At 45.2% G+C, this 122,188-nt stretch overlaps 1 protein-coding gene across 3 annotated transcripts; it reads left to right on the plus strand.

Annotated features, from left to right (window-relative positions):
- Positions 1-27,233: 27,233 nt before the first annotated feature.
- Positions 27,234-88,781, plus strand: USP36 (ubiquitin specific peptidase 36). Of its 3 annotated transcripts, none has more exons than XM_069752414.1 (19): positions 27,234-27,586; positions 31,714-31,964; positions 33,091-33,309; positions 34,182-34,292; positions 37,577-37,679; positions 48,028-48,095; positions 48,178-48,248; positions 53,109-53,191; positions 60,538-60,649; positions 60,753-60,893; positions 63,329-63,429; positions 64,010-64,148; positions 68,386-68,994; positions 71,919-72,049; positions 73,490-74,059; positions 78,771-78,925; positions 79,404-79,568; positions 79,690-79,805; positions 85,170-88,781. In XM_069752414.1, the coding sequence occupies exons 2-19, from the start codon at positions 31,721-31,723 to the stop codon at positions 85,296-85,298; spliced, it is 3,267 nt and encodes a 1,088-aa protein (XP_069608515.1). In that variant the 5' UTR covers positions 27,234-27,586; positions 31,714-31,720; the 3' UTR covers positions 85,299-88,781. The 3 variants fall into 3 exon arrangements, with proteins under 3 accessions (XP_069608515.1, XP_069608517.1, XP_069608516.1); XM_069752416.1 differs by having other exon boundaries at positions 78,819-78,925; XM_069752415.1 differs by having other exon boundaries at positions 27,345-27,467.
- The last annotated feature ends 33,407 nt before the right edge of the window (positions 88,782-122,188 follow it).

Raw genomic sequence — 122,188 nt, forward strand, 5'->3', positions numbered from 1 at the left:
ATTCCTGCCGTTCTATTCTAGTCAAAATCCTATCACATTGCATAGGTTCAGGACTTTGCTCAGAGGATACTGCCATATGGTGCACAGCTTTGCGCTTGCGCAGACGCCGATCAATCTGAATGGCTAGAGACATAGATTCGCTCAAACTGGCAGGCGTAGGAAAGCCCACCATAACATCTTTAAGGGTTTCAGACAGACCTTTTCTGAAAATAGCAGCCAGAGCCTCTTCATTCCATTTAGTGAGCACAGACCATTTTCTAAATTTCTGGCAGTATAACTCTGCCGCTTCCTGACCTTGACACAAGGCCAACAGGGTTTTTTCTGCATGATCCACAGAATTAGGTTTGTCATACAGTAATCCGAGCGCCTGAGAAAAATGCATCTACATTCAATAATGCCGGATCCCCTGTTTCAAGAGAAAAAGCCCAGTCTTGAGGGTCACCACGCAGCAAGGATATGATGATTTTTACTTGCTGAATGGGATCACCAGAAGAACGGGGTTTCAAAGCAAAAAAACAATTTGCAGTTATTTTTAAAGTTCAAAAACTTGGATCTGTCCCCAAAAAACAAATCAGGAGTAGGAATTCTGGGCTCTAAAGCCGGAGTCTGGACAACATAGTCCTGGATACTCTGTACTCTTGCAGCAAGTTGATCCACACGAGAAAACAAACCCTGAACATCCATGCCAAAACATATATCCTGAACCACCCAGATATCAAGAGGAAAAAAAAAAAGACAAACCAAAGCACAGAAAAAAAAATGGTTCAGAACTTTCTTTTCCTTCTTTTGAGATGCATTTAATTCATTTTTGGCCACTTGTACTGTTATGATCTGGTGGTTTAGGAACAACATGAGACAAGCTCTTAAGGAGGTGGTATCTGTACTGACCGCAAACCCTGAACCTAGCAGCGCAACTAAAAATAGCCGTGGGGGGTACCTGACGCTCCCTAGACCCCTCGGCACAGCCTAAGATCTAACTTCCCCTAAAGATGGAAACAGGAAACCTATCTTGCCTCAGAGAAAATCCTCAAAGGAAAGATAGCCCCCCACAAATATTGACGGTGAGAGGAGGGGAAAATAACATACGCAGAAATTAAATCAGATTTTAGCATAGGAGGCCAGTCTAGCTTGATAGATAGGACAGGAAAGGATACTGTGCGGTCAGTATAAAAACTACAAAACAATCCACACAGAGTTTACAAAAATCTCCACACCTGACTAAAGGTGTGGAGGGTAAATCTGCTTCCCAGAGCTTCCAGCTAACAGAAATAATCCATACTGACAAGCTGGGCAAATATAGAATGCACAGAACAATAAGTCCACAACATGTGGACTGAAATGAGCAAAGCCAGAACTTATCTTTGCAGAACTGGTCAGGAAACCAGGAGAATCCAAGCAGAGATGTGAATCCAGCCAGGAAACATTGACAAGTGGAACAGGCTGAAGAAAGAGCCAGACTTAAATAGCCGAGCAGAAGAGACGATAAGTGGAGGAAGCTGATGACAGCTAACTCCAAGGAGCAGCCATACCACTAGAAACCACAAGAGGGAGCTGTTGTGAATTCTGTAGTCGAGCTCCCTCCTGTGGTCACAAGTGGTACTTCGGCTGATTCTGTCTATGGGCTTCCGTTGGTGGATGTGAGTGGTACTGCGGCTTCTGAGTTTCCTTCCTCAGGTGATGAGGTTAAGTCGTTAGGTGCTGCTCTATTTAACTCCACCTGGTGCTTTGATCCTGGCCTCCAGTCAATGTTCTAGTATTGGTCTTGCTTCCTCCTGGATCGTTCCTGTGGCCTTTCTATCCTGCATAAGCTAAGTTTTGCTTGTGTTGTTTTTGTTTGCTGTTTTTTTCTGTCCAGCTTGCTATATTGGTTTTTCTTGCTTGCTGGAAGCTCTGGGACGCAGAGGGAGCACCTCCGTACCGTAGGGTTTTGTGTTGACCGCAAAGCAATCTTTCCTATCCTCGGTCTGTTCAGTAAGTTGGGCCTCACTTTGCTAAATCTATTTCATCTCTGCGTTTGTAATTTCATCTTAACTCACAGTCATTATATGTGGGGGGGGGGCTGCCTTTTCCTTTGGGGTATTTCTCTGAGGCAAGGTAGGCTTATTTTTCTATCTTCAGGGCTAGTTAGTTTCTCAGGCTGTGCCGAGTTGCATAGGGAGCGTTAGGCGCAATCCACGGCTGCCTCTAGTGTGGTTGGATAGGATTAGGGATTGCGGTCAGCAGAGTTTCCACGTCTCAGAGCTCGTCCTATGTTTTTTGGTTATTGTCAGGTCACTTTGTGTGCTCTGAACTTCAAGGTCCATTGTGGTTCTGAATTACCTATTCATAACAGGGAGCCCAAGAGCAGAACTCACAAAAGTGCCACTTACAACCACCGGAGGGAGCCCAAGAGCGGAATTCACAACAGACGTCCAACACCATGAACATGGGGTTCACTTCACAGTTTGGAGGTGACAGTCTAGTGTTTCTAGATGTGAAGTTACAAGTGAAGGAGGGTGAGATCTATATACAGAAGTGTATCGTAAACCTTCGGCATCGAATTCTTTGTTGCACTTTGATAGTGCCCACCCCCTTTATACAAAACAATCCCTACCCTACAATTCCTTAGGGTAAAAAGAATTAATAGCGATCCTGCGGGGTTTAAAAAGCAATCAGCAGAATTGTTTGATAGATTTAAAAAACGAGGGTATCCACAAACGATTTTGAATCATGCTCATGATAGGGCAGTCGCAGCAGGAGAAGACAATGAAAAAGCAGGAGAAAAAATTCACGTTTTGCTTTAAGTTCGGACCGCTGCATGGTCAAATTAGAGCTGCTATCCGCAGAAATTGGCAGATTCTGGGACAAGACAGTGACTTGAGGGAAATGGTTGACAGGGGTCCTTTATTTGCTAGCCGACGCAGCAAAAATGTCAGAGACTGTTTGGTCCATAATCGGTTTGTTTCTGGTCGAGAAAATTGGCTGGCTGATAATGTCCCAAAAGGAAATTTTAAATGTGGTCGGTGCAATTTCTGTGTGCACCATCTCACGGGCAATAAAATTAAAATTGGTCAAATACAGCACACAGTACGGGATTTTATATAGTGCAGAACTTCTTATATTGTGTATGCTATTTTTTGCCCGTGTGGATTCTTCTACAACGGCAAAACAATCCGGCCTTTATTTGTAAGAATCAGGGAGCATTTTAACTCCGTCAGGACAGGTAAGGGAGTGCCCAGGTTAATCAATCATGTAAAAACTCATCATGCAGGTAATGTCCAGACGCTGCGCTTTGCGGGATTAGAAAAAATTTCCTTACCACAGGAAGGAGATCTGCACCGTCTCCTTCTGCAAAGGGAAGCGAGGTGGATACTTCGCGCAGGCGCATTGGGGCCTCTCGGATTAAACGAGAGGATTGACATGTCGGTCTTTTTGTATGTAGTCAATGGTTTTTATGTAATTCATGTTTAATCTCTGGAATAGATGGTGTTCATTAGTAATGTTTTTAATTGTATATGTGGTTTTATTTTCTCACCTGTTTTCACGTTCTGATGCATGGTGGTTACGTTCACCGTGATGCTTAGTGAGGGGAGGGGCCATCTGGCTTGTATTGGTTTAAAAAGCCCTCCCTGTCTCCACTTGGCTTCAGGACCCGTTGAAGTGCCGTGGGCACGAAACGGCCGTCGTCCGTATTTGTTCACATCCCTCCCTGCCATCTTTGTATTATGTCCTAATAAAGCGGTGACTCATTTACCTGGGTAAGTGCGCTCCATTTTTTCTTTGTTTTTTCCATGACCTGTCATTATGATTCTCCAGGTCATTACGAGTTCATAGACACCAAACATGTCTAGGTTCTATTTCATCTAAGTAGTGAAAAAAAATCCGCCATTTTCCGGTACACGTAGCGTCTCCATTTTTCGTGATGTCAGGTTGGGTGAGGACTTATTTTTTGCGCACTGAGCTGACGCTTTTAATGATACTATCTTGGTGCAGATTTGATCTTTTGATCGCCCCTTATTGCATTTTAATGCATGTTGTGGCGACCAAAAAAAGTAATTCTGGCGTTTTTACTTTTTTTTCCTCGATACGCCATTTAGCGATCAGGTTAAACCACAGAAAAACAATAGTAAATAACATTTCCCTCATGCCTATTTTGCATCAGCACCATTTTCAAAATGTTTAATTTTATTAACATTTTAAAAGGTTTAAAAATGTAGCAATAATTTTTCATTTTTTTAAAGGAAATTTACAAAACTTATTTTTTTGTAACCAATTTAGTTTTGAAATGACTCTGGGGGTCCAATATACTGGAATCCACCAAAAGTGATACCATTTTAAAAAAAGCATCCCTCAATGTATTCAAAATGGCTTTTCAGGTAGTTTATTAATCCTTCAGGTGCTTTTCAGGAAATAATGCAGTCACATGACAGGAACGAAAAAATGAATTTTTACCACTTAAATGTTTCTGAAATGTCTGAAAAGGTCGCTATAGTTAGAAGACTTTAATTATTTGGCCAAGAATTGCCACGCAAACATCACGACCACATGATCAAGATCTCAGGGTGCCAATGGGGTTAAAAAGGGAGCCCCTACACTTTGTTAACCATCTAGATGCTGTAGTCACTATTTATAGCAGTATTTAAAGAGTTAAACAGCCATGGTCGGTGCCAACACTGATCATGGCTGATGCAGCAAGATGTCAGCTATAGTGTACATCCGACAGCTACTGGATTGTCACCAGTCGGAGAATGCTATTCTCTTTTATCTCAGCTAAGTTTTAAGTGGTATTGGTGGTCATTAACGGGTTAAGGACTGGTATGAAAAATTTCAATGCAAAGTATAAAACCCATTTTATGTTTATATTTGTGCAATGTTGCCATCTTGTGGTGAAATTTGGATGCTTATAAATATTTTAAGACCCTTTTACAAGAGCATCCATTCTATTCCCTGTCTAGTGGAAACAAGTCTGAAGATCAAATAATTAAACAATTGTTAATTGCATCTTAACCCCTTAGCGACCACAGATACATTTTAAAACGGTGGCCACTAAGGGAACTTATTCCCTCATCGCAATCGGGAATAAGGTTGTAGCGCCCCCCCAGAGTTGGAAAATCTCCAGTCTGGTCTACCAGGGACATGATCAGGGCTGGATTTTCCGGTGTCCGATCACATGATCGCCATTATTCAGTGAATAACGGCGATCGCAAAAAAAAAAGAAACAGCCATGGTCGGTGCCAACACTGATCATGGCTGATGCAGTAAGATGTCAGCTATAGTGTACAGCCGACAGCTACTGGATTGTCACCAGTCGGAGGATGCTATTCTCTTTTATCTCAGCTAAGTTTTAAGTGGTATTGGTGGTCATTAACGGGTTAAGGACTGGTATGAAACATTTCAATGCAAAGTATAAAACCCATTTTATGTTTATATTTGTGCAAGGATGCCATACAAGAGCATCCATTCTATTCCCTGTCTAGTGGAAACAAGTCTGAAGATCAAATAATTAAACAATTGTTAATTGCATCTTAATCCCTTAGCGACCACAGATACATTTTAAAACGGTGGCCACTAAGGGAACTTATTCCCTCATCACAATCGGAAATAAGGTTGTAGCGCCCCCCCAGAGTTGGAAAATCTCCAGTCTCGTCTACCAGAGACATGATAAGGGCTGGATTTTCCGGTGTCCGATCACATGATCGCCATTATTCGGTGAATAACGGCGATCACAAAAAAAAAAAGAAGTGTGCCGACTGTTTCAATAATTTCTCTCTTCTGATATACATGTCAGGGGAGAGTAAAATGATGTCCCACGACACCCCCCAATACCTCCATCATCCCCCAGTCCTTCCATATCAGTCCCCAGCCAGCGTCATATTGCTGGAAAAACAAATGGCAGGCGCATGCGCAGTGCACCCGCCGATATCTGCCGGCCAGTACCCAACGACAATAGGTCATTTTTCCTATTAGTTCCTCTTGATCAATGTGATAGACCCCATCACAGTGATCAAAATATAAAAAATAGTACATCAAACCGCCCCCCCCCCCTTTGTCACCCTCTTCGTTAGATAAAAATTATAAAATATTTTTTTTTATTATTTTTTCCATTCTTTGCAGTTGGGCTTAGGGTTATGGCTATGTTAGGGTTAGGGGTGTGTTAGGGTTGAGGTTAGAATTGTTTTGTTTTTTTCAAAAGTAAAAAAAAATGATGATCTGATGGCTAGTTTTGAGCACAAGCGCTTGCTACTCGTGTTTACATCGGGTGCTTGAGTATGCACAGAGTAACGTGGATCCCCGCATGTTTTTCTTTGGGTGTCTAACAGCCGCGAAACATGCGGGGCAGGCACCAGCAATATTCGGTGCATATTCAAGCCCCCGATACAAACTGGAGTAGCTAGCACTTGAGCTGAACACTAATGATGACATATTCAACATGACAACCTAATGTTATCAAATTATGTGTCTTACCTGTGGGTTCAAAACGCTCACTATACCCCTGAATTAAATCCTTGAGGGGCGTGGGAGGTTCCACTGTTTAGGTACAACAGGGACTCTCCAAATGCAACATCGCGTCCGCTAATTATACCAGCAAATTTTACATTGAAAAACTCAAATGGCGCTCCTTCCCTTCCAAGCCCTGCTGTACGCCCAAACAGTAGATTCCCCCACAAATAAGGTACTGGCATATTCAGGAGAAATCGCACACCAATTTTTTGGGTACATTTTCTCCTGTTACCCTTGCAAAAATAAAAAAGTTTTAGTTTAAAGTAATTTTTTTTTTTAAAAATTAAATGTTGATTTTTCCTTCCACATTGCTTCAATTCCTGTGAAGCACCTTAAGGGTTAATAAACTTCTTGAATGTGGTTTTGAGCACCTTGAGTGGTGCAGTTTTTATAATGGTGTCACTTTTGGATATTTTCTGTCATATAGATCCCTCAAAGTCACTTAAAATGTGATGTGGTCCCTAAAAAATATGATTTTGTAAATGTTGTTGGAAAAATTAGAAGTCGCTGGTGAACTTTTATCCCTTATAACTTACTAACCCCAAAAACTTATGTTTCAAAAATTGTGCTTATGTAGACATGTGGGAAAATGTTATTTATTAATTATTTTATTTTACATGACTCTCTGATTTAAGGCATAAGAATTAAAAGTTTGAAAATTGTGAAATTTTCTGAATTTTGCCAAATTTTCATTTTTTTTCACAAATAAAAGCTAGTTATATTGAAGAAATGTTTCCACGATCATGAAGTACAATAAATCACGAAAAAAAAGTCTCAAAATCAGTGAGATACGTTGAAGTGTTTGAGAGTTATAACCTTATAAAGCGGTTAGAATTGTAAAATTTGACTAAGTCATTAAAGTGAACCTGTCAGCAGGACTGGGCCCTGAATAGAGAAGGGGGTGGACGTGCACTGGTCAGTCCTCACTGTACACTAAACAGAAGGGAGACAAACAAGGGGGAAGCAACTAATCTTGAGCAGACTCAAGAGAGGTAACACCAAACGTCCTCCCACGGCACCAGAGAGGAAGTTAGCTGACTGATATAGCTCCAAGCCTTCACAAGGGAAAATGTGAATATCACCGGGACTCCCTGAAGCAGACTGGGAGTCTATAAACACCCAGGTCCAGGTGTATCAATTAGAACTAGAGGGAGGTTGCCACTAGGTCCAAGTCAGAAGGATTAAGAAGGGTATGTTCCCATGGTCAATAAACGCTGTGGGTTAGACGATGCGTACATTCACAGGGTCCAACCCGCAGCATCCAGATGTTACAGAATAGCGGATGGGATTTCAAGAAATCCCATCTCCACTATGCGTGCACCAGCGTCCGCGGCTTACCTGCAGAGATTCACATGTGGCACGTCTTTCCAGACCGCAGTATGTCTATCTATCTTGTGGAGACACGAGTCTCCACAAGATAAATTTCACCCATCCAATGTATTTGGATGCAGTGATTCTGCACAGTTCAATGAACACATGCAGAAGCACTTGCGTTCAAAATCCGGCTGTGCTTTGGACACAGAGGACATGTGCTGCGTCCAAAGCGCTGCCTAATACTGAACGTGTGAACATACCCGAATCCATCTGCAATGCCAAAAGCAGAGACCATCTGCAGCCAGATGCAGAGCGACTGTCTGTAGCATCTGACACACCCGTGACATGTGTTAAAAAAAAGCTGATGTCACGATCCAATTTTGCATTCGTGGCAGATCTGGCTTCCCTCAGTTTAAGACCTTTTGCCTTTCTGGTCATCAGGGGTTAATGCAGTTTTCCCCACCCAGGGTCCGCTGGCGTTATTGCATTGCATTACTGCTGGGTCAGCTGATGTTGGTGGTGACCACTCCCTCCATCCTTTAAGAGGTCACTTGGTTCATCAGCAGACTGTCGATGTTAGTTCATTCTTCAGAGACCAAGCTGGGAGTAGGAGCTTGCTGGGAACAGTTGCTCTACTGCTGTGTCCGGTGAATCTGGTTTTTCTTTCTGCTGTGCCTTGCAGCAATAAGCCAAGTGTTGTTCACCTTTACCTTGTCTGTATTTCCTTACCCTGTGTTGTATTAGTGCAGCAGTGGGACCAGTGCTCTCAACTGCCAGTTCCCTACTTAGGGATAGGTGCAGGGCAAGTGAGAGACTAGGTATCCTGGTTGGCGACAGGTTGAAATAACCCGTATAGGGACGGCAGCAAGATCAGGGCACATCTGCAGGCCAGTGCAGGAGGTGCCCATTCCCCCAGTCCCTACTGACAGGGCCCACCATTGTAATTGTGTCCCTGGTGTTCCCTTGTGTGTTGTGCTGTTCGTGACAGACCTACGGTTGGGTCGTTTTATAACAGGTCAGTCACTTTGTGACATTAACACCAACCATCATATTTTTTCTGGTGAGCCATGGCTCAAATGCAGGCCTTTGCCCAACTGCTCCAGACTCTCACCACTGAGCTTAAGGATCTGCGTGTTGAGGTGGTGCAGCAGCTGCAGCAGTTGTTGGGGTTCTGGGCCTCGGCACAGGTACAGGCTCTTGTTATGACCTGGTGGTCACGACAATAATGGACCTGGTGGTTAAGAGCATACGGAATGACTTGATAGTTACTGATAATATAGGACGAGCTCTGGGACGTGGGAACTCTGCTGACCGCAATCCCTAATCCTATCAGACACACTAGAAATAGTCGTGGATTGCTCCTAACGCTCCCTATGCAACTTGGCACAGCCTAAGGAACTAGCTAGCCCTGAAGATAGAAAAATAAAGCCTACCTTGCCTCAGAGAAATTCCCCAAAGGAAAAGGCAGCCCCCCACATATAATGACTGTGAGTAAAGATGAAAATACAAACACAGAGATGAAATAGATTTAGCAAAGTGAGGCCCGACTTACTGAACAGACTGAACATAGGAAAGGTAGCTTTGCGGTCAGCACAAAAACCTACAAAAATACCACGCAGAGGGCGCAAAAAGACCCTCTGCACCGACTCACGGTGCGGAGGCGCTCCCTCTGCGTCCCAGAGCTTCCAGCAAGCAAGACAACAATCAAAATAGCAAGCTGGACAGAAAAATAGCAAACCAGAGAAATACAAGCAGGCACTTAGCTTCTGCTGGGAAGACAGGTCACAAGAACGATCCAGGAGTGAACTAGACCAATACTGGAACATTGACAGGTGGCATGGAGCAAAGATCTAAGTGGAGTTAAATAGAGCAGCCAGCTAACGAATTAACCTCGTCACCTGTGGAAGGAAACTCAGAAACACCCACAGCCACCCGAGGAAGTCCATAGACAGAACCAGCCGAAGTACCATTCATGACCACAGGAGGGAGCCTGACAACAGAATTCACAACAGTACCCCCCCCCCTTGAGGAGGGGTCACCGAACCCTCACCAGAGCCCCCAGGCCGACCAGGATGAGCCACATGAAAGGCACGAACCAGATCGGCAGCATGAACATCAGAGGCAAAAACCCAGGAATTATCTTCCTGACCATAACCCTTCCACTTGACCAGGTACTGGAGTTTCCGTCTCGAAATACGAGAATCCAAAATATTCTCCACCACATACTCCAACTCCCCCTCAACCAACACCGGGGCAGGAGGATCAACGGATGGAAGCACAGGCGCCACGTATCTCCGCAATAACGACCTATGGAACACATTATGGATGGCAAAAGAAGCAGGAAGGGCCAAACGAAATGACACAGGATTGATAACCTCAGAAATCTTATACGGACCAATGAAATGAGGCTTAAACTTAGGAGAGGAAACCTTCATAGGAACATAACGAGACGACAACCAAACCAAATCCCCAACACGAAGTCGGGGACCCACACAGCACCGGCGGTTAGCGAAACGTTGAGCCTTCTCCTGGGACAATGTCAAATTGTCCACCACATGAGTCCAAATCTGCTGCAACCTATCCACCACAATATCTACACCAGGACAGTCCGAAGACTCAACCTGCCCTGAAGAGAAACACGGATGGAAACCAGAATTGCAGAAAAACGGTGAAACCAAAGTAGCCGAGCTGGCCCGATTATTAAGGGCGAACTCAGCCAACGGCAAAAAGGACACCCAATCATCCTGATCAGCAGAAACAAAGCATCTCAGATATGTTTCCAAAGTCTGATTAGTTCGTTCGGTTTGGCCATTTGTCTGAGGATGGAAAGCCGAGGAAAAAGACAAATCAATGCCCATCCTAGCACAAAAAGATCGCCAAAACCTCGAAACAAACTGGGAACCTCTGTCAGAAACGATGTTCTCCGGGATACCATGTAAACGAATCCACATGCTGGAAAAATAATGGCACCAAATCAGAGGAGGAAGGCAATTTAGACAAAGGTACCAAATGGACCATCTTAGAAAAGCGATCACAAACCACCCAAATGACCGACATCTTTTGAGAGACGGGGAGATCCGAAATAAAATCCATAGAAATATGCATCCAGGGCCTCTTCGGGACCGGCAAGGGCAAAAGCAACCCACTGGCACGAGAACAGCAGGGCTTAGCCCGAGCACAAGTCCCACAGGACTGCACAAAAGAACGCACATCCCGTGACAAAGACGGCCACCAAAAGGATCTAGCCACCAAATCTCTGGTACCAAAGATTCCAGGATGCCCAGCCAACACAGAACAATGAATCTCAGAGATAACTCTACTAGTCCATCTATCAGGGACAAACAGTTTCTCCACTGGGCAACGGTCAGGTCTATCAGCCTGAAATTTTTGCAGCACCCGCCGCAAATCAGGGGAGATGGCAGACAAAATTACCCCCTCTTTGAGAATACCCGCCGGCTCAGGAACACCCGGAGAGTCAGGCACAAAACTCCTTGACAGGGCATCAGCCTTCACATTCTTAGAGCCCGGAAAATACGAAACCACAAAATCAAAACGGGAGAAAAATAACGATCATCGAGCCTGTCTTGGATTCAACCGTTTGGCAGACTCAAGATAAGTCAAATTCTTGTGATCTGTCAAGACCACCACGCGATGCTTGGCTCCTTCAAGCCAATGACGCCACTCCTCGAATGCCCACTTCATGGCCAACAACTCTCGATTACCAACATCATAATTGCGCTCAGCAGGCGAAAACTTTCTAGAAAAGAAAGCACATGGCTTCATCACCGAGCCATCAGAACTTCTTTGCGACAAAACAGCCCCTGCTCCAATTTCAGAAGCATCAACCTCAACCTGAAACGGGAGCGAAACATCTGGCTGGCACAACACAGGGGCAGAAGAAAAACGACGCTTCAACTCCTGAAAAGCCTCTACAGCTGCAGAAGACCAATTGACCACATCAGCACCCTTCTTGGTCAAATCAGTCAACGGTTCAGCAACACTAGAAAAATTAGCGATGAAGCGCCGATGAAAATTAGCAAAGCCCAGGAACTTTTGCAGGCTCTTCACAGATGTCGGCTGAGTCCAATCGTAAATGGCCTGGACCTCAACAGGGTCCATCTAGATAGTAGAAGGGGAAAAAATGAACCCCAAAAATGAAACCTTCTGAACTCCAAAGAGACACTTTGACCCCTTCACAAACAAGGAATTAGCACGAAGGACTTGGAACACCATTCTGACCTGCTTCACATGAGACTCCCAATCATCCGAAAAGACCAAAATATCATCCAAACACACAATCAGGAATTTATTCAGGTACTCTCGGAAGATGTCATGCATAAAGGACTGAAATACTGATGGAGCATTGGAAAGCCCGAATGGCATAACCAGGTACTCAAAATGGCCCTCGGGCGTATTAAATGCTGTTTTCCATTCATCGCCTTGTTTAATACGCACAAGATTATACGCCCCTCGAAGATCTATCTTGGTGAACCAACTAGCCCCTTTAATACGAGCAAACAAATCAGACAGCAACGGCAAAGGATACTGAAATTTGACTGTAATTTTATTGAGAAGGCGGTAATCAATACAAGGTCTCAAAGAACCATCCTTCTTGGCCACAAAAAAGAACCCTGCTCCTAACGGTGATGACGACGGGCGAATATGGCCTTTCTCCAAGGATTCCTTTATATAACTCTGCATAGCGGCGTGTTCTGGCACAGATAAATTGAACAATCGGCCCTTAGGAAACTTACTACCAGGAATCAAATTAATTGCACAATCGCAATCCCTATGAGGAGGTAGGGCACTGGCTTTGGGCTCATCAAATACATCCCGATAATCCGACAAAAACTCTGGGACTTCAGAAGGAGTGGAAGATGAAATAGACAAAAATGGAACATCACCATGTACCCACTGGCAACCCCAGCTGGACACAGACATAGATTTCCCAGTCCAATACTGGATTATGAACCTGTAGCCATGGCAACCCCAAAACTACCACATCATGCAGATTATGCAACACCAGAAAGCGGATATCCTCCTGATGTGCAGGAGCCATGCACATGGTCAATTGGTAAAGTACTGAGGCTTATTCTTGGCCAAAGGCGTAGCATCAATTCCTCTCAATGGAATAGGATACTGCAAGGGCTCCAAGAAAAAACCACAGCGCCTAGCATACTCCAAGTCCATCATATTCAGGGCAGCGCCTGAATCCACAAATGCCATAACAGAATAGGATGACAAAGAGCAAATCAGAGTAACGGACAATAGAAATTTAGACTGTACCGTACCAATGGTGGCAGACCTAGCGAACCGCTTAGTGCGCTTAGCACAATCGGAGATAGCATGAGTGGAATCACCACAGTAAAAACATAGCCCATTCCGACGTCTGTGCTCTTGCCGTTCAGCTCTGGTCAAAGTCCTATCACATTGCATAGGCTCAGGCCCATGCTCAGATAGTACCGCCAAATGGTGCACAGCTTTATGCTCACGCCAGCGTCGATCGATCTGAATGGCCAAAGACATAGACTCATTCAGACCAGCAGGCATGGGAAATCCCACCATGACATCCTTAAGGGCTTCAGAGAGACCCTTTCTGAAGATTGCTGCCAGGCCACATTCATTCCACTGAGTGAGCACAGACCACTTTCTAAACTTCTGACAATATATCTCCGCTTCATCCTGACCCTGACACAGAGCCAGCAAGATTTTCTCTGCCTGATCCACTGAATTAGGTTCGTCATAAAGCAATCCAAGCGCCAGGAAAAATGCATCAACATCACGCAATGCCGGATCTCCTGGCGCAAGGGAAAATGCCCAGTCTTGAGGGTCACCACGTAACAAAGAAATAATGATCTTTACTTGTTTAACAGGGTCACCTGAGGAGCGAGGTTTCAAGGCAAGAAACAATTTACAATTATTTTTGAAATTCAAGAACTTAGATCTATCACCAAAAAACAAATCAGGAATTGGAATCCTAGGCTCTGACACCGGATTCTGAACCACAAAATCTTGAATGTTTTGTACACTTATAGTGAGATTATCCATCAAAGAGGACAGACCTTGAATGTCCATGTCTACACCTGTGTTCTGAACCACCCAGAGGTAAAGGGGAAAAGAGAGACAAAACACACTGCAAAGAAAAAAAAAAGGGTCTCAGAACTTCTCTTATCCCTCTATTGAGATGCATTAGTACTTTGGGCCACCTGTACTGTTATGACCTGGTGGTCAGGACAATAATGGACCTGGTGGTTAAGAGCACACGGAATGACCTGATAGTTACTGATAATATAGGACGAGCTCTGGGACGTGGGAACTCTGCTGACCGCAATCCCTAATCCTATCAGACACACTAGAAATAGCCGTGGATTGCTCCTAACGCTCCCTATGCAACTTGGCACAGCCTAAGGAACTAGCTAGCCCTGAAGATAGAAAAATAAAGCCTACCTTGCCTCAGAGAAATTCCCCAAATGAAAAGGCAGCCCCCCACATATAATGACTGTGAGTAAAGATGAAAATACAAACACAGAGATGAAATAGATTTAGCAAAGTGAGGCCCGACTTACTGAACAGACTGAGGATAGGAAAGGTAGCTTTGCGGTCAGCACAAAAACCTACAAAAAGACCATGCAGAGGGCGCAAAAAGACCCTCCGCACCGACTCACGGTGCGGAGGCGCTCCCTCTGCGTCCCAGAGCTTCCAGCAAGCAAGACAACAATCAAAATAGCAAGCTGGACAGAAAAATAGCAAACCAGAGAAATACAAGCAGGCACTTAGCTTCTGCTGGGAAGACAGGTCACAAGAACGATCCAGGAGTGAACTAGACCAATACTGGAACATTGACAGGTGGCATGGAGCAAAGATCTAAGTGGAGTTAAATAGAGCAGCCAGCTAACGAATTAACCTCGTCACCTGTGGAAGGAAACTCAGAAACACCCACAGCCACCCGAGGAAGTCCATGGACAGAACCAGCCGAAGTACCATTCATGACCACAGGAGGGAACCCGACAACAGAATTCACAACAGGCTCTACCAGAACCCAAGATATCTCTCTCTGACAGGTTTTCTGGAGGGAGAGGCATTCACCAAATATGCCCTCTGTAGTCCTTGCTAGGGAGAACACACCTGACCAGACAGAGGAACCCATGCAGGTGGGAGGAGTTAGTTCCCAAACGGGGTTGTCTGGGGTTTGCCGTGGTGTGGGGGCATGTTTTTATTGTGGGCAGACTGGTCATTTTATCAATGTCTGCCCAGCTCGCGCGAAAATACCTGTTCCATCTAAAAAGCCGCGTCCCCCTGGTTGTGTGGAAGGATGTGACCAGGAAGTGTATATTTCCTCCATTTTCTCGTCTCAGTGTACCTTACCTGCTGAGGTGGTTGTTGGTGATGTAACTGAGAATATTCCGGTGCTTGTGGACAGTGGAGAAGGAGTCAATTTGGTGGATGCTCATTTTGCCCAGACCCATGGCCTGATGAGTAGGTCGCTAGCTAGACCCCTAAGCATCCAGGCCATTGACTGCCCCGCTCAGCCAGGGGAGCATTACCCAAGTCATAGACAATATACATTAGCGTATAGGGGCTTGTCATGAAGAGTCCCTGTCATGCTACGTCTTGGAGGGCATACCAACTCCCATGGTCTTAGGACTCCCTTGGTTGAAAAAACACAACCCGGTCATAGACTGGCAGTCCAGGGAAGTAGTCAGCTGGGGTCAGTCATGTGAGGAGCCAGGAGCTACGATCTCTGCCGTCCTTCTACAACCTACCCCTTCTCCAGTGGGGGCAGTAGAGGTGCTTGAAGGGAGTGGGGGCAAGACTCTACCCTCACTACATGCTAACCCGGTATGTCAGAGACCTCTTAGGAGGAGGGGTCAGAGGAGGGTGGTGGTTCCCTCAGTGCATAGGGGGGTGTGAGTTTGGTGAAACAGGGGGATGCCTCTGTTGTCGGTTCTGTAAAGAGATCACCATCTTGTGGCAGACGAATGCATGAAAATAAACGTTCAGGTCCGGACCTGTGTGTAAATGATTACGTATGGGTGTACACCAAAAAATCTGGTGGAAGTGTGGTACTGGAATCTGGAGTTCGAGGGTAATCGGGCCATATCGGGTGTCAGCCATTGTCAGCCCAAAGACTTACCAGTTGGAGTTACCCTCAGTAATGCCCATACACAACTCATTCCACAGGTCAGCGGTCTGGAGATTTGTGCCGCCTACATTGTCATCTCCATCGTGCTGTGTCCACCGTAATCCTGAGGGTCAGGTGACTGATGAGGTGAACTCTGGGGAATCGAGACATCCTCACTTTAGGTTGTTTACTGGTGAGGTCCAGTGTTGAGGGTCCAGAGGCCCCTCATTGAAAGAGGGGTACTGTCACGATCCAATTTTGGATTTGTGGCAGATCTGGTTTCCCTCAGTTTAAGACCTTTTTTCCTTTCTGGTCATCAGGGGTTAATGCAGTTTTCCCCACCCGATGGTCGCTGGTGTTATTGCATTGCTGCTTGGTCAGCAGATGTTGGTGGTGACCACTCCCTCCATCCTTTAAGAGGTCACCTGGTTTATAAGCTGACTGTCGGTGTTAGTTCATTCTTCAGCGACCAAGCTGGGAGTAGGAGCTTGCTTGGAACAGTTGTTCTACTGCTGTGTCCGGTAAATCTGGTGTTTCTTTCCGCTGTGCTGTACCTTGCAGCATTAAGCTAAGTGTTGTTTACCTTTACCTTGTCTGTATTTCCTTACCCTGTGTTATATTAGTGCAGCGGTGCGACCAGTGCTCTCACCTGACAGTTCCCTACTTAGGGATAGGTGCAGGGCAAGTGAGGGACTAGGTATCCTGGTCGGCGGCGGGTTGAAAGAACCCATATAGGGACGGTAGCAAGATCAAGGCACATCTGCAGGCCAGTGCAGGAGGTGCCCATTCCCCCATCCCTACCGATAGGGCCCACCGTTGTAATTGTGTCCCCGGTGTTCCCTTGTATGTTGTGCTGTTCATGACAGACCTACGGCTGGGTTGTTTTATACCAGGTCAGTCACTTTGTGACAGCTGAACGTATAAACAAGGTTTTTGATGCTTATAAAGCAATTAAATGTACCCAAGAAGATGTATCCTATGAGTGAGCAATATAATGCCAATACAATTTTGAACATTTCTTTGAGGCTTATATTTCAACTAAATATACCCAAGAAGAAGCAATACCCCATGGGTTTGAAATATAATACTGATAAATTTTCAATACGCTTTTTGATACTTTTATCAGGGCTGTGGAGTCGGAGTCGGAGTTAGTTTTGGTTGGAGTCGGAAGAAATGTTAAGGTACCTTCACACATAACGATATTGTTAACGATATCGTTGCTATTTGTGACGTAGCAACGATATCGTTAATGAAATCGTTATGTGTGACAGCGACCAACGATCAGGCCCCTGCTGGGAGATCGTTGGTCGCTGAATAAAGTCCAGAACTTTATTTCGTCGCTGGACTCCCTGGAGACATCGCTGGATCGGCGTGTGTGACACCGATCCAGCGATGTCTTCACTGGTAACCAGGGTAAACATCGGGTAACTAAGCGCAGGGCCGCGCTTAGTAACCCGATGTTTACCCTGGTTACCATGCTAAAAGTAAAAAAAAACAAACAGTACATACTTACCTACAGCCGTCTGTCCTCCAGCGCTGCGCTCTGCACTCCTCCTGTACTGGCTGTGAGCCGGAAAGCAGAGCGGTGACGTCACCGCTCTGCTTTCCGGCTCCCAGACAGTACAGGAGGAGAGCAGAGAAGCAGAGCGCAGCGCTGGAGGACAGACAGCGGTAGGTAAGTATGTACTGTTTGTTTTTTTTTACTTTTAGCATGGTAACCAGGGTAAACATCGGGTTACTAAGCGCGGCCCTGCGCTTAGTTACCCTGGTTACCGGCATCGTTGGTCGCTGGAGAGCGGTCTGTGTGACAGCTCTCCAGCGACCAAACAGCGACGCTGCAGCGATCCGGATCGTTGTCGGTATCGCTGCAGCGTCGCTAAATGTGAAGGGGCCTTTACTCAAATATAAATGTTCTATCAAACTATGAACAACAGTGATAAGCAGTTCTGCTGGAGATAGAGACATTTCTTACTTCTTGTGTGTCACTGTTCTCCACTGCCCTTATCTAATCTTATACTTGGTTAACCTCATGCTGCCCCAACCCCCCTACTTGCAACGTATGAAACTGAAAGTGAAAATGTGTTGCAAATTCTTAGTAGTAAAGCTCCTCCTCTAGACACTAGATGTTTGGTGTACGTCTTCCAAGCATCTCACAGCTGCTACTCAGAAGAGGAAGACTGTAAGAAGTATTATCCTTTCAACAAACTTTGAATCAGTTAACTGTGAGTACTGACCACTATATCAGTTGTACGGCCTGGCAATAATTTTGTACAATTGTTTTTAGGAAAAACAATTGTCATTTGGATTGTGAATGCAGAATTAAAAACCTGAGAATGTCAAAGAAGCGTCACATTAAATCAGCTGTATTTGAACATTTCACCATCACTCAAGTTAGAAAACATTATGTCTGTCAGTGTATGACAAATGATCCAGAAGAAAACAAATGCTGTGAAGCCAAGATCAGTGCATATTCAGGCAAAGATAAAAATGCTCCTACCTTCTAATTTAAAGAGACATTTACAGCGCTTTCATCCAGAAGTACTGAAAGCAGTGGATGAGAACGACTGCATCCAAACCAATGAACCAGTGCCCAGCTCTTCCAGCCAAACAAAGGAGCAGAGAACTTTGCAGCCATCAGTTGCAAGATATTTTGTCAGTGACAAAGTTACTGTGACAATCACAGTAGATACATTTAAAAAATAGATCATAGAGCTTGTTGTAAAGGATAGTGTGCCTATTTCATTATTTTCACGACCAGCTTTTATGTGTCTGAATGGGGAAATGGCCCGCAAGCTCGGTGTTTCTCTGGAGAGAGTATTAGAAAATTAGTAATCGAAGAAGCTTTTAAACAAAAGGAAGAACTTAAAAAAACTCTCAAGGGACGCTTTCTGTTTCTTAAAATGGATGCCTGCACACGTCACAGAGTGAACTATTTTGCCATCAATGTCCGATTTGTTTGTGACAAAAATGAAATAGTTACCAAGACATTGGCTGTAAAAGACACCAAAGCTCATCACACCAGTGAGTTTCTCCAGGTCTTGGTGGAAAAGGTTCTGCAAGACTATGAACTTAAAAAAGAGCAAGTTCTTTCTGTCATAACTGACAATGCTTCAAATATGATAAGTACTATTAAGCTAATGAATGAGAGTAATGATGGTGACCAGCAGTTAGAAGAACATTCTGGGTCCACAGACACAAATGTTTGAAATAGAGGAACACAGTATTGTAACTGAGGAGCAAACTGAAGTTGCTTCAGATGAATAGCAACATGATAGTTTAGATGATCTTGTTGAAACTGTGTCAATACGTTCTTTCATTCATCACATGCGCTGTGTTGTGCATACGCTACAGCTGGCTATAAGAGACAGTCTGCAAGAAGGACATGCTGCTGCACTGATTGGCAAGGTGAGAAAATTGGCTACTGTTGCCAGAACCCCTAAAGTTGACTCAATTTTGAAGAGACGTGCTGGAAAAGGGGCAATTATTGATCAAGCCACACGATGGGGCAGTACTTAATGATTCAGCGCTTGGTTGAACTGAAAACCTTTCTTGTAGACATGGCTAACCCTCAACTGACGCTAAATGAAAGTCAGTGGAATCAGGTGACTGAGCTGGAAAAATTGCTAGAGCACCCATTTACAGTGACTAAAAAATTACAAGCAGAGGACTTAACTCCAGGTATTTTCTTAAAGGAGTGGAAGAACCTGATGTTTCGCCTGTCCCAAAGAGGAGGGTTAATTGCAAGTGGCATTGCTACATCAATGAAACCGAGAGAGGAGCTACTATTACAAAATAACATTCTTTTGGCAGCTGTTTATGTAGACCCAATGCATCAGATTCTTCTAGATGATCAACAGCTAACTAAAGGAAAAGAAGCTGTTTGAAATAGCAGTAAGGATGAAAGGGTTGCAGAACAGTCAGGAGGAACCAGAAGAATTTGGTCGTCCTGCCACACTTTCACCCTCATCAACTGATGAAGAATTTAATTTTGAAAAATATTTGGATCACAAGGACTGTGCAAAGCGTTCCCGCATAGAAGAGTCATCCCCATCAAAGAACACAGCCAGTACATTTCAGCAGAATTTTTCATGTGCACTAAAAGAAATTGAGAAATTTGACCGTTCATCAAAAATAACAGTGCAACAAGGGATTCCTCTGTATCCTGACATTGTCAGAGATGTTGCCCGAGTGGTTACTGCTTTGCCACCAACCCAAGTTAGTGTAGAGAGGTTGTTCTCTGCTCTCAAAATAATTAGATCAGATTTGAGGGCATCCATGAAAGAGGATCTGACAAAGGCAATACTGTTCCTCGCATCATGTTCTCATACACTTTATGTAGTTAATAGCCCTCTGTGTCTGTACTGTTACATACTTAGGCAGTTAACTGGTTCATGCAGCTTTACATGAACACCTTAGCCTTACACTATGGTTGGTCTGAATAACTAAAGCAATTGTTACCATCCACCTCTCGTGTCTCCCCTTTTCCTCATAGTTTGTAAGCTTGCGAGCAGGGCCCTCATTCCTCCTGGTATCTGTTTTGAACTGTGATCTCTGTTATGCTGTAATGTCTATTGTCTGTACAAGTCCCCTCAACAAGTTGTAAAGCGCTGCGGAATATGTTGGCGCTATATAAATAAAAAAATTATTTTTCTGAGGACAAATTTATAGATTTCTTCTTATTAACTGCATAACAGTGTTTATTGCATATTTACTTACAAGAGTTTATAAAAGTTATTTGCTATATTCTAATTGTATTCTAATAAATATAGTTTTTGCTCTAAGTGGTCTGATTACTTATATGATGGTGAGAAACTGAATAAGCACGATGTTAATATTTGACAACAGTAAATTTATTGTTACGAATTGGCCATTTATGAAGGAGTCGGAGTCGGAGCCGGAGTCGGAACCTGATAAAATCCAGGAGTCGGAGTTGCAACTGTGGCTTACCGACTCCACAGCCCTGGCTTTTATAGCAACAAAATGTACCCATGAAGATGCAACACCCTATGGGTAAACAATATGAAAACCAACACAATTTTGAACATTTTTTGAGGCTTATATAGCAACTAAATGTACTCAAGAAGATGTAATACACTATGGGCGACCAATATAATACAGATACATTTTGAACAAGTTTTTTAGGGTTATATACCAACAAAATGTAATACAGACCACAGAATACCCTATGGGTGAGCAATATACCGCTCTGGCAAAAATTAAGAGGCCACCACATCAAAACCCTGTATGGGCAGCCCAATCTCCAGACCTGAACCCCATTGAAAACCTCTGGAATGTAATCAAGAGGATGATGGATAATCACAAGCCATCAAAGAAGAACTGCTTAATTTTTTTGTGCCAGGAGCAGTCTGAAAGACTGGTGCAAAGCATGCCAAGACACATGAAAGCTGTGATTAAAAATCATGGTTATTCCGCAAAATATTGATTTCTGAACTCTTCCTGAGTTAAAACATTAGTTTTGTTGTTTCTAAATGATTATGAACTTATTTTCTTTGCATTATTTGAGGTCTGAAAGCACTGGGTTTTGCTTTTTTTTTAAATTTTGACCATTTTTCTTTGTCAGAAAAATACAAAATGTATTGCTTGGAAATTCGGAGACATGTCAGAAGTTTATTGAATAAAAGAACAATTTACATTTTACTTAAATATACCAATAAAAAGAAAAATCAGACAAACTGAACATTTGGCAGTGGTCTCTTAATTTTTGCCAGAGCTGTAATAACAACATTTTTAACATTTTGTTTGAGGTTTATAGAGCAACGAAATGTACTCAAGAACACATAACACTGTATGGGTATGAAATTTGAAGAAACAAGCAAAATTTTCACATGCTTTTTTTGAGTCATATACTGTACATCACAAAAATGTACTCCAGAACAAGCAACAGTGTATGGGTAAGAAATGTGAAGGAACAAGCAATATTTTCACACACTTTTTCTACTGTAATGCACCACAAAAATGTGATATAAAGCATGTAATACTGTACGAATGAGTAATCTAATCCTGAACTATTTTTCTACGCTTTTTGTACATTTTACATACCATTGTAATGCAACAACCATGCTAAACTGTATGGCTGAGTCATTGAATCCATAACATTTTGAACAAAAATATTTTGAAAGTGTAGTTGATGTACTCTTCCAGTCATAAAGGCTTTGCAGATAGTGCAAAGCCAGACGGAGAATATTACTAGGGTCACCATAGACCCCTGAAAGGCAACATCTGGTGGGCCTCATTAAAATATTGAATATTACAAACACTTCATGTTTTGCTGTCATCTGGTGGTGTGGAAAAGGGTCGGCCAATCCAGGCTATTTTCATTTTAATGAGAGTGAGCCTGTCTGTATTCGCTGACAGACAAAAGCTCCTGTCTGTGATGACCCCCCTTGGTGGCACTAAAAACCTGCTCAGGAAAGATGCTAGTGGCAGGGCAAAACACCTCCAAGGCATAGAGGGACAGCTCATGCCTGATGTCCAGATTTGCGACCCAATAGTTGAAAGTCACAGCATAATTAGGGAGTACACTGGTTTGGTCGGCCAGGTATTGCTTGACTATCTTTAAAAACATTTCCCTCCTTGTCAAAAATACCTGGTCATCATGCCATGGGCTCGTGTTATGGAATTGGCCCACACCTTCGACAGTATACCCTGCCTCTGCTGTGTCTCTCTGACCTCTCCTCCCTGGTTGGTCAAGGAAGCTTGCCCCCTGCCGATAGCGTTGTCTGATGGGAATTTTTTCAACATATTTTCCACAATGGCCTTCTGGTATAGCACCATTTTAGGAGACCTCTCAACATTAGAAACAGGAGATACAAAGCTCTTCTTTTAGCATGGGTCTTGCAGGGTGAACAACCAGTACTTTTTTGGCCAAGATGAATGTAACACCAGGGTCATGGAAAAGGCAGCGGTAAACAAAGTTGGCCATATGTGCCAAACTCCATTCAGTCAACAATTCCCTGTCTTCACCATGATGACTATCCATCTCGTCCCTCTCTTCCCATCCTAAGCCCATCCACGCAGGAAAGATGGGACGAAGGTTGATGTGAGTGCTAGCCACTAGCTCCTGTTCATCCTTATTGTTACCAAATCTACGCTGAACAGATGAGATTAGGCTATGCTGGCTACAATCCCTCTGTGTTATGTCTTCCTCCATCCGTACCTCGTCCCCAAGCAAATCTTTATGTTTGTTTGCAGCTGTTTAAGTAGGCACAGAAGCAGGATTTTTCCGTTGACTATGGCATCATCACTGCTCGCCATCTTTGTGGAGTCCTCAGTCTTGGACAACTAAACAAATGTCAGACATCCATGCACACTCTTCAGTTGTTATGTGCGGAGCTTGACCAGAATATCGACGGGCGTGTTGGAGATGGTACTCAACCAATGGTCTCTACTGCTCACAAAGCCTTGCCAGCATGTGCAGTGTGGAACTCCAGCATGTGGTGAGCTGGCCCTTGTTTGCACTGCTGAAGCACTGCCAGAGCCTCCTCTCTGTCCTCCGTAGTACACGCCTGCACAAGGCAATCTTGCCTTGCACAGGCGTGTACTATGGAGGACAGAGAATGAACTTCAATCCAATATTGCAGCCAGCATGCAGCCAGCGGGTAAGGAAAGGGTGAATCAAACACCCAAAAACCCCGCCTCCCTGGCTGAAGATTGTTCCCTCCAAATTCAGGTGACAGTGTCCCTTTAAATGATCCAGGCTTTAGGCTGGTGAGTATGGACTGTGTGGTGCTGCCAAGCCTGCTGAAAGCATTATCTGCTATCCAACAGACCACCTGTTCGCACCGCTTTGGTTTCAGGAATGCAAAGTGGGGCAGGATCATATGTGTCGTGGATGGGTGAATTTCTTGTGCTCCAGTAACAGGCATGGTCACACCTGCCCCACGTCTTCGGCATCTGTGTGCACCATCATCAGCACTGCCACTTCACCATCCCTTAACGCAGGGGTCAGGAACCTTTTTGGCTAAGAGAGCCGTAAACGCCACATATTTTGAAATATAATTCCGCGAGAGCCGTACAATATGTTTAAAGGGCCATTGACAGATCAATCGCTCCAATGTTCACTTAGTACAGCAAGGAATGCTCCTCCCTGCTGTATAAAGCCACAACTGGACTGAAACAATGGTAATTAGCAGTAAAAAATTAAATAAATAACTTACTTTGTGAGCTTGCGATGCATGACATCAGTCCAGCAGTCTGGCTTCTTCTTTTTCCTGCGCATGACTGGAAGCTGGCATTCTTCCCACCTGATGTTGAGAGAATGCCAGCTTTGAGGCATTCGCAGAAGAAAGAAGCTGGAATGTTGGACATGTCACACAACGCATTGTCAGTTATGTCAATTGTCTATTTTATTATTGTATCCATCCTGCCCCATGTCTCCAATCATGCCCCGTGTCTACATTCTGCCCATGCCTCCAGTCCTGCCCCCAGTGTGTCCAGCATATTACCCCCAGTGTGTCCAGCAATCTGCCCCAGTATGTCCAGCATATTGCCCCCAGACAGTGTGTCCAGCAATCTGCCCCAGTGTGTCCAGCATATTACCACCAGTGTGTCCAGCAATCTGGCCCAGTGTCTCCAGCATTGCCCCAGTGTATCCAGCATTGCCCCAGTGTGTCCAGCAATCATCTGCCCCAGTGTCTCCAGCAATCTGCCCCAGTGTCTCCAGCAATCTGCCCCAGTGTCTCCAGCAATCGGCCCCCAGTGTCTCCAGCAATCTGCCCCCAGTGTCTCCAGCAATCTGCCCCCAGTGTGTCCTCCAGCAATCTGCCCCCAGTGTGTCCTCCAATCTGCCCCACTGTCTCCAGCATTGCCCCCAGTGTGTCCTCCAATCTGCCTCACTGTCTCCAGCATTGCCCCCAGTGTGTCCTCCAATCTGCCCTACTGTCTCCAGCTTTGCCCGCTTAGTGTGTCCTCCAATCTGCCCCAGTGTCTCCAGCATTGCCCCCAGTGTGTCCTCCAATCTGCCCCAGTGTCTCCAGCATTGCCCCCCAGTGTGTCCTCCAGCATTGCCCCCCACTCCCCCAGTGTGTCCACCGATAACTGATCCAAAAAAAAAAAAAAAAAAACAAGCAGTCTCCTCACCTGTCCGCGCTCCAGGCGGCGAGCTCCCTGCAGCAGCGCACACTCGCCGGCGACTGACAATGACGTCAGACGCCGGCGACGTGTGCGCTGCGGCCGACATCAGCCGCCAGCCTCCAATTGGCTGGCGGCTGTTGTTGTTAACTATTGATGTGCGGGCGCGCGCCCGCACATCAATAGGAAACCGCCGCAGCGCTGCAAGGGGCCCGGTGAGCAGATGAGAAGGGGCCCGATGCGGCCCCCTCTCTCCGCCCACCGGGTCCGGGGGGCACATAAACGCCGGCGGCGGCGGCCGGCACGGGCCGGCATTCACAAATGATTATCAGAGGGTTAATCTGCGGTAGCCCAGGGCCCCCCCAGACCACTGGGCCCTGGGCTACCGCCCATATTGACCCTCTGATAATCCGCCCCTGGAAGTGACGGAAGTGTGCGGGAGCAGGAGGCGGACATAGTGCGGTGACCAGGGGCGTCTGACTTGCCGGCCCCGGGCCCCCTGTCTGCGAGCCAGATACGGCCATCAAAAGAGCCATATCTGGCTCGCGAGCCATAGGTTCCCGACCCCTGCCTTAACGCATGCCTTATGCATTTTGTAATTTCTAGGTCACTTGAAACCAAGTTTATTTTTTATAAAAGAAAAAAGTTGGTCTCCTGCAGCAATCAAAGCATATTTTGGGAGTTTACTCCACTATATTTTAACAGAAAGAATGCAAAAATGTATGGATGACAACCAAATTCAGTCCAGAAAAATGTTTCAATTCTTTTGTTCACAAACCATGTAACACCGCATGTCTGAGAAATGAAAGCCTACAAAATTTTTAAAAGCTTTGTAGCAGTTTTAGAGATCACAGAAATATACTTCACGCTACAGAATAGTGTAATGCTGAAAATTTAGCCCAGGAAAATGTTTCAATGATTTTTGGGTGTGTTATATAACACATAAGGACCTCAAAGCATGTAATACTCGATGGATCAAAATATATTCATTTTTTTCAGCCCCACAAAAAACTGCAGCTACAGTATTTGACTGCACAGCCCTAATCCGTCTCTACAAACTGGATTCTGTCACTCTCCCTGATCCTGGGACTCTGTCTAGGCTAAATGCAGATTGTATGTGATACAAATAATTAGCTCTTAGGGCTGTTAGTATGGTGGCTCATCTTCAACACCAGTATCAACACTTCAGGCCTCTGATTCATTCTGTGCACACACAGGCCTAGAAAAGCACTCTCTGTCTCCAATATGAAGCGTCGCAAAGCTGTGCAATGGCATCAAGGTGCCTAGCCGAGCTGTGCCTGTCCTTCTATAACTTATGATGATGCCACGCCATGACAATAATGCCACAACCAAGATGGCTACATTACAGCGGCTTATAGGCAATGCCCGCATGCTCATTTAGCGGCTGCCATAACAGGCTTGTAAGATGCAGGACGGGGGTTCAAATTTTGCATCGAGCACAGCCCATTGCTCGCCGAGTAAGGCTACTTTCACACCAGCGTCGGATTCGGCCCGTCGCATTGCGTCGGGCCGAGATTCCGACGCTAGCGTTTGTTGTGCCGCACAACTGAGGCAGCGGATGCATTTCTCCGGCGCATCCGCTGCCCCATTGTGAGGTGTGGGGAGGTGGGGGCGGAGTTCCGGCCGCGCATGCGCGGTTGGAAAAAGCAGTCCGTCGACTGCAAAAAACGTTACATTTAACGGTTTTTGCTCCCGGCGGTCCGCCACAACACGGCGCAACCGTCGCAAGACGGTTGCGACGTGTGTCAATACGTCGCAATGCGTCGGTAATGTAACTCTATGGGGCAAAAACGCATCCTGCAAACAACTTTGCAGGATGCGTTTTTTCCCCTAAACGACGCATTAAAAAAAACGCCAGTGTGAAAGTAGCCTTAGAAGCACATCCGAGCACCGTGATACTCGTGTGATAACCACTCGGCCCTAGTTCAAATGAAAAAAAGGTACAAGAAGTGCAAGAAATGAAATTGCCAAAACAAAAATGGAGTCAGTCACGAAGAGGTACATATACTTCTTTGTCTTGTGCCCGTTGCTTTTATGGGACTAAAGTAAATGTTTACCCAGAAGTTACAGGACAACTACCTCAGAGGCAGCGCCACTTGCTGTGTGGTCCCGCCATGCCCCCACTAGACTGCAGCACAGCAGCTCCCCAGCAATAACTGACATCACCGACTCAGCACAGGCGCTTTCCAGTAACTGCGCTCCTATTGGTCCCACAGACTAGTTCCCACAAAATGGCGGACTCCACAGGCTGCTGTACGAGGCCCCAGCACGCAGCAGACGACAGAGGTTGCGGCTCACGTTCACATTCCAGTCTGCAGTAGCGCCGCCTGCACCGTCTCCCATAGCCAGTGTCTGACGCCGGACTACGCCATGATGGCGGCCGCGACAGCAGTGTATCACTGAGCGCAGTCCGGAGCATTGCCGTTCCCGAGACGTTATGGTTAGTGACACTGTATTTCCAGCATAACGCCACAGTGCCATGAGGTAGCCATCGTCCCGGGAGCCGACATTACCGGGGCGGAACAGGAAGTACAAGTCTGGAGAGGAGACCCGGGCCGGGTGAGTGTTGTCGCCTGTCCCAGCAGGTGGTGGTGCCCGCACATGCACTATGGCGCTGCCTGTGCTCCCTCAGGGGCCTGTACCTTCCGTGTGCGGCCATGAATGCATTATATGCGGTGTGTGCAGGTGGCAATGTGCCCCCCGTGTATGTAGCCCACTGGGGGTCTCCTAGTTACTGGTAGAAAGGCTGCGAGCCCTATTATCACTCCCTTCCAAAGATTGCTGTGTGTCCCTGCGTAATGCGTATAGATGGGGGTTTCGTGACCCCAAAAGCCTGACTTTCTGCTGGGGGTAACATAGCGACCCCCGTACTGCAATCGTCACGTGTAGTCTGAGCCGCACATGCCTGCTGTATACCCCTGTGTTGTTTTTTCACTTTTAAACAGTGTGATGGGCAGAGGTCTATTAATGTTAGGGTGGGTTACCCGTTCAGTAACATATGGGCACACAGGGAAAGAAAACCAATATGATTCAGCCACAAAAACGTAATTTTTCTGCCACTTTGTAAAACATTGAGTGTTATGTGAACACATGCAGATGTGTGTGTGTGTGTGTGTTTCACCAACCTATACTTAAATATGGAACTTTCAGGGCTTGTGAGCCCCATTGGGGACAGCGATGATAATGTATGTAAAGCGCTGTGGAATACAAAGGCGCTATATAAGCCTAGAATAATACATCAAAAGGGGTTCTTCGACCTGAAGCTGCAATTCTGCTCCAACGCCGGGACCTGGCAACTACTGATATGCATACTTGCAGGAACGTTCTGGTTAGACACATCGGGCTTTGCTCTATACTCCTGTACTGAGCGAGGCCGCGCACGTCTAGTCTACACGTGACTGCATGTATGCAAATCACCTACTTTAGGTCATGTATTGGAGATTCCTAATACGCGCTGTGATGATTCACAAGTACACGGTGACTGCAGACTTGTAGCCTAAGGCCATGTGCACACGTACAGTATTTTTCGCGTTTTTTCGCTATAAAAACGCGAAAAAAACGCTTACATATGCCTCCTATTATTTAAAGTGTATTCCGCATTTCTTGTGCAAATGTTGCTTTTTTTTCCGCGAAAAAAAAGCATCATGTTCTTTAAATTTGCGGAATTGCGGTGACTCTGCACACCTAGGAATGCATTGATCTGCTGACTTTCCGCATGGGGCTGTGCACACCATGCGGGAAGTAAGCAGATTATGTGCGGTTGGTACCCAGGGTGGAGGAGAGGAGACACTCCACCACGGACTGGGCACCATATAATTGGTAAAAAAAAAAAGAATTAAAATAAAAAAGTCATATACTCACCCTCTGATGGCCCCGGAGTCTTCCCGCCTCTCAGCGGTGCACGCTGTCGCTTCCTTTCCTATAGATGCTCTGTGTGAAGGACCTGCAATGACGTCACCGTCTTGTGATTGGTCGCGTGACCGCGACGTCATGGAAGGTCCTGCACACACACACCACCTATAGGAACGGACGCCGCTGAGATCGGCTGTCTGCAGGTAAGTATAACCATTTTTTTTATTTTTTTTTATTATTTTTAAACATTCTATCTTTTACTATTGATGCTTAAACAGGAGAAAATACGAGCTGTACTAGGTATATATATGAAGTATATCAAAGTTTATTGGAAATACAGATAGTGTATACACATATATATGAAAGACATGCATAAAAACGACACGTGTGCAAAGAACAACACACCAGGGTCAACAGGAACCACTGCTACCCCAATCTATAAGTGCCTGATAATAATAACCTCATAAAGTGCATGTGCAAAAGGATGTTATGGCACTGGTACGCATGTCTGCCAGATGGAATGAAAGAGAATGCCCCATAGATGAATCCCCACAACAGGGCAGTAAAACTAAAGAGGGTCGGCAGATGCTTAACGCTAGCTGGGTCCTGGGCTGGGTGTGCAGAAAAAGCCCCCCGACGCGCGTTTCGCGTCCCTAATCGACCGCTTTCTCAAGGGATGTGCCCTGCTGACGGGAATATGTCAGTGAGGTTTTTGTGGCTACTTTTACTATTGATGCTGCATAGGCAGCATCTATAGTAAAAAGTTGGTCACACTTGTCAAACACTATGTTTGACAAATGTGACCAACCTGTCAGTCAGTTTTCCAAGCGATGCTGCAGATCGCTTGGAAAACTTTAGCATTCTGCAAGCTAATTTCGCTTGCAAAATGCTAAAAAAAAACACGAAAAAAACGGGGGAAAAAATGCGGATTTCTTGCAGAAAATTTCCGGTTTTCTTCAGGAAATTTCTGCAAGAAATCCTGACGTGTGCACATACCCTTAGGGCGGATAACCCCTTTGAAGGGAACCTGTCACCCCGAAAATCGAAGGTGAGCTAAGCCAACCGGCATCAGGGGCTTATCTACAGCATTCTGGAATGCTGTATATAAGCCCCCGATGTATCCTGAAAGATGAGAAAGAGAGGTTAGATTACACTCACCCAGGGGCGGTCCCGCTGCGGTCCGGGTCCTCCTATCTTCATAGGATGACGTCCTCTTCTTGTTTTCATGCTCCGGCGCAGGCGTACTTTGTCTCCCTGTTGAGGGCAGAGGAAAGTACTGCAGTGCGCAGGCGCTGGGCCTCTCTGACCTTTCCCGGTGCCTGCGCACTGTAGTACTTTGCTCTGACCTCAACAGGGCAGACAAAGTACACCTGTGCCGGAGCCGCAGCATGAAGACAAGAAGAGGACGTCATCGTAAGAAGATGGAAGGCCCCGGACCGCAGCAGGACCGCCCCTGGATGAGTATAATCTAACCTCTTTTTCTCATCTTTCAAGATACATCGGGGGCTTATCTACAGCATTACAGAATGCTGTAGATAAACCCCTGATGCTGGTGGGCTTACCTCACCTTCGATTTTTGGGGGGTGACAGTTTCCCTTTAGGGTATGTGCACACGTCATGATTTCTTGCAGAAATTTTCCTGACAAAAACCGGACATTTCTGCCAGAAATCCGCATGCGTTTTTTTTTTGCGTGTTTGACGCGTTTTTAGTGCGTTTTTTCCCAAATGCATAGAATAGCGGGGAAAACGCAGAAAATCCACAAAATTAATGAACATGCTGCTTTTTTTACCGCGATGCGTTTTTTTCGCGGAAAAAAACGCATCATGTGCACAAAACATTCTAAATGATAGGATGCATAATGTATGCGTTTTTAATGAGCTTTTATAGCATTTTTACTGCGAAAAAAACTGAACGTGTGCACATAGCCTAAAAGATCATTTGTTCCCAGTGGCAGCCAGATGTGATCAGTTGCAGAACAGCGCAGTCAGCTGTATTGTGGCCATAGCTGGGTACTGCAGATTCACCCCATTCGTTTCAATGAGGGCAGATGTGCAGTACCCCACTCTGGATGCTATACAGGTGACGGAGCTGAGCTGCTCTCAGTGGGAACAGCTGAATGGTGAGGGTAATATTGATGACCTGTTCTAAGGATAGACCATCAATATAGAAGTCTTGGCTGCTCTTTTAAAAGACAAAAATATATATTTTTTATGAATCTTCTTATACCTACCCATGCCCTATATTAATGGCCATCACAGATCCCTAAATTTGAAGTCTGCTGATTATTCACCGATATGTCCCCAGATCCCTCTCTACTGTTATCAGTCTCATACTTCCATTTTTTTTTATAATGTTTGTTACTTTAACAGTAGGATATAACCCATGTTGTACTATTATATCCTGTGAAGAGCCATAACAAGATGAGTAGATTTGCTATAAATCAAAGCAAAGTGATGAAAATGTTGCTACACGTGGTGACGCAGTGTGCATTTACTGAGGACGGCAGCACATGGAGTGTGTATAGATCAGAAATCACAACATTTCGTGCCATCAGCAAAGCTTAGATGAAGACCACTGCTGTAATATGTCATGTCCAGCTGCTCACCATTTGTTTTTGGGAAAATCCTGTGTCAGGCCATGATGATTTTGAGTGACAACTGCAGTTCACAGGAGTGCATGATGTTGCATCCAACCTGGTGCAGTTGTGTAGCCCCGGCCTAGGTACAGTGCTGTTTATAGGTGCCATTGTATCCGTGTGATACCGATCATGAATACACCCATTAGTGTTGTCAAATGTGTAATTTTTGTTTATTTTTCCATCTCCCATTTATAGAGCAAAGATGCCGATTGTGGAGAAGCTAAAAGATGCCCTGAAGCCAGGTCGGAAGTATTCTGATGACGTAGACCTGGGGAAGTTGCTCACCTCCTCTGCTAAAAAGATACTTTTACAAAAAATTGAATTCGAGCCTGCTAGTAAAAGTTTCTACTACCAACTGGAGACACTAAAGAGCAAATATATCCTACTGAGTCCCAGTCTGCAGCCTACCACATCCCAGAGAGGCTTGGAGGGAGGCCTGAAGCAAAGTATGTAATAGTAAACGGTCTTTTATTTCCTTCATCATATAATCTGTGCATACTGGGTCTCAGCATAATTGTAATAACACTTAAAATGAGTCTATAGTATTCCCCCTCAATGATGATTGACAGCTGCTGTGTGTAAAGGCATATTCTGCAACAGTCAAAGGGAGAGGAGAGATGCATGGTTTAGCTGTGACTATATACATGAAGGAGCAATCATTCAAATAAAAACTTATTTTTTTAATTAACATGGTCACTGCTCGATAATACTGAAATGCAAACATCCATAAAATGGTTGGTTTAAAGGGGTTTTCCTTTTTAAGAAAACTCCTGTCCCAAAGCACTTTTGTTTAAAAAATAAAGAAAGAAAGAAAAAAAATCAGAGTCCAGCATTGAGCCTCCTGCTGCTTCCAGTGTCTGTTATTGTGTGCTGAGCTCACATCATGACGACAGCGCTGCAGCCCATTAGTGAGCTCAGGGACACCAGCCACTAAGTTCACTGATGGGCTGCAGCACTGTTGTCAGCTCTGCAGACAAAAAGGCTATGTGCACACATTGCGGATTTAGCTGCGGATCCGCAGCGGATTGGCCGCTGCAGATTCACAGCAGTTTTCCCTGAGTTTACAGTACCATGTAAACCTATGGAAAACAAAATCCGCAGTGCACATGCTGCGAAAAAAACGTGCGGAAACGTTGCGTTGTTTATTCCGCAGCAAGTCAATTCTTTGTGCGGATTCTGCAGCGGTTTACACCTGCTCCATAATAGGAATCTGCAGGTGGAATCCGCAAAAAAATTGCGATAATTCCATAAGAAGTGCGGTTTACCTGCAGATTTACCAAAATCGGTCCAGAAAAATCCGTAGAGTAATCCGCAGCGTGTGCACATACCCTAACAGACACTGGGGGCAGTGGCAGAGACTCAACATTAGAACTGAGGAGGAGTATGAGCAGTTTTTATACAACAAACTGCAGCTAAGCGAAAAGTGTTTTCCAAAACTGAAAAAACCCTTTAAGTCCTATATACTACTGCTACATGTAAATAGGTGAAGAATGATGGTGCAGCTATTGATACTTGTTTTGTGTAGCCCAAACGGTTTTAAGGGTCTTTTTTTTTTTTCCCCCTTTGTTTCAGGTGGTGATCACGCATCAAGTAGCACAGATGGAGTTCCACATCCTCAAAAGGTTCTCTTTCCAGTCGAGAAGCTAACTATGAAATGGGAGCGAGTCTCCAGAGTGGGAGCAGGTCTTCAAAATCTGGGAAACACTTGCTTTTTAAATTCTACTGTCCAGTGTCTGACATACACCCCTCCTCTAGCGAACTACCTACTGTCTAAGGAGCATAGTCGCAACTGTAAGTATATTTTCACATATGCAGATTCTATTTGCATGACATTTATTTTTGATCACCATTTAAAGAGGTTTTCCCATTTCATGAAGTGGTGACCCCTGGATGTTCAGGTTCAGCCAAACAGTTAAAAAAAAAAAAAATTTGGTTCGGGTACCAAAACAGTACCCCGACCCCATTTAGATGAATTGGGGCCCGAACATCATTACCGGAAGTGCAATGGAAATTCTGCCCATCAGTGACCCTGTCGCTTGTCACCGATGAGTTGGCATGACAACCAGAGGTCTCCAGCAGACCACTATGGTTGTCATAGCCAGATTGCTATCAGCGCCGCCTGATGGTCGGCTATTTATTTATTTATTTATTTTACCAAAGTTTGGATATTTTTTTCACTTACATAAAAAAAGAACCTATACATGTTTGGTGTCTATGAACTCCTAATCACCTGGATAATCATAATGGCCGGTCAGTTTTAGCAGTTACTGAACATGGTAAAAAAAAAACAACTTTGAAATTGCACTTTTTTTTTTTTTTTTTGCAATTTCACCGCACATTTATTTCTTTCCTGTTTTCCAGTACACGATATGTTAAAACCAACAGCGTCGTTCAAAAGTGCAACTTGTCCCACAAAGAAACAAGCCCTCACATGGCCATTTTTTTTTTTTTTGTAAAGTTAAGGCTCTGGGAACAAGGGGAGCAAAAAATGAAAACGCAAAAACGAAAATACCTCCGGTCATTAAGGGGTTAATACTAATGTACATGTTCAAGTGAACTGTTCTTCAGTATAAGTGGTTGTGCTTTAAATGATTTCCATCATATAATGAAGGCTGTTCTTTATAGAGCGCATTGATTACAAGACCTTTCTTCCTTGTTTTCAGGTCAGCAGGGTGGATTCTGTATGCTGTGCATTATGCAGAACCATCTGATTCAAGCCTTTGCCAACAGTGGAAACTCTATCAAGCCCGTTTCTTTTATTCGCGAACTGAAAAGTACGAATGTGTGAGATTTTACATTGTTTGCACCAACTAATAGCTGGGTTCATTGCTTTAGATTAGCTGCTACACTATGAAAATAGGACGCTCTCGCAACATGTTTTATCTTTAGATAGTAAATCTATAACTAATTCTTTTTACCTACTTAAGGCTGTACCTGTAAGGGTATGTTCACACGTTCCTGATTTCCATCCTTTTTTTTTCAGGACTGTTTTTTAAAAAACTGCAGCTCTTGGCAGAAAACGCAGGTCCTTTTTTTGGTCCTTTTTTGTCCTTTTTTGATGCGTTTTTTGATCCTTTTTTTGATCCTTTTTTTGATCCTTTTTTTTATGCAGTTTTCTATGCAGTTAAAATGGCTGAAAATACCCTAACCCTACCCCTAACCGTACCCCTAACCCTAACCCTACCCCTAACCCTATTTTAACCTTAGTGGGAAAAAAAAAAAATTCTTAATTTTTTTTTATTGTCCCTACCTATGGGGGTGACAGGGGGGGGGGGTGTCATTTACTATTTTTTTTTATTTTGATCACTGAGATAGGTTATATCTCAGTGATCAAAATGCACTTTGGAACGAATCTGCCGGCCGGCAGATTCGGTGGGCGCACTGCGCATGCGCCCGCCATTTTGCAAGATGGCGGCGCCCAGGGAGAAGACGGCCGGACGGACACCGGGACGCCGGGTAAGTATAAGGGGGGGAGATTAGGGCACGGGGGGGGCATCGGAGCACTGGGGGGGGGGCATCGGAGCACGGGGCGGTGGGATTGGAGCACGGGGGGGCGGGATCGGAGCACGGGGGGGCAGCCACACTCCGCCCACGCACTTCCGCCCGGTTCCCCGCACTTCCTGCTGCAGCGGTTCGGCACCACAAACCGCAGTAAAACCCGCAGATATTTTTTTCATCTGCGGGTTTTACTGCGGGTTTGACCTCACAATGGAGGTCAATGGGTGCAGAACCGCTGCGGCTCCGAAAAAAGAAGTGACATGGTACTTCTTTTTTCCCGCAGCTATTCAGCGCGGTTTTTTTTTTTTGATTTTCCGCATTGTGGGCACAGCAGTTCCTGTTTTCCATAGGGTACAATGTAATGTACCCTGCATGGAAAACAGCTGCGGACCCGCAGCAGGAAAATCGCGGCAATTCCGCATGAAAAAAAGGATCGTGTGAACATGGCCTAATGATGTTTTTTACCTGCGGTTTCTCATGTACTGGCCTTACATTTGTTTAAAGGGAACCTGACAGCTGGCACATGCTGCTCGATCCACAGGCAGCATGTGTCAGGCATTGGCTGTATTATTTCTGGAATGTGTTTTTCTCTAAAATGTCGCACCTTTTCAGAGTCGAACACAGTTTAAAAGCCACCCAAGACCAAGCCGCAATAGAGATTAGTTGGAAAGATAGGTCACCGGCGGCTTCTCCCCTCCCATGAGTTACTGACGGTTTCTCACTATACAAGAGCACAGAGAGACCCCAATACTCAAGGGTAATGGGTAAGGTGAAGCCATGATCTGCTTGTCCAGCTAGTCTGTGCAGCTCGGAACCCTGAGGCTTTTAAACCGTTCTTTGCTGAAAGGCCACAGTGTTTCACAGTCATGCATGCATGGTTGAAATCATACAGCCAGTGCCTGATGCGTGGATCAGGCAGCATGCATCAGCTGTCTAGTGTCCCTTCAAATTTGTATATATTATCCGGTTTTAAAAATGTGAGAAGCCATTTTGAACTCAACAGGATTTGTTTAGCCAATATTGCTCTCAACGTTGCCATGAATTTACTAGACTGGCGGGTGTTTCTCTGGAGTGATGGAGGCTTTTTTTTTTTTTTTTTTATGCTGCCCATGGTTTGGGCAGGAGTTCACTGCCAATGTTGTAGTCTTGTAAATTTGATTCCTCTTTGTAACAGGGCCCCATGTTCCCTGAAAATAAGCTGTTCATAGATTGTCTAGCTGCTGTACATTTAGAGATTAGCAATATTCTTTGGGGAACGGGGTAAGGGGTCAACTCCTCTGCACCACTAGGAATGACACTAGATTCAGACATCCCTGTGTTCCTACCTTAGAAAAACCAATCAGTATTTTTTTTTTTGTCATCCTAGTTTGTTTTTGGTTTTTTTCTCACTAAAGAGATGTGCTTGCTTCCAAGCCAATGAAGAAATCCTTGAAAAGTTACGTTCTTGTTCAAGTTTATCACTAAGGCCACATCCACATGCTCAGCATCTGTAAGCCAAAACCAGGAGTGGGTGATAGATACAGAAGAGGTGATGTGTTTCTATTATGCTTCCCTCTGATTGTTCCGCTCCTGGTTTTGGCTTACAGATACTGATGTAAAACACTCAAATACTCAATGTGTAATTGTGGCCTAAGCAACAGATAAGGGAGACAGAAGCCCTCTGGTTTCCATCTAGGTCTTGGATTCCAATAGACTTGAAGGCGGAGTCTGCAGCCTAAAAACATTAATGGGAATCTTAGTAAGATCAACACCACCCCCTTTTCCACAAACCACAAATAATGGCATGGAGGTTTTTTATATGTAAATCCGTCAACACCTTTATATCTGCTATATGTTTCTGCATTCCTGAGTAATTTGTGTTTAAATTCATGTGTAAATGATGCGTTGAGTGCTTTCAGCATGACAAAGCACCTAGCAAGTTTCTGCCTACTGAGGTTGTTTTCCTGCCCATCACCAGCCAGCATCTTTAGCTTGATCCTTGGGTGATGTCAAGGAAATCTGACTGTGGGCTATCAATCAAGCTAAAGAGGCTGGTGCTGGTCAGGGAAACAACCATGGTAGGTAGAGGCTACTTGGTGCTCCCTCACCTGCATAGAACTCAATGTGTAATTTACATATACATTAAAATGCTAATTACTTGGGAATACAATAATGGATAGAACATGTAAAGGTGTCTATGGTTTTACATTTCAAAGACACGAATGCTCATATATGCAGTTTGGGAGGGATATCTTACAGGCAGATTTCTTTTAAAACTGTCTCAATTGAAATTATAATGTATGTCATACACTACTGTGCTAGGTCCTCCAGAAAGAGTGAAGTCTTATTTAGTTTATATGTACTCTTTAAAAAAAAAAATATTTGCCTCTGCAGGTTCTATAGAACTGAGCACTGCATTTCAGCAGTCATTAGCTTGTGTATGGTCTGTCCTATTAACCCCTTCCCTACCTATGGTGCACCAAAAAGGTGTAACCACCGGATCATTATTTTAAAACTGTATTTCAAAAGTCTGCCACATAGTCCTAATCCACCCTTTTTACTTTTATCATTCTCACCTTAGAAATTGCCCGTCATTTCCGATTTGGAAGTCAAGAAGATGCACATGAGTTCCTGCGGTATACAATTGATGCCATGCAAAAGGCTTGTTTAAATGGCTATGCCAAGTAAGGAGCTAAAAAACTTGTAGTGATTGTTATACTTCCATATCAATGTATCACATCAGAGGCTCATAATTTGTAAATCTAGTTCTATATTATATATTATGCTGTTATAATATTTATTGTGCTTACGTGGTTGAAACAAAGAGCTCGTTCTGAACATCTTCTGAATATTAAGATGGATGCTGTGCCTGGAATCCATCTGAAAGGGACTTTTGGGTGCTGCATAGTGAGCAGCTGTCTAACAACTAGCTTCAAGCAGTACCTCTCCAAATGTTTTTTTTTATTTAGGTTGGAATCGCACTAGCAGTTTTATAAGCCAAAGGCAGTAATGGATCTGAAGGGAAAGACTGATACTTCTCCACTTCTTGTAACACGCCATTCCAGTTTTCGGAAATTTTGAAATTTTAACCTGTTCTATATTTCCCGTTCTTTCTAAATCTGTGTTTGGCTGTGAATCAAAAACGTCATGTGTCTGAAATCGCCCTTGAAGTGGATCTGGCACCAAATTTCATAATTCAAATTACACACGTTGTTTTCCTTCGATATAAAATAAGCAGCTCATCTTAATATCTGGCTTATACAGTCCTTCTGACATGGACTTTTAGAGTAAGTTCCTCAGCAATGTATGCAGCTTGTATTGTGAAATCTGATGACAACTCTGCTTTACTTGCATGCCAGGCACCATATACTTACAGATGCATCTCACAAAATTAGACTATCCTCAAAAAGTTAATTTATTTCAGTTCTTCAATACAAAAAAGGGAAACTCCTATTTCTCCTTTGCCTCATTGGGGGACACAGGACCATGGTTCATGCTGTGTCCCCTAGTGAGTGCCTCGGAGAAAAGGATTTTACAGTGAGTACACAAAAATCCATGTATTAGTCATTACAAACAGAGTGAAGTATTTCAAGTGTTTATTTCTGTTAATATTGATGACTATGGCTTACAGCCTATGAAAATGCAAAAGTCATTATCTCAGTAAATTAGAATACTTTATAACACCAGCTTGAAAAAATGATTTTAAAATCCGAAATGTTGGCCTACTGAAATGTATGTTCAGTAAATGCAGTCAATATTTGGTCGGGGCTCCTTTTGTATCAGTTACTGTATCAATGCCACGTGGCATTGCTGAGGTGTTATGGAAGCCCAGGTTTCTTTGATAGCTTTTAGCTCGTCTTCATTGTTTGGTCTGATGTCTCTCATCTACCTCTTCGCAATACAGGTCAGGCGAGTTTGCTGGTCAATCAAGCACCGTAATACTTCTGTTTTTAAACCATGTATTCATACTTTTGGCAGTGTGGACAGGTGCCAAGTCCTGCTGGAGAATGAAATTTCGATCTCGAAAAGCTTGACGGCAGAGGGAAGCATGAAGTGCTCTAAAATTTCTTGGTAGACGTCTGTGCTGACTTAAGTCTTGATAAAATCCAGTGGACCTACACCAGCAGATAAGGCTCTCAAAACCATAATTGATTGTGGATACTTCACACTAGACCTTGGAAATCAAGGTTCCAGTCTCTGGAGGAAGAGTGGAGAGACAGATAATCCAAGCTGCTTGAGGTTTAGTGTGAAGTTTCCACAATCAGTGATGGTTTGGGGAGCCATGTCATCTGCTGGTGTAGGTCCACTGTGTTTTATCAAGACCGAAGAGGGATTTTTGGTTCTTACCGTAAAATCTTTCTTGGAGCCTTCATTGGGGGACACAGGTAACCATGGGTGTATGCTGCTGTCACTAGGAGGCTGACACTATGCAAATAAAGAAGTAACTCCTCCCCGGCAGTATACGACCCTCCGACAGGCACCAGGCAACTCAGTTGGTGCAAAAGCAGTAGTAGGAACAGGTAATATAAAACTCAACCTATGTACCAACCCACAACAACGGCACGTTGGCCAACACGGTACAACTTCAAGGGAGGGTGCTGTGTCCCCCAATGAAGGCTCCAAGAAAGAGATTTTACGGTAAGAACCAAAAATCCCTCTTTCTTTCTCGCCTCATTGGGGGACACAGGTAACCATGGGACGTCCAAAAGCAGTCCCTAGGGCGGGATATTCTGCAGAAAAAGAGTTAGGTCGGCCGGTCAGAAACAGCCGCCTGCAGTATCCTCCTACTCAGGCTCGCATCCGCAGAAGCCTGAGTATGCACCTTGTAGAATTTCACAAAGGTGTGAATGGATGACCACGTTGCGGCCTTGCAAACCTGCGAGGCTGAAGCTTGGTGACGAACTGCCTAGGAAGCTCCCACAGCCCGGGTAGAGTGAGCCCTCACTCCCGACGGAGGCCGTTAGTCTTGAACACGGTATGCCTCCAGAACCGCCAAACGGATCCAACGAGCAATTGTGGACTTGGAGGCGGGGAGCCCCTTTCGCCGCCCTTCCGAGACGATGAACAGAGAATTGGCCTGACGAAAAGAGGCAGTTCTGGCGAGATAAATTCGGATAGCCCTGACCACATCCAACTTGTGAAGAGATTTCTCCAAGGGATGAACCGGGAGAGGGCACAAGGAAGGGAGTACAATGTCCTCATTGATGTGAAAAGCCGAAACCACCTTTGGTAGAAAGGAAGGAACCGGATGAAGAACCACTTTGTCCTGATGCAGGACTAGAAAAGGAGAACGACAGGATAAGGCCACCAGCTCCGACACTCTTCTAATGGAGGTGATGGCGACCAAAAAGGCCACCTTCCAGGATAGAAACGAGAAGGAAATGTCCTGAATCGGTTTAAAGAGCGCACGCTGGAGGGCGTCCAAAACGAGGTTAAGGTCCCAAGGCTCGACAGGAGGACGATAAGGGGGAGCTATATGAGCGACCTGAGGCAGGGAGGCCAGGTCTCTTTGAAAAAGAACGGACAGAGCAGAAATCTGACCCTTCAAGGTGCCAAGGGAAAGACCCGAATCTAGACCCGCTTGAAGGAAACTGAGAGGAGATGGAAGGGAAAAGGTCATAGGAAACAGATTGTTGTCCTGACACCACCGGATAAAGGCCTTCCAACACCTGTCATAAATAAGCGAGGAAGCCGGTTTTCTCGCCCTTAACATAGTCTGGATGACACTATGAGAAAAACCCGCGTCCTTCAGGACCGCGGCCTCAACGGCCATACCGTTAAATTCAGAGACCAAGAATTCGGGTGGAAGAGGGGCCCCTGCGAAAGAAGGTCCGGACGATCCGGAAGTCTCCACGAAACGTCCGATAGCATCTTCACCAGTTCTGCATACCAGGCCCTGCGAGGCCAATCTGGAGCTACTAAGAGTACGGGGACCCCTTCTGTCTTGATCTTTTTTACGACCCTTGGGATCAAGGGGAGGGGTGGGAACAGATAGGGCATCTAGAATTGAGTCCACAGAATCACGAGTGTGTCGCATCTGACGGCCATCGGATCCCGAGATCTGGAGACGTACTGGGGAACCTTGTGGTTTGCCCGGGAGGCCATCAAGTCGACGTCTGGGACGCCCCACCGCTGGCAAATCTGGCTAAAGATTGAGGGGAGAAGAGACCACTCTCCCGCCATGATGCCCTGGCGACTGAGAAAGTCGGCTTCCCAATTGTCCACCCCTGGGATGTAGACGGCTGACAGAGAAGGAACGTGATCCTCGCCCAACGCAGAATTTTTGCCACTTCCGCCATGACTTGTGCGCTGCGAGTCCCTCCCTGATGGTTTATGTAAGCCACGGCCGTGGCGTTGTCCGACTGAATGCGGACCGGTTTCCCTGAAAGGAGAGACTCCCAGTGGATGAGGGCTAGGAAGATGGCTCTGATTTCCAAGAGGTTGATAGGGAGGCGCGCCTCCTGAGCAGTCCAGCGGCCCTGGGCCGTGAGGTGGAGAAAAACTGCTCCCCAACCTTGGAGACTGGCGTCGGTGGAGATCACCTGCCAGCGGGGAGGGAGAAATGACCTCCCGCGCAGAATGGAGGTGGACAGCGTCCACCAAGAGAGAGACTGTTTCACTCTGGGGGAGAGGCGAAACGGGTGATCCAGGGAAAGTGGATTCCTGTCCCAGGCCGACAGAAGGGCCAGCTGGAGGGGGACGAAAGTGGAACTGGGCATAGGGGACCGCTTCCATGGAGGCGACCATCTTTCCCAAAACCCTCATGGCAAGGCGGAGAGACGGAGGATTCGGGCTCTTTAGTTCCCTGACCCCCGACGAAGAGAAAGGAACTTCTCTTTGGGAAGAAAGACCTGAGCCTGAGAGGTGTCGAATTCCATGCCCAGGAACTCCAGCCACTGAGATGGAATCAGGGAAGACTTCTGGTAATTGATTATCCAGCCGAGGCGAAGAAGCGTGTCCAGAGTAAGCTGGAGGCTCTGGCTGCAATCCCAACGGGACGGACCCTTGATCAAGAGGTCGTCGAGGTATGGGATTACCAGAATCCCCTTTGAACATAGGATGGCCATGACAGCTGCCATGACCTTCGTAAAGACCCTGGGCGCAGACGCCAGACCGAAAGGGAGGGCCGTGAACTGATAGTGATGACCCTGAATCGCGAACTGGAGGAATCTCTGATGTCGTACGCAAATAGGGACGTGAAGGTACGCATCTCAGATATCCACGGAACACAGAAACTCTCCCGGTTCCATGGACGCGATCAACGAGCGTAAAGATTCCATCCTGAAACGCCGAATCAGGAGATGGCGGTTCAGCCGCTTGAGATCCAAAATTGGACGGAGAGAACCGTCCTTTTTTGGAACCACAAACAGGTTTGAGTAAAAACCCAAAAACCGCTCGCGATGAGGCACCGGAACTATGACTCCTGAGGTGAGGAGCGACTCGACGGCCTGGAGAAGTCCTGAGAGGTGGGAGGACGAGAGAGCAGGAAACGTCTTCCTGGGGGCGAAGAAAATTCTATCTTGTAGCCCGAAGTGACGATCTCCCTGACCCAGGCGTCGTCGACTACCGATAGCCACACCTCTGAGAACAGAAGTCGGCCTCCCACCCTAGAGGGATTTCCAGGTGGGGGCGACCCGTCATTTATTAGAGGACCTGTGGCCCCGAGATCCAGATGGTCTTGCGGGGTGGCTCTTAGCTCTCCAGCGCGGTGGAGGCCTGAAAGAAGGTTTTCTTCGGTCTCCTTGCGAGGAAGAACGGTCCTGGTTGGGGTTTCCTGAGGAGGCGAAGGACCGAAAGGACTGAGGGCCCCTCCGATTGAAGGGCTGTTTCGGCTTGGATTGGGGTAAGGAGGTACTCTTACCACCCGTAGCGTCCGAGATCATTTGATCCAGCTACATGCAGAAGAGTCTAGAACCCTGGAAGGGCAGACCAGTGAGAGATTTTTTAGAAGCGGGGTCAGCGCTCCACGCCTTTAGCCAGAGAATTCGGCGAATGGCCACAATGTTGCTGTTAACCCTGGTGGAGCAGGCCGCTGCATCAAGGGAGGCATTCATGAGGTATTTTCACGCAAGAGAAATCTGATCCGCTAATTCAGACAGTTTCTCAGCAGGAGCAGAGGCCAAAATGCCCCTGCGCAGGGTTTTGGCCCAGGCTGACACAGCCTTGGCTACCCAGGGCGAGGCGAAACTAGGGCAGAGGGAGGCTCCGGACGCCTTAAATGCCGATTTTGCTAAGGCCTCGATTTGCCTGTCCGTGGGGTCCTTAAGGGAAGCCGCGTCCGGGATAGACAGAACCGTCTGCGAGGATAGCCTAGAGACAGGCGGGTCGACCTTAGGAGACTCGGACCATTTGGAGACAAGGTCGGAGTGAAAAGGGTATAACACATCTAGCCGTTTCCTGCCAGGGAAACGCTTACCAGAGTTTTTCCAGTGTTTAGAGGTAGTGTTATCAAACTCCCTGTGATTAGGAAAACACCTAGAAGGACGTTTAATCCGTTTAAACGCAACGGAGACGTCCTGAGAGCTCACTTCATCCTCCTTAAGATCAAGCGTCTGAATGATAGCTGAAATAAGGCTATCGACCATCTCCTGTGTTCCGGAAGTATGATCTGCATCAGAGTCAGATTCCGACTGAGAGGATAGATCAGACCCGACGTCCGCCTGCGAGGAGGGGGAATGGGCAGATAGGGGAATTCCGTCCAGGGAACTGGACGAGGATCTAGATAAGGTCCGTTTTCTGTCTCTTTTGTCCGGTCTGCCTCTGTGAGGGTCTAGGACAGGTGCGAGCGAATCGCCGTGTGAGGCGTTCGTGGCACTGGTGGCATTAGAGAGAAGCGGGATACGTTCAAGTGCCTGGACCAGGGACTGAGAAACCTTAGTCAGGTCGGACACTGATTGAGACATAGCAACAGCCCACTCCGGGGGAGGGGGGGTGCACTCATCCCGGGACCTAGGAGCTTCCTGAGGGACGGACATGGTGGGAGGAACGCAGGACAGGCAGAAGGGTGAAGGCTGACCTGAAGCCCACTTTTTCTTAGTGAGTGCAGGCGTAATGGATAGGCGTAATGGATGGCCGTAGTGGCAAAGGCCGGGGTGGGATCGGACATAGGTGGATATTACCTTGTCCTGGAGCGGAAAAGTACTGCCGGGAGGAGTTGAGCCCGAGAGAGCAGTAGCGCTGAGCCCGCCGAAAAAACAGTGGCAGGTGCCTGTGTTCCCCCGAAAATCTTCTGTCCCACGCGGTGAGCAGACTCTGACAGGGAGCAGGAAGCGGTAAAAAGAGCGCTGAGAAAGCGCGACGCTGTGGGCGGGCACAAGCGCTGAAGGGGGAAGCAGAAGAAACGCCCCCAACAGCGCTGAAAGATTCCTGGCTGCAATAATGCCGGCCGCCACCAGAGGGCGCTCAAGCGCCAAAAGGTGGTGAAGAAAAGCCAGGAGGAAAAAACTCCTGGCCGCAATAATGCCGGCCGCCACCAGAGGGCGCTCATGCGCCAAAAAAGGAGAAAAGCCGGGAAGACAGAGAAAAAAAATGGTGTGAGCGCCTGCAATCTTAAATAAAAAGGAGGGAAAGAATGCCGGCGTTATGTGAAGCCGTTCCCCGCGGTTTAGTGTGTCCCAGCGCCTGAAAATGCGACCCTCTCTCCTATCACAGGGGAAGCCTGGTAAGCTATATGTAGATCGCTGCCGGGCAGGGTGAGGGAAGGAAGGGGGATGGGGGGGGGCTTTGTTGATTGAAGATCCCTTACCTGGAGATGAGGAACCATCAGGATCCCTTGGAGACTAGAGGGTCCTGGAAGAAGTCCTCCTTCCCGCGCCACGAACTCTCTGGCGCAGAAGACGGCGTCAACCCCTAACCAGGGGGAGAGGGTCACTGGAAGTGACCGCCGTCGTCCTCTCAGCCCAATCCGAGGAGAGGGATGAGGAGGGGAAACGGGCAGGACCGGCCACCGAGGAAGAAGGTCACCCTGAACACCCGAAGGGTGACAGGGGACAAGTCCTGCCCAGTGGGTCCGAGAGGGTGCGATGTGGGTGATACTACACTGCTCTCTCGGTCGCTCAAAGTGGGGGAAAACAGGGTGAGAAAACTGCACCCTGTTACCCTGAAGAAAAAAAGTCTGAAAAAGAAAGGGAAAAGGTTAATAAAACACAACAAATCCCTGTAAAAGAAATGCGGATCTGGTGTTGGATCCAGGTCCGCCTCCTACAGACACTAAGCAAAAACTGAGTTGCCTGGTGCCTGTTGGAGGGTGTATACTGCCGGGGAGGAGTTACTTCTTCTTTATTTGCATAGTGTCAGCCTCCTAGTGACAGCAGCATACACCCATGGTTACCTGTGTCCGCCAATGAGGCGAGAAAGAAAGTCAGCGCAGCCACCTACCAGGAAATTTTACAGCACTTCATGCTTCCCTTTGCCGAAAAGCTTTTTGGAGATGGAAATTTAATTCTCTGACAGGACTTGGCACTTGTCCACACTGCCAAAAGTACCAATTCCTGGTTTAAAAACAACAGTATCACTGTGCTTGATTGGCCAGCAAACTCGCCTGACCTTAACCCCATAGAGAATCTATGGGGTATTGTGAAGAGGAAGATGAGACACCAGACCCAACAATGCAAACAAGCTGAAGGCTGCTATCAAAACAACCTGGGCTTCCATAACACCTCAGCAGTGCCACAGGCTGATCGCCTCCATGCCACGCCGCATTGATGCAAAAGGAGCCCCGACAAGTATTGAGTGCATATACTGAACATACATTTCAGTGGGCCAACATTTCGGATTTTAAATCTTTTTTCAAGCAGGTGTTATAAAGTAACATAGTAACATAGTTAGTAAGGCCGAAAAAAGACATTTGTCCATCCAGTTCAGCCTAATCACAGAGTAAGGCTGCCGTCACACTTGCAGTATTTGGTCAGGATTTTACCTCAGTATCTGTAAGCCAAAACCAGGAGTGGAACAAATAGAGGAAAAGTATAATAGAAACATATAGTAACATAGTAACATAGTTAGTAAGGCCGAAAAAAGACATTTGTCCATCCAGTTCAGCCTATATTCCATCATAATAAATCCCCAGATCTACGTCCTTCTACAGAACCTAATTGTATGATACAATATTGTTCTGCTCCAGGAAGACATCCAGGCCTCTCTTGAACCCCTCGACTGAGTTCGCCATCACCACCTCCTCAGGCAAGCAATTCCAGATTCTCACTGCCCTAACAGTAAAGAATCCTCTTCTATGTTGGTGGAAAAACCTTCTCTCCTCCAGACGCAAAGAATGCCCCCTTGTGCCCGTCACCTTCCTTGGTATAAACAGATCCTCAGCGAGATATTTGTATTGTCCCCTTATATACTTATACATGGTTATTAGATCGCCCCTCAGTCTTTTTTCTATACTAAATAATCCTAATTTCGCTAATCTATCTGGGTATATAGTAAGTTCAGTAAGTTAGAATAACGACTTTTGGGTTTTCATTGGCTGTAAGCCATTATCCTCAACATTAACCGCTTACCGACATCGGGCGTAATAGTACACCGATGTCGGCTCCGGCAGTGAGCCCACATCTTTCCGGGGACTTGTCAGCTGTTTTGAACAGCTGACATGTGCCCGCAATAGCTGCAGGTGGAATCGTGATCCACCCGCGGCTATTAACCAGTTAACTGCCGCTGTCAAACTCTGAATGGCGCTTCCGGCCATCAGCCGGATCACGTGATCGCGGGTCACCAGTGTATTGGCATGACAACCTGATGTCTCCTGGAGACCTCTATGGTTGTCAGTGCCATATTGCTGTGAGCGCCACCCAGTGGTCGGCGCTCGTAGCAAGTCAGTATATCTGCTATATAGGGGCCATCTGAACATCGCTTCTATGTAGAAGAGCCGATCGGGCTATGGCAGCTTCTAGTCTGCTATAAAGACTATTAAAGCATGCCAAAAGTAAAAAAAAAAAAAAAAAAAAAAAAATTTAAATTAAAAATATTAAAGTTCAAATCACCCCTCTTTCGCCCCATTCAAAATAAAACAATAAAAATAAAATCAAACACATATTTGGTATCGCCGAGTTCAGAATCGCCCGATCAATTTAAAAAAAAAAAAAAAAAAATTAACCTGATCGCTAAACAGCGTAGCGAGAAAAAGTCAACGCCAAAATGACAATTTTTTTTTGTCGCCGCGACATTGTATTAAAATGCAATAACAGGCGATCAAAAGAATGTATCTGCACAAAAATTGGATCATTAAAAACGTCAGCTCGGCGCACAAAAAATAAGCCCTCACCCAGCCTGAGATCACGAAAAATAAAGACTCTACGGGTATTGGAAAATGGCACAATTTTTTTTTTTTTCTTTTTTAATTGTTTGCAGTTTTTTTCACCACTTAGATAAAAAAGGACCTAGACTGTTTGGTGTCTATGAACTGGTTATGACCTGGAAAATCATAATAGCAGGTCAGTTTTAGTATTTAGTGAACCTAGTAAAAAAGCCAAACAAAAGAAAAGTGTCGGAGTTCACTTTTTGTGCAATTTCACCGCACTTGGAATTTTTTTTTCCTGTTTTCTAGTACACGACATGGTAAAACAAATGGTGTCGTTCAAAAGTACATCTCGTCCCACAAAAAACAAACCCTCACATGGCCATATTGACGGGAAAGTAAAAAAAAGTTATGGTTCTGGGAAGAAGGGGAGCGAAAAACCAAAACGCAAAACCGAAAGAAGCTCTGGGGGCTAACAGAAATAAACACTGGAAATAGATCACTCTGTGTGTAATGCCTCTATATAATGAGTTTCACTTTTTGTATTGAAAAACAAATTAACTTTTTGATGATATTCTAATTTTGTGAGATGCACCTGTATATAGTTCTCCTCCCAAAATTGTGGTTTTGGAAGCTAGCTCAAAGCACTCGCTACTTTAATCCTTAATTTGACATCCATTAGATGCTCTTTAAACTTTGATAATTGTGTCAATAGCTTATTTTATTGAATTTACTTTGTCGTAAAATTATTTTGAAAAAACAATTAGTCGCATAAATCGTTGTGTCCTTCCTAGGTTGGACCGCCAAAGTCAAGCAACTACGTTAGTTCATCAGATATTTGGAGGCTACCTGCGCTCCAGAGGTGAGTGTGGAAATGGGTGTCTTACAAAATAGTTTGAAAAAGATGTAATATACTTACACTTATTTTTTTTTGTATCTTTTAGTAAAATGTTCAGTTTGTAAGAGCGTCTCTGACACATTTGACCCATATTTGGATATTGCACTGGAGATACGGGTAATTTTTAACTTCTTTATCGGTTTTATTTTTATGGCCACCAAAGCTGCTTTTTTTTTCTTTGTGTACTTTGTCTAAACTGGCAGCTCCCTAATCTTAAAAGCTCCTTAGATAAAACTGGAATGTAAAGGTACCGTCACACATAACGATATCGTTAACGATATCGTTGCTTTTTGTGACGTAGCAACGATATCGTTAACTAAATCATTATGCGTGACAGCGACCAACTATCAGTCTCCTGCTGGGAGATCGTTGGTCGCTGGGGAAAGTCCAGGACTTTATTTTGTCGCTGGATCACCTGCTGACATCGCTGAATCGGCGTGTGTGACGCCGATTCAGCGATGTCTTCACTGGTAACCAGGGTAAACATCGGGTTACTAAGCGCAGGGCCGCGCTTAGTTACCCGATGTTTACCCCGGTTACCATTGTAAAAGTTAAAAGAAAAACAGTACATACTTACATTCCTGTCACGTTCCTCAGCGTCAGCTTCCCTGCGTCCCCCAGTGTCAGCGCCGGCCGGCCGTAAAGCAAAGCACAGCGGTGACGTCACCGCTCTGCTTTCCGGACAGCGCTTACACAGTGCAGGGAAGCTGACACTGGGGGACGCGACAGGAATGTAAGTATGTACTGTTTTTTTTTTTTTTTTTACTTTTACAATGGTAACCAGGGTAAACATCGGGTTACTAAGCGCGGCCCTGCGCTTAGTAACCCGATGTTTACCCTGGTTACCCGGGGACCTTGGGATCGTTGGTCGCTGGAGAGCTGTCTGTGTGACAGCTCTCCAGCGACCAAACAGCGACGCTGCAGCGATCGGCATCGTTGTCTAGATCGCTGCAGCGTCGCTTAATGTGACGGTACTTTAAGAGAAGAATATTGCCAGATGAGAGAGATTCTCCACTTATGCAAATTTGCCTGGTCACTGCCACTAATGACACTCTCAAGCACATTGGCTTTAGATTCATTATTGCAGAATAAGAACAGTGTGTAAGGGTACCGTCACATTTAGCGACGCTGCAGCGATATAGACAACGATGCCGATCGCTGCAGCGTCGCTGTTTGGTCGCTGGAGAGCTGTCACACAGACAGCTCTCCAGTGACCAACGATGCCGAGGTCCCCGGGTAAACATCGGGTTACTAAGCGTAGGGCCGCGCTTAGTAACCCGATGTTTACCCTGGTTATCATTGTAAAAGTAAAAAAAAAAAACACTACATACTTACATTCCTGTCACGTCCCTCGCCTTCAGCTTCCCTGCACTGTGTAAGCGCCGGCCGGAAAGCAGAGCGGTGACATCACCGCTGTGCTCTGCTTTACGGTCGGCCAGCACTGACACTGGAGGATGCAGGGAAGCTGACGCTGGGGAACGTGACAGGAATGTAAGTATGTAGTGTTTTTTTTTTTTTTACTTTTACAATGGTAACCAGGGTAAACATCGGGTTACTAAGCGCGGGCCTGCGCTTAGTAACCCGATGTTTACCCTGGTTACCAGTGAAGACATCGCTGGATCGGCGTCACACACGCCGATTCAGCGATGTCAGCGGGCGATCCAGCGACGTAATAAAGTTCTGGACGTTCAGCAACGACCAGCGATGTCACAGCAGGATCCTGATCGCTGCTGCGTGTCAAACACAACGATATCGCTATCCAGGACGCTGCAACGTCACGGATCGCTATCGTTATCGTTGTAAAGTCGCTAAATGTGACGGTACCTTAAGTGTCCCATTGCTCTAAACAAAATTTTAATACTGTAAGTGAGATGCTTTTTCAGAAGTAAAAAAATCTGACAGTCTTTGGCGGTCAAAATTTTTAGCTAAAAGCCATTTAGTATCAGCATCTGCCAGGTAAAATGTAACTGTAGGGGAACAGTAAGTTCATGTCATCGCAATACACTTATGGCTCTATTCCATGCATGAGACCATGCATTCAGTGCTCTACGTTGTAGTATATGCCAAACACCGAAACATGAGTGTTTCCCTTCTCCCATAAAAACGACAATGAACATAGCAGGACTTCTTAACCTCATCAACTTCTTGCTTGCCCAGAAATGACCACACAGCACACCATGCATAATTATCCATCCATACTGTGCTACTCACCCCACTGGTTTCTCCTTGACACGGAAAAGACATGTTCCTACAACATGCAGATGGTTCAGGGCCACACAGAAGGGTATTGCTGGCTGCCTGTGGCCCTTTAGCCACAAGTTGTGCACCCCTGCTTTAAACTAAATTTGCCAATATTGATAGGTTTGCCTGACAGTTTAATGTGTATGGAGTCACCAGGCAGATGATTGTCGGGAGTGTTGGGGACTATCAGCACAGAATAACTGTTCAAAGTTGAGTCCTGTTGCTTGGCGCTTCATGGCGGGGCCTAATATTTCAATACACCTTCCCACCTGCTTCTTTTTCCTCGATGTCCACTTCCCCCTGTTTTTCCTTGACTGCTCTGACCTCATAGAGCTAGGGAAGGAAGGAGATAGATAGAAAGCAGGTGTGAAGGTGTATATATAAGTGATTGACCCTTTCCATGAAGCACTGAGAACCTGTACTTAGTTTGAACAGTGATTGTGTGCTGACAGTCCTTTCAACCCCTTAATGACCAGGCCAAATTTTGCAATTCTGACCACTGTCACTTTAAGGTTATAACTTTGGAATGCTAAAACGTATCCCACTGATTCAGAGAATGTTTTTCCATGACATAATGTTCTTCATGATAGTGGTAAAATTTCTTCGATATGACTTGCCTTTATTTGTGAAAAAAGCGGAAATTTGGCGAAAATTTTGAAAATTTCACAATTTTCAAACTTTGAATTCTTATTCCCTTATATCAGAGTTATGTCACACAAAATGGTTAAATAACATTTCCCACATGTCTACTTTTCAGCATTTTTGAAACATATTTTTTTTGTTAGGTAGTTATAAGGGTTAAAAGTTGTCTGATTTGACATTTTTCCATCAAAACTTAAAAAAAACCTTTTTTTTTTTTTTGAGAGACTACCCCACATTTGAAGTGACTTTGCAAGGTCTATATGACAGAAAATACCCCAACATCACACGATTCTTAAAACTGCACCCCTCAAGGTGCTCAAAATTACATTCAAGAAATGTATTAACCCTTCAGGTGCTTCAAAGAAACTGAAGCAACGTGGAAGGAAAAAAATGAACATTTAATTACCGTATTTTTTTTCCACGAAAAATTTACTTTAGACCGAAACTTTTTTTTTATTTTCACAAGAGTAGCAGTATTTAAATTTTTGAATGTTAAGTTTGCTGGAATAATTATCGGACACCATGGTGCGTTTGGAGAGCTCCTGATGTGCCTACACAGTGGAAACACCCCCATAAGTGACCCCATTTTGGAAACCACATCGCTCAAGGATTTTATCTAGGGGTATAGTGAGCATTTTGAACCCACAGGTACGACACAGAATTTGATAACATTAGATAGTCATATTGAATATGTCGTCATTAGTCTTGAGCGCTAGTGCTCGCTACTCCAGTTTGCATCGGGTGTTTGGGTATTCAACAAATATCGCGGCTGCTCGAGTGACATGCTCGAGTCTGCATTTTTCGTGTTTGATAGACAGCCCAAATATGCGGGTATCTGCAGTACTCCATGCATACCTGAGCCCCCGATGCAAACTCCAGTAGCAAGCACTTGCGCTTAAAGGGACACTGTCACCTGAATTTGGAGGGAACAATCTTTAGCCATGGAGGCGGGGTTTTTGGGTGTTTGATTCACCCTTTCCTTTCCCGCTGGCTGCATGCTGGCTGCAATATTGGATTGAAGTTCATTCTCTGTCCTCCATAGTACACGCCTGCACAAGGCAAGATTGCATTGTGCAGGCATATACTACGGAGTACAGAGAATGAACTTCAATCCAATATTGCAGCCAGCGGGTAAGGAAAGGGTGAATCAAACACCCAAAAACCCCGCCTCCATGGCTAAAGATTGTTCCCTCCAAATTCAGGTGACAGAGTCCCTTTAACACTATCCATCATTTCGTCTTTTTTTTTTTTTTTTAAAGTAAAAAAAAAAAAAAAAAAGTCTATTCCCAACTCCATCCACAACCCTAAACCCAACTGCAAAGAATGGGAAAAAAACAAAAATACATTTTTTTTTTATACTTTTTATCTAATTAAAGGGTTGACAATGGGGGATTTGATTTTCAATTTTTTTTTATCACTGTGATGGACCCTATCACTGTGATCCAAAGGAACCAATAGGAAAAATTCCCTATTTTTGCGGGTAGCGGCTGGCAGATCTAGGCGGGTGCATTGTACATGCACCCGCCATATTTTTTTCTTTTTTCCAGGAAGATGACACCGTGCTGGGGGATGGATGGATCAGGAGGTACCAGGGAGTCTTGGGCGGGCGGCATAATTTCACTTTCCTCTGACATGTAGATCATGTCAGAAGAGAGAGAAATCATTGAAACATGTCTGAATCATTAGTAGTTGGATTTAAAGATATTGAGGGAAATGCATGAGAATTTTGTTTCAATCCGCACAAAAAAAAAATGGCATTAATTCCGTGTGTTAGATTTATAGTCTTTTGGGCAATTTTTTCTCATCGCTACAGTTTTCAAAAGTTAAACCAAATATTGTTTTAAAGTAAGCAAACTGCCAGGTGGCTGAAGGAAGAGCAGTGTTTAACAAGTCTGGCAAAATGGCCCAAATGTATGGACCACAGTGACAACTATGGGACATCTTCTGTTTTAAACTTAAGACAGTAATAATCAATCTCCTCCATTCTGTGCGGTTGTGCACAAGATGTTTCATATGTCTATTGAATTTAGTATTTTGCAATTGTTCTTATTGTGAGATGTGTTTTTCTTTATTGTTTTTTTCTTTTCTTTACAGCACTCAGCCAACATAATTCGTGCCCTGGAGCTGTTTGTAAGATCGGATGTTTTAAATGGAGAAAATGCCTACATGTGTGCAAAGTAAGAGATATATAAACGGTTGGCTTCATTAGCAACATCCCTATAAAAGTAAACCTTTTGTGCAGCCTTTTGCAGTCAGGAATAATTTGAGCACGTTGACTAAATGCATTGCACATTATAAATCAACGAGAAGAGAATAGAACGAAAAGAATATGTAAATAGAATTTTTTTTTTTAAATGATAAACTTATATCAGCCGGAAATATCAAAGTTTAACTGTCATATTCTTTTCATTGCCCAGATGATCAGGAATACTGTTTTGCAACTGGGTTACGTGAACGCTCTGTTTTTGGTATTAGTTATCCATGTTTGGATACCACACTGTGCTGCTAAAATCTGAATCAGTAAAGTATGAAACATCTGTATGAGTGGTCAACACCCCCTGAACTTTATGAGAAGGGGAACACACAAGGGTGTTCATTAGATTTGGAGAGGTGGTTGTGTTTCAGAGTAGTAGTGACTAAAAGAAGAGTCATAAGATTTGTTGTTTTTTGTGTTTGTGGTGGGGGGATTTTGATAAAAATAAAGTGTTACAATATGTTGACTTTAATATCGTTTACTCAGTCGCCTCATTGGGGGACACAGGATCATGGGTGTTATGCTGCTGTACACTAGGAGGCGACACTATGCATAATCTGAAAAAGATTAACCGTGGCTCCTCCTCTGCAGTATACACCCCTGGATGGCGTCAGCCTTCTCCAGTTTTTGCTTAGTGTCACACCTAAAAAAAAATTTTTTTTCTTACTCCGTTTTTTTCCGACGGGATTACAGATGAAGAAAAGTGGGTCTCCTGCGAGACTCCCGGCATAGCTCCTTCCTTGGCCCCCTATTACGGGGTGCTCGGTTGAAGTCGAGATGGCTATTCCTCATGTCGCTCCTTCCCCAGTCCCTCAGGTGCTGGTTCAAAGTAGAGACCCCCACTCCTTCCCCAATTCCTTTTGGTTTCTGTGTTGAGGTCGGGGCGAGGATAAAGCCCCCTGAAGGTGACAGCAGCACCCTCCCTAATCCCCCTCTGACACTTCAGGTAGGGCCTGTACAGGCAGCACTCTGCAGCTCCCAGCAGCATGGGCCAGCACACTGCGCCTGCATCCAGGGACCACAGCCCAGCTGCGGGCTCCTGTCGGGCCAGGGGGGGGAGTGCAGGCAGGCATGGCACATCTGAGACGCAGGGCTCTCTGCGCCCTGTCTCTGCGGCAGCACCAGCTATATAGTGCCTCAGGGGGACCCATCACAAGGCCCCCCTTGCGCTTATAGCCCCACCGCTATCCTGCATTTAAATCCGGGGGGTCCGGTTCAGATCTGACCCTGGACTTCCGCGCCGGCCTGGAGCCTTTCTGGGCATCAGGCATCTAATTTAGGCAGCGGCTTCGTCCTAGCTGAAGCTGTCAGCTGACACTCTACAGTGTCATAGAGGGGGCAGATCGAAACAGGGCGCGTTATTTCACAGCTCTGCCGCACTTTTTCAGCTCTCAGCCCCTTTCTCCCCCTTCCTCTTCTTCTTGGTGGCCATTTCTGCTGCAGGACAAGGATTAACCCTGCATCTCCCGGTCAGCAGGACCAGGCCAGCCAGTCTCCGGGGGGCACAGGACTGTGGATCTTCGGCACTGGACCTAGAGGCAAACTGGTGGGGTAAGATCACAGCTGGGTTTTTTTTACTCGGCTGTGAATCCATATTCCCTATAAGGCTCCCTTATAGGTTCCTCTGCATAGCCACCCCTGAGGGTCCTCTGCATAGCCAGCCCTTCTGCACTCTGTGCACTATGCCGGGCTCAAGGTCCAAGAGAACCAGGCAGGACTGCTATTATGCATTCTGCACAGCCTGCAGGACTGCTCACCCCAGTGGCAGCACGTACCCGCACTGCCAGGACTGCATCCAGACTACTGTGTCAGAGTCCCAAGAAGTCCCTACCAATGCTTTGGTGTCTGATGCCACGACGGAATGGGTCACTCAGATGTCGCAATCTATGACGCAATCTATAGATAACCTAACCTGCACATTGCTTCTGGCTCTGCAGAGTCATGCCTCGGCTATGACGGCTACCCAGCAAAGGGAGAGCTTGACTCAGGGACAGGACGACCCTGGCACATCCACTTCTAGGTCAGGATGCAAGCGGACCCATAGGTCAAGTCCATCTGCGTCATCCCATAGCACACGGTCCCCTTCTAGGGAGAGACACCGTAGTTCCAGGTCATCTGCATCATCTGCCCCTGGAAGGGGACGGTCTAGATCTCCGCAATCCCCGACCAGAGAAGGCCTCCGCCCCAGCTCACCCAGCAGGGGACGCCTCAGTGATATGCAGGATTCGGAAGGTATCTGTGACTCCGACTCAGACAAGGAAACGGAGGGGCCCCTATTCCCAATCCCCCCTAGCAATACAGCGCTAGTTGAGGACATAATCTATTCCATCCATCGGGTGCTGGACTTTTCTAATCCGCCACCAGAGGCCCCAGAACACAAGATTTCCTTTGAAGGCACTCTGAAGCCGCCTAAGGTTTTCTCTAACCACCCAGAGTTTAAGGAGATCCTTAAAAAGCAGCTCTCACAGCCTGAGAAAAAAATTTGCCAATCGCAAATATCTGGAGGCAAGGTACCCCTTCCCACAGGACACCAAGGAATGGACAGATGCACCCGAAGTGGACCCCCCAGTCTCTAGGCTAGCAGCACAGACCCTCCTTTCACTGCCAGATAGCTCAACCCTCAGGGACGCAGCAGACCAGCAGGTAGAACGCATGGCTCGTTCAATTTTCAAGGCTGCAGGGGCATCCCTGGCTCCCGCGTTCGCTTCAGTTTGGACTGCCAAGACCATTCTGGCCTGGGCCAAAAATTTACAAGCTGGCCTTCAAGCATCCGCTCCTGAGCTGTCGAACCAAGCGGTTCAAATAGCAGTTGTAGCAGATTACATGCTTCATGCAGCTCTGGATTCAGCAAGGGGTGTAGCGTGGATAGCATCAAACGCCATCACAATTCGGCGTATCCTCTGGCTGCGGGAATGGAAAGTGGAACCAGCCTCAAAGAAGTCCCTCACACACCTCCTACCTCAGTGGGCGACTCTTCGGTGAGCAGTTAGACACGATGATATCCAAAGCCACCGGGGGTAAGAGTACCTCTCTTCCCCAACTGAAACCTAAACGCACTTACAAGAAGCGTAACCAAACTCGATTCCGATGCTTTCGGAACTCCTCGGGCTGGTCCTTGTCACGTCCAGCACAAAATCGTAACCGTTCCCCACGCAGGGACAACTCACGTTCGACGCAAAGGTCGGACAAGACCTGGCAGTCAAAAGCAGGCCAGTCTAAGCCCGGAAGAGGAAAATCTCAGACTTTCTCCTCATCATGACTCACAGACTCCGGAAGACACCACACCTGTAGGCGGCCGCCTTTTGCTCTTTCATCAAGTCTGGCTGCCTATTACAGAAGACAGGTGGGTCAGGGAACTAGTGTCTTTCGGATACAAGATAGAGTTCACCACCTACCCACTGGACCGATTCTTCCTGTCCGTCCCCCCAAAATCACCAGCCAAGGCTCGTGCCTTCCACCAAGGGGTCTCCTCGCTTTTTCAAGCAGGAGTCATAGTACCAGTCCCCACGGCCGAGCGCTTCCGAGGGTTCTACTCCAATCTATTCGTAGTTCCCAAGAAAGGAGGCAGCGTATGGCCCATACTGGACCTAAAAAAGCTCAACAAATATGTACGGGTCCGTCACTTCTGCATGGAGTGCCTTCGGTCCATCATTGCGTCCATGGAGATGGGAGAAAATCTCGCCTCCATAGATATACAAGACGCATACCTGCATATACCTATTGCACCTGCCCATCAGAGATTTATCAGGTTCGCAATCGACCAGGACCATTACCAGTTCGTGGCTCTCCCCACGGCTCACCAAAGTTCACCAAAGTCATGGCAGCCACCATGGACATCCTGCACTCCAGAGGCATAGTAGTCGTTCCATACCTGGACGATCTACTCATCAAGGCTCCCACCTTCAAGGACTGCGAGCTCAGCGTCTCAATCACAATCGACACTCTGAGTCGCATGGGCTGGTTAGTCAACCTACAAAAGTCATCACCAACCCCGAGTCAGTCTCTGACCTTCCTGGGAATGCTATTCAACACCTCCGGGGGTCTAGTGCTCCTTCCCAAGGACAAAGCACTGGCTCTCCACCTAGGAGTTCGCACCCTCCTCCGCAAACCCCCTCGATCTCTCCGGTTTGCCATGAGTCCTCGCCAGGATGGGGGCAGCAATAGAAGCGGTCCCATTTGCCCAGTTTCACCTCAGGCCTCTCCAACTAACCATCCTCAAGTCCTGAGACAAGAACCCTTTCTCTCTCAACAGGGAGTTCCGGCTAATGTCGTCAACCAGGAGGTCCCTGCACTGGTGGCTCAAGCCAACCTTGCTAGCAAAGGGGAAATCCTTTCTCACAGGTCAGTGGAAGGTTCTGACCATCGATGCGACCCTGACGGGTTGGGGTGCAGTGCACCTACACCACAGACCAAGTGGTCCCCTTGAAAAGTAGACATGTGGGAAATGTTATTTAACCATTCCATCACTTACTGACAGCCTCTCACATCAGAATACAGTCGGCTGTGACATGTGAATCACCAAGGGGGGACCTGCAGTACCCAGGCGATGCGAGAAATGTCACACATCCTCCACTGGGCGGAGGACACAGGGTCGGTTCTCTCGGCGGTCCACATTCTGGGTGTGGACAACTGGGAAGCAGACTTCCTCAGCCGACAAGGAATAGACTCGGGAGAGTGGTCTCTCCATCCTGAAATTTTTCGCCAGATCTGCCATCGATGGGGGACCCCAGATGTGGACCTAATGGCATCCCACTTCAATGCCAATCCCATAGAATGTAAGTCCGCAAGGACAGGGTCCTCTCCCCTCTGTACCAGTCTGTCACTGTATACCTGCTTACTGTAATCGATATCTATAACCCTGTATGTAACCCCTTTCTCATGTACAGCACCATGGAATTCATGGTGCTATATAAATAATAATAATAAATGCCAAGGTCTCCAACTTCATGGCCAGAACACACGATCCGCAGTCGCTCGGAGTAGATACTCTGGTTCAGGACTGGAACCAGTTCCAGCTTCTGTACGTTTTTCCACCTCTCCCCCTGATATCCAGAGTGGTGAGGAAGATCAAGCAAGAGGGAGTTCCAACCATTCTAATCGCACCGGACTGGCCCAGACGTACATGGTACGCTGACATCGTACAACTTACAGTAGACGCCCCCTGGCGCCTCCCCAACCGCCCGGATCTTCTATCACAAGGCCTGTTCTACCACCAGAACTCAGGGGCTCTCAAATTGATGGCATGGCTCTTGAGACCTGGGTTCTAACCCAGGCAGGGCTCTCGCCGGACGTCATTGCAACCATGATCAGGGCACGGAAGCCAGACTCTGCCAAGATTTATTACTGTACCTGGAAAGCTTTCCTTACCTGGTGCAAATCTTGTGGCCAGACCCCACTCCCTTATTCCCTCCCCAAAGTACTTGGTTTTCTCCAATTGGGTCTGGAGGCCAGGGTGTCCCTGGGCTCGCTTAAGAGCCAGGTGTCAGCTCTCTCACTGCTTTTTCAGAGACGCATTGCTAACAAGCCGCAAGTAAGGACTTTTCTTCAGGGGGTTTCCCGATTGGTTCCCCCCCTACAGACGTCCACTAGAAACGCGGGACCTCAACCTGGTCCTGACAGCATTGCAGGGTCCACCTTTCGAACCCCATAGGGAGGTCCCACTCCACCTTCTATCCCAGAAGGTGGTCTTTCTGGTGGCAATCACCTCGCTACGCAGGGTGTCTGCACTCTCCTGCAGGCGGCCCTTCCAGGCTTTTCACCAGGACAAGGTAGTTCTCCGTACGGTCCCATCCTTCCGAAGGTTGTGTCCAACTTCCACCTCAATGAGGAAATTTCACTGCTATCCCTTTGTCCGGTTCCGGTTCATAGAGTGGAGAAGGCTCTGCATACGCTTGACCTCGTCAGAGCATTGCGTATATACAGTATGTGTCTAGGACTGCGTCCTTCCGCAAGTCTGATTCTCTTTTCCTTCTTCTGGAAGGCGGCCGCAAGGGTCTGCCAGCTTCCAAAGCTACCCTTGCCAGGTGAATCAAATCCACCATACAAGAGGCCTACCTCCTTAAGAATTCTCCTCTTCCAGCCAGTATTACGGCATACTCTACACGGGCGGTAGGGGCCTCCTGGGCCATTCGGCACCAGGCTTCGGCACCATAAGTGTGTAAGGCGGCCACTTGGACTAGCCTACACAAGTTTACTAAACACTACAGAGTTCATACCCAGTCCTCAGCGGACGCGAGCCTGGGTAGATGTATTCTGCAGGCGGCGGTGCCCCAAGTGTAGGGGCCTATCTGCACAATATTCGTCCATTGCTTCCCACCCAGGGACTGCTTTGGGACGTCCCATGGTCCTGTGTCCCCCAATGAGGCGACAGAGTAAATGAGATTTTTGTTTACTCACCGTAAAATCTTTCTCTTAGCCTCTACTAGGGGGACATAGCTCCCACCCTGTTGCCCTTTCCAGGCCGTTGTTACTGTTGAGTTCTCATATTGTTTTCTTGAGCTCGTACTTAGTTGACGCCTTATAGGCATGGTTATGTTATTCATGTTACGTTCCTCCTAATGCTTTTGTACAAAACTGGAGAAGGCTGATGCCGTCCAGGGGTGTATATTGCAGAGGAGGAGCCACGGTTAATCTTTTTCATATTATGCATAGTGTCGCCTCCTAGTGGACCGCAGCATAACACCCATGGTCCTGTGTCCCCCTATTAGAGGCTAAGAGAAAGATTTTACGGTGAGTACACAAAGATCTCCTTTTCTGCTAATACATTCCCTTTATAGGTAACCTGACAGCAGATACATGCTGGTTGACCCACGGGCAGCATACATTAGATACTATGTGACTTCAGCTGTGCACATTTGACTGCAACGCTTTGTCGTTTCAGAGGAAGACCTAATATAAAAAGACAGTCATGGACCAAATCATGTGGTGACTATTTGGACAAGCAGGTCCTTGGTGTCTTCTCCCCTTGAAACATGGGGCTTTCCCTGTGTGCATATATAGAGACCTGTCAGTTATTGGCAGTGGGCGGCGCTAGGCCTCCAGCGATCCACCTATTTACCTAGTCACTCATGCAGCTCAGTCCCCGTCGCCTTTTAAAGTTAAATCATGAAGCCAACGTCTGATAAATGCTGTCTGTCGATCGGGCAGCATGTATTATCTGCCAGGTACCCTTTTAATAGGGCATTGCTCATTAATTGCATACTTACTTAAAATCAGCCATTTTTGCTCGTTTTGGTTTGGCTTATAACAATCTTTTTTATTCTTTGCAAGATGTAAAAAGAAAGTTCCTGCCACCAAGAGATTCAGCATTCATCGAGCCTCAAATGTCCTCACGCTGTCGCTTAAAAGATTTGCTAACTTCAGTGGTGGCAAAATAACCAAGGTGAGAAACTAAAATGTAATTGTATTTTAGAATAATGCTGGATTCTAATAACAATAAACCTCTTTTGGCTGTTAATTAATTATTGCCTTATGTCATTTTGTAGGATGTTGGATACCCAGAATTTTTGAATATCCGTCCATACATGTCACAGTGTAATGGTGATCCTGTAATGTATGCACTCTATGCTGTTCTTGTTCATTCTGGGTACAGTTGCCATGCTGGACATTATTATTGTTATGTAAAGGTAATTATACCATCAAAATGTGGTTATTTGTTTGATGCAATCAACTACTGTGATTAAAACCTTCAAGGACTGCAGGATGCCATTAGCTGTTCACTTATGCAGCTGTATTTCTGCTTTTTTAATTTACTGCAGCCTACAAGCCTTCACTTACATTTCACCTCTGTAATGCTCAAACCTACTTGGCCCTCCACACTAGCCACAATTCAGCCCACACTGCCCCAGTACAGCTACCCTTTCTCAATTAGCATTCAGACCACACCACTTTTTGCACTTTTTTTTTAGTTAGCCTTTTGCCAGCTTTGCTGTTGTGTGTCCTACAGGAACTGTCTGACTGGTAGAAAAAGCAGAGTTGGAACTTGCTTCAGGACTGCATGTACAGTGGCATGTAAAAGTTTGGGCACCCCAGGTCAAAATTGCTGTTGTGAACAGTTAAACGAGTTGAAGATGAAATGATCTGTAAAATGGCTAAAGTTAAAGACACATTTTCCTTTGTTTTGTTTTTTTTAGGCAAAAAATGTAGTTTTTTACATTTTAAAAATTACAAAAAGGAAAATGGACCAATGCAAAACTTTGCAGAAAACTTTCACCAAAGTTTGATACCTTAATTAGCCTGTTGGGCTTATGGCTTGTTCGAGATCACGGTTAGGAAAGGCCAGCTATAAATCCCAGTCTCCTGTAACCTTGTGCCAAAAAAAAGCAGCCATGGGTTCTTCTAAGCAGCTGCCTAGCACTCTGAAAATGATGGAGGCCCACAAAGCAGGAGAAGGCTATAATAAGATAGCAAAGCGGTTTCAAGTTGCCCTCTCCTCAGTTCGCAATGTAATTAAGGCAGTTAACAGGAACAGTGGAGGTAAAGATAAGGTCTGGAAGACTAGCAAAATTTGTGAGAGCTGCTTGTAGGATTGCTAGAGAGGGAAATCAGGTTCTCCTTCTTGAATACAAAAGACCTTCAGAAAGATTTAGCAGACTCAGGAGTTGTGGTACATTGTTCTACTGTTCAGAGACACCTGCACAAATATGACCTTTATGGAAGAGGCATCAGAAGAAAACCTCTCCTGCAACCTCACCATAAATGTCAGAATCAGAACTATGCAAAAGAACAACTAGACAAGCCTGATACATTTTGGAACAAGTCCTGTGGACCGATGAGTTTATAATAGAACTCTGGCCACAATGATCAAAGGTATGCATGGAGAAAAAAGGGCAGAGAATTTCAGGAAAGGAACATCTTGCCAACCATTAAGCATGGGGGTGGATCAATCATGCTTTGGGGTTGTACTTTAGCTAATGGCATGGGGAACATTTAACGGGTAGGGGGAACAATGAATTCAATGAAATATCAACAAATTCTTGATGCAAACATAGCATCAGCTATAAAAAAGCTGAAGTTTGAAAAGAGGATGGCTTCTACAAATGGATAATGATCCTAAACATACGCCAAAATCCACAATAGATTACCTCAAAAGGTGCAAGCTGAAGGTTTTACAATGTCCCTTACAGTCCTCTGATCTGAATATCATGAAAAATTGTTGGCTAGACCTCAAAACAGCAGTGCATGCAAGACGACCCAGGAATCTCACAGAACTGGAAGGATTTTCCAATTAAGAATGGATAAAAATCCCTCAAACAAGAATTGAGACTCCTGGCTGGCTACAAAAAGCGTTATACTTTCAAAAGGGGGTGCTAGTTGGTGCTAACCATTCAGGATGCCCAAACTTTTCCATCGGCCCACTTTCCTTTTTGTAATTTTTAAAATAGAAAAGATGAAAATACATTTTTTTATCTTTTTCCTAAAATACAAAGGAAATGTGTCCTCTTTAACTTTAGGCCTTTTAGAGATCATTCCATCTTCAACCTTAACTGTTCACAATAACAGTAATTTTTGACCACAGGTGCCCATAACTCTACATGTCACTGTAGCTCTGTGCACCCATCTGCTGTATGAACAAATGCAAGAGGGCTCAGGGGGAGTTTTTGTATTTGTAATTTTGATTTGTGTCCAGCATAACAGTATGCATCTCAAAGAGAACTTTTGAGCACGATTTTGGACTGTAAAGAGATGGCTGTAATGGAGCTGTAATACAGATTAAATTAATATCTTTGAAGAAATCCGCTTTGTTGTTCTTCTTTAATCACTATTTAAAGTTTTCTATTACTTAGATTTTGGAGCACAGGGGCCAGGATGTACATTGGGTCTTCTCCTCCCTGTCTGTGATTCCCCAGCCCCTCCGCCTGCCTCCAGTCTGTAAATGACATGTCAGGGCTGCTATTTCATACAGAGGAGGCAGATCATACAAAGACTGGAGGCAAGCAGAGGGGCTGGGAAATCACAAACAGGGAGAAAAACATGAAATTAGTTATTATAATTCCTTTCCTATCATTTTATATACATCGTGTTTTGAGTATTTTAATATTTGTGACTTTTTATTTTGCAGGCAAGTAATGGACAGTGGTATCAAATGAACGATTCACTCGTTCATGCCAGTAATATCAAGGTTGTGCTAAATCAGCAGGCTTATGTTCTCTTTTATTTGAGGTATGTGTCTGTTTTGATTTTTTTCCTCAAAGATCTTTATCATCTTCTGTCTTCACGGATTACATATTTACTGAAAAACAAAATTGCAGTGAAAAATCATGATAAAAAAATGTCTGATATTGCCTTTATGCACTCTCCAACTTTCTTCTTCTTTTTTTTTTTAAATCCTCTCGCCATATATGTTTGTGTAATTGTTTGACCCAGTGAGCAGATTTGGAGTTTGCCATAGTTAGCATAGTTTGAGTGTGTATCCTGATTCCACCACTTTAATGACCCATTCTGTAATTGAAGGAGTGGTGCAGGCAGCCTTCTATTTTCCCTTCAGTATCCTTGCTTCTGTGCTCAGGATCGTGGAGAAATTTAACAAAAAAATACATAGAAATTGTCCTGCAAAAAATCAAGCTCTTGCATGGTTATACATACAGGAAAAACAAAGCTATGGCTTTCATAAATTGTAGTGTTCATTGTGGCATTGAAAATAAAGAGAGGACATGGCTTATTGGGCTTCCTCAGTCAGGCAATATAGCTCTAAACTGACACATCGCCTTAGTTCATATTTGTATTGTCTCCTGCTTTACAGGGTTCCAGAGTCCAAGAAGAATTTTGATCCCTCTGTCTGTAAAGTGTCACAAAGCCAAATGCCTCGCCCCAGCTCAGTCCCTCCTACTCTGAAGAAGACCCAATCCAATGGCAGCTTGTCATCCCCTCTTATTGGGAAGGTGAGTAATTCAAAGGTCATGCAAATGTTGTTTTATTCCAAGTTTCATTATTTCAATATTAACCAGATTCTTCCTTGTGACAGCGCAGCGCATTTTTCCATGGAATCTGTCACTGTGTATCAACAGTGTGCACTAACTTGTCAATATGGTGTCTGTGACAGATCGTACAGGGGGAGGGGTGTGTCGACTTCACTCACCTCCAGGGAGGAGAGAGAATGACCCAGCAGGGATTGGCTCTATGGTGCCATCATTTACCCCAGGTCAGTCAGGGAACTGCACCGAGGGCAAATAGTCGCTGGAGAGGCTTCCCTTATAGTTATAAGTTGTTGAGGAGCTCCCAGTGAAGGGGCTATATATCACCAGTCCAAGCTGGGGATATATACATACCTCCCAGCCATCACTGTCAGAGTTCCTCACTAACACCGTATGGTAAGCTGCCACCAGTTCCTCATTAGATATTAGCCCTGTCCGACAACCGGCTTATATCGGGTCAGAAACCAACACTGGTTAGCGTATAACAACCAAACGAGCGTGTGGATTCGTGAATCAAGATAAAAGAGCAGCCCAAGAATAATTTTGTATTTAATTGCCGAAAGGCACACTAGAGAGATAAAGGGTGTGTGTATATATATAATATACTAGCTGAAGAGTCCGGCGTTGCCTGGGCATAGTAAATATCTGTGGTTAGTTATAGCACCTCACTTCTCTTATTTTCCCATCACGCCTCTCATTTTCCCCCTCACATCTCTCATTTTCTCCCTCACTCCTCTCATTCCCCCCTAACACTTGTCATTTCAACCTCACATCTGTCATTTTCCGATCACTGCACTATTTTCTCTCACTCCTCTCATTTTGCACTCACACCTTTTCATTTTCACCTCACACCTCTCATTTTCACCTCCGTATACACGTTTGTCATCTCCCTTATATATAGTATACACCTGTATGTCATCTCCTGTATATAGTATATACCTGTATGTCATCTCACCTGTATATAGTATATACCTGCTGTGTCATCTCCCCTGTATATACCTGTATGTCATCATCTCCTATATATAGTATATACCTGTATGTCATCTCCTTCTATATATAGTATATACCTGTATGTCATCTCCTCCTGTATATAGTATATACCTGTGTCATCTCCCCTGTATATAGTATATATCTGTGTGTAATCTCCTCCTGTATATATATACCTGTATGTCATCTTCTATATATAACATATACCTGTATGTCATCTCCTCCTGTATATAGTATATACCGGTGTCATCTCTCCTGTATATAGTATATACCTGTGTGTCATCACCTGTATTAGACCTCGTTCACACGTCGTTTGCTCAGTATTTTTACCTCCGTGTTTGTAAGCTAAATTGGCAGCCTGATAAATCCCCAGCCAACAGGAAGCCCTCCCCCTGGCTGTATATATTAGCTCACACATACACATAATAGACAGGTCATGTGACTGACAGCTGCCGTATTTCCTATATGGTACATTTGTTGCTCTTGTAGTTTGTCTGCTTATTAATCAGATTTTTATTTTTGAAGGATAATACCAGACTTGTGTGTGTTTTAGGGCGAGTTTCGTTTGTCAAGTTGTGTGTGTTGAGTTGCGTGTGGCGACATGCATGTAGCGAGTTTTGTGTGGGGACATGCGTGTAGCAACTTTTTGTGTGTCGAGTTGCATGTGACAGGTTAGTATAGCAAGTTGTGTGCAGCAAGTTTTGCGCATGCCAAGTTTTGCGTGTGGCGAGTTTTATGTGTGGTGCCTTTTGAGTATGTGCAAGTTTTGTGTGAGGCAGCTTTTGCATGTGTTGCAACTTTTGTGCATGTGGCAATTTTTCCGCGTGTGCAAGTTTTGCGTGTGGCGAGTTTTCCATGAGGTGAGTTTTGCACTTGTGGCGAGTTTTGCGTGAGCCTAGTTTTTGCATGTGGCGAGTTTTGCGTGTGGCGAGTTTTGAGCGGCGACTTTTGTGTTTCGACTTTTATGTAGCGAGGTTGGTGTATGTGTGGTGAAATGTGTGCTGAGGGTAATATGTGTTCAAGCACGTGGTAGTGTGTGGCGCATTTTGTGTGTGTGTTCATATCCCCGTGTGTGGTGAGTATCCCATGTCGGGGCCCCACCTTAGCAACTGTACGGTATATACTCTTTGGTGCCATCGCTCTCATTCTTTAAGTCCCCCTTGTTCACATCTGGCAGCTGTCAATTTGCCTCCAACACTTTTCCTTTCACTTTTTTCCCCCATTATGTAGATAGGGGCAAAATTGTTTGGTGAATTGGAAAGCGCCGGGTTAAAATTTCATCTCACAACATAGCCTATGACGCTCTCGGGGTCCAGACGTGTGACTGTGCAAAATTTTGTGGCTGTAGCTGCGACGGTGCAGATGCCAATCCCGGACATACACACATACACACATTCAGCTTTATATATTAGATATTTGTGGATAATATAGCAGTGCGGTTTACCTGCGGACTTGCCAAAATCAGTCTAGAAAAATCCGCACCACTTTCCGCAACGTGTGCACGTGGCCTTAGATTACAATTACCGTGTTACGTAGCATGTGACCACAGGATGGCTGTGATGAATCACAGGTCCAAATCTTTGTTGCATGATTCTCTGGCCGCGTCAGCTAACGGGCCTCCTTCCAGTAGAAAAACAGAGTCCAAAATCAGAAGCTGCCTATTATCCCCTAGGCTGCACCCTTCCACACGCTGCGCCACCCCTGGGCTGTGCAGCCTGAGTCCAACAAAGGAAGCCAGTTGGCTGGTAACTGCACAAGAGTTCACAGCTCTGTGATATTTGGTGAGCTTGGTGCTGGGGGACACAGGGTCTATGCCTTTTGCCCCCATACCCCGGGGAGGGTTTCAAAGCCCTTTTTGCTGGAGCTAATTCAAAAAAAGCCATTGGTCTGCCCTGTCCAAGGAAGTGCCTTCACTGGATAATGAGGTCCCATTGTTTGATATGTATTTGAATTCCCTTTTGGCCTGGGGGGAATGGAAAGGTGGGGGCTGAGTTTAGGAGCAAGTATTTTGGGCCTAACTGTGTCTGATAGGGAATTCCATCAGATATTTCCCATATCTGTGTTGTTTTTATAAAATCATGAGCCAATAGCTGAGTTATGGTGCAGGTTAGTCCTGCCCGCCACCAGCTTCCCACTGCTGACAACTTTGTCACTATTATGCCAATTTCAGACAAGTGTATGACAAATCGGTCGTTTTTCACCCTGAAACCAAACTGAAGGTTTTTCATCCATATGGTGATCCATATGTAACCTGTTTGTTTGTGTTTAACATCTGTTTGATACATCAAAAGTCAAGAAATTCAAGGCCAAGTTCCATTTTTTTCTGTTAGTAATGCAGTGAATTTGTTATAATCAATTGCTATAAGGATTGCATGGTGTCTGTATTGCATTCATAGAGGTGTTACCGCGCAGCCAGTAATGAGGAGCTGGACGAGTGCTGATTTTTCTCCGCAATCATTGAATAGCTTTGGTTAGTGTGCTGTCCTTATGATATCTGTTGTGTGAAATATGCTCCTCTGAGCAAGACCTTATTTTGGAGAGGAATAAATCTTTGTATCGGTGAGGGTATGTGCACACGTCAGGATTTCTGGCAGAAATTTTCCTGACAAAAACCGGACATTTCTGCCAGAATGCGTTTTTTTTGCATTTTTGATGCGTTTTGTTCCCAAATGCATAGAATAGCGGGAAAAACGCGAAAAAAAAGCAACATTAATGAACAAGCTGCTTTTTTTACCGCCATGCGTTTTTTCGCGGAAAAAAAAACGCATCATGTGCACAAAAATTGCAGAATGCATTCTAAATGATAGGATGCATAATGCATGCGTTTTTTATGAGTTTTTATAGCGTTTTTATCGCGAAAAAACCTGAACGTGTACACATACCCTGATGGCTGGAGCTCATGAATATGAAGGTGAACTTTAGATGGCATTGTGAGGAGTCCAGAGCTCAAGCCACAATTAATAAAATGTGATTTTGTAAATTAAACCATATTTGACCGGTATGGGAAACACATTGGTACTCGTCACTAGAGAGGGCTGCATAAACCCAGTGACTGATTCCCCATTAATGTATGAATGCTCTTTCCATTTGTATTTTGAGCTCTGTAATTCAGGCTTGGCTTACTGCCGATACTGATGTAGGAGATCCGGTAAAAATTACTTGGTGGTATTATTGCTTAATCTGAACTGATTTGCCCATGTATTTTTTTTATTTCCAGAAACTTGAGGGTTTGCATGAGAAAAAGCCACAAAAAGTGGAAGACATTGGGGTCCCAGTCAGTCACTCACACATTTTGCCTTGCAACAAGGACCATAATGGAGTTAACCGTACACGACCTCTTAGCGCAGGCCCTTCGCCGAAGCTCAGCTGTAAAACGTCATATGCCCCTTATTTCTTGGACGATCAATTGAGTAGAATGAAAAAGCCTCTTCATGCCAAGTTAAAGGCGTCCAATTCCACAAGCCCCACCAATGAAGCAGTAATGCAGGAAGATTCCAAACCAAACTGGGATAATGAGGATCTAGCTCCATCTTCTGCTGCTAAAACTGGAAATATTGAAAACGAGGAAAGTACTAACAAGACAAAGCAAGAAGAGATGGAAAGTATAAAGCAACAAGAATCTCACATGAATGGACAGTCTTCAACTCAAAGCTCTCCCACTAGTGGGAACACAACTTCCTCATGCTGCTCTCCAACAATGGAAGCTGAGCATCCTGGGACAGGCAGTGCTTTGAAATCGAAGTCACCCACACTGGCCAGTGTCTGTGAGGCGTTGACTACAATGTCACCACCACCTGCCAAAAAACTAGCCCTATCAGCTAAAAAGGTGAGTTTGTAAAGACCGCAATCACAAAGGCATACACTTTGTACAGTCAGACATTGACAGTAGACGGGGTAAACTGATTTGCTTACATGCTAAGAGGACAGTAAACCCAATGAAGCCTTCTATAGATGATAGTTATTAAGGGGTCTGTCAACTCTGATTCCCTTCTTATCACTCAGATCAATGATACAATTGTTACATTGTAATTAAATTAGCATGAATTGAATTTCGTATGAGATTTTCATGTTTTGACAATAAAATACAAACAGTACTTACCTCGACAAAAAAATTGACTTGAGGCTATATTCATGTACTGGAGTTGAAGGGCTACTCCAAGAATTTCTAGAACAATAACTAATGGTAATGTCATTATTAATAAATTCTTAAATACTTTTTATTAAGCTAATCCAGATTCTGTTGCGATGGAGGTAACCACTATAGTATAAAAATAACAGCAATTTTGTTACACTGACAGATATCTGTCCCAGAACGTTAGAATGGGTGCCAGTGACCATGTGGAGTCGAAATCGCGACCTGGAGTGACCTGTAGCTATGAATAGTCTTTCAGAAGGATGGCGAGGGAGGTGAGAGACAGTGTTGTGGGCAACCTCTTCTAATACTAGAGACACCAGGGATATTGAGATGAGGTCAGATGGTGTGAGCAGCCTCTTCTTACCACAACACCCCTGGTATTGCCAGTGTTGGATCAGAAAGCAAGGGTCGACAGCAGTCTGAGCGACCCCTTTTTACATCCGTTACCCCCTGGCATCGTCAGTATTAGATCAGAAAAGTCAGGGGTGGACAGCAGTGTGAGCGACGTCGTCTTACTGTACCTCAACACTCCTGTTATCTCCAGATTAGAATATTCATTTGGAGCACGTTTCTATATATGAAGGAGACCCTAGAGCTTCCTACTGCACATACTCTCAGACACCTGTCTTAATATAGGAGGGCAGGTTTCTGTTAGTGTAACAAGATGGGCGACATTTTAATTCTAAAGTGGTTACTTCCGTAGAGAAAACGATTGTGATTTTCTAATCAAACGTATTGCATAAATATAGGACATATCATTATAAATTCTTAATATTTTTACTGTTCCTGAAGAAAATCTTCAAAGGGAAACTCCTAAGCCATTTATATGATTCTTTGATATCTGATACCTTATTCCTGAAAAATCCATACTTTTCTTATTGTGTAAACGAGCTGCTAAGATCTTTAGACTGGATACTGATCTTCATGATACTTGGCTTCCAAAATTTATTTTAATATTTTAAATGAAACAAGGCGTTACCAGTGTGAGACATGTAATGACTGACAGCTATAATCACATTTTAACAGAATTGATCTTTCTCGCATTACAAACACATCTACAGCTGCAGTTGTCCTATAACAGTGCTGTTAGCTCTGCTGTGTCAGACTTCAAATAACACTTCAACTTTCAGCTCACGATCAGAACAATGTGGGAGGGGAGCAGTACTACAGCAGAACTTTGTCTCATTACCAACACATCTGCATTTGTAGTTCTCCTCTCATAGTGCTGTCAGTTTGGTTAAACTGCCCACCCCTCCCCACACTGCATGTGTGAGACAAACGCTAAAGAAAAGTTAATTGTAGTCAGGCACAGCTCTGCAGCTGTGCTGACAGCAGAAGATGAGAGGTGAAGCTGCAACATGTTTGTAGTAAGCCAAAGTTCAGCTCTGCTGTACTTTGTGAGTTATCATACAAAGCTCTGTAGTAAGATCAGTAGAGCACACTGATAGTTATTACATGTCTTGAACAAGTAACACCCTCTTTCATTTAACTACTTAGTGACCAGTCAAACCTCCACAAACCCAAGATCAGAGCTCTAAGGTCCACCTTTTCAATTAAGCGGTGGATGAGCATTTGCACAACCTCTCCATTTATTATCCACAGGACATTATTCATTCAGTTGCCTCAATCTGCAGCATGTAAATTCTTTAAAAGTTTTTAAACCGTTTTTCACCATTCAAATGTATGGCGGAAAAAAAAGAAAAGGCATAAGAAAGTGCTTATTTTACACCGCGTTTTTCCTGAGACCACTCTGGTATTTGGTGCAGAAGTTATCCACTACTTGGATAACTCCTTGTCATACCCCACGCGTGGCCCTGAGGTAACATAAAAAAAGCTTATACTCGCCTTCCGTGCTGGCATCCTTCCCGCGATGTCAACATTCGCTCTCCTTGGTGTTCCCGTCCTGTTGTGACACATGACCCCGGCGCCCAATCAACCCTGGCGTCACTGCCAAGAAGTGGATGTCCTAGTAGTGGACAACCCCTCTAAACTTGTTGTCACGGGCAGTTTCAGTGACTGGTAAGCTTGCTATACACAGCTGATAACACAGGATTCACCAGTTACAATAGTTGATGTCACAGATGAACCTGCCCTCCCCCCCCCCAATCATAATAATTTTGCACACGATCCTTATATGCTTCAGTACAAAATATAGGTCGGAGCCTGTTCATTGATGCTAACTTACATGTGGATTGCAAAACATACCTTGAACAGAAAATCCTGATTTTACACAGTAGGTCATTTTCTGATGGTGCATAGTCCCTTTCATTAAAGTACATGGTGGAATTGTGTGGGAATAGAATTAGTTAAAAATTAGTAGTCAAATGTTTCTTTTTGCTTACGATCCTTATGCATCTTTTTCTTTATCCTATTAACTGTGTTGTTTTTGCTATGGCTGTGGTCTACGATTTCCACCTGTCGCTGTCCTTTTCTCTCCTTATTATATCCTTTCTATACATCCTTATCTACACCTATATTTCATATTAATTTCTGTGGCTTCTAGAAGTATATATAAAATCTCTATTTTTCCCCTTCTTTTTCATTTGTTTTACTTTGCCTCAAACCTCCCTTTTTTCTTTACACCACCAAGATTTTATTTATGTCAATAACTACAGGGCAGCATGCCGCAGAAGGGAAGCAGAAATGACGCCCGCTCCCTTCTTCCTCACTCAGTCACTGCCGGCTCCACTCATCCCATCTCAGTTTCCCCTGGTCCCGCCACAATCAAGCTGCTCCATACTCATTGGTAAGTGAAGCCGTCTCATCTCTGATAATGGATTTCATAGTAAAGACAGAAATATCATATCATATATATGCTTTTCACCTCTTATTAGTAAAAATATCATGTGGTGTGCAACATGCAAAGTCATACAGTGTCTTTTACATAACTTTTATTTTGTAATGTGCACTTTATTCTTGAGTAAGACAGTTACTATCTGTTTCATTCCTTTTGGGCAAATTGTATAATTTCGCAATATGCCTAACACTGTGATCATTATTGGACAATGGTGGTATAGTGTGGGAATTGGGAGTGCATTAGGGCCTGAAATAATCCTGGCTCTTAGTAAGTTGGTGAGCATGCATCAGTGGTTGTCCAGGACCAACCTATTGTACACTTGTTTGCTTTCTAATGAAGTGTCGGACTTGGGTGCGGCCACGAAACAATGTATGGCGCTGCCTTCAGTACATTGCTTACATCTGGCCACTGCCAGAGCAGGCATCTGCTAATCGGTAGTGGTATCAGACCCCAAAGATCTCATATTGATGACCTATCCAGAGGAAGGTCAGCCATAGGCAAGTCTTAAGGTACCGTCACACTTAGCGACGCTGCAGCGATACCGACAACGATCCGGATCGCTGCAGCGTCGCTGTTTGGTCGCTGGAGAGCTGTCACACAGACAGCTCTCCAGCGACCAACGATCCCGAGGTCCCCGGTAACCAGGGTACACATCGGGTAACTAAGCGCAGGGCCGCGCTTAGTAACCCGATGTTTACCCTGGTTACCAGCGTAAAAAAACAAACAGTACATACTTACATTCAGCTGTCTGTCCCTTGCCGTCTGGTTCCTGCACTGACTGCTGGCCATAAAGTGAAAGTGAAAGCACAGCACAGCAGTGATTCACACAGCGGTGACTCACCGCTGTGGCTGTGCTCTGCTTTCACTTTACGGCCAGCAGTCAGTGCAGGAACCAGACGGCAAGGGACAGACAGCTGAATGTAAGTATGTACTGTTTGTTTTTTTACGCTGGTAACCAGGGTAAACATCGGGTTACTAAGCGCGGCCCTGCGCTTAGTTACCCGATGTTTACCCTGGTTACCAGTGAAGACATCGCTGAATCGGTGTCACACACGCCGATTCAGCGATGTCTACGGGGAGTCCAGCGACCAAATAAAGTTCTGGACTTTCTTCCCCGACCAGCGACAGCACAGCAGGGGCCTGATCGTTGCTGCCTGTCACACTGGACGATATCGCTAGCGAGGACGCTGCAACATCACGGATCGCTAGCGATATCGTCTAGTGTGACGGTACCTTTAATCACCTTCTTTGGCTGTATTGGCTCAGAATATTGGCCAGGCATATGGCCAAACACACAAAAAAAATCAAAAACATCAAATGTGTCACCACAAGTAATAGTAAAGTTTGCCCGGCTGGGTAAAAGCAGTTAATACATTTCTTGTCTTATAGGGAATCACAAGCTGCAGAAAACAATTATGGGACTTGTAGCAATACTCCTAAGCAGAAATCTTTCAAATTCCATGTAAAACATACACAGCATAGTGTGTCACCATCCCAACAACTTCCTTCACTTAGCCACCACCGTGCCAACCTTTCTTCAGAGAAGACCTCTTCGTCAGCCATGGCATTCCAAGCCACTGTGAAGGACAGATCTGTAGAAACACTGGTTACAGGGTCCGCAAATGAAAGTGACAAATGCCAGTTAGAGTCGCATTGTAATGGGGACAATGGAGTCAGTAATATTATGATGAAAAAGAAGAAGAAAAAGAGGAAAGCTTTGGAAATGGAAGGAAGGACAGAAAGTATTACATCTCATTTGGAGACACGGACTATGAATGCCCATGAATTAAAAGAAGGCAAAGTAAAACGTAAGAAATGTAAACCTCCAAAGGCCAACAAAAGGACAGACCTTGTATTAGAAATGCTTACCCCAACTTCACAAGAGACAACAGAAAGAAAGCGGAAGAGATTGCAGTCTGCTCAGCAGGAGATGGAGAAGCCCCTGATACACTCAAATGGGTAAGAACTCTGCCCTTTATCACATTGTGCTCCTGATTCAGCTAGGATTGAGAGGGCGAATCCACAGTGGAAAGCCAAGAATTGGTATAATGTGGATTTCAACAGCATGTTAATACTATTTGCAAAATGTTTCTACTATAAGCGGCTTTTGAAAAACTCTTATCCACCGTTTATTGTACTGTACATGGTTTCCATTCCTTAAAGGAAACCTTTCATGTAAAATAACACTATTAACCTGCCAATATGGGGTTAATCTGTAGGATAATGGCATTCTGACATTGTGCTGTGCCCACACCGAGAGCCCCACTGCCAGGAGGAAATGAACTTTATTCCTCTCAGCAGCCCCTCTCTTTCAGCCACAGGGGTGGCGCTGTCACTGTTTCAGTTACCACTCTGTGCAAAAAGAGCTGTGGCTGTAACTGCGCTCCCAGCACTGACTGATAGCCAGCAATAATGCTGAACCTGCTGTCAGTCAATAACGGAGGCACGGTTCTAGTCACAGCTCTCTGCACTGAGCGGTAACTGAAACTGTGCTACCCGTGTGGCTGAAAAAGCAAAGCTGGCAAGTGGAATAAAGAGTCTCCTCCCGCAGTGGGGCTTTCGGTGTACTAACCTGCAGGTTAATAGCGCTATTTTACATTACTCGTACCCTTTAATGTGGTCTAAAAGAAAAAACCTTTCTCCTAACGTCAAAGGCATCTTGCTGCTATTGATTTTGAGGTGATGTATCATAAGAACTTTTCCAGCTATGTTATGTCTGGCCATGTGTGAAATATGTTTTAAGAGGTAAAGTTTCTCCCTGTAGAGCAGGGGTCCCCAACCTGTAGCTCGGGAGCCACATGTGGCTCGCAGTCCAGTCCCATGAATTGTGGCTCGCGGCTGTCTGTCAGCTTGGAGCATTAGCTCCAGTTCTAGCAAACAGGTATGAAGAGCACATCTGAAAATGGTGAATTTTGTGAGCAGCCCTGCACAGAAGAGCAGATCTGGGTACATATCTACTAGTCTTAGGGGTTTTGAGATGATTTAAGTATGGTACGCTGGAGACAAGATGACACTACCTGTCAGGTGTTTGAAGCTGGATGTGATAGTGTCTTGGGAGTGCTTTATAGGAGAATACTGAATGGGGGGTATTGTAGGAACCCCTAGATCTTTGTATACTGCTTTGGGGTGATTGATTTTTGTGGAAAAGCTTTGGTTACCATTATGTAATGAGGCTTTGGTTGCCACTATTGTGAGGGGGTGGGAGCTGAATGTGCCTCGCGACCCTCTCTCAAGGATGGATGTGGCTCGCGACCTTCTCTAAGAGCTGAATGTGGCTCAAAGGTCAGAAACGTTGGGGACCTCTGCTGTAGAGAATGCAAATTTGGCATAGGAAGATACTTGGGCCCATGCAATGCTTCACTGGGAATTTAAATATCCAAGTAGCCTCTTCTGAGAGGGGCAGGACCCTAGTGCCGAATATTGATTGTAGGTGGCTGTGTGGGGAGATGCTAGTGGACATCCTACTATTGTGCTGACATTGTGCTGTGGGGGGACATCGTAACATTCTGTTTGAATAGACATCATATTGTTTGACTGGCTGTGTGGACGGACATCATATTGTTGTTGGGGGAGGCTGGGTGGAAATCATACTGTGTGGGGGCATCGTACTGTGTTGAGAGCAGTTGCTCAATATACAAGGGCTGAATAGTAGCATTATGATTTACTGGGTTTTTATAATAAACTTTGTTAAAAAAAAAAAAGTAAACCGTAAACTATATGGTTTTGATTCACTGCTACTGGTAAGAATGCAGGTTACAATAAGCCCTGCCGTAACATGTATTAGCAGTAGCAGCTAGTGAACATACTTAAAGGGTAATCGTTATTTTCACATGTACATGTGATTTATGCAATAAAAATGAAAACAAGAAACTTTTTGTAATATAACTTATTAGAAATAAGCTTCTTTCTCCAACTAGACTGATCAGTCATTCTCAAAACTCTCAATTCATGGGTAAAATCTGTATTCGTTGAAGATTTTCAAATTACTGAGGTAGAATCTTATCAGTAGCAAATGTCATCTTCTATGTAGCCGAGAGGGGATGAGGAGCTGGAAGCTGAGTTCCTGCCTCTTGTCCCCTCTCATCTATATGGAATCTTACTGAACTGCCATCTCCTACCTAAGTAATGTAAAAATCTGTTTTCACAGGATACCATCTCAGTGGACAGAGAAGCACAGGTCTCTGATAAAATATATTACTAATGATATGAAATGTAAACGACAGTTTATCTTTAATTCTGATCAGTATTAAGTGATACAAATTAATATAAAACAATAATTATAATAATTGATGAGCAGAATTAAGATTGACATTTTGGTCTGGCCCTCCACAACATCAGGGCTGTGGAGTCGGTACTTTATGTACATGCTCAGTAGTGACCCTTGCTCTAAATCGTAGCCAGGGAAATTGAGGAGTCTTAAGTCGGGCATTTGGCCACAGTCTTGCACAAGAGTCATGTCATGTGTGGCCCCTTGGAAAAATGTAATTGCCCACCTGTGCTCTAACTCATTATTTATGTTCTCACGTCACTCGTTTGTGTCAAGGGTTGTGGCAGTGCCTTTGTACGTTGTAACTAGCATTATCCCAATTTCCTTAAATTTGACCACCTCCATTTTATCCACTAAGATATGTTGATGTGTGCAGTTCTTGAAATACTGGCCCTAACTAGCCTAGCTTAGACCATGCTTAGTTTGACATTGCGCAGAACGTTTGATTCCCATACCAATGTGTATTCACACTGAACGTGATCCATAACAATCTTACTTGATATAATGCTGCGCTCCAGGGTCCAATGTCTAATTTTTGTACGGGGAATCTCCAATGAAGAGCAGATATCTCTAATAAAGTGGTCATTCAGTGTGGGAAGTATGTTCCCACATAGCGTAAATGCTCTATTTTTTCTGGTGTGTTTAACCCCCTTAACGACCGCCGATACGTTTTTTAACGGTGATATAAGTACCCTTTACTTATGCCACAGCGCCGCTGAGGAATAAAGCTATAGTGCACCCCAGAGTCGGAATTTCTCGCTGGTCAACTTTTAACCCTTATGACGCCCTACCCCAAAAAAACTTGTTTCCATAGTTGTGCTGATGTAAAGTGGACATGTGGGAAATGTTATTTATTAACTATTTTGTGTGACACCACTCTCTGATTTAAGAGTGCAAAAATTAAAAGTTTGAAAATTATATTGAAGAAATTTTACCACTAACATGAAGTACAATGTCACGAAAAAACCTCAGAATCAGTGGGATTTGTTGAAGCGTTCCAGAGTTATAACCTCATAAACTGACAGTGGTCAGAATTGTAAAAATTGGCCCAGTCATTAAGCTGCAAATTGGTTCTGTCGCTAAGGGGTTAACAGTAGTGTTGAGCGATACCGTCTGATACTTGAAAGTATCGGTATCGGATAGTATCGGCCGATACCCGAAAAGTATCGGATATCGCCGATACCGATACCCGATACCAATACAAGTCAATGGGACACCAAGTATCGGAAGGTATCCTGATGGTTCCCAGGGTCTGAAGGAGAGGAAACTCTCCTTCAGGCCCTGGGATCTATATTAATGTGTAAAATAAAGAATTAAAATAAAAAATATTGATATAATTACCTCTCCGGAGGCCCCTGGACATCACCGCTGGTAACCGGCAGCCTTCTTTGTTTAAAATGAGCGCGTTTAGGACCTGAGAATGACGTTGCGGCTTCTGATTGGTCGCATGCCGCTCATGTGACCGCCACGCGACCAATCAGAAGCCGCGACGTCATTCCTCAGGTCCTAAATTCCTAGAATGAGGAGTTTAGGGCCTGAGAATGACGTCGCGGCTTCTGATTGGTCGCGTGCCGCTCATGTGACCGCCACGCGACCAATCAGAAGCCGCGACGTCATTCCTCAAGTCCTAAATTCCTAGAATGAGGAGTTTAGGGCCTGAGAATGACGTCGCGGCTTCTGATTGGTCGCGTGGCGGTCACATGAGCGGCACGCAACCAATCAGAAGCCGTGATGTCATGGGAGTCCCTAAACGCGCTCATTTTAAACAAAGAAGGCTGCCGGTTACCAGCGGTGATGTCCAGGGGCCTCCGGAGATGTAAGTATATCAATATTTTTATTTTAATTCTTTATTTTACACATTACTATGGATCCGATACCACAAAAGTATCGGAACTCGGTATCAGAATTCCGATACCGCAAGTATCGGCCGATACCCGATACTTGCGGTATCGGAATGCTCAACACTAGTTAACAGCATTTAGGATGATGCAGATAATTGTTTGTTTTTTTTAGCGTGGCTTTCAATATTTACGGGGAGTCTGAAAAAATGTGGAATCGCGTCATTTCTGCTAGCTAATAAAAAAAAAAAAGGCATTCAAAACAACCGTTATGTAAACTCTCACCAAAAACGCATCACCAAATGGGAGAATGCATCAAGAAAAGTAGTAAACAGGACAGATTTCGACTAATTTCGGGTGTGGCCGAAAAAAAGTAGCATTTCTGTATGTGGGAACATAGCCTTAATGTCAAAATGTAAAACCATAACACTGGGAAAATAAAACCTTTTAATTTTTTTTTTTTTTAGAATAGAGAAATGTATCCTGAAATTGATTGTCAAAAAGACATCTTAAACGAACTGCTGTTAGTAATAGTTGATAGTAATCTCTATGTTGACTTTCTTAGTACCACTTACCATTCATATGATGACAAAGGTGTGGATTGTGTTGCTAGAAAAGCAAAGAAAATGAAGCTGAAAGAACAAGAAGAGGACAGTGTTCAGACCGTGGAAACGGACTCTAGTGGAAAACAGAAGCAAAAGGTTCAAAGAGAAAATTCTGGTAAGATGAAGTTACTATTTAAATAATATTCTGGATTCAAGTTACACAAAGAACAACATCTGCTTGGTGATAGTTGTCTTCTAGTTTGGGGGTGTTACACTCCAAAGACATACTGATGGGGAATTGGGAGCCCCAACGGGGACTTTAATGACAACGTATGTAAAGCGCTGCAGAATGTCGGCACTGTACAAGCAAGCATAAGAACTGTAGCTTGCTTACCAGCTACATGTATAAGGGAGTTTAATAAAGGGAACCTCTCGCCAGGTGTTCACAATATAAACTAGAGCTATTACCTTTAACTGGTCTATTACCCGGCCGTCAACCTTTAGAAAAGTCTTCCAGCTGCCCCTGAACATCCAAACATTAGTCTACTCCGCAGAGTCTGGTCCAATAGGCGCATTCCCATAGATGGCAATTCTTCCCAAGTTCTGTTTTCATTGCAATCTAGGAAAAGTAATCTTATTTCTTCCCTACTTAGATTCTGTGTTTGTATGGGACACCCACATCAAAGATGGATACAAACGATATAATTCAATTAATGGTGCTGAAAAGAAATTTCGCCTAAATTGGGATGGTACGAGGAATTCATCCGTTGTCCAAGAACTGATGAAAAACTCTAGTAATAAAGCCTATGGGACTGAAGGTAAGATGTGGAAGAAAAAGGAACTGATCATTTTAAACTCATATATGCAATGACTACACTGAAGCTGACATGATAGAGGATATTGATTACAAAGCTCACTATATATTATTCTCTGCCATAGTGCATACGTGGGATGGAGAAGCATCTGCAGTGAGCCAAGATGCTGTGAATTATGCAGAGGAGGCAAAAATTAGCACCGTTGTAGATGACTGGGATGAAGAATTTGACAGAGGAAAGGTAATCAAACTGTGACTTGAATTTGATATTAAATTTGACTTAAAGGGCACTGAACAAGCCCCCCATGCCCTCCAACCCATCAGCACTTTATAAATACCTTGCCTAACAAGCCATTTATCCTGGATGACGCATTAACAGATGTTTCAAAAAAGTATTTTTACAGTCTGTTTTTTTTAATATGCAAATAATTTTTTGACTAGTCCAACTCGGCATGTGATTAACAAGAGCCAGCGTCTCATGCATGCCCACGACTTTCTTTCCTGCATGTCATTGTGCCTCTGAAGCCGGGTGTACGGCTCACTGCACATATCCAGAAGTGAAGACGACTGGTAACGAGCACAGAGGGGACTAAGAACTGTTGTTGACTCGCTGTAAGCTCTGTTCTTCTGAAGTCAGGTTTCTTTGCTTCTGCACATGCGCAGTGCATCTCTGATGAAGCCAGGGGCATGATGACATGTGAGTGGGACACTTAGTCTGGGAAAACAAACACCCCATCGACTAGACAAAAGATTATTTGCATATTATTAAAAACAGACTTGAAATAAACATCTCTTGGCCCCTTCACCACGAGTTTCCATGTTTGCGGGTTTTCATTTTCTTCCCAGAGCCATAACTTGTTTTATGCCAGACGAATTGTAATTTTGAGTGACAGCAATGATTTTACCACATTGGAAAACGAAGAAAAAAAAAACTCCAAGTTAAGTGAAATTGCAAAGCAAAAGTGCAATTCCACAATTGTTTTTGGGTTGTTAAAAACACCAAACACCATGTTAACTAAAAGCTAAAACTGACCTGGCAAAATTATTCTCCAGGTCATTACAAGTTCACAAATACCAAACCTGTGTAGGTTCTGTTTTAACCCTCCGTCACATACAATATTCGGACTAACGAGTTCACATACAATGTGCCTGTCAGGCGCCTGCTGGAAAAATACCTATAATATCTAATGTTTGCAATTTCAGTGCTCTAAAAGTGATCAGTGACCTTCATAGGGATGTAATAAAAGAAACTACACATAATCAGTTGCAAAAAAAACATTTACTTAACATAAAACTAATAACTATGAAATACAAACTTTTCAAAACTCCTGCCAAATAGTCCCCAGTTCGACTCTCTCAAAAAAATGTACAAAGAAAATTTTTGAACACAAACTTAATTTTAAGGTACCTTAAGTACTATTAAAAACATATTCAATCAGAAGTAGATGCTGAGGTTTCCCCAGAAAAGTCACACTTGCAGAGCAAATAGCAAGAATTACACACCATTTTTGCATGTGTCAGGCAAATTGCTTTATGACATTTGAGACATTCATAATTTGAAAGCCTTCTGGTTCCGCTTTCCGTTTGGCAGGTGGTGCATCTCCTTCTTTTGTGAGGTGGTGCAGATGGTGACTTTTCACCATCATCTTCTGGGCGGAACCTTTTGAGCTGAACTTGAAGGTGAGAGGGGATACCGATTGTTTTCACGCTTCTCCTGCGTAGCTCTCCAAGTACTAGTTCATGGGCCAATTTTTTCAGATACAATCGTCTACGGAGTGGTTCAAGCTTGTTTTCAAGATAAATTACTTGTGAATTTATACCACCCAAATTCAACATAGCAAAAAATATGACCATTGGCCAGCGTTTGATGTTTCTGCTGATGTTGAAAGTGGAGCACATCTGATCTGCTGTATCCACACCCCCTTTGGTGGCATTGTAAAATGTAATTATCTCCGGGTTTTTTTCTGCCCCAGTCCCAGGATCGATGGCAGCATCATCATGAAGTGTTGATAGAAGAAGTATGATTTTTTTGGCATGTGGTACATAGGAAACTAAAGCCTTTCCATTATGGAATGCAAACATACTGCTGTACTGTTGTCTCTCTTTCACACTTACAAACTGTGGCGGCAATTCCCTTTTGTTTTTTCTTACAGTTCCCACATATGACAGCTTCTGAATTTTCAGATAATCAGATCACAACTTGTAAACCAATTGTCAGCTGTAATATTGCGACCCGATCCAAATAAGGGTTCAGCCAGTCTTTTTACAACATCAATGGGTTTGTTGCTCACACAGTAAGGACCTTCTGGTTGTTTTCCTGCATAAACTTCCAGGTTGTAAGTGTAGGTCTTACTGGCATCAACAAGGGCATACATTTTTATTCCATATTTGTTTGGCTTTGATGGAATATATTGACGAAAGGCACATCTACCACGAAAACCAGGGAGCATTTCGTCAATAGTGAGATTCTCTCCAGGGTAATAACTTTGTTTACAGTTTACAACAAATCTTTGAAATATATCACGAATTGGAGCAAGTCGGTCATGTGTTTTGCGTTCGGTTCGGGTAGTTCTGTCGTCAAACCGAAGGCAACGAATTAGAATCTTGAATCTGTTTATGGACATAACAAGGCTAAATTTTTCAACTCCATCCCCATCTTTACTCCAAAGTTCCTCCAAACTTTGTCTATTTGCCCTATAAGCTCCTGCAAGGTACAGTAATCCAAAAAAAGCACGCAGTTCTATTTCATCTGTGGGCTTGATGGTTCTGTTGCAGATGTACTTGTCCTTTATAATGTCTATATATTGGTTGGTATATGTGACAATAGAGTCCAGAATGTCATCTGTAAATATAATGTTCCAGCATTCAACTGCAGTTTTTGCATTACGTGCAGTTCCTATTACTGCAGGAAGGTGAGTAATAATGTTTAAAGGTTCCCTACGTTTTTTCTGGAATGGCTTCTTGTTCCATTTAGTATTTTTATCTTTTCCAATATAATATGATCCAACTTCTTCATCCTCACCACTGTCACCATCTTGCTCTGTTTCAGAATCCAGGACACATTCTTCCACCTCATCATGAGAATCAATCTCACTTTCCTCTCCTAAATCCTCATTCAGTGTGAGGTCTCTATCATCTAACAGCATGTTTGTTACTTCCTCAACATCAAGTTGTTTGGATAAATTGTACATTTTTCTCTCCATTTCAGCAGATAATCTGAAGCAAGAGAAGGAATATGTTAGGGAACTACTGTATATGCCTGAGCAGCACACTTTCTTTTATAAAATCTCCCTTATTTCTATGAAATATCCTCACATTTTGTGCTATACATTCATAAAACAAGCTAAATAAACTATTGTGATGAATAAAAACATAAAATACCAACCTTACTGAATGTGACGTATTCACATACAATGAGCCTCAGAGATCTGTGCAGCTATATCCTCTCCCCTGAAGCTCTGAAATCCAACTGTGATATCAGGTTTCACAGACCTTCAAGAGACAGGAGACTACCTGGAGGGAGGGGGTTTCCTCACAATCTGGTGAGGAAGGAGAAATGAAAGTAAAAGAGAAGCGCCTGTCAGATCAGTTGTATGTGACGGAGGGTTAAGTGTTGGGTGAAAAAAAAATCCGACCTTTGGTAAGAAAAACTTTTTGCTTACGGTGCCATCTTCCGAGACCTGTACTTTCTCTCAATTTACCGTCATCTGGGCTGGCTAAGGGTTTATTTTTTTGTCTGACAAGCTGAAGGCTTTTTATTGATACCATTTTGGGGTTGATACAATGTTTGGTCACTTGTGTGGGTTGTAGAGTCCGTCTCATGCTACCACGAGTGTGAAAGCACAACCAACATTCAAAAGTGACCAAAACATCAGCCAGAAAGCATTGGTACTGAGATGTGGGCTGTGGTCCCCACCTACAGAACCACTCCTTTATTGAGTGTGTCTTGATAATTATATAACAGTATTCACTGCGCTGAGTAAAAAAAGACTATATTAATGTGATGTAAATATCAAAAACTAAGGTATACTCACTTTTGTAGTGGAGATAGTTGGAAAATATTCATAGAGCCATAAGAGGATGAAATATCCGATTTTAGAAGCTAGTGAGATGATATGGTAATTAGTACCTGGTATCAGTATATTTATAGTGACATGTAGACTGGTTCTGAATAGTAGATAATTACTTACTCCAATAAACTGGGGTTTTAGAGGCACTTGCCTATGGGTCCAAAGATAAAAAAAAAAAAAAAACTGGAAATAAAAATTATAATATAGGGATCACAGTGTATTGAAATGATGTGTAGGAGTACCAATTGTATAATGGCACTTACTGGGTTAAACCGCTGTTAGTGAGTGGGACCTAGGTCCTGCAAGTCATCTAGAGATGGCCTTTAACTGTAGCCTGCCCAGTACTGCTTGTAAAAGTGGTGATACAGCGTTTTGTGATAGGAAGAGCAACTGGAAGCAGTTAATAAATGTAAAGTGTTACCGTCAGGGGACTTGCATTGGCGTTTCTGGAAGTCTGTGCCTGAGGTATACTTACTGGAGTGTAAACATTGGTGGCAAAGTGGCATTCTCGTGAGAGCGGATGCCTGACGCTGCTAGCAGATGCTGATCTCTGCTGTAGATAGGTTCCCAGCGGGGAAAGCAGGAAGACGACAGACGCCAGCACCTAGCGTGCCCTGGCCGGAAGCAGACGCTGAGGAAGTGGCGGAATAGGGAGGCGGGACTACTGTGACATCACTGGGAAGAAGGGACGGGTGCACGAATGGACCGTTTTCTTACTCGTTTCAAGGAAAGGACCTGTCAGGTTCTCTTTAATTATAAGCCCTTTAACTGGGTTGTCTTTTGGCTGCGGTGACAGTGGACTTGTAAATCCGCACATTGTGCACTGTGAGAGTAACTCTGGAGCGGGCAGTCATGTGACTGCAAGTATGTGATTTGCATATTTTCGGCCACATTCCAACTAGACTGTCAAGCCTCGCTCAATACATTTGAATTGATTGGGACTGTGCCCATCGAGTCAGCACATAACCACGTGTACAAATCACACATTTGTGGTGACACTCCTAATGCCGGCACCAGAGAATCCTAACCCTGTGCATGCGATGTGAGCATTCACAAGTCTGTAGCCACATAGTGACTGCAGACTGGTAGTCTAAGGCTGGACAACCCCTTTAATGCTTTCCTGATACAGGACTTAAAGTAGAACATACTGGTAAGTGCAGTTGTATTGGGCATACAAGGAGCTGACCTCGTTTCATACAATGCAGGTGCTAATAATGTATGTATGCGGCATTTAAATGGTGCAGCGCCACTGGGGTGTCCGTCCTCATGTTGCTCCCCTCCCTCTCGACCCCACAAACACCCAGCGGTAGTACTGATTGGTTTCCATGTCCGCCAAGAGCCTACTGATTTCTACTATAAACTATAATTTTGATGTAAAAGTAGTGAAAAATAAAAGCTAGCCATATGCCTTAGTAGTACATGAGATCACTCCTTTACCTCTCACAGCTAAGTAAGGATCTCCTTTATATACATGGAAAAAGTAATAGAAAAAGATGTCACTCTTGCTTATGTATCTACTTTTTTTTTTTTTTCAGGTGAAAAAGATCAAAATTCGTCGCGACAAATGGAGAATAAAAAATGGTTTTCAGTCTCTGCAGAGCCGACGTAACTTCTGGTCAGTCACTCACTCCCGACAGTTCTCAGTGATGCCATACAAGTACTGAAGACACGATGGGAGATCACTTGTTTTCTGATTCCCTACAATATCTTCCATGCACATTATCAGTAATAAAATAACTGAGAGCCATGTGCTGTGTAATAGCTCTGTTATTGTCAGACGTGACAGATTGTGCACGAAAATTGCAATGAAAACTTAATGACTCAATGGTATGTGATGAGAAATGGGGATTTACCGCCGCAGAAGGACACAAAGAAATCATCAGGAAGCAATATTTTCCATTCCCCGTAGGCCAGGTACTTGGCATACTCTTATCCATCATGCCATGTAGAGTGATCAGTCAAGGGCTGTGTTCACACCACGTTTAGTGTGTACGCCCCACAAAAAATGTTTTTGTGCATCTGTGTGTTGTACAAGTGCATTGATTACAATTGTTGACAAAAAAGGTAGTTGCATACCTGTAAGATGTATCCTAAAAGTACTAGAAAACATCCTGCATATACAGTATGTTTGATAGTTTTATCAATGGGAAATCAAAGTGCACGCTCCAAGGATAATTTATATGTCAGAAATGTCTCCCCACCCAATGAATCCTTAAAGGGAGAGTGTTATCAGAAAATGACTTATTGTTTAAATCAAAAATGTATCTTTTAAATATATATTTTTAAACTTATTAATATTTTTTGCTATTTTTGTGTACAAAAAAATAATCCCAAGCTGGATTACAATGAAAGGTAGAACCTGTATATAGATAACACTGGATTACAATATTCAAAATAGATGATGGTCACAGACCGTGATTAGAAAACGCTCATGGCAGTCACTGAACATCTGCAGTCTGCAGGTTCTTATAGTCCAAGTAACAACCGCAGAAGCATATGTCTAAATATTGTTAACAGTATCTTGGCAAGATGGCTGCTATTTACATAGAAGGAATAGATGTAAAAAATTGTTCAGGAAAAAAAATCAGTATCGGCTTATATTACTAAAAAAAAATATGGTTGATACATTCCCTTTAAATCCCTGACTCGTTCTGACCTTTCAGTTAAGTGCTTATAAGAAGCAGAATTAAACCCATTCCCTGGTGCTGTAATGCTTCAAGATGGGATACAAGATGTGTCCAGTATCAGGTAATTGTAATTTTTCATAACTTTTGAGGCCTGCTCGCCTTTTTGTATCCGAAAGATTTGAAGCATATTTTAACTGGTTAGTGGACTAAATATATATTTTTTTTATTCTGTGTAAAATTCTACTTTTCCAATATCTTTTTTGTTTTGGCGACTTTTGATGTATGCCATTTAGGTAATTTTAACATACAAGGTGATTAGTAACATCTACATTTCTTATCTGTATGTAGCCCATCTAAATATCTACATTTGTTACAAAATGGCCATTTTGCAGGTTCAGTTGATGCCATGTTGTAAAAGGTTGTTGCATGAAGACAATCTCCATCCATATTGTTTAATATATATTATATTATCAGGGAATGTTGGACTACCGGAGCAGAGCACTGCAAAGCGAATTCTGCTTCCATACTGGCGACCATTTGTCCAGCTGTGGCAAATTGAAATCTTGCCGTTTTTACACTGAACACATGGACGTCCTTAGTTTACGTGCACGCAACTTCTTGTTTTTTGTTTGTTTTTTTTCTGGTGGAAACGCTCTGTAACCCACCTGCAGAAGAGCTTAATAAATGTTTAAAAAAAAATTGAACATATGCACTGCAATGTAAAAGAAAATAAATAAAACGTGACCCGCCATGCTTATGTTCGGTCTTTTGAGTGTCTTTTAACTGCTTGACATTTGTAGAGACACAAAGCGGCTAAAAGAAGCAACCTGACTATCCTATGGGGGCTTCCACTTGGAAGCCACACACTATTTTTTTTACATACAAGTGAAAACACCTGCAAAAAGCAACCATAAAGGACAGTCCTGGAAAAACACTGCCGGCATTTTCCTGAAGTGCCTTCTGCATGAAACACTGAGTGTACGCTGGCGTGTAAAAGACGCCATGTGCACATACCCTTATGTTCAAACGTCCCGTTCTTTCAGCAAATGCGCATTGGCAGCAGTTAACGGAGTCTGAACCTACTGAATGCGTACAAAGGTTATGACTGACTGTGACCTCGCCTATTGGGAATAGTGGATGCTATGCTATCAGCTGTGTCTAGAGGTGTTAGTGGTTATTGTATTCCTGTCTCTGAAAAGGAGCCTGCTGAAAATTTCCTGAAAGGACAGGAAGGAGTATTAAAAACAAACAATGGGCACTGTGAAAAATGCAATATTACTTGTTTTTATTTTTTTAATAAAGATCTTGATATGAAAAAAATTTTGCCCAAGTTTTTTTTAAAAACACATGTAACACAACGCCTATTTTAAATATGTCATTTTCTAATAATACACTCGCTTTAACGCTTAAAGAAATGGCAATGAAACCTCTTATGATCTGGCATGTTAAAATCCATCATATCTGATTGTTGTTTATGAACTGATGGGTTCATGATGCCGCTGTAGACATTAAATTGCCAACATTTGTAAAATGTGTATGACCTGATATAGTTTGTCATAATACATGTCCAGCAATGTTTCACCCTAAACATCGTATATAATTAATGTAATTGATCTGCTTAGCAAAGAGGATAAACTAAACACAGACATTGTTCTAGTGATTGTCGGAGGCCATATCTTTTTTACATCAAATTGGCAGCATCTCTAAGAAGCGCCGTATCACACATCTTTTTCCCATCATTGCAAGGGTTTCAATCAACTAGCATCAGATATTGGTGGCATATGACTGGGTTATGCCACCAAAGTTCGTGAATAGTATGGTAGGCTGACAACAGTATTTTGTGCCAAGCACAGTTGTCTTGTCTCTGTATTTACCCATAGGCTTATCTAGCTTTTGGCTACCTGCCAAAGGACTGCAGATTTTTGTGTTAGTATGTGTAGGACAAGAGATTCACAAGCATGATGTATTTGTCAGTGCTGCAGGGGGTATAAAGGATCTAAACGTGGTCTAAAATGCCATGTTTGTTGCCATAGCCTTATTTCGCAGCTATCTAGGGGATGAATCTGGCACAGTTCTTTCAGTTAACAGTCTTATTGCTCTTGATAGTCGGCTATGATTTCGTAATAAGTTATCTATATTTTTTACTTTAAAAAAAAAAACACCTAATGTGCAAAATGACTATATTAATATGTTCACAATCATATAGTGGGTTTCCAATGATTGTGTACTTCTAATGGGCTTCGTCTTTCAGCTTTATCTGAAGAACCACTGTTTTCTCATTTGAGATTCTCATGTGAATTCTAATTTCTGATCAAAAATAAAATATAACTTGTCCCTTTTATTTATCAAAGGGGAGATGTTCTCATGTTTGCAATGTGTTCTTGCATCTCTTTTGTACTGCACTATTGTTCAGGTAAAAAGTTTTATTGTTAATGCATCCCTGGTTCTTCCTAGGTATCATACATACTGTAAGGCACAGCACATATGTATAAGTACAAATAAATATTCACGTATATAGATTGGTGTGGTGTTTTTTGTATGTAATACAGTCACAGCAGCTTGCACCTGTTCACACTTGCTTTATTCTGTTAAGAGGTGCTGGTCAGTTTTTCATAGTAGTAAACATTTGGGGTCGATTGATAATGACCACTGGGAATCGGTACTGGACTATGTGCCCAAGATATCAATGAGCGAGCCTGGGAGGCTGTCACAATTATTTGTTATTCATAGGGCTTATAGAACCCCGGACATGTTATTCAAAGCCGGATTGAGACCTAATTCAGAATGCCCTAGATGCTCGCAGTCCGAGGCGGGCATCCTTCATATGTTGTGGCAGTGTCCCAGGTTGTCCTCCTTCTGGGTGGTGGTGCTGAATAAAGTGGGACTGGCATACAGTTGCACTGTGCCGCGGGATCCTTTGGTATGTGTTTTGGGCTATGTGGAGGAGATTATAACTGATAAGTTGTATAAAATGGTTATTGCTAGACTGCTATTTATTGCGCGAAAGTTGATCGCCAAATTCTGGATTAGGGAAGAGCCACCAACAAGGAGAGACTTTATGAAGCAAGTGGACCATATTATTGCTTTGGAGAGGAGTATCTATGCTAGGAGGAGCAAGATGGACCTCTTTGACAGGTTGTGGAACCCGTGGCTTGAATCAATGTGATCTAAAGGCCTTTTGCCCCATTGGGAGTATTATTGACAAGTCATCTTCCTTGTACTTTTATATATGATGTAGTAGGGGGGGGCGACTCTTGACAGGTCTCTAGAGGGTGGGGGGTGGGAGTTTGGTTTTGGTTTGGGATTAAATAAGTTTTCTAAAAAAAGTATTGCACATCTGTATTTCTCTATCGCCTTTCATTGGCGGACACAGGAACCATGGGTGTATGCTGCTGCCACTAGGAGGCTGACACTATGCAAATAAAAAAGTTAGCTCCTCCTCTGCAGTATACACCCTACCGACAGGAAGTAGGATATTCAGTTTAGCTTAGTGTCAGTAGGAGGTGGACACGGGTCTTTCATTAGACCCATATCTACCTCAATGTGCGTCGTTTTCTTTCAGGTTTTTTCCGGAGGGATACAGGGTGAACAGTCACACCTGTAGTCCCACTATACGGACTATGAGTACGGCGTGTACTGCCACCCCGTATCCTCATAGATCCCTATCCAGGACCAAGATTCTAGCACACAAGCGTGCTCAGAAGTCCGGTCCTGGCTCCGTCCCCCACCCACTCGCCTACCAGAGCCTGTCGGTTGGAGGAGACGAGGACGTCCATCACAGCTCCGTGGACGTCTCATTCCCCTCAGGTTAGCAACGAGGGATGTTTAGCCCCTTAGCGACCGCCGATACGCCTTTTAACGGCGGCCGCTAAGGGTACTTAAACCACAGCGCCGTTAATTAACGGCGCTGTGGAAAAAGTCCATAGCGCCCCCCAGAGGCCGATTTTCTCCGGGGTCTCGGCTGCCGAGGGTAGCCGAGACCCCAGAGAACATGATTCGGGGGGGTTTTAACCCACCCCGCATTTGCGATCGCCGGTAATTAACCGTTTACCGGCGATCGCAAAAAAAAAAAAAAGCGATCTCTTTTTAATTTCTCTGTCCTCCGATGTGATCGCACATCGGAAGACAGAGAAAAGGGGTCCCAGGTGGCCCCCCAATACTCACCTAGCTCCCCCGATGCTCCTCGTGTCTCCCGGTGGGCGCCGCCATCTTTAAAATGGCGGGCGCATGCGCAGTGCGCCTGCCGGCCGGCACCGGGAGAATCTTTGGGGTCTCGGCTGCCGGGGGTAGCCGAGACCCCAAAGAGCATGATCGGGGTCGGTATTACCGACCCCTGTTTTGCGATCGCCGGTAATTAACTGTTTACCGGCGACCGCAAAAAAAAAAAAAAGTAAAGTGTAATTCTCTGTCCTCTGATGTGATCGCACATCAGAGGACAGAGAAATAGGGGGATTCGGGGACCCTACAATACTCACCTAGGTCCCTGGATCCTCTTGCTGCTCCTCCGGGCCGCCGGCAGAAGAACATGGCGGACGCATGCCCAGTGCGCCCGCCATCTGTCTCCATCTGCCGGCCGGCAGGAGAACAGCAGTTGGGGCTAAAATTAGGGGTAGGGTTAGGGATAGGGCTAGGGTTGGGGCTAAAGTTAGGGTTAGGGTTGGGGCTAAATTTGGGGTTGGGGCTAAACTTAGGGTTAGGCTTCTTTCACACTTACGTCGGTACGGGGCCGTCGCAATGCGTCGGCCCGACATACCGGCGCACGTTGTGAAAATTGTGCACAACGTGGGCAGCAGCTGTAGTTTTTCAACGCATCCGCTGCCCAATCTATGTCCTGGGGAGGAGGGGGCGGAGTTACGGCCACGCATGCGCGGTCAGAAATGGCGGATGCGACGTACAAAAAAACGTTTCATTGAACTTTTTTTGTGCCGACGCTCCGCCAAAACACAACTGATCCAGTGCACGACGGACGCGACGTGTGGCCATCCGTCACGATCCGTCGGCAATACAAGTCTATGGGCAAAAAACGCATCCTGCGGGCACATTTGCAGGATCCGTTTCTTGTCCAAAACGACGGATTGCGACGGAATGCCAAACGACGCAAGTGTGAAAGTAGCCTTAGGGCTAGGGTTAGGGTTGGGGCTAAAGTTAGGGCTAGGGTTGGGGCTAAAGTTAGGGTTAGAGCTGGGATTAGGGTTAGGGTTTGGATTAGGGTTGGTATTAGGGTTAGGGTTGGCATTAGGGTTACACTTGGGATTAGGGTTAGGTTTGGGATTAGGGTTAAGGTTAGGGTTGTGATTAGGGGTGTATTGGGATTAGGGTTAGGTTTGAGGTTAGGGTTGAGATTAGGATTAGGGGTGTGTTGGATTTAGGGTTTTGATTAGGGTTATGGTTAGGGTTGACATTAGGGTTGTTTTGGGGTAAGGGTTGTGATTATGGTTAGGGTTAGTGATTAGGATTATGGATCAGGTTGGGATTAGGGTTAGGGGTGTGTTGGGGTTAGGGTTGGAGCTAGAATTGGGGGGTTTCCACTGTTTAGGTACATCAGGGGGTCTCCAAACACGACAGCCAATTTTGCGCTCAAAAAGTTAAATGGTGCTCCCTCCCTTCTGAGCTCTGCCGTGCGCCCAAACAGTGGGTTACCCCCACATATGGGGCATCAGCGTACTCGGGATGAATTGGACAACAACTTCTGGGGTCCAATTTCTCTTGTTACCCTTGTGAAAATAAAAACTTGGGGGCTACAAAATCTTTTTTGTGAAAAAAAAAAATATTTTTTATTTTCACGACTCTGCATTCTAAACTTCTGTGAAGCACTTGGGCATTCAAAGTTCTCACCACACATCTAGATAAGTTCCTTGGGGGGTCTAGTTTCCAAAATGGGGTCACTTGTGGGGGGTTACTACAGTTTAGGTACATCAGGGGCTCTGCAATCGCAACATAATGCCCACAGACCATTCTATCAAAGTCTGCATTCCAAAAAGGCGCTCCTTCCCTTCCGAGCTCTGCCGTGCGCCCAAACAGTGGTTTACCCCCACATATGGCGCATCAGCGTACTCGGGATAAATTGGACAACAACTATTGCAGTCCAATTTCTCCTGTTACCCTTGTGAAAATAAAAACTTGGGGGCTAAAAAATCTTTTTTGTGGAAAAAAAAAATATTTTTTATTTTCACGGCTCTGCATTATAAACTTCTGTGAAGCACTTGGGCATTCAAGGTTCTCACCACACATCTAGATAAGTTCCATGGGGGGTCTAGTTTCCAAAATGGGGTCACTTGTGGGGGATTTCTACTGTTTAGGCACATCAGGGGCTCTCCAAACGCGACATGGCGTCCGATCTCAATTCCAGCCAATTCTACATTGAAAAAGTAAAACGGCACTCTTTCTCTTCCAAGCTCTGCGGTGCACCCAAACAGTGGTTTACCCCCACATATTGGGTATCGACGTATTCAGGAGAAATCGCACAACAACTTTTGTGGTCTAATTTCTCCTGTTACCCTTGTGAAAATAAGAATTTGTGGGCGAAAAGATCATTTTTGTGTAAACAAAAGCGATTATTTATTTTCACGGCTCTACGTTATAAACTTCTGTGAAGCACTTGGGGGTTCAAAGTGCTCACCACACATCTAGATAAGTTCCTTAAGGGGTCTAGTTTCCAAAATGGTGTCACTTGTGGGGAGTTTCCACTGTTTAGGCACATCAGGGGCTCTCTAAACGTGACATGGCGTCCGATCTCAATTCCAGCCAATTCTGCATTGAAAAAGTCAAACGGCGCTCCTTCACTTCTAAGTTCTGCGGTGCGCCCTAACAGTGATTTACCCCCACATATGGGGTATTGGCGTATTCAGGAGAAATTGCATAACAAAATTTATGGTTACATTTCTGTTTTTACACTTGTGAAAATAAAAAAAACGGTTCTGAATTAAGATGTTTGCAAAAAAAAGTTAAATGTTCATTTTTTCCTTCCACATTGTTTCAGTTCCTGTGAAGCACGTAAAGGGTTAATAAACTTCTTGAATGTGGTTTTGAGAACCTTGAGGGGTGTAGTTTTTAGAATGGTGTCACACTTCATTATTTTCTATCATATAGACCCCTCAAAATGACTTCAAATGTGATGTGGTCCCTAATAAAAAATGGTGTTGTAAAAATGAGAAATTGCTGGTCAACTTTTAACCCTTATAACTCCCTAACAAAAAAAAATTTTGTTTCCAAAATTGTGCTGATGTAAAGTAGACATGTGGGAAATGTTATTTATTAACTATTTTTCGTGACATATCTCTGATTTAAGGGCATAAAAATACAAAGTTTGAAAATTGCAAAATTTTAAAAATTTTCGCCATATTTCCGTTTTTTTCATAAATAATCGCAAGTAATATCGAAGAAATGTTACCACTAACATGAAGTACAATATGTCACGAAAAAACAATCTCAGAATCAGCGGGATCCGTTGAAGCGTTCCAGAGTTATAACCTCATAAAGTGACAGTGGTCAGAATTGCAAAAATTGGCCTGGTCATTAAGTACCAAATTGGCTCTGTCACTAAGGGGTTAGGTGAGTATTTCCCCTCCATTTCCAGATGTCCCCCGCTCCTCCCTCGCAGTGTGGGGGCATAGTAATCCCTAAATGCGGATTTTCTCATGGCGTTTATTTTATAGGGGTCCCAGGGTCAGCCACAAGGGCAGTATCTCATTTTCCTATTAAGCTGCCTCCTTCATTGGCGGCCGCAGTGCTCTCCCTGCAGCCGCACAGCTCGCCACAATGTCTCCCCTTACAGCGTCACAGCCTAGCAGGCTGCCGCTCCGCTCCCCCCTGCGGCCTCACTGCTCGGCGGCCACAATGCGTCCTGTGTCTGCACGGCGTCCTTGGCAGGATGCCGTGCTACTTACTTTCTGCGGCGCTCCGGCGCCGCGATTTCCCGGCGGCGCCGGCCTCTAATTTAGATTTCAAAAACCTTACCTGCACATCCAAACATAGACTGAGTGTGAACAGGTGCTGAACCCAGAGTCGCCAACTCGTATATAGTTAAATAAATAGGGCAGCACACTGCAGCGCCAAAACATGCAAACTTGAAAAAACGAAATTTGAACTGCATTACTGCACTAGAAATATGAAAAATGAGAGCTTTTAGCGCACAAAAATGGCCAATTTTATGTGTACCTCGTAGCCACGTTAAGGCATCTCTCTTATACGAGGTCCTACGTTTGACCTACCTCACTGAGAATAAACGTCTCCATCTGAATGGGTACATGTAAAAACCTCTTCTTGAACTCAAATTCTCTCTCTATGTGGAGGGGTATTGGACCTACTATAATTAAAACAGGTAGGTCAAACGTAGGACCTCGTATAAGAGAGATGCCTTAACGTGGCTACGAGGTACACATAAAATTGGCCATTTTTGTGCGCTAAAAGCTCTCATTTTTCATATTTCTAGTGCAGTAATGCAGTTCAAATTTCGTTTTTTCAAGTTTGCATGTTTTGGCGCTGCAGTGTGCTGCCCTATTTATTTAACTATATACGAGTTGGCGACTCTGGGTTCAGCACCTGTTCACACTCAGTCTATGTTTGGATGTGCAGGTCAGGTTTTTGAAATGTATTCTCTAGCCTTCTGATCGTGCACTCCCCGCCTCCTAGCTTCAGGTGTTTTAATTATAGTAGGTCCAATACCCCTCCACATAGAGAGAGAATTTGAGTCCAAGAAGAGGTTTTTACATGTACCCATTCAGATGGAGACGTTTATTCTCAGTGAGGTAGGTCAAACGTAGGACCTCGTATAAGAGAGATGCCTTAACGTGGCTACGAGGTACACATAAAATTGGCCATTTTTGTGCGCTAAAAGCTCTCATTTTTCATATTTCTAGTGCAGTAATGCAGTTCAAATTTCGTTTTTTCAAGTTTGCATGTTTTGGCGCTGCAGTGTGCTGCCCTATTTATTTAACTATATACGAGTTGGCGACTCTGGGTTCAGCACCTGTTCACACTCAGTCTATGTTTGGATGTGCAGGTCAGGTTTTTGAAATGTATTCTCTAGCCTTCTGATCGTGCACTCCCCGCCTCCTAGCTTCAGGTGTTTTAATTATAGTAGGTCCAATACCCCTCCACATAGAGAGAGAATTTGAGTCCAAGAAGAGATTTTTACATGTACCCATTCAGATGGAGACGTTTATTCTCAGTGAGGTAGGTCAAACGTAGGACCTCGTATAAGAGAGATGCCTTAACGTGGCTACGAGGTACACATAAAATTGGCCATTTTTGTGCGCTAAAAGCTCTCATTTTTCATATTTCTAGTGCAGTAATGCAGTTCAAATTTCGTTTTTTCAAGTTTGCATATTTAGGCCTCTAATTTAGGTCCCGGCTTCTGCCGGGGCCTACTTCGGGCGCTGCGACCCCGCCACTTCCGCTTTCCCGGGCGGCCTTGGCAGGCTGCCCTTCTACTCAGTCCCTGCGGCGCACTGCTCCGGCGCCGCGGTTCCCTTCACCGGCGGCGCCGGCCTCTAATTTAGGTCCCGGTTTCTTCTGGGGCCTACTTCCGGCGCCGCGTCTCCTCACCTCCTTTCCCTCAGGAAATCCAGGCCCCGGCTTCGGTCGGGGCCTGGACCTTTTCCGCCGGCCACCGGGGGCTAATTTAGGCCCCGGCTTCTGTCGGGGCCTAGTGCGGCGTTACGGCTCCGCCCCCATCCTCTTTCCGGCGGGTCTTTCTACCGCGTTTTCCCCCTTCTCCTGGCCTAGGCACAGACCGCGGTGCAGTGCCTCTAACCCCCGCTCTCTCCGTCGGGTGGGCTAGCCTTGCGGGACTTCCACGCCGCGGCTTCCATTCCCCCCGGCCATCGGGGGCTAATTTAGGTCCCGGCTTCTGTCGGGGCCTAGTGCGGCGTTATGGCTCCGCCCCGTCCTCTTTCCGGCGGGCTTTTCTCCCGCGTCTTCCCCTCTCTTCACTTCGACACTTAGCCCCGCCCACTCCTCTTGGCCTCAGCACAGACTGCGGCCGGCACCATCTTTGTAGTCCCAATCGTGCAGCTTCAGCGCCGGCTGCTTTCGGCGGTTCTTGGCTCGTGCTGCGGACTTCACAGTGCGGGGCCTTACACCACTCCCGGCGTGTGGACCCAGCGGGGATTTCTTACAGGACCTGCCTCCTCCTACAGCCGAAGCTATCCACAGGACATCTTCCGTGAGTAGCTCTGCACTGCAGACCAATACCCTTCCTCTGCTTTAGTCAGACACCTTTTGTGCTCTCCTGTAAGGGCAGGTTCCCCTTAGGTCAGTCCTCTCCCACCTATCAGGACTGCAGCGAGCCCACATCGTTCAGGGCTTCCCCCCTTTGCCCCGAGTGAGAGTGAGGACCCTATCCCAGGGTGGGCTTCCTCTCTGTCTCAATCTGTGGCGGATCTCACCAGGGTATCCCAGACCCCGGTGTCCGTTCTGGATCGGTTGTCCTTGCAGACCTCCGCGGTAGCCAGCGGGTTACAAGTAGCCCTGTCTGAGCCTACCAGGATAGGCCTTAGAGAGGTCCAGACGGGAGCGCCGTTGCGACTCCTCTTCCTGTTCCATCTTGCCTCACGGCCCATTTCAGCGGTCAGTTTCTTCCCGGTCCTCTCCCCTGAGTCAGGCGAGGCGTTCTCGGACGCACCTTCAGAGGGACGTTTTGGAGCTGCATTCTGACCAAATCGCTAACATGAGGGATATGGTTCAGAGCCTCATTGGAGCAATCAACCAGACCCGTGGCATCAAAGATTCCTCTACGGAACGCGCGGATCAGGCGGTTTCGTTTAGACGGTCAAAGCCACCTTCCAAGGTCTTCGCTTCTCAACCTGAATTCGAGGAGGTCCTGACGAGAGAAAAAGAATCCGACCAGTCGCTTTCAGAGAGGAAAGCGCCTTGGCGTTTTTATATCCCTTTTCTCTGGAGCTCACCGCTAATTGGACTCTGTCCTCCAACACGGTCCTCCCGCTATCTGGCGGAGCATCTCTGAAAGATTCTAACTATAGAGTCATAGAATCCTTTGCGAGCTCAGCCTTTGAAACGGCTGCGTCTATTTTTGCCCAGCCATTGCTTACACTTGGGTTTCAATATCCATATCCAAATAGGTCACACAACTCAGTCGGGGCATTCTGGACGGGGCCCTCCTGGACAGCTGGCGGAGCTTGCCAACCAGTTTTCTCATGCGGGTGAATACTTGGTCTCCGCTTCCCTGGATGCCGCGTCTTTTGCGGCTCAGGTGTCCAGCAATGCAGTTGCCATCCGTCGGTCCGTCTGGCTCAAGGCCTGACATGCGGATTTGTCTTCAAAAAGTCCCTTACCAGCCTGCCTTTTTCAGTGTTCATGTCTCTTTGGTTCTAAGTTGGGCCAAATCATTAAGGACGATACCGGGGGCACAAGTCTACACCTCGTCGCCCTCCTCCTAGACGGCAATTTCGGTCCTTTCGGCCTTTACGTCGCTTTGTGGCGTCAAACTCCTTTTCCCCGCAGCAACAGAGGCCACAGGCACGTCAAGAGTAGAAGACGGTTTCCTTTAGACGCACGCCTTCCTGGCGCTCTCGCTACTTCCAGGGTAGATCCTCCAGGTCTAGGACTGGAGGATCCACCTCGGCATGACTCACAGCAAGACCCCAGCCCACTTCCCAGGATGGGCGGCTTTCTCTTCTTCAGGGATGTCTGGATCTCCTCAGCAGAGGACGCATGGGTCAGGGAAGTTGTATCCTCGGGATACAAAAAAGAGTTCGTTTCACAACCCAGGGATCGTTTCTTCGGATCCCGACCCCAAGAGTCCCCGTTCTAGTTCCGGGTTTCTTCGCAGCCACCGCTTCTCTCCTCAAAGCCAGAGTAATAGTTCCCGTCCCAGAAAAAGAACGGTTCACTGGTTTCTATTCCAATCTTTTGTGGTACCGAAAGAAAAGCAAAAAAAAAAAGGCACGTTTTGTCCCATTCTGGATCTTCACCCTGCCGTTCGTTCTCGCAACCGCTTCCAGGGTTTGCACGAAGACCATTGCAGCGCTGATAGCCATCTTGATGGTCAGGGGCTTATTATTTTTTCCGTACCTCGGCGACATCCTCTTCAAGGCTCCGTCCCCTTTTTCTCAGGCTCACCAGAGCCTGTCCATCGTCCTCTAGTCCGCTTCGGGTGGCTCGTCAACAAGAAGAAATCCTGTCTTGTTGCTTCCCAGCACCTCGTTTTTCTGGGCATGCTCTTTGACACTCGTCAGACCAAAGTCTTCCTTCCCGAGGACAAGAGATCCATCCTTCGTCGGGATGTACGCTTGCTTTAGGGTCCTCGGCTTCCCTTCTTCTGACCGGCCATGAAGGTTCTGGGGAGGATGGTAGTGACGTTCGAAGCAATTCCCTTTGCCCAATTTCGCTCTCGACCTCTTTAGCAGGCCATTCTGTCACAGTGGGATAGGGCTGTCTTGTCCCTGGATCGTCCGATCCGACTCTCTCCCCGAGTCAAGGGTCCCTCAACTGGTGGCTGATGTCACCTCTCATCTCCCAGGGCATCTCCTTCCTTCCAGTTCTTTGGCAGGTGGTGACGACGGACGCCAGCCTGCTTGGCTGGGGCGCTGTGTTTCGCCACCTGACTGTTTGGGGTCATTGGTCGGCGCAGGAGTCTCCTCCGCTGATCAACGTCCTCGAGCTTCGGGCCATCTTTCTCTTCCCTCGTCACTAGGAAAGGATTCTCAGGGGTCTACAATGCCATGGCGGTGGCATATGTCAACCATAAAGGGAGGACTCGGAGCTCCTTGGCCGAGGTATCCAAGATCCTCCTCTGGGCAGAGGCAACGGTTCCGGTGATATACACGGTGCATATCCCCGGCATGGACAATTGGGCCGCCGATTTCCGCAGCCGCGAGGGTCTCGCGGCAGGGTAATGGTCCTTGCATCAGGAGGTCTTCCATCAGATTTGTCTTCGATGGGGGACTCCGGACGTGGACCTCTCTGCGTCCCGAAGAACAGGCAGGTTCCTTTGGTTCGTCTCCAGATCTTGCGACCCTTCCGCAGTGGGCGTCTACGCTCTGGCCCCCGGGGTCCGATCTGCCACCCGAATTATCGGTCTCTCTGTTTAACGGCGTGGCTGTGGACTCCACAGTTCTAGAGCGTCCGGCCTTTCGGCCCGGATGAGTCACACTATAATCCAGGCTAGGAAGCCTTCGTCGTCTTCCAGGTTCTACTATCGTACCTGGAAGACTTACTTTCGTTGATGCGAGCCCAACCGCTTTTCACCTATGTCCTTTTCCCTGCCTTCCATTTGGCTTTCCTTCAGGCAGGACTGGATTCGGACTTCGCTCTCAGTTCCCTAAAGGGCCAGGTTCCTGCGCTCTTCTTCCCTTTAAGAAGACGTTATCTTCTCAGCCGCAGGTTAAGACCTTCTTTCAAGGAGTAGCCCACGCTGTCCCTCCGTACAGGGCCTCTGTGGATTCATGGGATTTAAAGGTTGTGTTGGTTGTTCTTAGGGGTTCCCCCCTTTTAAACCTCTCAGGGAGTTTTCCCTACCAGTTCTATCTCGGAAGGTGGCTTTTCTCAGTTCCATCTCTTCGATCCGCCGCATTTTTGAGTTGGCGGCCATTTCTTGCCGACCTCCTTTTCTTGATTTCCACCAGGACAAGGTGGTCCCAAGCCTCTGCCTTCCTTTCTCGAGGTGGTTTTCATCTTTCCACCTCAACGAGGACATCGTTCTACCTTTCCTTTTGTCCAGCTCCGACTCATCCTCTGGAGCGATCGTTGAACAGGCTGGGCCTCGTCAGGGCAGTGAGGATCTCCCTGGCTAGCACGGCCGCTTTCCGAAAGATGGATTCTCTTTTCGCCATCCCTGACAGTGTGCGTAGAGGCCTGCCGGCTTCCAAGGCGACTATTGCTCGCTCGATCAGAACGGCAATTTGGAAGCTTACCGGGTCAAGAACAGAGTGCCCCCTCCTGAGATAAAGGCTCACTCTACCCGGGCAGTCGGCGCTTCCAGTGCAGTACGTCACAGGGCTTTCGCCGACGGCTTTGCAAAGCGGCAACCTGGTCTTCCATCCACACGTTTCGCCGAACTACGGCGGACTCCAGCCTGGGCAGAAGGATCCTGCAGGCGGCAGTGGTGAGTCCTCGGACCTGATGGAAGTATGTTTTTCCCACCCCAGGGACTGCTTTGGGACGTCCCATGGTTCCTGTGTCCCCCAATGAAAGGCGATAGAGAAAACAGGATTTTTGGTTGCTTACCGTAAAATCTGTTTCTCAGAGCCTTCATTGGGGGACACAGCACCCTCCCAAGTTGAACAGCTCTGTTTACTGTATACATTTGAGTTATTTGAACACTCTGAGTGTTTGAAACTGTTAATCTGTGGAGCGCCGTGGAATTTGTTGGCGCTGTGTAGATAAAGTTTATTATTATATTATTATTATTCTTTCTCTTTTACACGTTGCTTCTCCTACTGCTTTCTCACTAACTGAATATCCTACTTCCTGTCGGTAGGGTGTACACTGCAGAGGAGGAGCTAACTTTTTTATTTGCATAGTGTCAGCCTCCTAGTGGCAGCAGCATACACCCATGGTTCCTGTGTCCCCCAATGAAGGCTCTGAGAAACAGATTTTACGGTAAGCAACCAAAAATCCTGTTTTTCCCACCCCAGGGACTGCTTTGGGACGTCCCATGGTTCCTGTGTCCCCCAATGAAAGGCGATAGAGAAAACAGGATTTTTGGTTGCTTACCGTAAAATCTGTTTCTCAGAGCCTTCATTGGGGGACACAGCTCCCTCCCAAGTTGAACAGCTCTGTTTACTGTATACGTTTGAGTTATTTGAACACTCTTTGAGTGTTTGAAACTGTTAATCTGTGGAGCGCCGTGGAATTTGTTGGCGCTGTGTAGATAAAGTTTATTATTATTATAATATTATTCTTTCTCTTTTACACGTTGCTTCTCCTACTGCTTTCTCACTAACTGAATATCCTACTTCCTGTCGGTAGGGTGTATACTGCAGAGGAGGAGCTAACTTTTTTATTTGCATAGTGTCAGCCTCCTAGTGGCAGCAGCATACACCCATGGTTCCTGTGTCCCCCAATGAAGGCTCTGAGAAACAGATTTTACGGTAAGCAACCAAAAATCCTGTTATTGCTGATAACAAAGTATTCCTTTTTATTGTCTATGTACAATATTTATGGTTTAATAAAAACATCTGATTTAAAAAAAAAAAAAAAAACATTTGGGGTGTATGCACACACTGCGGATTACACTGGATTTTTCTGGACTGATTTGGGTAAATCCGCAGGTAAACCGCACTGCGGATTTCCTGCGGAATTACTGCAAATTTACCACAATTTTTTGTGTGGATTCCACCTGCGGTTTTACACCTGCAGATTCCTATTATGGAGCAAGTGTAAACCGCTGCGGAATCCGCACAAAAAATTGACATGCCTCGGAATAAACAACGCTATGTTTCCGCGTGGTATTTTCTCCTTCGCCTCATTGGGGGACACAGACCATGGGTGTATGCTGCTGCTGCCACCAGGAGGCTGACACTAAGTAATACAAAGAAAGTTAGCCCCTCCCCTGCAGTATACACCCTCCTGCTGGCCCCCAGCTAACCAGTTCTTGCTTAGTGTCCGTAGGAGGCACACGGACGGGTCTGCTATTCAGACCCAAAGAACTCTTTTTACTTTAACCTTTTACAACGGACGAAGGGGGCGACGGATTCTTTCATGTTCCGATCGCCCCCGAACCAACAACAGGCGAGCACGGGAGTTTTACCTCTCCGTATCCTCTCCTGCGACGTGGGAAGCCACTGCCTGAACTGATTCTAGGGGCGACGGGCCCCTTCTAGGGCACCGATCTCCCCCCTCCCTTATCAGACGAGCACTGGAGTTTCACCTTCAGTATCCTCTTCTGCAGCCAGGTCTATTGCCGGACATTCAGCCCTGTCCACCAGGTTTTACCCTCGGCTGTACAGAGGCATCTTTCAGCGTGGCGTCCGAGCAGCCCCCACTGCACCACCACTATTAAGAGCGGGTGGTACACGGAGGCGGACGGTTCCTCTCCTCCTCCCTGCTAAAGGAACGATGGATTGAGGACTTTTCTTACCCCTGCACCGTCCAAACAGCAGCAACAGCACAGGATCTTTTCTCTACCTCTGACCTGCTGAACAAAGCTGCATACTGGGGTAAGTGCTGGGACTCGAGCGGTTGGAGGGCTCTGCGCATCTGGCGGTTTATTCCCTCGTTCGGCGCCGGCTGGCTTCAAAAATTTTGCCCCCGGCTTCAGGTTTGTGTAGGCCGCAACCCGGAACTCTTCAGGCTCCGCCCCCCTATTCAGGCGCCTCTCATTCAGGACGAGAGCTCTATTCTCGGCGGCCATCTTCATCCTCCTGCCATTTCCGGACACGAGCTCATCCGGAAGTGGCTGCTGCATCGCTCCGGCGGTACTCCGCGCTGAACTCAGCGTTATTCCAGACGGGGGACTCAGAATGTCGGTAAGGAGAATCCTCCCTCCGCACCCCTCCCCCGCGCGCACCCCGGCAGCATAAAGGGACTAGCGTTCCCTCTTTTTCATACTTAACACCTGCAATCTCTGGTTGTCCAGCAGCCACATTCCCTGGCCTTAAAGACACATGCCCCTTATAGGTACATGTCCAGCTTTCCCTGGCTTTAACTCATGACCAGCATCCCCTGGTCTTTAAGGTTCCCTAGTTTTTAAAAAGGGGCACATTACCAGCATTCTCTGCTCTTTAAGTCATGACCAGCCAGGAGCCGGTCACCTTCCACAGAGTACTTCGTTCAAATGAGCTCAGGAGCCCTCCGCCGATCCCGGCTCTTCCCAGAGTACCTGGTTCCCCTCAAGGGGCTTCACCTCTGGCATAATCTTTGAAAAATGCCCCGGTCTTAAAGGCACATGACCAGTATTCCTGGTCTCAAAGGCGCATGACCAGTATTCCTGGTCTTAAAGGCACGTGACCAGTATTCCTGGTCTTAAAGGCACGTGGCCTGTATTCCCTGGTCTTAAAGGCGTATGACAAGTATTCCCTGGTCTTAAAGGCACATGACCAGTATGTCCTGGTCTTAAAGGCACGTGACCAGTAGGCCCTGGTCTTAAAGGCACATGACCAGTATGCCCTGGTTTTAAGGGCACATGACCAGTATGCCCTGGTCTTAAAGGCACATGACCAGTATGCCCTGGTCTTAAAGGCACATGACCAGTATGCCCTGGTTTTAAAGGCTCATGACTAGTATGCCCTTGTCTTAAAGGCATGTGACCAATATTCCCTGGTCTTAAGGGCACATGACCAGTACGCCCTGGTCGTAAAAGCACATGACCAGTATGCCCTGGTCTTAAAGGCACATGACTAGTATGCCCGGGTCTTAAAGGCACGTGACCAATATCCCCTGGTCTTAAGGGCACATGACCAGTATGCCCTGGTAGTAAAAGCACATGACCAGTATGCCCTGGTCTTCAAGGCTCATGACCAGTATGCCCTGGTTTTAAAGGCACATGACCAGTATGTCCTCGATTTAAAGGTACATGTCAAGTATGTCCTGCTTCTTAAAGGCACATGACCAGTAGTCCCTGGTTCTTAAAGGCACATGACCAGTATTCCCTGGTCTTAAAGGCACACGACCAGTATTCCCTAGTCTTAAAGGCGCATGACCAGTATTTACTGGTCTCAAGAGAACATCATCAATCCGAGGCTGGTCACCCTAACTGAGCTCTGGAGCCTTCCGCCGCTCATCCCCTAACCACAACCCATGGTTTCTCTGACAAGAGATGGAATCCCTCTGTGACCCCTCTGTGGCTCGGAGTGCTCGCAGGACCGATATACATGGTCTCTCTCCTACATGGGAGCCGTCGGCTAGCAGGGGCCGCAAGTGTTCTAGGAATTCGTACAGGCGTCTAGAAAACGGAAGTTTTCTCTTCCTGATCTCTCCCCTATGATTTGTTGAGTACAACGTTGAATATGGATCGCATATTGCCTTGGATTGCCAGAGCTTCAGCAAAAGAGAGACTCTCCTATTTATACCGTCAACAAATTGACGAGTGATTCACTGGACAGAAGCCTCTAAGTAGGTTGCCATACCTGGTCTGTTTTTTATGGGCGACGGGTCCTTTAAAAGGCACCGATTTCCCCCCCCCCCCACATCTTCAACACACGAACACATGCAGTGTCGCCTCCATGTATCCTCTTCTGCATCCAGGCCTAACGCCAGACAACCTGCCCTGACCACCTGGGGACCTCAACTCTGGGGATGTACAGAGGCACATATTTTTGGCGTCCGAGCACCCCCCTTTGTATCACCACTATTTAGCGGATGATGCAAGAAAGCGGACGCTCCCTCTCCACGTCCCTGTTACGAGGATGATGGATCGAGGGTTCCTAATTTTCTACTCTGCACGACGATGGCAAGAGACCTGCTGGTTGCAGCCCCGCTTTTTGCCACTTGGCAGACTAATCGGGTAGTATTTCTGGTGGTATACCTACCAGTATCTCTGCCCGATGTATCATCAATTAAAATACCACAGACGGTCGGATAGCAAATCTGGTGCGTTCCGTCTTGTGGTTTCGGGTTCAGCGCTCTCCACCACTTGGGTTGCTTGACCAATAGTCTCCTGGTCAGAGACCTTAACTACTTCGACTCAAATCAAATCTTCTGAGCGGGAGACTAACAAGGGATCGTGTCTTTTCTTCAGACCCATCCAGCAGTGGAAGCGTTGTCCAGGACAGTCTAGATCTAAGGAATCTTGGTTTCAAAAAGGAGGCAACGAAAAGTAAGATCATTCCTGGTCCTCAAACTTCTAACAACCTTTCACAGGGTCCTCCTTTTTCAGATGGAGTTCCTCCGCTCAGCCATCGACATTTGGGATTCTTACCCTCACATGCCTATTTTTTCCCTCTACAATAATCTCTTCGCCTTTCCATTCGCGAACAGCATTTTCAAGTCACGATCTTGCCCTTCGGCCTAGCTACCGCACCAGAGTGGTCGCAAGGGTCATAGCGGTGGTCATGTGCTTCTTGCATCCTATAAGCATAGTCGTCCTGCCCCACTTGGTCGACTTTCTAGCCGCTCTTCAGGGACCACGCGGAGTCGTCTATATCACTTGCAATACCCTCTCACTTGGGCTAGCAGCTAAACTTAGACAAGTTTTTTCCTCATTCCCAGCCCAGCAGATCGTCTTCGAGGATGATCCTGCACAAGAAGGATGTTGATTCTCTCTCGAGTCAAGGTCGTGGCCCTTCAACAGGGAGCTTGTGCACTTGATCACTTATTCCCTCGGTTCATTCAATTCACTAGGAGGGTTCTGAGGAAAAAGTCGACAATGGAAGAAGTATCTTTCGCTCCTCTCGTTTGCAGCAAGTGAATCAGGCTTTCAAAGTTAGTCTCTAAGCTCCATCCTCTTCCAGAGCCTTCTCCTGGTCCAATGGTTATTAGGGAATACCGATGCCAGTCTCCTCTCCCGATCATTTCTCTGGACATCCGAACGGTACGGCTAATCCTACAGCAGGTCCACTGCCTTTAGATGGATCCGTCTTCAATTGGATAATGCCACGGCTGTACCATACGTCAATCATCTAGCAGGTACCCACAGTCAAGCGCCATGGCCGGGGTACCTCGCACTCTCTGATGGGCCGAGATCTATCATTCGGTGATATTGTGGAGGTATATATCCCTGGAGTAGAACTCTGGGCGGCTGACATATTCAGCCGTCAGGGTTTCTCCTCAAGTGAGTGGGAACTTCACTCGGAAGTCTTCCTTCAGATCTGCCTTCACTGGAGTACTCCAGTCATAGGTCGGATGGCGTCCAAGCTGAACGCCAATGTACTCCAGTTCATGGGTTGGCCTCGAGATCAGAGACCATCGCAGTGCATGCTCTGTTCTTCCATGGTACCAATTTCCATAACCCCTCTTCCACTACGTCTAAGGTAATTTTGGAAGCAGAAGGGGCCCCAGTGATCCCGGGAGACCCGCACTGACCATGTCAGGTTTTCTCTCTTGCGGTGCTAGTATTTTTCCGTCTTAGTTCGACAAAACTGGAGATATGGTCTTTCTCGCAGGGAGCCTTCACCTGTAGTTCTTCCCTACCACGTACCGTTAGATCTGTGGGACCTTAATGGTCCTGGGGATCTTACAGTAGACTCCTTTTTCGATGCAGAAAGACTTTACTATCAGGGAAGGTCACTCCCCTTTTTTCTCTGCGTTCTGGTCATCCGGATGAGTCTTCAGAGCTCGCCGCTCTGTTTTCTTTCAGTCTCTTTTTCTTATTACCATCAAAGCATGGTTGCCCTCAAGCCATCCCCTTCCCTCGTTGCAAAGGTGGTTTTGTATTCCCACTGTTGCAGGAGCATCGTCTCCTCATCTCCTTCGGCTTCAGTCCACAAGACGGAAGGGGTTTTCCATATTCTGGAAGAAGTAAGTGCTCCGAGCGGGTACGTATCGAGGACGGCGTCCTTCCGAAGGTTGGACACTTTACTTGGGCTTCTCGATGATAAGTAGGCTTCCTGACGGTCACAGGAAGTGTTTAACCGTTTCATCGGCCATGTTAGCCTGGTCTATTCTTTTCACCATCCAGGAGTCCTTCCGTGCTAGATGTCAGCCTATCTCCCTGTCTAGGGCTCTAGGCTCCAGACGTCGGAAGCATGACCGCAAGCTTACGAATTCCTCCAGTCCGCAGGCATTCTTGCAGCACTATAATTCACACACTTCCACAGATGTGAGTCTGGGCAGGTGGACTTTGCAGGCTGCGGTGGCGCACTTGTCCGTAGCGGTTACACGGCCTGATCTGATGTTGTCCCCACCCAGGGACTGCTTTGGGACGTCCCATGGTCTGTGTCCCCCAATGAGGCGAAGGAGAAATAGGGATTTTTGTGTACTCACCGTAAAATCCTTTTCTCCGAGCCATTCATTGGGGGACACAGCTCCCTCCCTATTAGTAGTTTGTACTTGTTTTTATCATTTGATATGTTATACTCTCCTATATATTGTGACATGCTATACGCTTATGTTCTAATTGATCTACTGCTTTTGCACCGAACTGGTTAGCTGGGGGCCAGCAGGAGGGTGTATACTGCAGGGGAGGAGCTAACTTTCTTTGTATTACTTAGTGTCAGCCTCCTGGTGGCAGCAGCATACACCCATGGTCTATGTCCCCCAATGAATGGCTCGGAGAAAAGGATTTTATGGTGAGTACACAAAAATCCCTATTTCCGCAGCATGTGCACTGCGGATTTTGTTTTCCATAGGTTTACATGGTACTGTAAACTCATGGAAAACTGCTGCCAATCCACAGCTGCCAATCCACTGTGGATCCGCAGCAAAATCCGCAACGTGTGCACATACCCTTAGAGGTAGACAGATCACTTTGTTGTGGCTGGTTGATGCTCAAACTGGTCACTTTGTTCACTAAATATATTCATTTTATAAGAATATTCCATATGACAGTAATGCAGTTTATATTTCACATATTCAGTGTTTGCATACATGTAGGCACAGTGTTCTGTACTTTTTAGTTGTTACATATACACCCCCTTATATGCACATCTAAAGTGATTATGTATTCTAGAGAAAACGGGGAAGTGAAACTTTAGTACCATTGCATTGCGGGCATTGGGTAGGTGATTGCCAGACACAATAATGCAGGAGATTCTGTTCACAAAGCTGCAGTGTTGAGACTGTATGAGGCTGCCGTCAAACTAGCAGTATTTGGTCAGTATTTTACATGAGTATCTGTAAGCCAACACCAGGAGTGGAACAATTAGAGGAAAAGTATAACAGAAACATATGCACCACTTCTGTATTTATCACCCACTCCTGGTTTTGGCTTACAAATACACTGTGTTCCAAATTATTACGCAAATTGGATTTAAGTGTCATAAAGATTTAATTGTTTTGTTTTTCAAACAAACTCATGGATGGTATTGTGTCTCAGGGCTCAATGGATCACTGAAATCAATCTTAAACACATGTGATAATTAGTTTTCCAGGTGATTCTAATTAAAGGAAAACTACTTAAAAATGGCCACAGGTTTCAAGTAATATGGGAACTAAAAAGGATCTCTCTGCTGCTGAAAAGCATTAAATAGTGCAATGCCTTGGACAAGCTATGAAAACATTAGATATTCCACGAAAACTTGAGTGGTCATCATACTGTGAAGAGATTTGTGACTGAAACAGAGCACAGAGTTCATGCAGATAAAGGCATAATGAGGAAGGTTTCTGCCAGACCAATTCATGGGATTAAGAGAGCAGCTGCCAAAATACCATTACAAAGCAGCAAACAGTTATTTGAAGCTGCTGGTGCCTCTGGAGTCCCTCGAGCCTCAAGGTGTAGAATCCTTCAAAGGCTTGCTGTGGTGCATAAACCGAATATTCAGCCACCCTTAAACAGTGTTCACAAGCAGAAATGGTTAAAGTGGGCCCAGACATACATGAACACTAATTTCCAAATAGTCTTGTTTACTGATGAGTGTCAAGCAACCCTGGATGGTCCAGATGGATGGAGTAGTGGATGGTTGGTGGATTGCCACCATGTCCCAACAAGGCTGCAACGTCAGCAAGGAGGTGGAGGAGTCACATTTTGGGCAAGAATCATGGGGAAACAGCTGGTAGGATGCTTTAAGGTTCCTGAAGGTGTGAAAATGACCTCTGCAAAGTATTTAGAGTTTCTGACTGACAACTTTCTTCCATGGTCTAAAAAGCAGAAACGTGCCTTCAGGAGCAAAATCATCTTCATGCATGACAATGCCCCATCTCATGCTGCAAAGAATACCTCCGAGTCATTGGCTGCTATGGGCATAAAAGGAGATAAACTCATGGTGTGGCCACCATCTTCACCTGACCTCAACCCTATAGAGAACCTTTGGAGTATCATCAAGCTAACGATCTATGAGGGTGGGAGGCCATTCACATCAAAACAGCAGCTCTGGGAGGCTATTCTGACTGCATGCAAAGAAATACAAGCAGAAACTCAAAAAACCCACAAGTTTGATGGATGCAAGAATTGTGAAGGTGATATCAAAGAAGGGGTCCTATGTTAACATGTAACTTGGCCTGTTAGGATGTTTTGGAGTTAAATAGCTGTTTTGTTCAGTGAATGTGACCTCCTAATGCTGCAGATTCCACAAATTAGCATTTTCAGTTCTTTAAAACCTATCAAATGTTTAGAACAGTGGTCCCCAACTCCAGGCCTCGAGGGCCGCCAACAGTGCAGGTTTTCAGGATTTCCTTAGTATTGCACAGGGGTTGGAATCATCACCTGTGCAGATGATCACATTACCACTGATGCAATACTAAAGAAATACTGAAAACCTGCACTGTTGGCGGCCCTCGAGGCCTGGAGTTGGTGACCCCTGGTTTAGAAATTCTACTGTGCCTAATAATTTGGAACAGTGCATTTTGAGTTTTTATTTGTTTTGGAGATTATACTGTTATCATTGGGAGGTTTCTTCAATAAAATTTGATGTATACTCTTAACGGGTGATGACTTTTATTAGACTGACTGTCATTTGCACAGACCATTTAGGAAAATCGGAGAAAAATATCATTTGCATAATAATTTGGAACACAGTGTACTGATGTGAGATACTGACCAAATACTGCTAGTGTGACGGCAGCCTGAGAGTTTCAGGCAAGCGGTATACTAGGTGTGGGAAAACAAACCTGCCAGTGATTTATTCACCTTGGAGTTTGAGATAGCAACATACTAGATGCAGTGGGCAGAAGGCAGACTCTTGAGACTGTATGGGAGTTTCAAGGTGGAGTGGGCAAGCATTGAGGGAGGGAGTGCGTGAGCTGCATATAGTGCTAAGGGTACCGTCACACTATACGATTTTCCTACGATCACGACCAGCGATACGACCTGGCCGTGATCGTAGGTAAATCGTAGTGTGGTCGCTGGGGAGCTGTCACACAGACAGCTCTCCAGCGTCCAACGATGCCGAGGTCCCCGGGTAACCAGGGTAAACATCGGGTTACTAAGCGCAGGGCCGCGCTTAGTAACCCGATGTTTACCCTGGTTACCAGCGTAAAAAAAAACAAACAGCACATACTTACATTCCGGTGTCTGTCCCTTGCCGTCTGCTTCCCGCACTCACTGACTGCCGGCCGTAAAGTGAAAGCACAGCACAGCGGTGACGTCACCGCTGTGCTCTGCTTTCACTTTACGGCCGGCAGTCACAGTGCGGGAAGCAGACGGCAAGGGACCTGACGGACACCGGAATGTAAGTATGTGCTGTTTGTTTTTTTTTACATTTACGCTTGTAACCAGGGTAAACATCGGGTTACTAAGCGCAGCCCTGCGCTTAGTAACCCGATGTTTACCCTGGTTACAAGCGAACGCATCGCTAGATCGCTAGATCGGTGTCACACACACCGATCTAGCGATGACAGCGGGAGATCCAGCGACGAAAGAAAGTTCCAAACGATCTGCTACGACGTACGATTCTCAGCAGGATCCCTGATCGCTGCTGCGTGTCAGACACAGCGATATCGTAACGATATCGCTGGAACGTCACGAATCGTACCGTCGTAGCGATCGAAATGGCACTGTGTGACGGTACCCTAAGAGAAACCAGAACACAATGTCTCTTGGGAAATGTAGCCTAGAGATAACTAAGGGAGTGTTGGCAAAAAGTACAAAACATCAGTCTGCCGGGGCTGAAGAGTGGAGTTTAAAGACTCAACATTACATGGACTTTTAAGATAAATTACTCACTTAAACAAATTACTCACTTAAAAAAAAGTATATGCCAATAGTTTTCTGACCCTGCTGTAATTATCGACCAGTGGGTGCCGAATCCGCAAAGTTGGCACAAAACGGGACGGGAAATCCAGCACAACCATCCGTCATTAAAAAATGCTTCCATTTTATTAGTAATCCATTAAAAATAGAAGAAAAAAGTTAAAGAAAACTGTAAAAACTCTTACGTGTTTCAAGCGGAACTGCCCTTAATCATAGCATTTGTTAGGATTTATGTTCCGCTTGAAACGTGTAAGTCTTTAACCCCTTCATGACCCAGCCTATTTTGACCTTAAAGACCTTGCCGTTTTTTGCAATTCTGACCAGTGTCCCTTTATGAGGTAATAACTCAGGAACGCTTCAACGGATCCTAGCGGTTCTGAGATTGTTTTTTCGTGACATATTGGGCTTCATGTTAGTGGTAAATTTAGGTCAATAAATTCTGCGTTTATTTGTGATAAAAACGGAAATTTGGCGAAAATTTTGAAAATTTCGCAATTTTCACATTTTTAATTTTTATTCTGTTAAACCAGAGAGTTATGTGACACAAAATAGTTAATAAATAACATTTCCCACATGTCTACTTTACATCAGCACAATTTTGGAAACAAATTTTTTTTTTGCTAGGAAGTTATAAGGGTTAAAATTTGACCAGCGATTTCTCATTTTTACAACGAAATTTTTTTTAGTGACCACCTCACATTTGAAGTCAGTTTGAGGGGTCTATATGGCTGAAAATACCCAAAAGTGACACCATTCTAAAAAATGCACCCCTCAAGGTACTCAAAACCACATTCAAGAAGTTTATTAACCCTTCAGGTACTTCACAGCAGCAGAAGCAACATGGAAGGAAAAAATGAACATTTAACTTTTTAGTCACAAAAATCTTTTAGCAACAATTTTTTTATTTTCCCAATGGTAAAAGGAGAAACTGAACCACGAAAGTTGTTGTCCAATTTGTCCTGAGTACGCTGATACCTCATATGTGGGGGTAAACCACTGTTTGGGCGCACGGCAGGGCTTGGAAGGGAAGGAGCGCCATTTGACTTTTTGAATGAAAAATTATCTCCATCGTTAGCGGACACCATGTCGCATTTGGAGAGCCCCTGTGTGCCTAAACATTGGAGCTCCCCCACAAGTGACCCCATTTTAGAAACTAGACCCCCCAAGGAACTTATCTAGATGCCTAGTGAGCACTTTAAACCCTCAGGTGCTTCACAATTTGATCTGTAAAAATGAAAAAGTACTTTTTTTTCACAAAAAAATTCTTTTCGCCTCTATTTTTTCATTTTCACATGGGCAATAGGCTAAAATGGATCCTAAAATTTGTTGGGCAATTTCTCCCGAGTACGCCGATACCTCATATGTGGGGGTAAACCACTGTTTGGGCACACGGCAGGGCTCGGAAGTGAAGGCGCGCCATTTGACTTTTTGAATGGAAAATTAGCTCCAATTGTTAGCGGACACCATGTTGCGTTTGGAGAGCCCCTGTGTGCCTAAACATTGGAGCTCCCCCACAAGTGACCCCATTTTGGAAACTAGACCCCCCAAGGAACTTATCTAGATGCATATTGAGCACTTTAAACCCCCAGGTGCTTCACAGAAGTTTATAACGCAGAGCCATGAAAATAAAAAATAATTTTTCTTTCCTCCAAAAATGATTTTTTAGCCTGGAATTTCCTATTTTGCCAAGGGTAATAGGAGAAATTGGACCCCAAATGTTGTTGTCCAGTTTGTCCTGAGTACGCTGATACCCCATATGTGGGGGTAAACCACTGTTTGGGCGCACGGCAGGGCTCGGAAGGGAAGGCACGCCATTTGGCTTTTTAAATGGAAAATTAGCTCCAATCATTAGCGGCCCCTGTGTGCCTAAACATTGGAGATCCCCCACAAATGACCCCATTTTGGAAACTAGACCCCCAAAGGAACTAATCTAGATGTGTGGTGAGGACTTTGAACCCCCAAGTGCTTCACAGAAGTTTATAACGCAGAGCCATGAAAATAAAAAAAAAAATTATTTTCTCAAAAATGATCTTTTAGCCTGCAATTTTTTATTTTCCCAAGGGTAACAGGAGAAATTTTACCCCAAAAGTTGTTGTCCAGTTTCTCTTGAGTACGCTGATATCCCATATGTGGGGGTAAACCACTGTTTGGGCACATGCCGGGGCTCGGAAGTGAAGTAGTGACGTTTTGAAATGCAGACTTTGATGGAATGCTCTGCGGGCGTCACGTTGCGTTTGCAGAGCCCCTGATGTGGCTAAACAGTAGAAACCCCCCACAAGTGACCCCATTTTGGAAACTAGACCCCCAAAGGAACTAATCTAGATGTGTGGTGAGGACTTTGAACCCCCAAGTGCTTCACAGAAGTTTATAACGCAGAGCCATGAAAATAAAAAAAAAATTATTTTCTCAAAAATAATTATTTAGCCCCGAATTTTTTATTTTCCCAGGGGTTACAGGAGAAATTGGACCCCAAAAGTTGTTGTCCAGTTTCTCCTGAGTACGCTGATACCCCATATGTGGGGGTAAACCACTGTTTGGGCACACGTTGGGGCTCAGAAGGGAAGTAGTGACTTTTGAAATGCAGACTTTGATGGAATGGTCTGTGGGCGTCACGTTGCATTTGCAGAGCCCCTGGTGTGCCTAAACAGTAGAAACCCCCCACAAGTGACCCCATTTTAGAAACTAGACCCCCTAAGGAACTTATCTAGATATGTGGTGAGCACTTTGAACCCCCAAGTGCTTCACAGACGTTTACAACGCAGAGCCGTGAAAATAAAAAATCATTTTTCTTTCCTCAAAAATGATGTTTTAGCAAGCATTTTTTTATTTTCACAAGGGTAACAGGAGAAATTGAACCCCAGTAATTGTTGCGCAGTTTGTCCTGAGTACACTGATACCCCATATGAGGGGGTAAACCACTGTTTGGGCGCACGTCGGGGCTCGGAAGTGAGGGAGCACCATTTGACTTTTTGAATACAAGATTGGCTGGAATCAATGGTGGCGCCATGTTGCGTTTGGAGACCTTGATGTGCCTAAACAGTGGAAACCCCTCAATTCTACCTCCAACACTAACCCCAACACACCCCTAACCCTAATCCCAACTGTAGCCATAACCCTAATCACAACCCTAACCACAACCCTAATTCCAACCCTAACCCTAAGGCTATGTGCCCACGTTGCGGATTCGTGTGAGATTTTTCAGCATCATTTTTTAAAAATCCGCGGGTAAAAGGCACTGCGTTTTACCTGCGGATTTACCACGGATTTCCAGCGTTTTTTGTGCGGATTTCACCTGTGGATTCCTATTGAGGAACAGGTGTAAAACGCTGCGGAATCCGCACTAAGAATTGACATGCTGCGGAAAATACAACGCAGCGTTTCCGCGCGGTATTTTCCGCACCATGGGCACAGCGGATTTAGTTTTCCATAGGTTTACATGGTACTGTAAACCTGATGGAACACTGCTGCGAATCCGCAGCGGCCAATCCGCTGCGGATCCGCAGCCAAATCCACACCGTGTGCACATAGCCTAATTCTAAAGGTATGTGCACACACTGCGGAAAACGCTGCGGATCCGCAGCAGTTTCCCATGAGTTTACAGTTCAATGTAAACCTATGGGAAACAAAAATCGCTGTACACATGCTGCAGAAAAACTGCACGGAAACGCAGCGGTTTACATTCTGCAGCATGTCACTTGTTTCTGCGGATTCCGCAGCGGTTTTACAACTGCTCCAATAGAAAATCGCAGTTGTAAAACCGCAGTGAAATGCGCAGATAAACCGCGGTAAATCCGCCATAAATCCGCAGCGGTTTAGCACTGCGGATTTATCAAATCCGCAGCGGAAAAATCCGCAGAGGAACAGAATACGTGTGCACATACCGAAACCCTAACCCTATTCTAACCTTTGTGGGGGGAAAAAAATTCTTTATTTTTTTATTGTCCCTACCTATGGGGGTGACAAAGGGGGGGGGGTCATTTATTATTTTTTTTTATTTTGATCACTGTGATAGATTATATCTCAGTGATCAAAATGCACTTTGGAACGAATCTGCCGGTCGGCAGATTCGGCGGGCGCACTGCGCATGCGCCCACCATTTTGGAAGATGGCGGCACCCAGGGAGAAGACGGACGGACCCCGGCAGGATCGGTAAGTATGATGGGGTGGGTGGGGGGATCGGAGCATGGGGCGGGGATCGGAGCACGGGGGGTGGATCGGAGCACGAGGGGGTGGATGATGCACGGGGGGGGGTGGATCGGAGTGCAGGGGGGTTGGATCGGAGCACGGGGGGGTGATTGGAGCACGGGGGGAGCGGACAAGAGCACGGAGGGAGCGGAGCCCAGGACGGAGGGGAGCCGGAGCAGTGTACCGGACAGATCGGTGGGGTGGGGGCACATTAGTGTTTCCAGCCATGGCCGATGATATTGCAGCATCGGCCATGGCTGGATTGTAATATTTCACCAGTTTTAATAGGTGAAATATTACAAATCGCTCTGATTGGCAGTTTCACTTTCAACAGCCAATCAGAGCGATCGTAGCCACGGGGGGGTGAAGCCACCCCCCCTGGGCTAAACTACCACTCCCCTGTCCCTGCAGATCGGGTGAAATTGGAGTTAACCCTTTCACCCGATCTGCAGGGACGCGATCTTTCCATGACGCCACATAGGCGTCATGGGTCGGATACGCACCGACTTTCATGACGCCTACGTGGCGTCATGGGTCGGGAAGGGGTTAAAATTTTCTTCAACAACTTTTTTTTCTTCTAATTTTAATGGATTACTAATAAAATGGAACATTTTTTTACCGACTGATAGTTGTGCTGACTTCCTTTCTTACCTACTCATAGATGTCTTTACTTTTTTTCTCCACATCGGATCCTACCACATGCTGTTATGCGACCATAAAAAAAAAGCTTTTATCTCTGAGCCATACATTCACTGTTTAGAAAGAGCCCAATTTGTAATTGACTAGGATATGTATGTGCAAAATCCTACCAGAATTGAGAACATGCTGAAGTTGCAGGACATGATGCTTAATTGGAGTGGTGAATGTGTGGTGGGGTCGATAGGCTATGCGCACACGTTGCGGATTGGGGTGCAGAATTTTCTGCACAAAATCCGCATCTCCTGGCAGAAACCGCAGGTGCGGATTTTGTGCGGTTTTGATGCGGAATTAATGCTGATTTTCTGCGTTTTTTACCACTGCGGATTTCTATAATGGAAGGGTGCAGAAACGCTGCAGTTCCGCACAAAAGAAGTGACATACACTTCTTTTCAATCCGCAGCGGATTCAGTGCGGATTTTTCTGCAACATTAACACAGCTTTTTTTTTCCCTATTGATTTACATTGTACTGTAAATCACTGTGCGGAACTACAGCGTTTCTGCCCGGAAAAATCCGCTGCGGATTCGCACAAATTCTGCATCATGTGCACACAGCCTAATGCTCCAGAGTCTAATAAAGTGATGTTGATTGTCCATTAATTTCTTATAATGTTGCCTAATTTTAAAACCTTAAATTACTTTTACTTTTGTGTGCAGGGGAACAGCAAATAGACCTACAAAACCATGCCACTGATTGTGATGGCCACAGCTGCTCCATCTGGCCTTGCATGTAAGAGGGTTGTTCACTACTTTTAATATTGATCAATTATCCTTCGGATAGGTCATCCTTAGGATAGGTCATTTACATGACTGTAATCGGCGGCCCCACGTGACCGCTCATACAGTAGAAGGTGCGGCCAGGACAGGAAGCAGCGCCAGCGAGGGAGCCGGGTGAGTATTTTAATAACAGCGGGCGGGCGCACAGGGGGTGGGAGGGGGGTGGGGACATTGATCTTTATGTTAAACACGAGAAACAAAAAAAAAAATTATTCATATCTTCTCTACAGCAAACGCTGCTGCAGAGAAGATATGAATGGCGGCTTCAGCACCACATGGGGGGACAGCGCTCATCTCTAGCGCTGTCTCCTGCACGGTGCGTGTGGTACCCAGTCGGCACATGGGCGGCACACGTGTGCCACAGAAACGCACGGGCACACGGACACGGATAATTCCGGTACCGATTTTTCCGGTACCGGAATTATCTGGACGTGTGGGATGCCCTAAAACAGTATAGTTTTGGACTGATGCACACGTGAATACACACACGCGTGCTACATCTGGTTAAATGATGTATAGGATAAGTTTATTTGGCCACATTCTTTTTTCCTGCATTTTGAATTACAGCTTCATCCATGGCTTTTGAAGTTCACAAATACTTGTGAACTTCAACTTAATACCGGTTGTTGAGATTTAAAAAAAAAAAAACCTGCTTTATTCCCAAAGCAGTTACCCACCTGTCCACTTGTGGTAGTTTTGTATTTCAGCTTCATTGCATGAAAAGTGGCTAAGCTGCAGTACTACACATTGTAGACAAATATGGCACTGGTTTTCAAAGAAGGCAAACCTCTTTTTTTTTAAACTTTGACAACCTCCTAGAAAATTAAGACTGATCAGTGTAGCCTGGAATAGCAAGTATGTTTATACCGTTGTGGCCAAAAGTTTTATAGACTGACACTCGTTAGTTTTCACAGTTTATTGTTCATTTTTTATTTTATAGTACCAATTAGTATTTACTCCATTTATGAAGAGTGATCAGATAAATTATATAACAAATTGCATTCATTCCTTTCCATATAAAATAGACATTTACACTTAAATTCATCTCTGCTACACATTGGCCTGCTTAAAAGATTTCAGTGATCTTGTTCGCTCAGGAGAGAGTGTTAGAGACCTCTTATTTTGCCACAAAAAAACTGGGAAAACTTATTGACTTGAGTATAAACCAAGGGTGGGAAATGTAACAGCTACTGATAAAGTTCAAACATAAAAAAATACCAATAAAAGTAAAATTAATTGAGACATCAGTAGGTTAAATGTTTTTGAATATCCATATTGAAGCAGGAGCCCCATATTATGCTCTATACAGTTCATGATGGGCCCCATAAGATGCTCCATATTAAAATATGCCCAACATAATGCTGCACAAAGGATAATGATGGCCTCATAAGATGCTCCATATTAAAATATGCCCCATATAATGCTGCTGCAATTTAAAAAAAAAAAAAAATTACATACTGAACTCTCGTCGCTGCTCCTCAGCGTCGCTGGCTCTCTGCAGTGACTGATCAGGCAGAGGGCGCGCACTAACTGAGTCATTGTGCCCTCTGACCTGAACATCACAGCCAGAAGACACAATGCAGCGGTGGAACGGGGACAGGTGAATATCGCATAGCTCAGCCTCCCCCCGTCCTACTCACCCTCCTGGCGCTGCATATCAGTCCCTGCATCTCGAGCGCTGACATCTCTTTCTGACTTCCGTCCTGTGCTGAGCGGTCAGTGAAACCGCTCATTAAAGTAATGAATATGCGTTCCACGCCTATGGGAGTGCAGTCGGGTGCATATTCATTACTTTCATGAGCGGTACCACGTGACTGCTCAGCACAGGAAGGAAGACAGGAAGAGAGATGCTGGCGCCCGAGATGCAGGGACTGAAATGCAGCGATGACACCAGGAGGGTGAGTATGATGTCTTCTGCTCCCCCACCCATCTCTCGCTGGCAATGACTCGTGTATAAGCAGAGAGGGGCGTTTTCATCACAAAAAATGTGCTGAAAGTCTCGGCTTATATAGTATATACGGTAATTTCCTTTCGGCTGCGTGGGTCTAGGTGCCAGCGTCAGACAGGTTCAGAATGTTATTAACACGCAGATTAACCCCATATCTACATTTTAATAGTGTTTTTTCACATGACAGGTTCCCTTTAAACAGTGGGTGAAAGCATTGTCTTTTTCTGTTAGCCACGGTTATTTCCCCCCCCCTCAAAAAAAAAAAAGTGCTGTTGTCATTGCATTGCATCAAATGGGCTTTACAGGCAAGGACAGTGCGGTTTGTAAGATTGCTTCTAAATCAACTTAGGCCAGGTTCACATTACGTTTTTGGCGTCCGTTAGACGGACTACGTTACACCGCGGTATAACGCGGTGTAGCGTAGTCCGTTAACACCGCCATTTAGTCCAATGTCGGACTCATCGCTAGCGCATGCCCATTGTGGGCGTGCATTAGCGATGTGCCGTCATTGAGTGACGGACCCTGGGACGTGGGCTTCAGCGTTTCCGGGTCCGTCACTGATAGAGCAGATAGAGCATCTGCTAGCTCTATGCGCTAGCGCGACGACATATCGGCGCTTGCGTTAACAGTAGCCCATTAACGCATGTGTTGAACGGGCTGCTGTTAACGCAATGTGAACCTGGCCTAACTTGAAAAAGAGAAGTTTATTGCTTTGCAGAATGCTTCAGCGTGCCCAATAAAGTAAGAAAGTGCCAGGCCTTCTCCTAAACCAGGTTCAGCTATGGCTTCAGTTCGACTCCAGTGCAGAGGCAGGTAGGAAAATGGTGGTGCATCTTGCATGCGCAGTGAAGCAAAGGCTTTTAGAAACTGATCTGATGTCAAGAAGGATGTTGAAGCCACTGCTTATCAAGAAATATCAAGGTCATATGGCCATTCTGTAGGGCTGCAGATGACTGTGCTAGTGTTATTTTTGCAGATGAAGTCCTCTTTGTGACATCTGGCAGACTGATTTTCTGGAGAAGAAAGGGTGAGCTTTACTATAAGTCCTGTGTCAACAGTAAAGCATTCTTTAGGCCAGGACCATAGACAAACTAACTACATGCTGACATGTCACTCATTCTGGTCTTCTAATAACACATGTGGCAACTCTAACCAACAATAAACAATTTTAATTTTGTTTGTATTTAAAGGATTTTTGCCTAGGTTCAGCACCCCATTCAGAAAAGATTCTGTTCTCTGGATCACTGGGTGTCCCAGTGTTTGAATCCCCAGCTATCGTAAATTATCCCTAATCCCATGTATCTTGGTAAAACTTCTTAAATCATTAATTTCTTGCAGGAGTTACATTTTTTAGTTTCTATCATGGAATTAAAAAACGAAACTAAACGCCAGTGTGATTAGGTCGATCAGTGTAGAGTATTTAAATTTGTTCTGTCTTGGATTTAGCTCATCATATCTAGTTGGGCTGCTGTAACTTCCTCCTCAGACTTGCACACCTCACATTGATCTTTATTCAGCTGTGAAACCAATGCATCTCTACGCTGAACCCTTCAATGGTTACCAAACGACCTGGAGATACCGTAGTTACAATTCCTCAAAATAACAAGGCGTATAACAACTCTGCATACATATCTGCTGTAATCACAAGACACCAGATTCTTTACTCCACCCATTCGTGTCTCTCTTCAGTGAATATTCCCTACTTCAGAAGATCAAACTGTTGGAAACACCAAGCACCTTCAGTAACATTTACTATACATTAAATGATGTATATACTGCTTGTTGCGTTACTACACCTTCTGTAATTTCTAACTAGATTGTGAATCTATTTTGGGCAAGTCCATAATTTTATGACCTTCGCTGTTTTTCTGAGTCTGTAACTTTTGTACAGGTGTGTGTATTAAAGGGAACCTGTCACCCCCGAAATCGAAGGTGAGCTAAGCCCACCAGCATCAGGGGCTTATCTACAGCATTTTGTAATGCTGTAGATAAGCCCCTGATGTATCCTGAAAGATGAGAAAAAGGGGTTAGATTATACTCATCCAGGGGCGGTTCCGGTTCTGTTCTGGTCCGATGGGCATCGTGGTCCGGTCCGGGGCCTCCCATCTTCTTACGATGACGTCCTCTTCTGGTCTTCATGCTCCGGCGCAGGCGTACTTTGTCTGCCCTGTTGAGGGCAGAGCAAAGTACTGCAGTGCGCAGGCGTCGGGCCTCTCTGACCTTTCCCGGCGCCTGCGCACTGCAGTACTTTGCTCTGCCCTCAACAGGGCAGGCAAGGTACGCCTGCTCCGGAGCCGCAGCGTGAATACAAGAAGAGGACATCATCGTAAGAAGATGGGAGGCCCCGGACCGCGACACCTATCGGACCGGACTGCAGCGGGACCGCCCCTGGGTGAGTATAATGTAACCTCTTTTTCTCATCTTTCAGGTTACATCGGGGGCTTATCTACAGCATTACAGAATGCTGTAGGTAATCCCCTGATGCTGGTGGGCTTATTAGCTCACCTTCGATTTTGTGGGTGACAGGTTCCCTTTAAAGATGAATCCATTTATAAAGCATTGTTGAACAGCATCAGGAACCACACCTCTCATAGGCCTATTTTGTGTGACCTTGGTGGTGCCAGCTTGTTAAGGTAGCACATGGTTTAGCAAACCACTATGAAGAGAAGGTCTTCATATGATGACTTTTTGCAAGCAGTGCTGCACATAAGTGCAGATACGATTGGGCATATACTAAATATATTCCAATAAGTGCTCTCCCTGGTTGTAACAGAAAGCACTGATTAGTTACGGAGAGGCTTCTATTACAGTCACGTCCCTGAACAGAGTGACAGGAGCCTTTGCAGGAAAAGAACGCTACGCTGCTGCTGTAGAGGAGGACAGATGTTCCTCCTCTACTTGTTTTTCCTCAATCTTTATATTGGGCAAAGTGAAAGTTGTTTCTTTGGTCTCCCCAATCTCTTTGGAGATCCCGTGAACATGTATGTGTCTGACTTGCAAGAGAAGTCAGGTATAAGGCTAGGTTCCAGTTAGCGTTTCAGTCCGCAGCATGGTTCTTTCCTTAGGCTCCGCCTACTTCCGCATGCGACATGCGTTTTGACGTGCCCGCGGAACACAATCCACATACAACAGACGCATCCGCATACAACTCATGTCCCTGCATACACAATGTTATAGATAGGTATGCAGGACGCATGCAGAAGTAGGCGGAGCTAAAGAAAAAATACGCAGCAACACGCTACGGACTGAAACGCTAATGTGAACCCGGCCTTACACTGTGACTAAAGGGCCGTCTATACATTTATATGGCGATCATGGCTGTTATGACTGCCATCACTACATGCAAGGCGATCGACTTTCATTTAATGACCTGCTACAAAAGGCCAATCACACTTCCATACGCACTGATCATTCTCTGTGCATTGAACATGAAATTATCAGCAGCACATCACCTGGTTACACAGGACGATGTGCCACTGAGATCAACAATTTTTAAATAAGCTTACAGGGGTTATCCATTCTCAATAGAAAAGTCTGCAGGATCTCTATGTGACTGTAGACCATAGAATCATGACAGCGTGTATTATGCACACTATTGCGATTTCCCCCTGTATTCCTTGTGCCAGTGGATAGTC

The sequence above is a fragment of the Ranitomeya imitator genome, chromosome 2 (assembly GCF_032444005.1).
Source record: "Ranitomeya imitator isolate aRanImi1 chromosome 2, aRanImi1.pri, whole genome shotgun sequence".
In the NCBI taxonomy this organism is placed as follows: domain Eukaryota; kingdom Metazoa; phylum Chordata; class Amphibia; order Anura; family Dendrobatidae; genus Ranitomeya; species Ranitomeya imitator.

Excerpts from the sequence above, each read along its gene's own strand:
- USP36 (XM_069752414.1), top strand. The coding sequence starts at position 31,721 with ATGCCGATTGTGGAGAAGCTAAAAGATGCCCTGAAGCCAGGTCGGAAG. Across the intron at positions 37,680-48,027 it reads TGTTTAAATGGCTATGCCAA|GTTGGACCGCCAAAGTCAAG; the intron begins GTAAGGAGCTAA and ends TGTCCTTCCTAG. Across the intron at positions 48,249-53,108 it reads ATATTGCACTGGAGATACGG|CACTCAGCCAACATAATTCG; the intron begins GTAATTTTTAAC and ends TTTTCTTTACAG.